Source organism: Leuresthes tenuis, unplaced genomic scaffold, assembly GCF_036924035.1.
Source record: "Leuresthes tenuis unplaced genomic scaffold, fLeuTen1.0.hap1 SCAF_13, whole genome shotgun sequence".
NCBI lineage: Eukaryota > Metazoa > Chordata > Actinopteri > Atheriniformes > Atherinopsidae > Leuresthes > Leuresthes tenuis.
The window spans coordinates 3,829,149-3,973,327 of record NW_027325367.1 but is presented as its reverse complement, the minus strand read 5'-3'; the positions used below and the strand labels follow the sequence as shown (position 1 = coordinate 3,973,327).

General features: G+C 40.2%; 5 protein-coding genes across 5 annotated transcripts; 4 read left to right on the top strand and 1 right to left on the bottom strand.

Annotated features, from left to right (window-relative positions):
• Positions 1-44,961: 44,961 nt before the first annotated feature.
• Positions 44,962-126,414, bottom strand: tbc1d32 (TBC1 domain family, member 32). Its single transcript, XM_072362604.1, has 34 exons — positions 126,162-126,414; positions 125,192-125,354; positions 124,940-125,104; positions 123,518-123,692; positions 123,196-123,267; positions 122,265-122,384; positions 121,959-122,037; positions 121,490-121,593; positions 121,337-121,398; positions 121,023-121,167; positions 119,693-119,752; positions 118,768-118,867; positions 117,041-117,178; positions 115,299-115,388; positions 113,725-113,867; positions 112,253-112,380; positions 111,752-111,953; positions 110,507-110,580; positions 109,140-109,278; positions 106,130-106,217; positions 105,591-105,709; positions 103,437-103,556; positions 103,100-103,188; positions 91,576-91,698; positions 89,424-89,532; positions 86,051-86,144; positions 85,839-85,964; positions 70,480-70,563; positions 65,332-65,401; positions 62,634-62,749; positions 59,882-60,036; positions 58,181-58,321; positions 52,592-52,780; positions 44,962-45,649 (listed from the first exon to the last, which is right to left on the bottom strand). The coding sequence occupies exons 2-34, from the start codon at positions 125,344-125,346 to the stop codon at positions 45,530-45,532; spliced, it is 3,894 nt and encodes a 1,297-aa protein (XP_072218705.1). The 5' UTR covers positions 125,347-125,354; positions 126,162-126,414; the 3' UTR covers positions 44,962-45,529.
• Positions 126,415-126,739: 325 nt separating this feature from the next.
• On the top strand, positions 126,740-130,775 carry hsdl1 (hydroxysteroid dehydrogenase like 1). The gene is made up of 5 exons (XM_072362702.1): positions 126,740-127,165; positions 128,298-128,743; positions 128,963-129,046; positions 129,370-129,513; positions 129,650-130,775. Exons 1-5 carry the CDS (start codon positions 126,946-126,948, stop codon positions 129,719-129,721), a joined length of 966 nt encoding a protein of 321 aa, XP_072218803.1. The 5' UTR covers positions 126,740-126,945; the 3' UTR covers positions 129,722-130,775.
• A 1,234-nt stretch (positions 130,776-132,009) lies between these two features.
• Positions 132,010-135,445, top strand: LOC140266868 (gap junction Cx32.7 protein-like). The gene is made up of 4 exons (XM_072361990.1): positions 132,010-132,386; positions 133,548-133,700; positions 133,870-134,055; positions 134,615-135,445. Exons 2-4 carry the CDS (start codon positions 133,572-133,574, stop codon positions 135,215-135,217), a joined length of 918 nt encoding a protein of 305 aa, XP_072218091.1. The 5' UTR covers positions 132,010-132,386; positions 133,548-133,571; the 3' UTR covers positions 135,218-135,445.
• A 1,597-nt stretch (positions 135,446-137,042) lies between these two features.
• gja13.1 (gap junction protein alpha 13.1) lies at positions 137,043-139,059 on the top strand. The gene is made up of 2 exons (XM_072362568.1): positions 137,043-137,119; positions 137,743-139,059. Exon 2 carries the CDS (start codon positions 137,770-137,772, stop codon positions 138,628-138,630), a length of 861 nt encoding a protein of 286 aa, XP_072218669.1. The 5' UTR covers positions 137,043-137,119; positions 137,743-137,769; the 3' UTR covers positions 138,631-139,059.
• Positions 139,060-139,980: 921 nt separating this feature from the next.
• On the top strand, positions 139,981-142,752 carry LOC140267333 (gap junction Cx32.2 protein-like). Its single transcript, XM_072362582.1, has 3 exons — positions 139,981-140,075; positions 140,967-141,100; positions 141,500-142,752. The coding sequence occupies exons 2-3, from the start codon at positions 140,972-140,974 to the stop codon at positions 142,148-142,150; spliced, it is 780 nt and encodes a 259-aa protein (XP_072218683.1). The 5' UTR covers positions 139,981-140,075; positions 140,967-140,971; the 3' UTR covers positions 142,151-142,752.
• Positions 142,753-144,179: the final 1,427 nt, after the last annotated feature.

Here is a 144,179-nt window from a genome sequence, read left to right as displayed (position 1 = left end):
TAGTCTGACGGAGACTTTTAACCTGTTTCCATCCATTACTTGTGTAATTTCATAGCAAACATTATGTTCTCTCCAGCTCCATGCATGAGTTGGGTTCTCCAGACTCCCTTTTATAATACTTTCTTGGTCTGACTCAGTGCACCTTTATTACTGAATAATCTCGCATGCATACAGGAAATGAAAACTGACTGTTTTTAAGATATTCAAAGTGTTTTTTTTATTTATTTATTTAAGTCTCTGTGGGATCCATTGGTGTTCATAATCACTGGACCAAGAAATGCAGTTTATTGGTGTACAGTCGGGACAGTACAGTAGCAGTGTGGCAGAAAAACGGGTCTTATATGGCTACAAAATGATATATTGAATAATAAAACCCAGGCAGAGAGAGGATGAGAGCACAATAATGCTTTTTCCTCCATGCTTCCTCTAACCTCTGGGGATCTATCTCACCAAGAAGCTAAAGAAAGGGTGATTTAAAATCATATGCTTCTCCCCTCATTTCCTACATGCTGGGAGCTTCAGTAGTAGACAATCATTTCTTTCACTCAGCCTGTTACTGTGGCTCACACCCTGTGTTGGATATATACGGCGAGCCAGAGGGTAGAAACTGTTGCACAGGGCTGCCGTGTGTTTTTGAGTCGACTGTGCTTACCATAATCAGGTCATACAACATACCACATGCTCCTCAAACTGTGCAGAGTGTGTTAAACTTGTTAGTCTTGCAACAAAGGGTGGGTTCCTGTGTCTTTTTTGTGTCTGTAATGCACTTTTCAAAGTGTGCCGCAGAAGTAAATCTACAGACCCTGCAGCTTTCATGTCTCATAAAGCTCCTGTATTTCCTCCAAGCTTTTCCCCATGAGTGTAGTTCACAGGCTTGCACAGCTCTTCTTCTTTATTTGCCCCCTCTGCTACTTTAAGAACACACTTCTCTCCTCCTCTCAAAGAATAATGTCTACATATTTCCTGATTGAAATCAATCATGTTAACGCAAACAGCTATTTACAGCTAAACAAACTGTTTCCAGACTGGATTTAAACATTGTCAGAGTTGAGGCCTGTCTCACATCTTCTGGAAGACTGTTTTTAGACAGATTTTAGGAGCATAAAACTGAAACGCAGCCTCAGCTTGTTCAGTCCTGACTCTGGGCACCAGCAGGAGACGCCTCCCTGAGGTTCTCAGAGTCCCAGCTGGTTCATATGGCTCTAACATGTCAGAGATGTACACGAGCAGAACTGTTTTAAAGTCTATTCTCTGAGCGACAGGAAGCCAGCGCAGAGACCTGAGCACTGGACTAATATGGTCGTATTTCCTGGTTCTCGTCAGGACTCGAGCAGCAGCGTTCTGGATGTTCTGCAGCTGTCTTGCAGCCCGTTTAGAGTCCAGTGAGCAGGTTGTAACAGTAGTCCAACCTGCTGGAGACAAATGCATGGATTAGTCTTTCTAAGTCTGGTTTAGACACTCTTCCTTTGATTCTGGCAATGCTTTTTAGATGGTAAATAGCTTCTGAAATGAAATGATGTACTTACGTGTTGTGGTATTGTTTTATTTCTAATTGTTGTGAGACTGATATCTGCCTCTTTATTAGGTTTTCACACCAGTGTTACCTGCACAGGTTTCTATAGATTGATTATCCACCTCCATGTAGATTTCCTCAGAATTCACTCCCCGTGTTTTCCGGTTGTTTCCTACAGCATTTTTCTTGTTTTTAGCTTTGATGGAGGCACATGATTGTTGCAGTTTCTTTGTGCAAACAGGAAACAAATCTCCAAGCCTGAATTTGATTAAAGCTGGAAGGTGGGCAAATGAAGAACCTCTTGAATTTGAACAAAAACGCTCCTGATGAGCTAAAAAATTGAATAGATGCCATATTGACCTTGGTGTTGTGGATGCTCTCTTGAATGCTCCTGGTTGACCCTTTGTTCTAAATATAAATTCAGCCTTTTTCTTGCTTCTTCCTGGTTTTGCTCCAAACTGCCTCTGAGAGTCTGTTTTTAAAAAATAACTAAACACCCATCTGACAAACATTGAATCGCTACCTGATCTCATTGGCTATTGGGTCCCAATTTTTATCCTGACATCCCAAAACTAATGTCACCAAGTCTTTGCCTACCAGTGGGAAGGCTTCTGGTTCTTCCTCATGGAGAATCATTCTTGTTTTGTTTTGTTTTTTAAGTAATTAAGTCTTCCCTGCAGTCAGTGAAACTGTTTCAACATGTAATTAGTTGATTTTTGTGGCCTGGAACACACTATTCTTTTCCATGCAGAAGTTAGAGGTAAAGTCTTGTGGCATTTCCTGAAAGAGCTACAAAACAGTGGAAAAAGTCCACATTATGCAGCAGGGGTGTGTGGCTGTGAAGTCGGATGCCATTTAGGATACCGTTGAATGACGAGTCGGCTTCTCATTCGCCACCACTTCATTTATCAGTTGTGACTTTTCATCAGTCAGATTAACAGCTGACTTCTGCAGAGATGCAGCCTTTTACTTCAATTACATAACCAATTACAACACACCAGGGAGTAGGGCTCGTTGGGTTCTCTTGTCTGTCTACCTGTCTGTTTTGTAGCGATATGGCGCCCCTTTTTGGAAGGTAACAGAGTAGTGGTCATCTAGTCCTTGAGCTACCACATTGGGGATCATTTGGCTGACACCATTACTCAATGAGGTGGTGGGGCTTATTAGAGAAGTTGGAAGGGAAACAAATGAGTCTTTAACAATCGCTTGAAGGTAAAGAGGGAAGACTTTGGTTTGATAGCATTTGGTCGTTCCACCATCGTGGAGCCACAAATGAAAACATCCTGGATAAAAGGTACCATATTTGTGGGGCTGGTGGTGCCAGACAGTGTTCCTGAGAAAAATGCACTGGTTTAGAGAGAGTAAATCACTGTATTTGTGCACTCTGTGAGCAAGCGTAATAAATCACATGCAGGGGGCTGGCAAAGATTCAGCAGTCAATAGAGTGTTTTCTAAAGTTTTTCCTTTATTTCCATTGCTCAAGTTTATCTCAGTTTTTTTATGATCTGTTTAGATCTCAATGAATTTAGTTTATCTTTCCATCTCTTTATCCTAACTATAATGTACTTAACTCACAGAGGTCACTAAATGTTAGTTCCGTGTTACACTTTCCATGATACTGCATGCATGCAGCGGATATAAACATTTATTCAAATAGCTAAAAGAGTCATTTATAACTCGATATCATTTTGACTGCGTTTATTACATAGGATGATAGACGGTTAAGTATTTTTTAAAGAAGAAACCTGAATATTCTCAACAGAGTCACTGAAATCAGTTCAGAATAAGAGCTTTCCAGCCAGTTGATGCCAATTTAATTTCATAGTATAAAGGTATTTATTTAAACTAAATTATCCATAAAAGAGGGGATTGGACACAGTCTGAAACATGCATACATACACAACACCGGAGTTATTCTTTCCCTCTCATCTGCTCTGTCTCCCTCCACTTCTTTCCTTCTGATCTCCCTTTCCCTGCTTTCTTCCCTCTCCTGACACAGTCTTTCTCGCACTCACCCATTGATTAATTCCACTGGGTTGCTGTTTGATGCTTTTCAAGCTCCGTCCTCCTACCACCGCCCGGGGCTACGCAGACGACCGCAGGGATGCCGACTCAATGGATTGGAGCTCAGAGAAAGAGAACTTTCTTCACTAAAAGATCAAGACACTTCTTCCACAGAGTTGTTGATAAAGTTGAAAAGCAGCTCGGAGCGCTCTGTCTTCCGCTGAGAAGCTATTTTCTACCTGCTCAGTGGTGACACAGCAGCATTTGAAAAGCATAGTCCAGCTGATGTGGAAGGCGAGCTGTTTTTAAAGCTGTCGAGTCATATATTGGTTGAGGATTAGCATGATGGGATTAGAAGCATTACATTTTTCCATCCTCTGCAGCGGAGGCTGCTGCTGCATTCAAAATTAACTGAGGAAATCACATTTATCTGGTATTAAACCCACACTAAGCTCCCTCATTATCTGCTGCAGTCTTAATTGTGGCATCTTTCAGCAAAGTTAGCATCTACATTCAAGCTGATCAATGAGCGCTACACTGTATTATTATCATTATGAAATATCTTTCCTTCTGTGGTCATGAAGTCAACCATTTTTTCAGTGTAAATGTGATGAATTCTGTTAATTACACTTTTTATTCTGCACCATTTTTCACTTGTTTCAAAGCACTTTTGGCTTCAGCTTTCAACACTTTCTCAATTTGCGTAAAAAGGGTTTTTAAGTCACTTGTAAAGTTTTTTTTTTAAGGATTAGGCTCTAGAGAATCCCTACACTGGCACTGAGTAAAAGGTGTTTAAACACATTAAACTGGTTTTGATTTCTGTTTTCACTCGATTCATTTTTATGTAAATCGATGCCAGTAGATTGAGGATGAATATAGCTGAGACTTATTGGTATTATTAGGTTACAGATCGATTTCTCATCAAGTTCTAGTCGATAACACGGGCTTGCAAAAGGACTTTTGGAAACCAACTTCACCTTTGTCAAATATTAATGTTTGCTATCACTTTTACTCTAAAAAAACTAGATTTAGACTCATTATGCACCATCTTTGACTCTCTGGAAATTATATCAGGTTGATACATTTCCTAAAGCTTCTTTTCACTGCAGTTGTATTGATTGAGGGCAAAAGTTTAGGGATTTCGGTTGCTTGTGTATGTTTCTTTTATTGAGGACAGGACAGAAAAAGGTTTGAGTTTAAAGGTCTGGCTTCTTGTAAAAGCCTTTTTTTCACTCTGGGCAGCAGTAGCCAGCTGTTTGTGCAAAGAAAACAAGATTTTCACGGTTAAGTTGTTGCTCTCTTGTGAGGGTTGACAAAAAGCTGCTATTAACAGCTGATATAATCAGTAATAATGAAAATTATTGACAGAAGATGAAATTGAGACTTGTGTTCACCTGAATGCTGTTTTGTAAACACAATAGAATATTGCTTCAGACTCTCTGACACCGCTTTCACCTCTGCCTGTCGACAGGTTCTCTGATTTTTAGGTTTATTCATTACATTCATAATAATTCTAGATGAGGAATAAGTCCAGTTACACTTCAATCAGTTCCTTTTTGAGTGGTTTCTGCCTTCTGTTCCTCGGTGTTGAGAGTTTTCAGATTGCACATCCCACCTCTCCGATCAGGCGGCACACAGCGATGTGTGGGGGTGGGTGCACGAGAGTAAAGGTGAGCAGTCCAGCGTGGCCTTCACTGAGACATGATGGAAAATCTATTGGAAACCGTTATCAGCTAAATTTTTCATTTCAATAGAGTTCATCAGGAGCTTTTCACTGCAGGTTCTTTCTCCATTTTAATGACAGACGGCCTAAATGCTTCATAATTGCACCTACCCATCAAAAGCCTTGGCACACTTGTTGCTCTTAGCAACCGCTCTCAATGGCAGGTGGTGATTGGCTTTTTGCATGCATTTGCATACAAACATGAGATTATACTTGAGCGCCTACTCGTCACTCGGAGAAACCGTATTAACGGCGTGGGCCTTCCTGGGTTAGTATTTAATTTCATAAGATAAAGAGACCAAGGAGAAGAGGAAGGAGTTCAGCTATTCCCATGGTAAAAACTTTAATAAGAAAAAGTATTGTAATACCCTGCTGATAGTGTGTCACCCTAATTTTTGTATAAACCTGATTAAAAACCAGCTCCTGTGGTTTATTTTGTATTTGTGTTAAGATCTGCATCAGTGAAGAAGCTGTTGTTGGTTTAAATGTGAACATGTTACAGCTATGTTGGTTCATGGATCAAAACATGTTTGTTTCACTTTACTCAGAAGCTGTAAATGTTGAAGGCTTCAAATGATTACATTTACCCATAAGCGAAATAATGTCAATGATGCGATCATCTTATATATCCAGTTTATGATCACAAACTGACCTTAACTGCTCTAAACAAGTTCATGGTGATTTAGAGTAGATGCACGTATGGGAAAGCAATAAAAATGATAACATCATGCAGCTGTATTTATTCCCCCTGACACTGGATAATGTAAAATCTAACAATTATTCTCTCAGCACATTATATCGTCCACTGCAGCTTTTTTTAACACAGTATTTTGTGCAGTTCAACCCAAAGTGTTTCATGGTTAATTTTGAGTGACTTGTGTTGTTTTCATACTAAAATCGTTTCCCATAGTCTGGAGTTTTGTTTACCCTCAGGAGGTTTAGGACTACAACTTGCCAGTCCAGTTTACTGCTGCCTCCCCTCTCTGACTATAACAACATGGAATTACTGCGTATACTATAGGCTCAGTTGGACCGCAGTTTCTGATGAGCACGACTCTCTGAGATAATTATCCCTGCACAGCGGGTTGAGAGCAAGCTGCCAGCTATCCTACAGTTGGGTAAATTTGAGTTTCAAAGCCTTCCTGTGAGATGTCAGTGAAAACTATCACGTAAATCTGGATGTTGCATTTCCATTCGTGCTGAGTTTGAGCAGATAGTATCCATGGTTACTGCAGCATCATCCCATTACACTCAAAAGCTAGATGTTAGTAGCTGTTGGTGGTTTTTAATCCAGTGTAAAAAAGTGCTTTAGTTAAAATCAGCATTGTTATTTCTTATTTATTTGGCTGAAGTGGCTTGTAAATGTGCTAAGTACTTGCACTCAAACAAAATAACTGAACAAAAAATAGTTTACCTTGTTATGCTAAGTTATGCTAACTATCCTGGACAAGCCCCCATCGATCAGCCTGTAGCATTAAGCCTCATGTAATGGGTTTAAGGTAACGAAGTTTATTTAATGATGCAAGATAGCAAACTGAAACGCGTAAATGTCACCAGACAAAAGTATTGAAAGCAGTCAACTGATGATGTGTTACCCTTTAACAAGATTGAAAGTGCTTAATGCAAGTTTAATAAGTCAGATTGTCAACCAGAGTAGCACATTAACGTATTTAATCACCGAATTCATTCCCAATACAATGTTGAATCAGTGACATGTTTTCAACATTGATTATATTAAATATTTGATCCACCACAGAGTTTAATCAATACTAAAAATCAGCCCTTTTGACCTGCTTGCCGTGTAGATAAAGGAACATGTTCAATAGCCAAACCCGTTCAGCCTGAAATTGTCCCAAAAAATAGCTTCTCAGTAACTCTCTCCCGTTATATGGATCGTGAGTTATCTAAATATCTTCCGAAGGACGCCAACTTTCGCCAAACTGTTGTCGGGGAGTAGATAAACGTATTTCATGCCAGAAATAAGGCAGAGGTTTAAAAATACCGGAGTTCCCCTTTAACGTTGCCGGAGAAATGGTGAAATATGTATTTTTAAAAAAGGGAAAACGAAACGGTTTAAAATTATTTCAGCCTTTCTTCATGCTGCTCACCGCACCGAATAAGCACAAATTCTTCTCGAAACCTTTATCTGTGTCCTTCTTTTAGCTGACTATATAGAGCGTTGTCTGGGAGTCTCTTGATAGGATTCAAGAATGGTTGCCATATTTTGTGTTGGCAGAACCCTGTGCAACAAATCTCTGTTGTTCAACCTTAAGATGCGAGAGCAAGTCTTCCATCCATCGTTTATGGGAAGGGGATGTCGCCTTTTTCCAAGATAGAAGTCTGCATCGACGGTCCGTCGGTGTGGAGAAGGCCACGGCTGAAGCCTGCCAGGTGGACACATTGCAAACTTGGGGAACAACTCCAAATATTGCTGCGAGTGGGTTTGGGGGAATCTTAATATTCCACGATTCTGATTCTTAAAGACTCTCCTCCAGAAAGCCTGCAATTTTTGGCATCCCCGACACATATGTCCAAGTGTGCCCTTCTTGCTCTTGCATCTTGGGAAACTTTGCAAGTTTACGTTTTGACAAATGGAGCTTGTGAACAACCTTGAATTGCATTAAGCCATGTCTAATATGTTGTATGGATAAGCCCAGCTACCTATTTGTTATTTGTAATCCCATCTCTAGTTGCAGCTGTTCCTTAATTCTGTCTAACGGGGGCGCTGCTGCTGTAAGAACTAATGTCGATGTGGCCCCGTTCTGTGAAGGATTTACCCCGAGGCATTCTTCGATCCAACTCTATGCTGGAGAAATATTTTTTTAACGGAGCTCCGCAGCTGAAAATATCTTAAAAAGTTGGTCACGAAACCTTTAATAGGACCTAATTACTTTCAAGTGCTTACATTGATAAACAATTTTTCCCCTCAGAAAATTAAATTAGAATAAGATTAATGGTGTCAGGTTCGGGGTAAAGTCGCTGCAACATCAGGAAAATATCACCACAAAGGGGCAGAGCTTTACTAAAAGAACTTATTTTTCATTTCCATGATGAATTTGCATTTCTATACTGAATTATTGTAAAATTTCAGTTCAGAAGTGTATAATTTTCATGATGACTGTTTCTTTTAAGAAGCAAAACCAAATGTTCCACATTAGTTAGACCAAAATCTGACTTAAATAAATGCAAAGATAAGATATAAACATAACTTTCCAGCTGTTAGCATTATTATATCAGTAACTGCAGTGTTCAAAGCTCTTCTGTATTGCTTGGATAAAGCCCATTATGGACAACTATGTGGAGTCAATCAAAGACTTAAAGCTTTAGATTAACTATAAAACTATGAAAACGCATAATTATATTTCAAGGTGTCTTTCCCAAAGCAGAGACTTCAAAGTCTTTCCAACATGGGCCTTTAGGCGCTGCTTAAACATAATTTGCTCCACAATATTCAAGGCTGCGGTGAGATTAGAAAGATGTAAAATGGAACTTCCACCAGCATCAGGCGCTGAAAAGAAGGTCATCATTCTCTCTGAGGAGAACAGAATCTCTTCCTCAGAAGTTATGTTGCCTCATAAAAGATATCAACTGTGTTGTGACACCTGTAAAAACTTCAGGAAGACAAAGGGACACCTCATTTTCAGCAGATTAGAGACGGGGACTAAAGGATATTAAAAACTTGCTGAACAGACACCCGTAGTGGAGGAGCTGATGAGAATGCAGTGAAAGATTGAACTGAAGACCTCATTAAGAAAGATTGTATGCGCTGCTGCGGCACGCATCATAAGGGGCTGCAGGACACACAAGATGAGGCTTAAAAACAGATTCAAGCATGAGTTCACAGGGGACATTTGAGTTGTTATCCTGAGGATTTTCTTATGCTTGAATATTTGAAGGAGGATGCTTAATCAACTCGAGAAGGAATGACATTTGAGTAGAAGCCCCCTACAGTTTTGGTGTTTGTTAGAGATAAGATTACACAATCTTACATCATTACGCGGCTGACACATGGTGTCCCTCGTGATGTCGTAGGACACTTGCCATTCATCATTTGCATTTGGCATTTTTTTCATATTATCTTCACAGCTGGAGGGCTATTATGCGCTGATGGAAGTGGATTGTTTTTAAAGAGGCGTAATGTTAAGCTGGTCGTGCATTACAGACTGCGTTAAGCAGCCGAACACAAAGTCATGCTGTAATCTGAGTTCTCTGCATTAATCGACAAGCTGTGCCAAGGACAAATTATCTCCTATATTTACATGACAAAAGCATCAAAACTCAGTTGTTGGCGTCAGCAGTTACCTTGTCAACAACAGTGCATGCTGTGATATTTGAACCACAACGGCCTCGACTCACAAGAAAATGTGTAATAAGTAAGTCTTTCACATATTTAAATCCCAACAAACTCCTAAAACTAAAAAAACTTTACTCTTTGTCCAGCAGATATCACACAGAATCTCAGTCTGTACATAAGATTCTTTGCATATGATCTTAAACGGGAGAAGACGGGGATGGATTATTCGATAGAGAGGCTGTTCTCATTAATGTAGGTTTGACCATTGACATTATGACATTTACAGAATAGAAATGAGATATTTGTATATAGAGAAAGGGGAGAAAGAGTGACCAAGACATAGATGTCTGGTTCTTTCTGAAACTAAAAGTGAATAATGATCAGTAATACTTTCTTTCCAGAAATGAAGCGTTTCTATCACTTTACCCTCCCTGGAAGCATCAGTCTGTGTGCTAGCATCACAGCTAATCGTGCACACTGTCCCGTCATGGGAGCAGCAAAGAAAAAACAACTAAACGACAAGTTGCTGAGGCGTGCGAGCGTCAGACAGGCTGCACGGTGCACATATTGATACGCTGACGACAGCGACGCTCCCACTGTTACAGCTCGCTGCTGACAGTAGTCGTTTGGCCAGAATTTCACCTTCTTGGCTCAGCAGAAGGATGATGGTGTTAAAGGGATCATGGTCCAGTTGGGCCTGTGCTCGCATACACCCCAAAAAAGTATCACTGCTTCCCGTTCAGCCTCTCAGAATAAAGCGTTTCAAGCCATTAAGTCATAAGATGACCCGTCTTTTCCAGAGAGTGGAGCACTTTGAAACTTTCAGCCATTTGCCCTGAGTGTGTGTGTATGTGTGTGTGATAGCGACTAATGGACCATACAAGAGCATGTCAGTCCACCATGATAGATGATGCTGTAATGGCAGCTGCTGTTGAAAACACATTTGTCAAGCTGCTATTTTCATTTAGCACTTAACGCTGACCACTGAGTCGGTTTCTTTAGAAAACATAAACTGTCCTCCTGCCTGCGCCTTTCATTCACATCAAAATGTTGGCAATCTCAGGCTATGATGCTATTCTTTGCTTTAGATTAGTTCTTTGTTACGACCGCTGTTAGCTGCTCTTTTACTGATCTCATCTCCTGGAAGTCTTGTCCTTATTCTCTTTTTATTTAGTGTCATTAGAACACGACTTGGGGGCCATCACACGGAGTAGAGTTGACAAAATTAGGGGTTTTACTCAAAGGAATCATATTCTTTTTAAACAAGTAACGAAGAGCTCGAGTTTCAGGCCTGCAGGCTATCCCTGGGGGAAGCACAGCACGTGGAACTGGTCAGGATGAAAGACACGAATCAGGAAACGATTGCTCTCTGATTGATGATTCACATGCGAAAACAAGTAGAATCACGGCCCAGCTGTTTGTCTCTAACTTATGCACCGTCATGCTGTTGTTTGTGAAATCAGGACTTTAGCAGACGAGTGCAGAAGAAGTAAAAAGTGCCTTGTTAGTGAGTGAAATGTAGCCAATTAAGACTACATGTTAAGTCACTCTCACATTTGCATAATTTTGCTCTCGTTTGAGTTGAGAATCAGAAAATTATGTAACCGAAAATGCCTTAATTGGGACTTTGACTATAACAAAATACACATATATGTGAGCAAAGAGTAGAGGAAAGGCAGCAAACAGATGGTAGCTGTAATCATGCTAGCACCACCCATAAATGGATTTGCTTCTGTTTTTGGGGACCTTGGCATCAAAAATGAAAGTAGTCCCCTGGGTCTTAACTCCCTCAGATATCAAGAGTGGATTCATGCACACGATTTCTCATCCACGGAGAAAGAAACTATTCTGGGATATTTTTCTCCTACTTCATGAGTCTCTTGACAAACAATGAAAAATGTGTCTTGGCTTAAAGTCCATGGAATAAAATGCAAAAGATAAATGAAGCTATAAGAGCATGAGAAGCTCCTACAGCAGCAGGGTGAAACCCAGATCGTCCCAATGAAAGCTTTTAATTAAGAGAAACTCTGAGGCAAATCATTGATTTATCCGATACTGATTTTCTGTGCAGATGACGATTGATGTATCTTGTATCTTTGCCGTTTTGATGTAAAGAAAATATGTATTTTCTTATCTTCTGCCTCATTAAAATTAGACTCGGAGGTCCCATTCTGTGGAGCTCAGAATCACAAAGTCACGGTGCAGATGAATAACAATGAAGACAGTAATTAAAAAGTATTTCCAGGTAATTAAACCAGTTGGAAACATTTCTAAGTGGTGATCAGATCTCGAAACATCTAGGCAGAAGAGGATCTGTGTTTCTCCTTTGGAACAGGAAACAAGTTACTTCACTAACTTTTAATGGAGTCTTAGATCTTATTCCAGATTTATGTTCTAAAGCCTCAGTGAAACAAAACACTGTAAACTCATTACACAGGCAGCTGTTCATAGATCTTCTGACTCAAATTACCATCTTTCCTTGATCTAACAGCATTTTCAACAAAGGACAAAGGATGTAATTATTTTGCTTTTACTCCACGAAGATTTAAGCCTTAGTTGTAGCTTTTGTTTTTGTTTTTTAATGTTTTTTTTTTTAATCTATATGAAGTCAGAAGTTCAGTGTAAAGGGTTTAAAACGTAGTGGCAAGTCGGTTGCAGATTGTGATTAATATGGTGGCCCTATTGTCTTTCCATAGTTACTTTGAAGGGCTGCGCGGCGGTTAACACAGTGGAGGGGTTCCTGGTTTGTTTTGCAGATGGGTCCTTTCTGTGTGGAGTTTGCATGTCCTCATCGTGCATCTCTGTACTCGGGCTTCCTCCGACAGTCCAAAAACATGCACACTAGGCTAAATATGAGGAGTTAAGGAGTTAAGTTTGACTCTGTTGGCCCTGTGGTGGACTGGCGACCTGTCCAGGGTGCACCCGCCTCTCGTCTGGTGCCATCTGAGATGGGCTCCGGCCCTCCTGAGCAGACTGACAGTGAGGTGGATGGAAAAGGTAACAAAAACTAAAACGAGCTCATAGTTCGGTGTTGTTCTACGCTAATAAAAACATTCTGAATATTTATATTTCCGGTCTCCCAATAGGTTGCACTTAATCCAACAAACTATAAATGTAAGCAGGATATTGCTCTGATGATTTATTCATTTGCACATTTTCTTTCAGTTCGTGTGTCTTTGATGTATAAAGAACAGCTGAAACGAAAGCAAAGTCAGGACTCTGCTTGAAATTCTCTCCCTTTTTAATTCCTCACTTTAAGTTTGAATACAGCTCGAGTTTGTTTTTGTGCTCTCAACAGCTTTCTATCAATAAGCCTCCATAAAAGATAATCCCTTTCTCAGTCATGCCTGAGAGATACAACAGGGTGTCATGGGATAAAAAGTTAATCCCTAATGTGGCAGCGACTGTATGCGAGCGGTTATATTGCCACCAGTGTTGCTTCTGCAAGGTCAGTTTCTCAGAGTGTTGAAGCACTTTCTGAGAAGTTTAATGAGAAAACAGTGAAATAAGCTTCAAGCACGAATAATCCCACTGAGCCTAACAAACGATAAACATCCACTTTCTGTGTCGGATCCTGAGAATCGCACAGCAAGAGCTTCTTTCTACTGCTGACTTTCTGAAATGACATTAAACGCTCAGACTTGCCTGAGATATTCAAAACTACTGGACTCCCATTAAATTTAATGCACACATTCATGTTTCCCATAGGATGAATAGGAATATCTTTGGATATCCATTAACTTTCATCAGCTTGATATTTAATTTTTTTTTCTTGCAAAATGATTACATTCCGGTATGTTCTCCTTTATGATGGCAACACCATGCAGAGTTTTAAAGCTATGTGCATTAATGTGATGGTGAGATGATATAAACAATGTCTTATAGCCCATAACAGGTATTTTCTCACCTTAACCAAATTGTTGGAGCTGTAACCAAGTAGTTTTATTGCCCAAACACAACCAGAAAGTGATGGCAAATCATATTAAGCAACATTCAAAATGTGATACTCTGGGTTTGAGAAGCTCCATTTCATGTGTTTTTGGTCGGACTAAAATGTAATAATTCGTTTTTTTTCCCCCAGTATCTTGAAAACATGCTTACTGAGATTATGCCAGACTAGCAGAAAATAAGAGGGACACACTAGAACTCTGAAAATGACTTCTTAAAAGTCAACAAGTTCCGTCTAAAAACAACATGGAAAGCTATTTCACATTATTATGAATGGGGATCAAACAAACACGTCTCTTATGTGACAGAAGAGTCTGTAAATGGTGCAGTGATTGTCACCCATCTGCTCTGCCTCTTAACAAACTGGCTGCTCTTGAGTGGAGAAGAAACGCAGCCTTAAAGCGTCTCTTCCTCTATTTGCTGAAATCCCTGAGTCTATTTCAGCTCCCCACCAGTAATTACTTATATTGTGCAGCTTGCCAATCAGAAACAGCCTGAAGAATGTGTAATCTGAGTTAGATGTGAGTGTGCAGCGCTCGACATGTTGAGTGATTCATTTGCAACCTGTCTTCTCGCCTGACAAAATGGGGATTGAGGAGAAAGGAGCAGAAAGAAAATAGAGCAGTCTGTTCAGTGTGGGTAAAGGAAGCAACCCACCAAAAGTATGAGTTAAAAATGAGGGGTGAGTGGAAGGAAAACCTGTTTGGATATGAGCCTGTCTTCCTAAAAAATTACCATGTGGATCATTTATTTGACTACACAAAAGTAACTGCACGTACGGTTAGTTTTATATCTATTTAATCTTTATTTGTACAGGTTTCATTTTGAGTCTCATTCTCAAAGGAGACAAACAGAATTTTACAAATTGGTTGCCCACAAAAATAAATAGTACAACACATATATTTAAAGGAAGATAAATATGTTGGCAGAAGACCAAGAATAGATTTGTAAATGAAATTATACCAGTGGGAAAAGTCTGTGTATGGATACTGATAAAGAGAAAATGTAATGGTGGGTGAGATGTTTACAGCCTTCAAGATTATGAACGGCGTCCAAACAGCTGTAAAAAGCTGATATGTAGATACTGTCACCATAATCAATAAGAGTTAAAATGGTGGCAGCAACAAGCCGTTTCCTGGCACTGAATGAAAAATGAGGCCTAAACACCCCAATCCATCACCCGAAAGTTGACTTGTGAAAGCAAATAACTTGAGACTGACGTGTGCATCGAGCTGGAAATGTTCATAAGCTGGATTTCTCTTCTTGTAGGTGTGCTGGAAGACTGGGTGAATATTTAAGGGTATGATTAATGTGGTTAATATGTTGATTGGAGTTCTCATTAAATGCATAGAATATCAGTATGTCTGAAAACATTCAACACTACAGATATTTGTGTATATTCTCTGATTTTGGTTGCTTTATGTGCTGTATCATGTTATTCTCTATTAATTATCTTGACTCAGATTATTTTAAAATCTAAATTAAAAAAAATGCCTGGAATTGGTTATTTCCTCTCTTTGGGTTTGTTTGTACTGACCTCTCTGTGTTAAAGGATGTCTGGGTCTAACCTCTTCAGACCACAGTTATTAATAAAACACTGGAAAATCTGATTGTTTCTCAGCCTCTGCAGCAGCTGGTTTCTCTCCATCTCTCTCTGAAACAAACATGGACACACACACAGCCTATCTCTCACTCTGCGTCTAATTAATGCTGCCAAATTACTGGTTGTGTCCATATCTTTGAGTACAAAATTATGGTTTTTCTACTCTGGAGCTGCTGAATATTCAGACTTCAGATCTTAGTTTCAAAAGCTAACATGAAGCAGGGATGCTGGGCCTTTAATGCTGATGTGAAGATGCCTCTGTTGTAGTTTGCATCACCAAAGCTGGTTAATATACCTGGTTAACATACCTGGTTTAAGCACGGTGGCCCTTCTGACCTCTGTTTTAACATCCCTAAGTAAAGTCTCTTTGGGGCAGAGAGTGACCAAGTGCTCAACCCCATCAACACCCCGATAATTACTCTATAAATGCAAGAGGGAAGTGGTTTGATGCATTGAAATGTTCTCAGTTCCAGCTACACCTTGGCTTCTTTCTGTCGTGCTCTCAAGAACTCATATGTCCTCTTTAATGCACTTGTTTAGTCGGTGCATGAGTTATTTCTAAGATTCGTCTCCTGTCTCATCTCCGACCTGTAAGTTAAGCTCCGCTATAAGCACGCTTCAGGGGCCTTGTTTCCAGGTAAATTTTTTCAGCACTTTGCATGCTGCTGTGTTGCATTGCTGCAGGAAAAAAGAGCCCTTGGATACAAACATCCTGCCAAGTAACTGTTACCTTTGTGTTTCTGACTGAGGACAGAGTTCGACGGCTTCAGTCATCACATCACAGCATATTTAAAAGACTGTAATATGACACCTGGTCACAGGTAAAAGGGAGTTATTTGTGAAAAGCCTGAAATGTTCTTTCTACACATGTGTGGAAAGGCTGGAAGGCTTAGTGAATGGAGGTGAGGAAATATTACATTAGTTGTCCAAAGAATTTAAAAAGTTTGGACACATTAGTTCTTCAGGGATTTGACTGTTTTTCTTCATTCAGAAACTAAAGAATACCTTACGACAAAACATTTGTGTGTCAAGTGTGTGTCAAACATTTGTGTGACACACATGGTAGCTCTTGGGAGCCAAAACGTGTGTTAAAGTGCCCTCAAGTTCCCTCTCGGGAGCCAAATCGCGTGCTAAAATTCCCTCTTGGGAGCTAACATGCGTCTTAAAATGCCCTCAAGTTCCCTCTCTGGAGCCAAAACGTGTGTAAAAGTGCCCTCAAATGCTCCCTTGGGAGCCAAATCGCGTGTTAAAGTTCCCCGTTGAGAGCTAACATGCGTGTTAAAGTTCCCTCTTGGGAGCTAACATGCGTGTTAAAGTACTCTCAAGTTCCCTCTCTGGAGCCAAAACGTGTGTTAAAGTGCCCTTAAATGCCCCCTTGGGAGCCAAAACGTGTGTTATAGTGCCCTCAAATGCCCCCTTGGGAGCCAAATCGCGTGTTAAAGTTCCCCGTTGAGAGCTAACATGCGTGTTAAAGTTCCCTCTTGGGAGCTAACATGCGTGTTAAAGTACTCTCAAGTTCCCTCTCTGGAGCCAAAACGTGTGTTAAAGTGCCCTTAAATGCCCCCTTGGGAGCCAAAACGTGTGTTAAAATGCCCTCAAGTTCCCTCTCGGGAGCCAAATCGCGTGCTAAAGTTCCCTCTTGGAAGCTAACATGCGTGTTAAAGTGCCCTCTTCAGTGGTGAAGACGCGCTATACGTGCCCTTTTCTTTCTTTCCAGCCCTGCCCTTCAAAAAGTCTGTGCACGCCCCTGGTTGTAAGTGAATATTGGGTCAGATGGGTTCAGTCTGTGGTGTGGTGCCACCACCCGTCCCTTCTACCTCCTTCTGAGTTTGAACATGTAACAGCTGTTTTAAGTAAAGCAAAAAAAAAGCACGTTCCAGTTTCACATAATCCAAAACGCAGGTCTGCTATGATTTCTGAAAGGCCGACAAGAGCCCAGAAAGTGTTTTGCACAGTGATCCAAAGTCATTATCAAACATTCTGGAGTTGGCAAAGTTAATTTCAAGTGAGCCCACGGTCCTCTAACACTCTGTCATAAAAGATCTTATTTGAGAAACAAATCAGATTTGCCTGCAGTTTCAATAAAGCCAGAGCGAGTACATAAAGCAGAGAAAATAAAAGAGGGGCATCATCCGGGAAACAGTGTTACAGGACTGCTGCATGTATGCTGGAAGCAAAGAACGAGCGCGCTGGCTCAATGTAATGCAGTGACACTTCATAAATGGCTTCAGTATTGATCGCACACGCTTTGGAAAGAGAAAAGAGCGTCTCCAGGGGCTAAAATAGCACATTTCACAACTGTTGTTGCACTTCCACACTAACGTACCACCACTCATTTGTCATTTGAGCATTTTGCTGTGTCGTAATCAATTTGTGTGAATTTCTCTGGGGGAATTCATGTTGCAGCCATAGGTGCAGCAGAGCAGTCTGTTGTCCTTGAATGCAGATTTATTCCCACCTTCAGGGATGCTTCAAGTTGAAGGAGTTTGCTATTGTGGCAGTATTTCATGGGGTCGCTCGGTGTCCTGGTCCCATAAACAGCGAGCAGTAGGACAGTGTTATCACTGAATAACACAACATAACATCCCAAGGGTTACTTCTTCTTTTTGTACTTTTATGACTGGTTTTTATATATAGTTTACACTTTTAAAAGCTCTTCTTTTGTATGTTGCATAGGGGATAACAAGTATGAGGGGGCCAAACTGTTCTCCCTTTGAAATATCTGCATAAACATGTAAGAGTATAAGAGTCCTTTATTGAGTTTCAGTTCATTTTAATCTGTTTGAGTTCAGCATTTGGTCGTGTTGTTGTGCTGCTCGCAGTTCTGCTCATTCGTCTTTTAACTTACAGTCGCTTCGGGCTCCAAAAGGAACAAAATTATTCACGAAACAGATGCTAAGAAAGGTCATTATTTAAGATTAAATACAGAGAATGTTACTTAAAGGTTCAGTCGCAGGCTGCATGGCTGTTTTCTGACTTTTGTTTCAGAACACACACACAGACACTCCCTTTTCTGTCTGGATAACTGACTGTTTGATCAATAACAGCAGGGAAGAGCAAACTTTCCAGAGCTGGTTAATTGGAGGGAGCAAAGAAAGCTGAATTAGTGGAAATCAGTACAGATGGAGGAAGAAAGGAACGAGTGTGTGGCCGTCTGCAGTCACCTGTATCATCCATGCAAGCTGACCCATATAAACAAGCACTATTTTTATAACATATTAACATATAACATGCTAATTGGTGCTCATACAAGGACTAAAAACCTTGAAACTGTTGTTGTTTCAGCACATTGACTGTAATGATTTGGAAAACACGCTGTTTTGCACTAATTTGCAAGTTCTGCTGATAATGATGGGGGCATCCTGTGATGACAATGTTGCAGCTCAAGGCTTAAGGAGCCGATTCTCTTGTTTACAGACAAAGAAATGTGTCACGGTGCACACAACCAGTTCGTATGCAGAGGCAGAACCCTTCACCACACAACCCCTGGCTAAGACCCCATTTACTGCTTGCACCGAGATGCGATTTACATCCCTTCACTGCTGCATGACACGACTCTGCAGCCTGAATACTGATGAATCTGATTTGGAATCTAGTGAATTCCTACAACTGTTAAACTGTAGCTTGGTGCTGTTAGATTGTCCTCTTTCCAAAAATGACCCCATTAGCTGTTTGTTCATGCAGGAAATAACGGCCTGTAATTACGTTTAAAGAATGAGAATAACTGCACGTGGAGGGTGACGGTGACCTAATACAAAATGTCTTTTCCTGAGCTCTTTACCTCGTTTCACGAAAGGTTTAAAGGGGAACTCCGGTATTTTTAAACCTGGACCTTATTTCTGGCATGAAATACGTTCATCTACTCACTGAGAACAGTTTGGTGAAAGTCGGCGTCCTTCTGAAGATATTTAGATTCCTCCAGATCCATATAACGGAGTGAACGGGGCTTAGACGATGCAGCCTCTAAATAAGGCATTATCTGTCTTTATTTCACCAATACTTTAAGAAGAATGAATGAATGAACGTGTGCTATAGCTCTGTTAGCTCATAGCTGCTGTGTTGTTGTTATTGGCGGCTATTGGGGGGCTTATAGAGGGCTTTCTACACACTCATCTACTGGGATGATGTCATCAACGCCCGCCGCTGCAGCACAGCTTATTTATCTTCCGAAGGACGCCGACTTTCACCAAACTGTTCTCGGTGAGTAGATTAATGTATTTCATGCCAGAAATAAGGTCCAGGTTTAAAAATACCAGAGTTCCCCTTTAAAGAAAGAACACAACAGTTGATTATAAAGCAGTTAAAATCCCTACATTTTCTTCCTCAGTTCTGCTCTCTTCCCTTGATAAATGTTCATATTTTGCTAAGTTTGGGGTCAGACTGCTGGGAAAGATGGAAGAAATTCATTAAAATTTAATGAAAGACCTACAGGCTGCAATAAGAGGCCAGTGACATTTAAACCAAACAGTAATGTGCATCTGCATAGCTGAAAGGACAGCTTTTATGCAGTTTTACCACATTTCAACACAGTGTTTATTGTGAGGCTGAGGCTAATTTCCTTTGTTCTAAAAGAAGTTGGAGTGGCTCTTAATCACGGCCGCTGCTTACAGATACTTGTTTGAGTGTTTCCATGTTATAAACTGAACATAATGCAGATTCACATCACATCCACCCCTCCTTCTGCCTTAAAACGACTCAGTAGGTGCAATAATTCACATGATGTGCATCAGGGTCTTAATTAGGTGTATGAACACGAGGTCCTTTTGGGTATTTTGATTGGACGATCCTTGTATATTTCACAGATAAAACTAGAAAACAAATGTCTTACAGTGCGAGCACCTGCTGAAATCCCTTTCTGTCTGCTTTACGCTGTACCAGGAACGTTTGAGCACTTCAAATAGTTATTTTTATCGTCAGCACTGAATGTTTTGTAAAAACGTGTGTGAGAGAAGAAAGAAACACTCAGTCGAACCCAACATTTAGTGCAGCCTGCAACCTCCGTGCACAGCAAGTTTGGTGCTTCACAAGATGAAACTCCTGTGTGAAGCTACCCACAGAGTAGTGAAAAAGCGTGTCAAATGAATGTTTTCAGATCTAACAGCCCTTGAAATCTCTATTCCAGTCAGGTTTAGGTGAATGTAAGAAGGCCTGCAGTAAATGATAATCAGAGACTCTGATCCTCGCTGCCTTACTGTAGAAATGAGTCCAGTCTTTAATGGATTCATTTATTTTTTGGGGATCCTTGGCAATCATCATCTCATCTCCAGACCACACAGCCTCTTCCAATTTCTAACCAATCTTCATGGAAGAGTCTCTCTTCATGCATGTGTCTAATGAAATGGATGTTTCATTGTGGGGAAGCATTTCATCACGGAGAACTATTATATCCGAATGTTTGTGCACACAGTATTTATGTGTTTTTGCTTTCTTGTGGTGAGGCAATGCTTGCTTTTACCTAGATTTTTTCATGCTTGCTGGATCTTATGACAGCATAGATTATATAAGACTGAACTAGTGGAATTAACTCTGATATAACGATTTATTTAGCTAAAATAAATCACACAACTCTCCCAGAGGGGCATTTAATGACGACTTCACCCTGACACAAACCTTATTGCATCTTTAAAACTATTGTCCAGGTCCACAAAAGCTTCATTTCTCAGGATCTTTATGAAGTGTTAAACCATTTGAGAGGCTGAGCCTTCAATTGTAAAACTTCCCCTTCTGCTCGCGTCATGTTGGGCTTGAAAGGTAAAAGAGTTCAAAATTCACTGTAGGTATGAAAAATGGGAAAAAAACGCTTATTCTGAAAGGCACCGACGTGGTTTCTGTGGTGGCTATAGCTGCATTCATATTGTTGATGTTCATATACTTATATTATCTTATTTATTTCACTAATTTTATTGCTTCTCGATGCACCTTGAATTTTGTTCTTTTTAGGCACTTATTAATTTAGTTGTATTGTACTTGGTGCATTTTATATAATGACAAAGATTTATTCTGTGTTTGTTATTCAGAGAGAAAACTATTAACTATGTGATATGATTTATAAAGGTTTGAAGGCACCAGTGTTTCTAATATACTCCAATGTTTGTGCTTGATGTGCAAGGAGGAGCCTTTCATATTGAAAAGAATTTAGATTCAATTCAGTTTTATTTATTTAGCACCAAAGGACAACAAATTTCATTTGAAGGCACTTCAAAAATGAGTCCAATTTGAGCCAATTATAGTCCAGTTAATGGTAATACAATCACAATCGAGTCTTTGTCATCCAAATTAGTCCAGTTCAAACAATGTCAGTTTTTAAAAAAAGCTCCCGAGCAAAGAAAGAAGCTTCTTTATTTTACAGTTTTCTCAACATTGTTACAAAGTGCATTGGCAAAAAAAGGAATAAAACTAGATCATTTGAAGATTTATTGTTTCTTGGACTATTTATTGGATGTAGTGTTGCTAAAGATTGCAGTTAATCTGTGTGTGAAACTAACACAAAGCAGCATCGTCCTGTTTCCAGTAGGTCTTCTTCAACAATAACCCAATAATCAACAGATCTGCTCATTTGTGCTGATCTTGGTAGAAAAGTGTTGAACTGGCTGCAGCCTGTTCCTATAAATCGGTGCAGTGCTTCTTGATGTCCTGCAGAACCGGATTTTTCCTCATCTTTGTGGATCTGGACCTGGGTCTCTGGGTATTCTTGGAGTTTTCAAAAGAAAAGGTATTTTAGCAGAAATTCAAGTGATTACCGTATTTTTCGGGCTATAAAGGCACCGGGTTTTTAATCAATGACTGACTGCTAACGGGTCTATTTTCATACATAAAGCGCACCGGGTTATAAGGCGCATTAAATGAAACAAAACTCAGATCAGTCAAACTTTATTCAACTCACTTGTTGTGCTGCGTGACTGATAGCGTTGAGTTTGAAATCCACTTTGTAAGCATGTCTCCTAACAGGAGCCATTTTTGGGGGAGCGGGTACAGAAAATGAATGAACACCTTATGCAGATCGTATTACTCCGCGAGGCTCCTGACTACGGTGGTCCGTAATGCTCAATCCATCAAGCAGTGCAGCTTCGTAGCTTAAGAAGGCCGTGCTAAAACATTTTGACAGATTTTTGAGCGCCATGTACCACATAAAATCGGTTCTAGGTCAGAAAGCAGAACCAGAATTAATTAATACATTATGAATGCGCATTTTAAGGCGCACTGTCGATCTTTGAGAAAATTAAAGGATTTTAAGTGCGCCTTATGGTCCAAAAAATACAGAAAACTAAATTAAAGCATTAAAAAAAGATGGTGGATCAACTTGGCTTTTACAAAGACGAAAAATCTCTGATCGTTGTTTAAGCAAAGAGCTGTTTGAAGGTGAAGATTTGGTGAGGGTCCTCACAAAGATAGAAAGTAAATGTGGAAAAGGAAGATTGTGGTCGTTTGTTTTTACCCTGAATGCATCTTTATCATCTTGCTGTGTGTGTGTGCTCTGAAGAGATGTTGTCTACTTGCTCCCCTGGGGGGGTGGGGGGTCATTGTGATCAATAAAGAGCTGCCCTCTTGGTTTTACACAGTCAAGTGGCTTTCAGCCAGAGTAGCAGCACAGAGATTTATCTTTTTCCAGAATCTTGTAGTGCTTCACACAAGGCCGGCCTGCACATACAGATAGGTGCATATGTGCCTGAGGCGAGGACGGCATGGATTTTTTACTTGGCTCCAAGATACATCAGTCATAAGTCATTGTGACTCTTTCTTTGTTTTCATGAATGATTCAGCCGGCTGACAAGCTAATGAACGACCACAGTTTCAGAGTTTCATCACAAAGCTGCACCTCAGCTTTTTTTAACCTTAACTTCAGTTTGAAAGTCAGACTTAAAGGATTGAAGCATCAGTGATGGATGTAAAAAGAAATATTCTTCGTCGTCGGTGTGAATCATATCGACTGCAGGTTTCTGTAAAAATGCTTTAAAGCATCTTCACTTTCATCTTTGAGCACCTCACCTATGCAGATCGTCCTTTAATGTTTAGTCCTTTAGTGTTGTTTCAACAGTGGCTAAGTCACGTTTTAGTTATTAGGTAATTAGACGCTTACGTATTATGTGCTAATAGATATAATGTAAAGTAGGAGGAAGAGTTTAACACGTGAGGATAGCATACAGCATACTTTCTTATGTACAGATTAGATAAAAGCACCAGAGCGTCTTCACTCACATTCATGCTTAGATGAGCTGTCTTGTAGTTCGTTCTCCTCTCTTCCACTCAGTGTGCAAATATAAGTTGAGTCAGCCTCCACATCTGCTTTGTTGAATCAAATAGTCCTACTTTTGGAGCCCTGTTTCCATCATTCACATATAAAAAGACCCTCTTTGTGCCTGTGGCATGGGAGACATGTTTGACAGAGGTCCAGAGAAAGTGGATGGTTTGTTCAAAAGGTTTCTGTAGTTTTGGTGCTTTTTTAAAAAAGATTAAATGTTGTAAAAGAGGCTCTGAAAGTTCTGTAATCTAGCCAAAAAAGTGCAAAGTTGCAAGATTTTCGCACATTCTTAAATATGTAAAGATTGAATATGTGTTTTTCTCCAAAAACAAGGTCCTCTGAGGGCGACTCATGTAGTCATAAAACTTAATTTGCATCTGAAAACTCCTAATATTCATTAATCAATTAGACTTCAATTACACATGAACTTTTCATACAGCTTGAATGTGACACTTTGCTTTAAAAAAAAGTAGATTAAGTAAATTAGATCATTTTCAGAAACAATATTAACCACCCCATCCCATCCTAATTAACCCCCTAATCCCAAAGGATTAAAGGATTGTGTTCTGGGGAAAAAATGGAATAAATAAAGACTGAAGAACCAAGAAACTGGTGAAATTCCTTCATAAACTCTTTCTCATGTGAAAACATAAACAGGATATTACTCAGTTCACTTCCACTCAGTTCAGTTTGTTAATCCTCAGAGATTTTATGAATTATGCTGCTGATTTTCTTTTCTCCATTTTGTTCCCGCTGTGCATCCTCAACTCCTCCGCCGCAGCTAATCTGGATTTGGTCTTATTGCAGAGCGTCACTTGTGCTGTAGAAAAGCTCAATTAGCTGCTCCCATGTTCAATCAACTATCCCGTTACCATGGTTACGCATCACAAAAGTTGGAAAACCAAGAAAACACCAAAACGTTCCCCGAATTATCAGCAAAAAGGGAAAATTATCTTTAAAATCTGTGTTTTTAGAGGATATTTTCAGCTGCTGCTGCATCTTTTCAAGACTTATGACTTAAAAGATACTTTCATCTGTTTGGGAACTAAAAGATAATCTAAAATAAAAGAGATTATAGTTCCCTACAAACCTCCGATGAGCAGAGCTTTCAGTTTAAGCTTCAAACTTACCTTTTCTAGGAGCTTTTTTTTTATTACTGAACTTTTCTGAACTTTTATGTTTCTTAATTTCTTTTTGTTGCCTTTTTCTTATCGTTTTGTAGCTATTTTGAATATTTCACTGCTATTTATTGTGAATTGCTTTTATCAGTGTGGTCATTCCTCAACTGTTTTTTCATATTCTGTTTTTACTCCTTCTTTATGTTACTTTTTTTCGCTTTTTTAAACACTTTGATTTCCACTTTGCTTAAAAAAAAAAGAATCCTAGAAGGATACCTTTGCACCACAAATTAAATTAAAGTAAAATTATATTCAGTTCATATGCTACATTAGAGGTAAAATAGACGAATCAATTCAGTTTTATTTATAAATTACAACAATTGTCATCTCAAGGCACTTAAATAATATAAATAAATAATAATATAGTCCAATTCAAGCCGATTGGAATTCAATTCATTGTAATCATAATCCAATGAAATCCAATCAGACACCAGAAAGTATAATACAGCAGATAAACTAACAATGAGACAGTGTTTGTGCTCCTCCAATCAACAGGCTCCATTATCGTTTCATCATAAACTTTCTTTTTAAATTCAGTTTGAAGTTTCTTTTTCTTTTACGTGGATTGAAAGATAAAACTGTCAGTTTCCAGGTTTTCTGACGTCTCTGTTTGGTCTTTTTGTTGAGCGAAGGCAGAGTTAGTGGATTCTTACATTATTACAACACTTTGCTGCTGCACCACAACAACACAGCGACTTCCTTTTATATGACAACATACTTAGCAATAAAAGTTTTAAAGATATAAAGAGGTTGTTCAGACCTTTAGAACTCACATCTGCAGAGACTCAGACTCTCAAATGACCGGGGTTGTCACATTATTTCTAATAATCTCTGAGTGACATTCAGATATGACCTTCTAACAGGAATGGGAGAGGTTTCATAGTCGGCCATTTTCCCTTGATATGAGCGCTGCCTCGGAGCCACGCAGATCCCCCTCTTTCTTCTGTGTTTGAGCTGAAGTGAGCTGTGTGTGTGTGCTCCTCTGGTCTCCAGAGTGGTGATATTCAGAAACACTCGGAGGCGAACCCAGCCGTGTCATGCCAAACCAACACCCTGACATTGTCCTGACATTTCCCTCCTGCTGGCTTCGACTTGCCAGCCTGCTCGGTCTCTCTCTGTGTGTGTGTGTGTGATTTCTAAGTAACTGGCAGCTGCACAGTTTCAGGCAACAGGACACAGCAGTGCACTAATGGCTTTGGATTCATTGCTGTGGGCAGCCTGGTCTCACAGAAATTTGTGAAATTACCACAGTTTCTTTGCACACAATGACTGTATATGATGGAAACAAGAAATATGCTCCTTAAAGTTACTCGTCTGCAACACGAGACAGAAACAAGCTCCTCTGTGGACTTGGTTACCATCCTGCCCCAGGCACAGGTGATAATACTGCAGCTGTGTAAAGGTTAGACGAGGTGAGGGGTGGCATGTGTTAGAATTATGTGGTTTTATCATAGAAAGCAACAAGCTTATCTTTCAAATAAGAACCAATTCTGAGGTTTTGCATATGACAACATAAAGAATCAGCTGGTTGAATAATAAAAACAGATTAAATACACCCTCAGGTCTGGACTCTGACTGGACCATTGCAACACCTTGATTCTTTTCTTTTTCACACATTCTGCTGTAGATCTGCTGCTGTGTTTGGGATCTTTGTCCTGTTGATGAGCCAGTTTCAGCCCAGCTTTAGCTGTGGGACAGATGGCCTCACATTTGCCCAGGTGCCCAGGTCCTGTGGCTGCAGAACCAGCCCAGATCATCAGCCCTCCACCACCGTGCTTGACAGCTGGTATGAGGTGTTTGTGCTGATATGCTGTGTTTGGTTTCCTCCAAACGTGCTGCTGTGCATTAGGACCAAACATCTCCACTTTGCTCTGGTCTGTCCAAAGGACATTGTTCCAGAAGTCTTGTGCTTTGTTCAGATGCAGCTTTGCAAACCTAAGCTGTGCTGCCATGTTCTTTTTAGAGAGAAGAGGCTTTCTCCTGCAGCCCTTCCAAACAAGCCATCCGTGTTCAGTCTTTTTCTAACTGTGCTGTCATGACCTTTAACCTTTAACATGCTAACTGAGGCCTGTAGAGTCTGAGATGTAGCTCTGGGCTTTTTCACCTTGGGGTGACCTTGCTGGGACATCCACTCCTGGGAAGATTGACAGCTGTCCTGAATGTTTTCCACTTGTGAATAATCTTTCTCTCTGTAGAATGATGGACTCCAGATAGTTTGGAAATGGCCTTATAAGCCTTCCAAATGTGACACCGATGTACCCTGCCTCTGGCCTACTTTCACCCAGCTACTATATTTTAGACAGATCTCATTGCTCATATGCAGTCATATAGTAATTCAAAGATGCAAGACATAAAGATTGAACTGAATACTTCTCATCTTAAAGGGGAAATTATTTAGTGAATGCATTTAATCACTAAATCTTTCCTCCAAACTTCTCCTTTGATAGGAGCAGTTAATGTAATTTATATCCCAATGATTTTCACAGCTGCTGCTTTTGTCGCAGGCATTTTTTAAGCCTGTTTTGATTCACCGCTCCACAAATGTTGCCAGGAAGCAAACCATGATGACGCCTCTGTTCTTCATACGAGACTCTAATTGGCCCTGGAGCTTTTCTAACCAGGGAAGAACAGCCATTAATGAGTAACACACTGACTCATGTTGAGATGTGGGCAGTAATCCAGAGGTTTGACCCTGGGTAGCTCCTTCATATATCACAATGAATTGCTTTCAAGTTGTGCTACTGATTTACAGTCCGCTTTCTTGTTTTTATGTTGTGCACAGCTTAGCATAGCCAGGTGTCTGCTTTTAATGGTTGCTTTTCTCACGCTTGCATATCTAAAAGCAGTCATCAAAGGTAAAGTTCAGGAAGAAAACAAAGTCTGGATCAACAAGTCGGTGTGGCAGGCTTAAGCTTGTCTGAAAGTCACATTATTATCCACCAACTCAAACTCTTATGTGCCTTTAATTTAACACACGTCTAAATATATGCAACAATAAGTTTACAAATGGTAAAACGAATGTAAAAAGCGCCCCAAAAACCCCTCTAACAGATAATCAGTTAATGAAGCACAAGTACTAAAAGATGGAGCTCATCCAGCATTTAAATTCAACATCCAGTAAAGGTCCAACTCTCGCTCAGACACTCTCCAGCTCTTCTAAATCCATTCCCAGTATCAAACAACTGCAGCAGTGTTGGAGATCGGCTTCAGCCGCTGAGGGGTGTGTGCATTCATGGCCGACGGAGATACTGAGCTGCCGCTTCACTCAGGAACTTGACTTTGACGGTCCAGTACTCTGCAGACCGTCACGCTTTGCAGAGCGGTGTGTGCTGCGGGGAGATCATGTGGTAGATGAAGGAAGAAGCTTAGATACAGTGAGCTGGAAGTCAGTTAGTCATGGTAAGCACTGAACCAGTTCATTGTTGTGGATTTGAAGGCACATCCAGGAGTACTCAACTGAGGAAGATTGGCATTTGAGTTTGGGGATTACAGCAGGACATGAAATTATCTCTCATGTAAGCCTCTGTATCAGGACTAAAGTACTCCTGCTTTAGTCCTGGTTTCCAGCTAAGTGTACCTTGCAAATTAAACAAAGCTTTGGGTTTTTGAGATTGTCAAACATGTGACTCGCTTAAAGTGTTTTGGAGAGCAGCCGGAGCCAGAGGAGGAAACTTTACGGAGTTGAAAATGAACAGTAAAACACACTCTTTCCCTTTGTACAGAGCACTAAAAAGGTGAACACAGTAAAAAGTTGTCTCTTAAAAGTTTTACCCCGCTGTTTGTTGCTGAAGTTGGCTTCCAGTTCTGCAGTTCAGGAGAAAGAGTCGCTCTTTTTCTGTCTCAGCATCGCACTTCGACAGACTCTTGGCCCAAATTATCAGCGTGAACGGGCTTCATCCAGCCAAGTGTTGGAACTTTGGCTAATCTAGTGGTGTTTAATAAAGCTCGGCCACTGCTCCAAACAGCAGACACATCGATGAGGTCCTGCCACAGAACTCTGGGGCAGCCACATCTTTAAATCAAGCCTCTTATTTCTTGACCTTTTCTGCCTTTTAATGTCTTATTACTCGCTCTGTGCATCTGTGTCTGTCCCTTGCCACTCCTTGGCTTCGACATGTTTGTTTTTTTAAGTGATTTCTTTTCAAATCTACATTTTTACGAGTCTTTTTATAGCCCTTTGCTCTTTGGTAAGTGTGTTTTATGAATAAATATAACTTATTTACTACTTATATTACAGCGAGGCTAACGTTACACAGCGGACGTCTGAATTAAGGTGGATTCAATGACCGAGGAGATTTCAGCTTTAATACTTTTTTGTGACTGTGACAAACAGTTTACCAGCTTTGGTTCTCCCAGCACAGATTGTTGTCATTTCCGGCCGTGTACTGTACCTTGACTGAGTTCAATCCCCGATTGTCAGCAGCTCCATCGGCTTGTTGTCGTTAATTATTACATTAATCAAGTGAAAATCCTCCCATTAGAGGAGCGTTTACAAAGCAGTGCATGTAAATGTCAGACTGATCAGTGGTGGAATTTGATGGTGGTTTAATTGTGGGGCTAAGTCCATATTAATAATGTAAGCCAATATAGGCAGAATGTTGGGTCTACGTTCACATTTCAAGATTAAAGCTGCATGCTTAAACTGATCTGCATTTAGCTACTGACGCTCTTTATTGCTGCTGGATTAGTAATGGAGGTGAATCATTCATGCTGGTGGAAGCTGCAGCATCTTTGTAAAAGTCTGGCAGAGGTTTGATCACCAGCGGTGAAAAGCTATTCTCAAAACGAGTTCCTGCCTTTGAATTATTGAGCTCTTCGTTTTATCATGTCCCACTTTAATTCTTTTCACCCTTTGACAACAAGGAGATTTTTTTGTGTCTTTATCTCACTAAATGAAATGATTAGCTGGTGAGCAAATGAACGTGTTAATGGCTGAAATGCTGAATGCTGCAGCTGATTTAATGTGGATCAGGAAACTGAAGATAAGCAGTGAAGTGGTTGAGGACCAGCTGGAGAGATGATGATAGCCACTATAAGAGACTCACTTGGCGAATAGGCATGTCATATATTAACAGAGGACACTGGCTTGGAGTTTGACCCATCATTAATGATATTTAAACCAGTTATTTCCCCACAGAGACTTGTTAAAATGAAACAACCGTGAGTGATGTCTCTATCTGTTCCGAGTCTGCGGCTGTGAATCGTTATGGTTGTGGAGGAAGGATTTAAATCTTTTATGAGTAAAAATGGCAGCAGTGCCGGACTTTTAAAGTACTTTATTTCAAATAAAAGTACTTGAATCCTCTAAATGTACTCGGTAATTCAGCTTTTATATTTGTCATCTGTTTGATATCATCAACAACATGCAAAGTGAAAGCAGCATTTTATTGTAATTACCTAAATCGTGCTTCTAATCTGCATAATGGGCTGGTCGCCCTTCAAAGCATCACTGGATGTGTTCACAACTATCACAGCCGACTCCAAAACATAGTAGTGATGTAATTTAGCCCCAGAAGTGTCTTTTTCGTTGCCTGTTACACGTGGGAAAACATTTTGGCATCACGATGCAACCCTGTAACCATTTGTTTGTTAATAGTGAAGCTTAACCATGTGGATGCTTTTCTTTAATGCTTAACCGACATCGGTCCTTACAACATCGGTCCTATGATGTAAAACCATCATCCCTACATCTGGGACATGTAAAACTAAGGTATATAACAATCTTGTTGTTTTTTCAGCCTTTATAATGAAACTTTTGTGACCGTTTAATGTTTAAAAGTTGCAGAAAACTGCTTGACTTTACCTTTAAACACGTCTTTCATGAGTTATTAGAAACTTTGTATGTCAAATTGAAAGGAAGTCTGATATTTGCTCCACACGCAGGTGATTTTGATGCTTTTTATATTCTCTTCCCTTCACAGAAGGGTCGTTCAAGGAGAAATTCATTTCAGACATCAGGCACACACAGAGCTGAGTGAAGGGCTCTCACATCACACAGTGCTTATTACATTCTCATCTTCTTCCATCCATCATTTTCACACCATCCCATAGTCATCGTCTGAGTTTATTCACATCTGCACTGAAGTGGAGTCACTCCTCGGTTAATGAGGCCTCTCCTCTCTGACCTTTCTCAGCCGTGCTGACATGTCGGTGACTGCTGTGGTTTTCTATAGTGCCAGAGGGTCAAAAACACGTGGAAACCCCTCCTCTCACCATCCCAAACCTGTTGGTTTATTAGCTGCTTTCCAAACACTTCTTGGTCTCTCGACAAATACGTGCACAACATATCCACGGGAGAGGTCAGAGAAATATCTGCCAGGCACTTCAGTGAGGATGTTAACGTCATGCAGAGGTCGCTGGTTTAATTGTATCTGCTCTAACGGACTTATGATCAATACAGCACCTGCGTGAGGTTGATTGCTCTGGTGATCAATACCGCAGTGAAGCCTTTTGTGAGAATGTGCGCCACCAAGATGAAACGCATCCCAAGGAAAAAACAAATTAATTTTATGTCTCCTTATCCTTCACCAGATTTTCTCCGAGGTTACAGCATTAATTGGATGAGTTGAAAGGCTGGAACTGAATGTATTTCAGTCAAATAACATTGAGAATGAAGAAGGGATTCAGTACCTTCAGTCTGCAGATTAAAACTGACAGTCAAGTATTGTCTCTGGTGTGACTTTAAAGGACAGCGGCAGTTAACATGTCATGACTCCATGGTGTCGGTCATTGTTTGGAGACCCTGTAACATCAAGTGATCCCAAACAAAAACCTACTTGTTATGCATGGAGTCGCTTGGGGGTTCGATTAATGAAGCGGTGGTCAAACAGTAGTTGCACCATCATTAAAATTAACCTTCTGGTCCAGGCCAGCATGGAAGGGGGAGAATTGGATTTAATCTGAATCGTTAGATCATCCTCAGAGTTAAATCCTGCTGATTTTATGCTCCGAAACAAGACATTTCAGTCAAACCTTAGTTTGTGTAACTTCAACATTGGGCTGAGGCGTGGAGGCTGGGGGGGGTGTCAGGGATGATCACAACTTTGTCCCCAGACATGACAACAGTGAAAAAGTTGCATATTTCTTTCCAGGCTGTAGGGTGAGTGATGGGAAAGACGGCTGGTTGGTCCACAGATTTACTCTGGACTGACACATTGTCATGAAAGTTAGCAAAGATGCATGCATCCCTCTACATCTGTTCACCCGACTGCCAACAAGCTGATATACAATTGTATATTTCCAAGTTTTTAGTCATGTTTGGCTAAAAATCTCTCAGCTTCCCTCAGCTGGATATTTTGTCCAATGATCCAGTTGATGAGATTCTGATGTAAGATGTGTTTTTAGTGTGCAGCAGTTCAGTAGCTGTGTCACTAATGGATGACATTTAATTTGTTTCCGCTGAAGAAAAGAAATGGTTTGAAACATCCTGTCAGTATGACGGTGTTGGTGCTTAAATGTGAGCGGCCTGCTTTATACCTGTCGGACAGTTAGAGGAAAGCTTCCAGCAAAGATTTGGTTAGAAACTGTGTGAATGCGCTAATGTGTGTCATTAGCTTATAGCGGTCAGGGACATTTTCCCAAAGATGCACTTTATTAGAATTTATAAACTCAAGTGCTGATATAACTACTTTTATTAACACAGTGGAAAAAAATTACCCTTCACAAGATAAATCTGACAGACCGAGGAACCAGAAAAACACAAAAGCTGGCAGTGGCAATCAAATTAAAATCTAAATGTATCATGTCGAACATCATGTGTGACTAAACCTTGTTAAGCAGTGAAAAATGAGCTAAACATGTCCGGTCGCCAGCAACCTAAATGGCAGCTTAGCTGTAAAAAGGATTAACTGAGATTAGTTATAATACCTGCGACAGTAGGTTGATGGGCCACGAAAAGGTGGAGATACAGTGAAGCTGAGCTGCTATTTAAAAGTCTATGAGCCTCGCGGTGAGGCGTTAAAGATGTCGATCAGATCAGTGATAGCTTTGTTTAATATTTTCTCATTTTTTTCCTTCAACATTGAGCTCATGTGTGTTAAAAGCAGCCTTCAGTGGACATATTTATACTCCATGTTTTGTAGATAGAAATCTGGTCTTTCTAGCAAAAGTAATGATTTCAGCTGAGTGCTGATAAAAAGCCGATCAAAGTCTGTCCCACTGTGTGAGATAGCAGGTTTATCATCAGTGCTCTGATGGCTAAAGTTTACCGGTTCGCTGTACCTCCACCTCAGAGGAAGCGTGTCACTGCACACATGAAAGTCTCCTTCAAACTGTGTTTCTGATAATCAACCCAACAGAGCAGGACAGAGAATAAGCTTCCAGATGTCGTAAAAGAAAAAAAAAAAGGATAAATCTTTTTTCTTTCAGTTTAAGAGCCTCCATGTGAGATGTTAAAGTAAAAAGACGCATGTTCCTGTAAAGAAAATCTGACTTGTGCTCATTTTTTGTTGCCCCCAACTGCAGCATCATCAGTGAACATTAGCTTGTGGTATTGTGAGGCATGGAAGTGGAGCTGATCAAAACCCAGAGTCAGTTGGATTGAGGGCCGATTAAACACTTCCACATTGGACTTAAGAGCCAGATATTAGTTTGGGTTTGTGTTTTGTTTTGTTTTTTTGACCAGTATAAAAAGGACTTTTACGAACACATTTACGAGACATTTACGAACTACTGTCAGCCGCTAATGCTGCACAACAAACAGAGCTGCTGTGTAGTGAGGGTGAGGAGTTATTGTTTCAGAGAGAGAGGAGTCAGACCATTAGGAAAACACATTCTCAACTTGTCACATACGGACACTTGTTAAAAAGTCCTTCACATCAGTTTTCAATGCAAGGGCCACCACTTAATCGTCACTTTTACGACCAACAGGGATCTGCTGCATAGCAACAGTTATCCTGGCAACACACTGACTGTAACAATATTAAAGAGTGTCAAGAAAACCTCAGTTTTAATATATAAACATTAGGCTGTCAGACGATTAATTTCTTTAATCGCGATTAATCGCATTTTCCACAGTTAACTCACGATTAATCTCTATATTAAGAATATAGAATCAAATAGAAGAAAAAATGTCTTATCTTTTATTTCTTCTTTCAAATAAAGTGCATTGTAGACCCACTTGACATGTCTAGACACAGCACATAAAGTGCCACAACGATGTGGTCTTAAAACTGAAGAGGGAGTAGACAACAAACAACAAACAGAACAAGGCCGAATGACAGTTAAATGGATGAAAAACTGCAGTCATTTGTCACATCATATTCAGAACTCTGAACTCTTTTCTCCTATTTATTAAGCCAATTGCTAAGGCCGCATTGCGATTAACGCGTTATTTTGACAGCCCAAATAAACATGTAACGCATAACATGTAAGGAGGTCAGAAGAGAGGAGGGGGATAAATATCTGCTCCCAAGCAAGTTCAACCCAGAGACTGCAATTTTTCACCTCAGTTTTTTCTCTTTATTTTGATTTACGGTCTTTATTTCTTTTTACTTATTTTGCTCTGGTGGTATATTACTTTGTCACATATTCAGTCCTTGTCCATACACACATGGGTATTTTGACAAACAGGTTGCAGGTCATGCACACTGGCCTTATTATTCTTCTCTGACAGGACTAACGTCACATTGCAGTTCTCTCGATGTGCGGACGAAGCTGCAGCAACAACATATATTAAAGCGAGAAGCGCACAGTGTGATGCAGCAGGCCAACAGCCCCTGCTACCCTGTCCAGATATGATCAGTCTGTAAATATCTTCACCCTGGATGGAGTTATTGAAACAGTTTGCTTTAAAAACTGCATCAACATGTGGTTGATTTTTGTCCAAATGCCTACAGCCTGCAAGTAGTCGTGATTAGAGTCTAAAATACACAACAGAATGATGATGTATGGCAGCTGTTAAGTCACCAGCTTGGGAAACCATCTAAAACTAACACAGCGGGTAATGTAAAGCATACTCTTATGGCATGAGACCTAAATTGTGCTCTTAAAACTGGATGAACGTACCCAAATAACAGGGTAAAAGGTGGAATCTCTGCAGATTAATACAGCTGAAAGTTAGAAGTGACATGGATATGTGGATTTGATCAAACACTGTGGGTGAGTCTGTGGCTTGATTGTTCTTCTTCTGACACATCTAATATTCTCTTTGTCACCATCTGTCTTTTAAAGAAACCTCAAGACAATGTTCAGACTTCAGTGTTGTTACTGTTCCTCCAGTTTTTGTCTGATCACTGCTGCCAAACAGTGCTTCTCTACTTCTTATTTGGAGGTTTTATCTACGTCATGTGTGCACATGTTCCTCTGCTATATTTGCTGACAGCTGCCCCCAGATCAGTTGACTGATTTCTCCTTATTGAAATCAAACATTTCTATCACTGTGTGACAGCCAGTGGACAGTCTGGGAGGAGCAGCAGGCGTAATTTCATATTTTATCATAAAATAGAATGTTAATTAAATCGGAGAATTTTGCAGCTACTGTCAGGGTTTATGATACTGGGGTGCTGCCCAACCTAATGAGGCATGGCTGCTGAATATGTTGGCGCCATGGATGGACACTTAATGAATGTATCAATATTGGAATAAAATTAAACTGTCTGCCCATTAGTTTTGGAGTTAATTTCCAGACCGATTACTTTGGCAAAGTCAGTCTCTTAAAGGCCAATTTTCTTGGTAAAGCAAAGTGTTAAGTCTTAAGACCCATCTGCAGTCTTTTCCATAATGTGGCTTGTTTGTTGCGAGGGGGCAACTTGATGTACCAGTACACACTGAATATTATTGGACTTATGAGGATTAGGAAGCTCACACTTGATTTTGATCCACAAATCCGAGACATGGATGCAGTGAAGGGAGAAGTTGGACTTGAGTCTGTGCCAGTTTCAGTCTGTGCAGCGAGGAGCATGAATGGGAATTGTAATGCTCGCTGTCTCTCTCAGACTGTCTGACGGGCTGCAGGGTTGATAGCAGCAGGGTTTAGGCAGACGGACTCAGAGAGAGCCTGCCCCATGCATTCTAAAAAAGACGGCCAAGCTTTAAATTACAGAAAGACCCAGCAGAGCGCTGTGAGAGGCCGAACAAAGCGAAGAGGTAGTGGAGAGCTTCGATAATCACTCACAGCACTTTTGGGATCAATAAATAATTCTGGGTTTGCATACTCATTAAAAGGAGGCAGTAAAATAAAATGTAACTTCTAAAGACATCTTCATCAGAGATGCCAATGACCCTTTCCTGCATAAAGTACTTATCAATATGCCTCGAAACAGTCTGCATCAGTGAGCTCTAAATCCCCAAAGTCATTTGATTCCCATGCACGCAATGAACAATTCACTACATTGTGGAAAATATTGACTATAACAAATAGAAATGCTAATGCAACCCTCCCTTAAGCTCAGAGCTGTAACAGTGCGCATACACAGTGATCAAGCTATGACATCTCTTGCCACTAGAAATGGGTTGGTGCAGAGAATCTGCAGATAGAAGCATTACAGAAGCTGGAAACAACGAGGAGCAGCAGTAGATGTTGAAAGTGGAGATTAAGAAAAGGCTGATAAAAGGAAGGGGGGAGGGGGGTGAGGCACACTCCTGCAGCAAATATGAGACAAAGATTGAAATCAAGGAAAGGGTTCAGGATAATCGAAGCATTACTGACACTTACAAATGAGACCAGAATGAACATCTCTAAGATACCAGCTGATAAAAGAAAAATGTTTGCAGACGTCTCCGGGCTCTGAGCACAGGAAGGTGTGTCCTCGTCGCTGCCTGATCAACCTAATCACCACCAATTATCTGCCTCAAATTGTTTGTTGTCAGTTTGAACTTCTGTAATAAAGATCAGCAGCACGACAGTTGATTCTACTGTAAGATCTGCCATCATCTCTAAACTGTGGCCCCTCCTGCGGTCATGTCAGCGCCTGCACTGGTAATGAGCTTTTCAGAGCTAATTGAAATAATCAGTCAATTATGTCAAAATGAACTGGATGAATGACTCTATAAATAAATGTGCAGGTCAAATAAACAACTGAAGAGCACAGCAGCTTGTTAACTGCAACTTTTTAGCTAAAATCATCATCTAAAAGTTCAGGTTGAGGCTTTATTTCAAACAAGTAACAGTTCAGGCTTGGGCTGCACGATTATGACCAAAATCATAATCACGATCATTAATCATGTCTGGAAAAACATGTATTTTTATTTCACCATTTATAAACAAACAATGTGCCGACAGTTTTTCCTGAAAAATTAAACTTTAAATTAGAATAAATGATAAATAATGTAAAATAAAAACAAAAACCTAATGATTAAAAGTTTTAAAGTACTAACTGTATTGATCGGATACGTCTTTGGCCAAATAAAAAGATATGGCTGTTATTTCTGCGTGTCTTTGGGCTGCTGTAATGGTTGTCTGGGTTGGCGCTGGACAGGGAATTTGTGAATTAACATTAGCTTTGGCCTTCATGCATTCCTCATATTTAGGTTTGTCATGTTTTTTTCAGGTGATTGAAGCAGACACTACTCTGTTACACTCTTTGCAAATACCTTGTTTAACGTCACTTGCCCTGAATCCGAAACAAGGCCAGACAATGGACGTCGCCCCGTTTCGAGGCACAAGCTCCTCGCCATCCCCAGATGCTTCTGTATTCTTCTCGGCTTTCGACATGACTTGTTCTCATCAGTCTTACTCATAGACTGTCTAACTCTCTGCCGCTGCAGGCTGTCTAACTGTGCGCTTGTTATTCAGGCAGCTAATGAAGCCTTAACCATGCTTTCGCCCCCTGGTGGTTGGTAAACTACTGGCTGAGAACATGTGGTTAGATGCAGGCAGCAGAACTCGCATTTTGAATGTAAATAACGTTGACAATCAGGTTAATTTAATTGTGGCCACCAGAATCGTGATCACGATCAAAATACGATTAATTGTGCAGCCCTAGTCCTCTTTTCTGCTGTAGCTCTCACCATCTGCATCGTTTCAGGTTTCATGTGGAGAGAAACCACCTCACTGTGCCCACTCATCTGTGCTGCAGCTATCTCATCTCGATCTCTTGAACTCTGTCCTGTCCATTTCTGCACTGAAAGTTTTTATGGAAATATTATAGAACAGCATTAAAAGCTCCTCATGCCTCAGTGGGCAGCAGACTTCAGTAATGTCCCACCAGGCCCAGTTTTACTGTTAGCTTGCTGAGGCACAGCAAGGGACCACTTTAGAAACTGCACTGAATAGTTCATCAGATAGTCTGACGCAGCTGAAAAATCTCACAAAACATCAATAGATGCAGATAAATGGTGGTTTTGATGATGTATTTAGGGTTGGATCCCACTTCACGCATCCTAAAACAAACATTAAACCTGTTTTTAGACTCCAAATCCTTCTGAAACGCTGATTAATCCCATTTGAGTATATTACTGGTATTTATTGGTGGAAAGTTTTAAGCGGCTGCCTAATTAATGTTCGTTTCAGACTAAATTGATGCAGGATGTGTCCTTTGGGTCTGAAAAGTGAAGTCACAGTGAGAGTGCCTTAAACATGATGGTATAAACTCTCCTGGTAGGGGGAGAAAACTTACCCCAGGGGGAGGAGTTTAAGTATCTTATTCATGAGTGATGGGAGCAGGGATGGTGAGATCAGCCGCAGACTGGGACAAGCAGCAGCTGCAGTGATGGAGTCGCTGTATCAGACTGTCGTGGTGAAGATGGAGCTGAGCCTCAAAGCAAAGCTCTCGGTTTTCCGTGCAGTTTACATCCTTACCCTCAGCTATGGTCACGAACTCTGGATCACGACCGAAAGAATGAGGTCACGGGTACATGATAGGGTGACGAGCTCAGCCATCTGGGAGAGACTCAAAGTAGAGCCACCAGTTGAGGTGGTTCAAGCGCCTGATCAGGATGCCTCCTGGTCGCCTTCCTTAGGAGGGGCACGACCAGCTGGGACGAGGCCCCGAGGTCGGCCCCGGACTCGCTGGAGAGATTATTGGCCTGGGAACGGCTCGGGGTCACCCAGGATGAGCTGCAGAAAGTGGCGGAGGACAGGGATGTCTGGGCCTCTGTGGTCTTCATATTGCCACATGACCCCATGTGGATAAAGCGGTAAAGAAAATAGATGGATGGGTCTCAATCGCCGATTCTTTAATACAGCATGATGTTAATTTTGTATGCTTTGGAAGTTGGCTACCTTGTGATTGATAACTCGGTGCCTGGAGAACATACAGAACATAAGAGACTCTGAGACAAGGCTCAGAAATGTTGAAACTGGGGCAACAAAAGGCTGGAAAAGTAAGTGGTGCTAAAAGGAAACAGCTAGAGAACCATGTTGCAGTTAATTCCACATATTATTATGCACCTGGACATGATTCTGTCACGGAAATCGCAGCATGGGCTCAGGAACACCTCCAGAAATCGTCTGTGAACACGGTGCCATGCACAAACACAGGAATTATGCTGCCCTTGATGGAAACCCAGCTAGTGTTGACAGAAGTGCTGCATTTTTAAAACCACCTTGATTGAGTTCGGATACGAACGTACAGAGAGATCATAAACCAGCCGAGTGTGGTTTTGGCCCTTTGACAACTAACCCAAGCAGCTTAGAAGGGCTGCTGCCTTTATGGTTTGCACATAGCTTATAATAACAGAGCAACATCAACCAATTCTAAAAAAGGAACTGGCTGTCTGAGCCAAACTTAAACATCATCACACAACACAGAGCAAAGTCCATTAAACAGTCTGATTGAACCACAGAATGAGCTGTCAGCAGCAGCAGGACTGAATAGTCTTCCTGGCTCTGAAAGAATAAAAGTTTGGATCGATCACTCAGCAGCTGCTGCCCTCCGTCTCTCTAATCAGATCCTGATTATCAGATGGACTTCGGGAGCAAAAGATAAAGTCAAAACCAAGTGCTGCAGCATATAACATTGCTGTGTCTAAAGACTAAATCCTTCAAAACACCACAGCGATGATTTTATTCTTCTGCTGTGATCTCAGAAGTCAGAAAAGGCCAAACTTTTCTTGACACAGAGACGAAGCTTTGTCTTCCTGCTCTTAAAAAGGTTAGCTGTCCCCTGTGCCGCGTGAGCTGCTCCACCGCCAGGTGCAACCAAATGTCAGAAAAATGGGGTCACACGTCCCCTAACTCCACCAACTGCAAAAGTACGCCAGAAGTGCCGTTAATCCATCAGCTCGGAACATCCATGGTCTCTCAGTCGCCTGCAGGAAGCCTCCGAGCTGCTCTGCGGCTCGGACAGATTACAGCCCACCACTCCTGCTGCCTTTTACTCTTTGCTCAACAGAAGCAGGATGGATTCAGCTGATGAAAACGCCTTATCAACAGCTTCACATAAAGTTTTCCATTCAGCAGATTGCTGAAACAAAACCTCTTGCACAGCCAAACAGCGATCAAACGAGCCTAAAGGACAGCCTAAAGGTTGATTGGGACTTTATGTGGAGAAGCCTGTGAAAACATAAAGCTGTTAACTTCCTGTTCACTGACAGTTCTTTAGTGATGGCACAAATGAATCCACAGTCGTTTCAGTCAGCTACATGTTGGTCCAGGAATCAAATTTAAATTTGTTTTTACCTCTGCCAGCAGCCTGACATCTGAGTCTTTCTACAGTACGTTTGCTGCTTTTCAAACATTTAATTTCACCCACAGAATACAGAGACAGCTGAGGTGTTTTTTCTCTGTATACTGGTGTATAAAGCATTTCTATTCTGACATAAGATAAGACTTATCTTTGTATTTTATAAGATGAAACAAAAAAAAGCATCCCTGCTCACAGAAGTTTCAAAATGAAAGATGCAAGAGATTTTTTTTAATGCTGTTGTGAGCTGCTTTGATTTGGCTGCCAGCTGCAGCTTTAATTTCACTTCGGTTGCTTCAAACTTGACAACGTAATCTAGTTACTGCCCGATTACTTCTCGAAATGAGAAACTCTGTGTAATCCTATCCTGTACTTGGTCTCGGTAGATAAACAAGACTTTACTTTTACTTTTATAAAAAGTATGAAAAGCCAAAGGACACCATGTGAAACTTTAACAAAGCTGCGGTGATGCCAGTCCACCCTTCATTAGTGTGTTGGTGCTGCTTCGATTGTTGTGCTTGGAAGAAAAATCGGCCCAGAAGTCAACACTGACACGATGTTGTGATGGAAACATAAAACAAGACTAATACTGGAAATGCGCTAACGTCTACATGATGGTATTTAGTCATGTCAAAAAGACGTCTTTTAGGTCTAAACTTTTACATACCAGGACATGAAATAAATCTGATCCTTAGCAAATCTAAAAAATGAGGTAAATACAGCCTCATGTTACACTGTTCATTACAATGGAGAAGCAGTGCGTGAAAAACCAGGCCCACCCCACGATTCTTCCTTCCAGCGTTGCTTCAGCTCATTGAGGTTTGCAGCATTGGTTTCTGCACAGCTCTCTTAAGGTCCCACCACAGCATTTCAGTCAGGCTGAGGTCTGGACTCTGACTGGACCATTGCAACACCTTGATTCTTTTCTTTCTCACACATTCTGCTGTAGGTCTGCTGCTGTGTTTGGGATCATTGTCCTGTTGATGAGCCAGTTTCAGCCCAGCTTTAGCTGTGGGACAGATGGCCTCACATTTGACTCTAGAATACTTTGGTATCCAGAGGAGTTCATGGTGGACTCAATGACTGCAAGGTGCCCAGGTCCTGTGGCTGCAGAACCAGCCCAGATCATCAGCCCTCCACCACCGTGCTTGACAGCTGGTATGAGGTGTTTGTGCTGATATGCTGTGTTTGGTTTCCTCCAAACGTGCTGCTGTGCATTATGACCAAACATCTCCACTTTGGTCTGGTCTGTCCAAAGGACATTGTTCCAGAAGTCTTGTGCTTTGTTCAGATGCAGCTTTGCAAACCTAAGCTGTGCTGCCATGTTCTTTTTAGAGAGAAGAGGCTTTCTCCTGCAGCCCTTCCAAACAAGCCATCCTTGTTCAGTCTTTTTCTAACTGTGCTGTCATGACCTTTAACCTTTAACATGCTAACTGAGGCCTGTAGAGTCTGAGATGTATGACCTTTAACCTTTAACATGCTAACTGAGGCCTGTAGAGTCTGAGATGTATGACCTTTAACCTTTAACATGCTAACTGAGGCCTGTAGAGTCTGAGATGTAGCTCTGGGCTTTTTCACCTTGGGGTGAACTTGCTGGGACGTCCACTCCTGGGAAGATTGACAGCTGTCCTGAATGTTTTCAGTTTATGAATAGAATGATGCTCTCTAAATAGTTTGGAAATGGCCTTATAATCCTCCCCAGATCGATGGGATCAATATTTTAGTTTAACATGTTTGGGTAAGGCTTACAGAATTAGATTGTGTGACATCAGAGCCACAAACAGTAAATTCAAAATCAGGTAGCTTCTCTTCCTTGTTTCTCCTCATAGTTTGCCCTTGTGTCTCATTGTTGTACATTTCTGAGCTAAAGTCATCACCTTAATAGCTTCATGATGTTAAAATGTCAAACACGATTTGTAGCGTTGAGCTTGCTGCGTATTTCTGGCCCAAAATTACCAACAAATTGATTCCTCCAGTTTTAAAGTTCAACATAGCGACCCAACTCTTCAGCATATTCAGTACGATGTGACAAACGCGATCACTTCAAGGCGAGCCACCTTCCCAGTAATGCACTTGTGGTGAGAGAGAGATGGATGGATGTGATAAATTTGTTTGTTATTCAGGCCTCAATGTGTCTTAAGAAGGACAACAGACCGCAGCACAGACAGGCTGAGATGAGGCTGTGGTTACTAATGAGGGTTTTCTCACAATGATGCGATACTCCTCATGCATTTTTCATGCAACAACCTGCATAAGTAAGCGAGAGACGGGGCTGTGTTTTGCAATCTGTTCTGTCCTGGCATTAATGATGTCTGCTCTTGTGGTGTTGGGGAATAATTGCTTATATGTCACAGATTTGGGTTAAATAAAACTGCACAGGTCTGTTGCCGTGTCGGATTCCTTCTTAAACATATTTTGAGACAACACGGGTCAGCTCAGTATCAAATTTGAGCCGTCGTATTTCGGATGGCGTGTCTCACACAAGCAGATGGGCTCCTGTTTATTGGCAGCATGGCGTCTTTTCTGCCGATTGGTTGTCTTTGTGTTGCTCTTTAGCTTAAAGTTTGTTAACCAGCTGTGAGAATGCAGTCAACGCTGTTAAATGTGAGGAAACGTCTGCAGAGTAATATCTCAGCTTCCTTTACAGGTTTAAAATGTTGATAAGATAATTTATCAAAGTGTAATGAACTGCAATAAGTTGCATTGTTTTGAAGTAATTAAAAGTGTCCCGATCCGTGAAAGCACTGGACGCAGATGCAGGGTCGTATCAATAATCTGATTTTATTTATAGAATGATAGTCACTTGATGAGCAAAGTAATAGATAATAAGTAATAGATTATAAATTCCTAACCCACTCTCCTCGATACCTATGGAGAGGAGAGTGAGACTATAAAACTTATCAAAAGAAAATCCTCTCCACGCTAGGAGGACAAAACAAAAGGTTATATAAATCTTACAAATAAACTTATCACTCTCCGAACCGTCGGAGGCTCTATAGAAATTTAACAAATCAATAAAAAGAAAGAGACTCCTTCTAATGGAGTTACTATGAACGTTATAGTTATAAATCAAAGACACTCCTCTACCGGAGATACTACTGAAAAACGACAAAGACAAACAAAACCTATGACTATGGCAAAAAACTTCCAACAGAAAATCACTCTCAAGGAGGAAATCATCAATAAACAAGATCTGTGATACTTATACTTTGGTTACTTTGGAGGCTAGAGGAAGAACACTCGAAAGACAAATTCAACACACTGGCAACGAGACAAGGGAAGATGCAGACTAAATACACCTGAGGGACCAAGGGGAACAGGTGGAAACACTCGGGAATCAGGGAAGACAACGAGACACATGACACGGGAGGAAGGGCAAGATACCTGAAACGAGAGGAGTTGTTAATTTCAAAATAAAACAGGAAGTGACAAGACAAGGTACAAAAAACCTAAGAGCTTTTGTGAGACCTGACAAAAATACTTATTAAACAGTCTGTAACCTACAATATTTCATTAACCATCCCATAACAAGACTCTGAGGTTTGAGACGGGTTTAAACCTCTGGACCAAAATCCATGACTAGAACTTTATTTTTGGGTGTCATAAACTCTGGTTTAAGTAATTCATCCAAAGTCCAAACTGGAATGTTTGTGCCGTCTATAGGGCTGGATATCAATCAAAATTTTTCGATACCGGTACCAATACGGATACCTTCACTTTAATACCGGTTCCTGAGCGATACTTTTTTCGATACCAATTTTATAATATCAATTCTAACAAAAAGAAAATTACATTACACATAACAGTACAAATCTTTTACAAAGTGTTATTTTTCAGCTCAGTATTTCAATTTCAATTTCCCAGAGGGAACCTGCCAAAGGGATCAATAAAGTCGTCCATCTATTTTTCCAATCCAAGCAGTTTTCTTACAGAAAAAAATAAATAATTTCCAGTGCAAAACCGTTTCAAACAGGTGACATGTTGGTGTCTAACACTATCCTACATACTGAGGATACTTTTCACTGCAGTTTTCCTTCAGAAACATCAACATTTCTGCTTTCTACAGTATTAAGTTGCAGTAACATTGAGATTACTGCCAGATTTCGCTGAACGTTAACTTACCTGTTAAAATGCCGCACACTGCGTCGTCCTCGGTGCTCTTAGATGAAGCCGAGTCCAGAGGTGGAGATTTTGAATGATGCCTCTCGGCTCTGTGGCGTCCACAGACTGACTGCCGAGAGGAGGATGGCTGCGGTCCGACCTTCTTACAGTCAAACACGGAGCAACTTTCTGCTCTTAAATTGATTTTGTGCACGGTCAAATAATTCATTAAATTAGTCGTGTTGCTGGCCTTAGCAGCGATGACTTTTGGGCAGATGTTGCATCGCGCACTAATGGCATCAATCTTGGTGAAATGGAGCCACGGTTTTGACCTCGGTGGCGTTGTTTAACCGGTTTGACGACACGCAGATCCGTATTTTCCTGCATGCAGAGTGTAACGTTAATACAGCCAATCGAGGGAAGCGTGATCTTGATCCTGTGATTAATCCCTGGGACGAAGCAGGTTTTGATACTCGGTACAACCGAAGCATTTCGGTCGGTGCCTTAAAAGAACCGAAGTTTGGTACCCAGCCCTAGCCGTCTATTATCTGTTACTTTCCAAAGTAAAGGTCAGATATTCACGCCTGCTTTACATGAGGTTTGTCCCTTATGTGAACAAGTATCGGTCCATCCCAGACACTCCAGTTCCCAGCTAATGCTGAATGAAACCATTCCTGTTTGTTAGACAGAGCTGAACAGAAACACGGCTGCAGGTTTGCAGATAAGATGTTTTTTATTTAATTAGAACAAGAACATCTTCATATAAAACATCTTAAAAAATTCAGAGTTTCCTCCATCTGCTGTTTATGATCATCATCACACACAATATTTACATTATTAACAACTTCTGATGGAACATCATGCAGGAGGATTATCCAGTTAACATAAAAGATTAATATTTTATCTATAATCTGCAAATCCAGTGAAAAGATGATGCCAATTGGAGTAATTAGAACATTTGTTTGGGACTATTTTCAACAGTAGGATGGTGCATGAGTATAATAATTAGGATATTAGACCCATAATTCCACAGAGCAATCAGTCATAGTGTTTTATTTTGGTTATAGGTGTGATAAGATGACAAAAATAATAAAGATGAAGCCTGTTTGTTCGAGACAACGGTGAGTAGGTACCAGAGCTGTAGCCTGAATTCTGGTTTCCATCCATCTTTCATTTTCATTCTGATGTTTGAACTGCATGAAAACATGTCACACTTTACACATTCAACAGTCCACAGTGAAGACTTGGACTGGAGTTCCCCTTTATAGTTAAAGACGAATACATATAAACCAAAGTTCTGAAGTTCAAGCAGATTAAAAGTAATTCTCTGTAACTGTTAGAAAAGAAAGGTTCAGCTCCGCCTTTAGTCCACAGGGTGTCGGACACTTTTCATGTCAGTCAGAACAATGTTTCTGTAGCTCTGCTCCAGTCCTAACATAAACTCCAGGTGGTTGCTGAACTCGAAGCCTTGAATTGGCTCCTCCTGAAGGTCAAAAAGAGATTTTTAGTTTACATAGTAAAATTTAAAAAGACAGACTCAAAGATGTGAGATTTTATCAGAGTAGGGACATAAACCGAGGCTTTAAAGGCTATATATTAAAGTCTCAGTGTCATCTCTGGTGTCTGAGCCCTAAATGTTCAATAAAAAGCTCGATAAATTTTATGGATGGATCTAAAAGCGTCCATAATGCCAATTAAATGCTCATTATGTGTTATATAAGTGTTATATAAGGATTCAGGATTTAATAAACAAAGGGCCATTTTCAAGCACAGCCTCACTTTAAAGTCCAAATAAAGAAATCAGAAGTTTTCAGAGAACTTTTTAAGGAACAGACTGTCGTGCAATTATCTTTGCTTCATTAGTTTGAGCAGCTGCAACAGCTGCAGAGACGATAGATAGAATCATGGAATCAGAAAATGTTTGGATGTCAAGGCGGAGGCTGACTTGCTTTAACACTCACGTTGTTACGATGCGAGGTGTGAAGGATTAAATTCAACCTTTTCATTAAAATACTTAACATTCAATCTCTCTCAAAGTCGAAGGAAATCAAATTACATTTGCAAATCAGCCAGTAAACAACGTGCTTATTTATTGTTCAGGTAATCAGGTTTTCCTATAAACACACACAGAGCATCTCCTCCACACACACAACAGGTGCAGCTTAGTGACATCTTCACTCAGAGACGTGCATCACACATGACAAAAGGACGTTTATTTGGCTCATTTGTTTTGTCAGGATTTTAATTTCCGCTGCCATAATAGCTGCCAGGGCTTAAGCACGCATCTGTCAAGCCAACATCCGACCTGATGGGGAATCCAATCACTTACACAGAGCAAATAATTGACTTGCATGTATGACGTTGTGAAGAGCATCCTCAATTATCAGCCTGTACTCAGAATAACGACTCAATGCATCACTATGACTGCAGTCCAAAGTGCAGAGAAGACAGTCAATACCTGAGGAAGCGAAGCTCACTGATGATCAAAATATCTCTTTTTAACAGGACTTAATATCTGCACATGTTAAAAATGGCTTATCTGGGGTCCAGCCCACACCATTAGTTCCCAAACAGGAAGTCAGGACTTTTCAAGAGAACTGAAAAACACATTTTAGCAGTTCAAAGATGAATCATGTCACATTTTGTTTATAAGCTTTCTGATGTGAGATGTAGCTGTAAGCCTGGATGCTGACTCATGGTTTCCACTGATGTTGGTTCTCATTATCAGCTGCTAGGATTCACAGATAGCTAAAGATGAACTCCGGTATTTTTAAACCTAGACCTTATTTCTGGCATGAAATACGTTCACCTACTCACCGAGAACAGTTTGGTGAAAGTCGGCGTCCTTCTGAAGATATTTAGATTCCTCCAGATCCATATAACGGAGAGAACGGGGCTTAGAGGATGCAGCCTCTAAATAAGGCATTATCTGTCTTTATTTCACCAATACTTTAAGAAGAATGAATGAACGTGTGCTATAGCTCTGTTAGCTCATAGCTGCTGTTATGTGGCTACTTGCAGTCATAGGAGAGCTAACAGAGGGATTTCTACACAGGCACTCTACTGGGACCACTTCATCCACACGCCCCCCTGGAGCACATCTTATTTACTCCTTTCTCTGTGACAGTCGGCTAACTTCACACAGAGTTTGCTGCTGATAGTTTTGTGCAACATGGCAGGATTTTTATCAGATTTTGACGACGTGGACGACACCTTTGAGTAAGATGGACGTTCTTACCGGAGTGAGTTGCATAGCTAACACTCTGTCGCTGTCCGTGGTGCTAAATTGCTGTTCTACTGCTGATGTAGTCCAGGTACAGAAATCACTGTTGAACTTGTTGAACAAATTCATTACTTAAACCAATCAAATTTAAGCTTGTGGAAACTAAAAGTTCTTAGCAGGGACACATAGCAACTTTAGCGGATTGCGGCCACTCAAGACAATGCCGATTACACCATATGTGTCCTGCTGAAAGTACTCATCTATCCAAAGTTTGACAGAATCTGCATCAAGATGCACGGAGCAGGTGAGCTGGGCAGAAAGTCGGCAGGTTGTATGAAACGAAACAACATAACAACGGCACAGGAAACGCTGTAAGGGACAGAACAAAGACCCCGTGCCCAAAGAAATCCCAGGGTTAATCTATTTTAGGGACAAAAACCTTCAACATGACAAAACCGATCATAAGAAGACATTAATGCAATTTTAGGAGGGCAAAAGAACATGTAATTACTGGCTTATACCATCTTCTGGGGCTGCACTCAATTAGATCCAGTTGCTCTTGGATCAGTGCTTTCTAACATAAAGACTCTCATACAGCAAATGTCTTCTTGTAATATCTAAAAGGGAAAATATCTACTAGGATGCAATGCATTTCCTTTTTATAGTTATTTTCACCGACAGTAGAATAAAATGCATCATTATCGCAAAAAAGCAACAAGCATGAACATTAATTTATATAAAACTACCTTAAAATCATCTTTAAAATAATAAGCAGCGAATGAAACATTTAGGACCTTTACCATAAGTATTTTTATGATCTGAAGCCGTAGAAGAGTGGAGTGCAGAGAAAAGTAGATTAAGAGCAGATGGAACAACAGGAGTTTTATTATTCAAAAGAGGAAAACAGTGAGTCACTACCTACACGATGAAATGAGTTTCAGTCTGATGGAGGACTCCAGGCAGTGATGCATTACGCCATAAAATGCACATTCTAAGAAGAATGTTTTAATCACATCTTCGGAAAAATTAAAGGTCAAATTCTTCAGTTCAGCGATGTCCTGGAGTCGGTAAATGGTCAAAATAATCAGCCACATAACTATTAAATGCATATTTTTGTTGGTGCGGATGTACAAAGTACAGACTGGCAAACTCCCGTACCTTTCGGACCCTCAGAATATTTGTCAGTGGTGTCATTTTTGAGAGTGAAACTAATCCTGCAGAAGCATCATAAAGCTGTTCAGCCTGTTGAGTTATCACAACAAGAAATGCTTGCTGACAAAGTTAAAACCCTGAAGAAAAGGGAATAAATCGGGTCTGTGGGAGGATTATGCAGGGTGAAAAGAGACAATGCAAGGACAAATGCTTGACTAATGATAGTTCCTTAAGCTCAGTTTGTTTTCCTCCTGAACAGGTGATGGGAGGTGGGGGCAATCTTTGCAATATGTTGACCGTCTGCATTAATGAGATTGTTACGTAGGCTAATTAATGCATTCATTAATTACCAAAGATATTTATGGGCTTCTTTTAAGCTTGTCATCACTTGATAAATGAGTCCGAATTTGCAAAGGCAGACAGATTTAATTGGAACGTTCCACAAAGCGGAAAAGAAAATGTATTGATTAGTTAAACAGAAAATATAATGCTTAATGAGTCTTGAAGGGAGGCTGACGAGGTTTGGATTAATCAAGGAAAAGGCCAATTCTGCCATTTTCAGGTTCTCTCATTCCTTTTGATCAGCATCATTATTTATGAGTCTGTCTCATCAGCTGGATGGAAACGCTTATAAACTCAGGGAGACGCAGAAAACCTTGGCATGTCTAAAGGGTTTTGTGAGTAAATGTTGACTGGCGGATCACATGATTTAGGAATGCAAACAGGACTTGAAAGAGCTTCAGTAAAAGCATTTGGTTGTAGTATTAGTCATTCAGCAGTTTGTTTCCTGTGCTCTCTGTCACAATGCTTTACATGTTAATCTATTCGCTTTGGGTTTCTCTTTTTAAAACACAATCTCCTCTGCAGACGTCCCCTTCTGCTCGTCTTAAAGTACCAAATCTTAATAAGCGTTCATTGAACATTGGTAGGAAGACACGGTTTCTTTTTGCTTTTCCTAAGCAGTTCTTATAGTTAAATTTATGTTGCTATGAGTCAAATGTTACACGATGTTGCGATGTCAGAACTCTCCAGAGGCTTAAGAGCAGATCGATGCCTCATTCGCTGGTTTGTGCAGAATTTAACAATTCTTTTGAAGAGATCCAGGTGGGTTGAAGCAGGGAAACGTATAAAACCTGCAGGACAGCAACCCTCGAGCACCGGAGTTTGAGAGCCCTGCTTCAGAGGCTGTAGGACATACATGCAAAATCATATTCTTACGCCTCATTACTAGAGGTGTAAAGATGAACAGCAACATATAATTACATTCATACGCAGAAGTCTGGATTGCATAAAAGCCTGAAGACAAGAGGGGCCAAAGCAGATTCTTCCAGATACTAAGGGAGTCTGGTGTCTCTGGAGAAATGTGGCAGTCCGACCTCAGCTGGCCCCAAATCTGAGGTGTTCAGGGAGAACAGTGGTGCTACTTCAGGGAGCAGCAGATCCAATAGATCGGTACCAAGACCTGGGCTTCCAGCCTCCACCTCAGCCTCTCCCTCTGCCTTTGCAACAGCCAGCAAACTGGATCAGGTCCGAGGCAGCGGCGGCTCCCGGACTGCTGCTTCAGGTGGACTGAAGGTCCGAACGCTGTCTGCCAGCAGCTCTAAGAGCCTGAGCTCCTCCCCAAAACCTCCTGATAACTCTGCTGGATGCAATGCCAGCCTACCTCCAACCGGAAAGTCCCCTGCTTGCACTGCAGCCGGACCCAAGACGGGAAGAGGCAGCATCATGGGTACGAAGCACGCCATCAGCAGGGCGGCTAACAGTCGGGTCAGTGAGCTGGCTGCTGGGAGCCAAAGAAAGCAGCTGAGCGGGGGGCCAGGAGCCACAGGAAGTCACAGCACCGACGGGGGGGCGCTCAACACGCCGCTGCCATCACCTTACAGCAAGATCACAGCGCCTCGGAGGCCTCAGCGGCTACAGCAGCCGCTACAGCAGCCGCTACAGCAGCCGCTACAGCAGCCGCTACAGCAGCCGCTACAGCAGCCGCTACAGCAGCCGCTACAGCAGCCGCTACAGCAGCCGCTACAGCAGCCGCTACAGCAGCCCTGGCAGACTGGTCTATCAGGAAGGCTTCGGATTCTCCAACTACTCATAAGTACATCATACCACCCCACTTAAAAACACGCACTAAATATCCCTTTAAGAAGGGGTCCGTGAAGGACTCCATTTAAACGGCGTATTGTCCAACTCACCTGCTGGATGCCCGGTTCAGAGCTAACGGTGAAAGCAGCGTAACATCCACAATCATCCAGTGTAAAATAAAACTTCTGACTCTTATCACAGCAGTTCCGCTGGAAGGAATTTAAATTGAGTTTTAAATCCTGGTGCATCCAGACCTTTTACAACGTGTGGCGATGAAAAACAGGAACTTGTGAAGTAAAAAGATGTCATTTGGCAGAAAAATAACCACCACCACATTAAATAGGGGGAAAGCTGATAACCTCCTTAACTTTTAGCTTCACAGCTGTTGAACTCCAGCTGGACTCAGAGCGATTGTAACAATTCATTCGCCTTTTCAAATTTTAATTTAGATGAAATATAGATAGACCCACGAGTGAGACAGGATGAATGTAGCAGAGAGAAAGAGCGTGTTAATGTTGTAAGGCATCATCTGTCTGGGTAAATACTCGCTTCGCATTGTTCCCACAGAGAAACGGGAACGATAAGGCCAACGCATGACAAAAACTTTTTGTAGTTCAATTCAGGATTCAGATTGAAAGTTTCTAAGTAACGCACGCAAACACACAGCAGTATCTGATGCTGCAGATCATTAGTGGAACTTCCTCAGATAAAAACTCTAAAACTGATCTTTTATTCACGGATATTGTCGGTGACGGCTCATGTCGGTGTTAACATCAGAGCTATCAGGCAGAGACGAGGCGGACTGAAATGCACGATGAGTAATGAGTGTGTCATGTCAATGCCCACCTTGCTTTGGGTATTAGTGGAAGGATGTCTCACAAAGACCGTGACCTTTATTTAATTCCTTGTGGCCAACCGTCAGTTCAGTGCTCACCCAGGAGAACTTATTAAAATGAAACGTTACATTTCACAATAGGCTTATTTTCACTCTATAATGCATCTCAAACAGAATGCATGAAGTAGGAGGATGTGTGAACATGCTCTAACAGTTGATTCTCGTTCATTATGCATGTTAGTCATTAATGAATGCTGAATTCAAAGGTAAGCTCTACACTTGAGCAGTTGTCTTAAAGCTTTTCACAGATATCCAGATGACTCACGGTTGAGTGGACACATGCATCAAACTACAAAAGCCTTTACACTGCATCTGAACCCCCTCCCATGCAGGTATCCTCCTCCTTAAACCCCACATTAAACTAAGATATTATTGTGTTTCTTTCAAAAGCTCAACAACAGTCACTCTAAATTTTACTGGCCTGAGTTACGGCTGTTTGGACGTTTTATTAGTGGTAAACAGAAGTCTGCAGATGACTAAATTTGTTAGCTATTAGCTGGAAAACACAATGAGACCACAGCCTGGTGCTTTTCTATGTGGAGAACAGCGAGTGGGGCTCCCTGATGAATGTTTTTGTGTTGATGTCAATACTACATTTATTGAAAATGTGACCAAGCAAGTGGAAAACAAAACAGGGAGCAGAAAGAAGAATCAGGCAGTAACTCTTTCCAGCACACACACACACACACACACACTGCAGGTGCTGGAGGATTTGCAGCTATAGTCATACATTTTTTCTCACTTTTACAAGGTTGCTTGCTGGGTAATTTGTACAAGTTGAAGTAACGGGATTGAATAAATCTCATGTGCCACCTCTCGATAACGTCTCAGGAATTTTAGGGCTGGAGAACATGTGTGAAAATGGCTTAAGATGCATTAACATTCAGCTCAAATCTGACAAAGCCACTGGCTTGGTTTCAGAACATGGACCTTGTCTTAAGGTTGCTTTATCAGCTAGAAGGTTTTCATAACTCATATCACAGAGTTTGTGGCTAAATGTTAAATACCTGCAGAAATATTTGAATATAAAAAGCCACTTTAATCTCTGTGGCGGCACCGAGACGCCAGCTGACCTTGAGGAAGACCTGCAGCTCCTGGGACTGTGTGCGCTGCAGGATGTCGGGCTGCAGGTGTTTGAAAATGGCCACACACACGTAAACCTGGTAGTCGGGACCCATCACCACACAAGTGCAGATGTAGCGGCAGATTTCCGCCCAGTCCAGATAGTTCCAGAAACACTGAGTCAGCCAGTGGAGGCACATCTGTTATTCCATAAAGAAAAGAAAAAAAGAGTAGATGATGTTGGAGTTTTCAGGATTATGTTGTTAAATTTCACAGTGGACAGGACAAAGTCCGTCCTCGAGTTTTTGTGTGAAAACAGAAATGATCTTATAAGCTAATAGTGGCTTTATACAGTGGCTTTTGGTGGATTTTAAACATCTACAGTCCCAGTATCTTCGATTCACTGATGCAAGTCTCTCTCTTTTTGGACCAGTTTCAGAGGTAACAGATGTATCTGCAGCGTTTGTGAGCCAAACTTTTAATTTGCACATCTGATTCATTTTTCTTTCCTCACAAAGAGCTCAATCCATAGAATACAGATGCCTCATTTTTGAAGTGTCTGCCTCCTTATCCATGTATTTCAGAGACCTCTCTTCGGCTGTATTCTTTCTTTTTGGTGCGATTTAGTTTGATTTGCTTCTTTTTCACATTATTTTAATCAGTCCTTGCTGAGCCTGCATACAGTTTCTGAGTTTCTCCTGCTTTGTGAGATGGTTTTAAAGGACACACTGAGAGCCAGCGGTGTGGAGCTTTTCTTTATCTTTTTCTTAGAATTTGTAGCTTTTTGACCAATTTTTGCTATGATTACAGAACACATTCTCCAACTATTTCAGTCAGTTTATGCGATGTCCCAACATTAGTTCACACCCTGAGTTACATTATTTCTTTCAGCAGGATCGTATATTGATGATGAAAGAGTTGGACAGTTGTGTTTAGTCTTCATTACATCCCATGGATTTTCAGAGGAATTATGGTCTGGACTTCATCTGAGGTTGCATTTACATCATTTTAAGACCTGGTAAGGACCAGAAAACTTATATAAATCCATCCATCCATCATCTACCGCTTATCCGGGGGTCGGGTCGCGGGGGCAGCAGCTTTAACAGAGAAACCCAGGCGTCCCTGTCCCCGGCCACTTCCTCCAACTCTTCCGGGGGCCCTGAGGCGTTCCCAGGCCAGCCGAGAGACATACTCTCTCCAACGGGCCCTGGGTCTTCCCCGGGGTCTCCTCCCCAGGGAGGCGTCCAGGGGGCATCCTAACCAGATGCCACCTCATCTGGCTCCTCTCAATGCGGAGGAGCAGCGGTTCTACTCCGAGCCCCTCCCGGATGACTGAGCTTCTCACCCTATCTCTAAGGGAGAGCCCAGACACCCTGCGGAGGAAACCCATTTCAGCCGCTTGTATTCGTGATCTCGTTCTTTCGGTCTCTACCCACAGCTCGTGACCATAGGTGAGGATGGGAACATAGACTGACCAGTAAATCGAGAGCTTTGCCTTCTGGCTCAGCTCCTTCTTCACCACGACGGGTCGGTGCAGCAACACTGCAGACGCTGCACCGATCCGCCCGTCAATCTCAAGCTCCACTCGTCCCTCACTGTGAACAAGACCCCGAGATGCTTGAACTCCTCCACTTGGGGAAGGATCTCATTCCCGACCTGGAGAGAGCATTTATATACTTATATAAATGTTGACCTTAAACCCCTTTTATGCAGGATGTCAGAGATGCTCTGCTCTCTACAGTCACTTCATCTGCTGTGTCAGCTTTATCAGCTCCTCACAGCAAATCATTTAACTTTGAGACTGAAATATTATTCAGTTGGTCTCAGTCTTGAATACTGAGATGGGATTCGGAGACAAAGAGATGAGAAATGGCATGCTTGTGTTTCTTCAGTTGTTAAAGGAGTTGAAATTCATGGTTCTGATGCAGAGACTCAAGAGTTTTCTACCTGATCTCAGTGAAAAGAGCAGCACATGAACTCTAATAACTACTTTTGCACTCATATAGTAATATCAGTGCCATTAAAGCTACATTCACCTCAGCAGACAGATATAGTACATACTGCATGTTAAGGTGTAATATCAAATCAGCCTCAATAATTTCATGCAAAATGTATCAACAACAGCAGCAGAGTAAGATGAGATGATCTGGCTGTTCTTTTTATCTTTATTTAGAGATTAGTGGGACCTGTGGACCATAATGCTGTTAGCATGTCCAACAAAAAGACAGAACACAGAAAATAGTCCATGTTTTCTGACTAACATTTCACGGTACACTCTGTTGATGTTCTGCCAACCACCAGCAGCTTTATACATCCTTTCAACCAGTTTCATTATGCAGGCACCGTTTCAGATTATTGTAAAGCTCATAATTAGCCACTGCGCTCGGGAAATAAATAAGTCTGCTCGAGCATTGAATCATGCCTCGCTTACACTCTATAAATGTATTAGATTATCATCACCCCGTCCTTAGCTGAAATGCAATGAAAATACTGACATCCTGTGCGTGTTGTAATAAAAACAGAGAACAGCTGTATCCAAGCTGCTGTTTGCTTTAAACTCTCAAGCAGAAAACAAGCCCATATGCTGCACTGTACTATAAATAAAGAGCAGCTTCTTGTCTAAATGGCTAAATATTCCCTTTGTTACTGTGCCAGTGGGTTCAAACTCATGGAACAGAGGTGAGTGACTGCGTTCTCCCTCTCACATATACAGTCACCTGAAGCTAGAAATAATCTGACCAGGTCATGTGACAGCAGTGGGTGGCCAGTGACATTAGTTATCACAACGCTTCACTGAAAAATGAAATGGTCCGAAACTAAGGAACCAGTCAGGTCTTTATTGTTGGGTAAAAGTAAAGAGATGGCATCATTTTTCACTTAACTCTCTTCCTCCCACATATCAGTTCTTGCAGCTTTAACCAGTCTGAGCAGAGCAGGTCAGGCCAACAGAACGCACTGTGCTGGGGAGAGGACAACGCTAAAGCCACAACGCTGCAGTCCGAGGGCTCCAGGATATTTTCTCTTAAAGTGCTTCTGCGGTTCTACTGCTGTGAAAAGCCATTTTGAGGTTTCAGAAGCTTACAAAGCGTCACATTAAGATTGTTGTGAGCAATGCTTTGCAGATGCAGCTTGTCCTCCAAGGGGAATCCAAGCTTTGCAATGCAAATGACTGACAGATGCATTATAAACTCAAACTCCTGTGAGTAGCAGGTGGGAGAAGAGTCAAAAACATTAAGGGTCAATCTTTACTCCTCTGTAAATGAACAATCTTCAGTTCTGCTCCACACAATATTTTCTTTTCAATCTCACGAGATAATTAAACTGGACATGTCGTGACCATCCTAATTAAAGCACAACAAAGCTAATCCTGCTGCTTTGTTGTGAAGAGGACTCACTCTGGTACTGAGATGCAGCTTTTTATATCATCATTTTAAAGCACTTTCTGAATAAAAGAGGAAGTTAAGATTTATCCAGACACTGAGATGCCTCTGGAGAGAAATGTAATGGAATCGTGAAGCTAGAAAAGCTCTATTTATAAGGTTGCATCACCCAGATTTACTGCACTAACATGCGATGTGTTACCTTTCCCGAATATTAACAGCATTTTTCATGACTATCCTTTGGTATGTTATTAATAAGGAATAATGTCATTGTGCCTGATCTAAAACTTCAAAAAACATTCTGCAGAAACATTTCCTGTGACACCTGCACATAACCTCATGTGTATAAACGTCTGAGTAGTGCTATACTTTCTGTGCCTCTGCTTCTTCATCAGACTTTTAAATTGATATTTCCATGTCTGACTCAGGAACAGGTCCCCTGCATCACCTGAAACTGAGACGAGATGAGCTGAATATTAACGTATCGCTCCAACCTGGAGACTGAAAGCTCAGATCTTTGATGCAGAAGAAGTGAGCATTACGTGCACCTCTCCTGCTGTACATTACATAAACTGCAGCTGTCAAGTGCAGAGACACCAAAGACTGGATCAAAACATGAGAGCGTTGAAGGTGAACAACCTTTTTCTACCCTTTTGTTTGAGACTGAAGCAGATGAAAAGAGATCCGACTTCAACCACCAAAGAAAAAAGATTCAATGTCAAAACAGAACAAAGGAGAAAGTGTAGTTTGGGTCCCTTCATGATGTCATTGATAAATAAATGCAGAGTATTCTGCACCATTAAATCCTTCATGGATCGAACAGTTTTACACTAAAGTAGTTATTAATTTAATTTCATTAAAACAAATCATCTGCAGCCACAAGAAAAAGTTCTCAGCTTAACTTTCAGTTACTGTTTTTAATTAATGTTGAGCTAAATAATGTGTTCAGTTACAGCATCGTGATTCTTCCACAGTGACTGGAAACTAAACTATTCGAACATTCAGGTACAAACCTGATTATCAAAACCTAAAGTTTGTCCACAGACAGTTTTTGTTTTACTCTGACAGGCTTATGTGTTATAAAGGAATAAACCAGCTTTTAAACATCTGTCCTACAGCTGTAAAGTGCGTTTAATTGCAAACCCGAGCCAACAACACTTATTAGGATAAAAGTTTGTCACTCTTAAAGCTACAGTATAAGGATTAAAGGAGTATGTGTTTTTGATACTGCTGCGTAGGCTCCGAAATTAAATTTCCAAGGATTGTTAAGACATTGAAGTGGACTCATTTTGTAAGGAGCCAATCTGAAGACCAGCACTGTTAAAGGAGAACTCCGTTTTTTTTTTTTAAACCTAGACCTTATGTCTGGCATTAAATACGTTCATCTACTCACCGAGAACAGTTTGGTGAAAGTCGGCGTCCTTCTGAAGATATTTAGATTCCTCCAGATCCATATAACGGAGTGAACGGGGCTTAGACGATGCTGCCTCTAAATAAGGCATTATCTGTCTTTATTTCACCAATACTTTAAGAAGAATGAATGAATGAACGTGTGCTATAGCTCTGTTAGCTCATAGCTGCTGTTATGTGGCTACTTGCAGCTATAGGAGAGCTAACGGAGGGATTTCTACACAGGCACTCTACTGGGACCACTCCACTTGGCTGACGTCCTACTTAAAGTAACACAAGAGAATCTTTCTTGCTCTTTAGCTCCCCTTATGGTTTGGGATATAACATCTATAGCACTATAATTCAGAATTATTAGTTAATCCTCAGATTATCCCGATTATCATGAGACAATTTACATTAACGAACACCTGCTGCCAGCCAAAAACGTATCGAAACAAGCATATTGTTTTTGGAAGTGATAACAGTTCGCTCTGAGCCAACTGTGTGGTTTTTCAGACCCACTTAAACTTGATTTGTCTACTTGGATTCAGTCATTGGAGATGAGCTCCAGTGGTCGTTGACATGGGATTATGACGTGATGATCAGCAACACCTTCGTTAGAGAGCTAAGAAATGTGGTGTTAGTAGGTCAAATGTGGGGCCTTATTCATCAGAGTCCCTGGCAGGAAATAATCTTAACAAATTATGGAACCATGGCAACAATATACAAACTGTCTCATGAGTGTGTTTGACCTTACAGATATGATGCCGTGACAACAATCTGAGCTCAAACATCAATACGGCGAATGAAGAGCAGCGTTGAAGAGGCTACCTGTGATGGGGTGAAACCAGACATCCTGAAGGCAGAATGGACCAGAGGGACTTCAGCTTTCAGCAGCATCTCCACATAGTGAGCTGTGCACCAGTAAACTGGAGGGACACCAGATTCAGCCACTTGCTGAGAAAACTGGACCTGTCACAACGGAAACAAGGGGTTGGTTTATCAGAACGGTATTAGAGAAACTCTGCGTCTGTTTTACCGTCAGATTTTGACTTGGAGGCAGAAGCAGATTGTGGTTACATGTGTTAACGGTGAGCCCACATTTACTCCTACATTGAGCTGTGCATCTTAATTAATTGTGGCCTTTCCATTTCCCATCATATTGATGTAATCGACCACATTGTACTGTTCAAGGCTAACTGCTATGAGAGAAACTCACCAGCTATATCTGCATCAAACGCACTCAGGGCACGTAACACACGTTCACTCTGAGAATTTATTGACTTTGCCAGGAGAGGACAGGGAGACAGAACCTGGAATAATGATAGCAAGCTCTTCATCTTAGCGCCTCGGTGTCCCTGTGTAATTCAGAAAGCTGTTGATTTGTTCCTTTAACATTTTTGTCTTCCTTGACACCTAATTTTGCACTGGTATTAACTTGTCTGGCTCACTGTTTCAACTATTTGCTGTACAAACTGTAATAACCGAGTAAACTTTAACCAAAGTTATTTCAGATATTCATTCATACATTCAGTTTGCTATTATTAGACTTTGTGCTTTAAACTGGTTAACTTTGGCCATTTTTTGAGGTGAATAATTATTTTGAATTGATGATATGATGCAACATCTAACAACAGATTCATTTTAAGATGAAAATTTACAGGAATAAACAACAGGTGGTGTCTGTTGCTATCAACGCATTAGATTTTTGTCTGTTCATACTTGCTAAACTCACACCTCTACAGGCACATCATCCTCAAGTAAGGCGGAAGGAGGGGGTGGATGGCACCATTATGACAACTGTTCACTTTTAATATTAAAAAACTAGGGCCGGGACTCAGTTAAAAAAAAAATTAATCTAATTCATTAGAGGCTTTGTAATTAATGAATCGAAATTAATCGCATTTTTAATCGCATATAAATATTTGACATGAGAACAGTGAGAAGCAATTTTTTTTACCTGGATTTTAGTTTACCATTGAATAATGACTGAATACATAAGCTTAAACAACAAAAAATATTTTTTTTTTTTCATGGTGGTACTTAACCAACCGTGCTCTTATCAACGCTTCCATCCATCGTTTTTTATTTTTATCTTGTCTTATATCTTATATTATTTTATTTATCTGCCTTTTAATGGACAGAACAGATAAAAAGAGACAGAAAGCAGAGAGTTGGTGCTCCAGTATAATCGGTATGCCTGAAACTCATCCAGTGAGAAATGTTCCGCTGTGCAAAAATAACTGCGATTAAAATGCGTTCATTTTTTTTAACACATTAATTTTTGTGTAATTAATTAATCTTAATTAATGCGTTAAAGTCTAAAAAACATTACGGTCAGGGCTAAAATTCATCCTTTGAACTACTCCACCGTCACCTTGAAGGGCATCATTTTTGACATCCAGTTGGTCACATCCTTAAAACATAATTATAATGGATTGTTACCACCTGCGTAAACAATCCATCGGGTCATTTAACGCTAACAAAATTGAACACTTGTAACTGTGTTGTACTCGGTGTGTGTAAACCCACAGATGCATGTATCCTTGCAGGCCAGATGAAGGCAGACGTAAGCAGAGAGGAGAGTCTGAGCAGCAAACGCAACGACCGGTCCACGTTCCCAGCCATGATGAGGAAAACTGTGGAGACCAGCCAGTCGTGACCTGGATAACCATCCTGCTGAGTGACTGAGGGCAGAGTTAAAGAGGAAAAAGGCTGGTAGAAAAGAGACAAAGTTCAGTGACTCAGAATCACACCACTGCTAAAATGGATAAATACTATCGGAGAGGGTTTATTTTACCTTTAAAATTACTCAACAACACACATTCAAAAGATATTGCCAAAGCTTTCCTTCCGTTTAATGACCCACAACAGGGGCTTTTAAATTAATTTAAACTGATTGCGTCTACGGTTGGACAATTTTTAGGGTATATTGTGTATCAAGGGAAGCCGAGGTCGCTTATCAGGTATCAGTTAACAGTAAAGTGGAATTTATATGACATTCAATCAACTGAAAAATATCCTCCTGCAGGTTTTACTGCAAAGATCCAGATCTGTGTACAAGATCAGTTTGAGATCGGTACCATTTGGCCAGTGGTGCATGTGCCTGAGTCGAGTATAATTTCTATTAGTTAAAAATGCTGTTTGACATTTTAAGCCCAACTTTTGACTTTTGTTGGTTAAAAGCACAAAGAAAGATTTTAAATCTGCCCATAAAACATTCACAATGCGTGTGTTGTTGGTTGTTTTAGGTCTAAATCTGCTAAATGAATCTAATCCAGCCCAGATATCCCAACTATCACGTCTGGTTGTGAAACATTTGTAATTAATTTCAAACTTCTCTGATCTAGAACTCAAAGACATTATTTTTCACATTTTAAATGCTTTTCATCCATTTTCACAGCAATCGTTCAAACTCATGAGATTGAGTTGACCTCACAAGGTTTTTTTAAAAAGCTACTTGTGTTCAGTTGTTTCTACTAAGATTACAGATTAAGGAAATTCCTTAAAAAATTGAGAGTCTGTACCTCAGCAGCACGATTAAATGGATTCTTGGCTCCGGCTGTGCACATTGGGTGAGCCATCTGCTCTGATGGCTAGTTAAAAATGTCAGAAACACGGGAGGACAGATTTAGGTTGCTTAAATGTGAGGAGTCACCATGATTCACTGCTTTGGCTCATGTTTTATGCATCTGGCATTTATTAGAATGCAGGTGTTCTGTTCCGAAAAAGAAGAAAATCGCTGAAAATCATCATTGTGAGCACTGTTAAAAGGCATTTAAAAAAGTCGAATATCTACATAAAGTGAGCAAAAAATGTCCAAACTGAAATAAGATTCTAATGTGAACACTGTTTCTGTTGGAAATCCAAAGAAAAATCAGCTTCTTGTGTAGAAAATATCTGAACTGTCAAATCTTTAACATCAGATGAGCTCTTTGTACAATATGAGGACATTAAAGTAAAAATGAACAGTGTGAGCCGGCTGGCTTAATCACTGCCCAAACACCAAATGCATGCTCTTTGAATTGGACTGACAGACAAGCCTCATATATCTGTAATGCACCCTGTCAAGAAGTGATAATAAATGAGGAGTTATAAATAAAGCAGAGTCCCAGGGGACAGACGGACATTTTGATCCATCACCAACATGAATGAAACCGGAGAATCTCTAACTAAAACACTGACTTAATTAAACAACTTCTTCCTGCTACATTCATTGCTTTACTTTGTATTTCCACACCCCAACCGAGACTAATTTTAGAGTAAATTTTAGAAGCTGCTCTCTCCTTTCGTCAACTTCCACCACATTATACAACTGCTGTTTGAGGATATGCTCAAAGTTTCTTTTTAAGATGTACCAGGTCAATCTTCCTGTTTCCAGAAACATGGTAAATTTGCATATAACTGATGTATAAATGAGGTCCATCAGTTGTCATTTGGGATAAAAGAAGACCGACGGAGACTGCTGCCACCACATGATAATATGTATTATTTCAAATAAAATCTAACAGTATGTTTAAAGTGTCTGTCTGCAGCTCACTTATTTCAAAGAACAAAACAAATGTCAACGATTTCCACAGCAGCCACTCTGGCTTCATATGCATCCAAATGTATCAGATGTTTCAACCTTTATCAGTGAAGGCTTTTTTAATGGTTTGTCAGCATCTCTGCAATTTTTTGTGCTTTTTTTCATATTTTGTTTTTTTCTTTACAAGACTCATGAATTAATCAGCAGACCAATTAATCCAAGTTTTCCTTCTGTGTACAGTCATATCGAAAGGTTTTATAATAAAAATAATCAGTTTCCTGCCAGGTCTTGCATCAGGTAAATAAAACCAACACTTGGAATATTACACCTCGTTGTTATCTATAGTTTTTACAGACCTGGTCGGAACCAGATTATTTATTTTTTGTCCTAATATACACATTTAATAACAGTATATGTTCTTTTTTTAGGTGATTACGCTATGATTACACTGATTATCATGTTAATAGTAAAGGTCAAGGTCTGTTATGTAATAGACTTTAATAGATTTTAAACATCTTTGCTTATGTCATAAATTTAAAAAGTTGCTGCTTGTTTAAGAGCAAATTAGACCTTTATCTTCCAAATATTTTTAACACACATTGTGAAGCTATTCAAACAGGTTTAGGTTAGATGCTTACCATATATTTTAGAACACAAACATTATACTGATGTAGTTAAAGACACCAGAGTCGGTGCAGACTGTCCGACTGTCTGAAAGCCTCAGTTTGGTCACGTGATGTCGAGTCTGAAGGATACCGAGCACTGATGATGCGTTACTTCTCTGTGTGGACAGGAAGAGCTTCATGTGCTTCATGAGCAGCACCAGGTCGTTCACGGCATCTTCTCCGAGAAGCCCCAGGTAGCAGCCATACCTGAGAATTTAAGATGTCTTCCATAAACCAGGGTCTCTGCAGATTTCAACAAGTCAAATTTAAGACTTTTTGTTCATGAAGGAAACTCAGAGGCCTGGAATTACTTCCAAAGTATTGGATTTATCTTACGGCTCTTTCACATTGGAATACAAAATGCTAAAACTACCAGAAGCCTCTCTATTGTGAACTAATATTTCTTCTACTGTTAACTTTGGAGATGAGCGACACTTATACAAAGTGATGAAGAAGTGGATTGTGAAGGGCCATATTAATGGAGACATGAAAATACAGTGATTACAGTAACATTTTCCTGAGCAGAATCCAGAGGAAAATACACGGTTAACGGGACGTTGCTTAAATGCAACAGCAGCTTGTCGCTATGACAGAGAACATATGTAGTTGTCACGATTTACGTTCTGTTTCATGTCTCGTCACTTCCTGTTTTATTTTGAAATCACCCTTCCTCCCGTGTCAAGCGTCTGATTGTCCTCCCTGATTCCCAAAGTGTTTCCACCTGTTCCCCTTGGTCCCTCTTGTGTTCAAATAGTCTGCGTTTCCCTTGTTTTGGGCCAGTTTGTTGCCTCTTGCCATGAGCCTCAATCTAGCCTTCTTGTCCACAGTCACAGTCTTAGTCTTGCCTCGAGCCTGCAGTCGAGCGACTCTCCTGCAGAGCATATTTATTTGCATAAATTATTCACAGTCATAGTTTATGTATCTATTAAACAACGGTTGTTTTGTTCTTGAAAGGTTTTGTGCCGCCGTTAAAGGCGAGTTTAAGATTACAGTTAATGTCTCATAGTGCCTCTGTTTTCTAAGAGTGCGTCTTTCGTTTAAATCCGCCTCATTAGGAGAGCGTGAGAGTTTATTTTGCAATCCTTCATAGCTTTTCTGTTTTCCTCCTCGAGTGGAGAGAACTTTTGTTTGTTAACTTTAATCGCTGCACTCATCCTCAGCCATAGTTACTGAGGAGAGCGTTTAGGATTTTCAAAGCCTTTGTTTTGTTCTGCTGAGAGATCCTCAACCTGCCTTGCTGTGCTGTGTTGAAAATAAACACTTTGCTTTTGAAAAGACCCTGCATCTGTGTCCTGAGGTTCCTGACAGTAGTCAGATGTGAGTTTATGTGTGTTGGTAACGGCTAAATAAATTGTGATGTGACTCGATAAATTGTGACCGGGGTACACAGGTACTTTAGTTCCGTTTTGTTGTCCTCAAGGACGCTATAACATCAAGGACTCATGATAAATTGATGTCCAACAAGTCTAAACCCTATAAGAGATGGTGCTCACACTGTTATATTATCATCAAAATGGAAACAATGCACTAAACATGATCTGAGGCATTAAAAAGCAGACTTTGGAGGAGCTATAAAAATAACAGGTGGTTAACACCATAGGCCCTTTTAAGAAAAAACTAAGAACCACACACAGATGAGTCTAAAGTTCAATCAACAATAGCAATTCCATAACTTCATTTACCTGACAAGGATCCAATTTGGATCAAAACAATCTCTGCAGCGCAAATCTAATTATAGGGACCATAAAGAACCGATTCAGTGTCACTGGGACAGCTGGATGGATGATCTCTGCACACTTTAGGCAGGGGCAGCGGTTCTATACTCGCACAGCTGTACGAGTTAAGAATAACAACATGACATTCTGACGCATATTTTCCTCCATCCTTAATGAAAAAAACATAACGAACTACAGACAGACCATCTTAATACGGCTTTCAGATTTTTCAGCTTGTAAACACTATACTTCTGTGTTTTCTGGCCCTTTTCTTGTCCATTTCCATGTCTTTTTGGGAGTTTTTCAGTCAAATTACTGGACTCCTTAAAAAATAAACGTGAGCAGAGGTTTAAATAAAGGAGGTCGAACATTAGTTTGGCCGTCTTCTGGATGCACTGTTGGCAAACTTAATGATTTAAGAGCAGTTGCACGAAGAACAAAGCTGCCACTTTGAAGAATGCAGATCTGAGCAGAATGATCCCCGAAGCTTCTCTGCACATAACCAGCTAAATCAAATCAATCCAACCACCAGAAGGAGCACAAAACAATGACAAGGAGCTGCAGAGGAGGCTTGTAATAATGCCAAATAACAATAAAGGGACTTTCAATGACTCAAAACCACAGCTAAAAGGCTCAGTATGACTCCAAATAAGGGCAAAAAGACTTGAAATAACCAGATGAATAAAAACAGCACCAGAGAGGTTTGGAAAAACAATAAAACCCACAATGTGAATCTGAGTTGCTTTACGAATGTCTCCTTTACACAAAATTACTTCAAACTGTGATGAGACTCAATGGCTTCAGAAAACTACAGCTGCAAGGAGATTAAAAAGTAAAGAAACGCATCAACAACTGAAAAGAAACTGAGATATTGGGATTTAGGGTTGATTATCTTCCTCTTTACTCTCCCAATGTAACGAGAAAAATAAAAGCAATTAAGCAACAGTAGAAGTCTCTGAACATCCTTTCAGAGCTTTCAGGTCGTTAAGCATCTTCTCCTTCCCTCAGTGCTTCTGTTAAAAGATTATCCGATCAAACAAACATCTAAGAGCGACAGTGAATTACAAGACGTACCTGAGACAGGTGTCGACTCCGAGCTGTTCCACAGACGATAACACGGCGCTCTTTACGTTCTTCTCCTCGGCTGAAAATCAAACCAAGCAAAGGTTTTCTCAGACGAGGTTTATGCCAGAAGGATTTGTGCTTTAGGACCCTAAAATGGCTTCTTTCACAGCTCTACACTACAAGAAAACTCTGCAAACTGCAGTTCTGAAGCAGTCATTTGGCTTTGTGAGGAGGAACCGTATCAAGGTGACTCCGGCCGCTTCATTCATGGGTAATTTCACAGCAGCATTTGTCAACTCAAGATCTTAAATTTCATGCTTTCTCTAAATATACAAACGCCTGGTTAGCTGTGCTCATGGGCCCTTACTCAGTGTCATTATTGCTGCAGAATCATAAAGATATATTAGATTTAAGAGATCCAAGCGCATGTGGAGACCACGATGAATGAGGCAATAACTGTGGAGAGTTTTGAAAGATGTTTCCACTACACCCCGGCTTTGGGGAAATGGAATATTATTATATTTCTGGAAATGGATCCCCTGCTTCAGACAGTTTATGGTGAGATGATGATGCAAATTTAACAATTAATATGAGCTGCATCATCCAGGCGCCATTAATTGCAGATGAAATTTGGAATCCAATTTACAGAGTAATGTAGCAGCAAAATCCAAAAGGAAATTCTTCAACATCGTTACCTTTAAAAAGTCTGAGCTGCCCAAATGTGATTAATCAGAGGCAGGAAAACTAGTTCTATACTTTTTTGTCATCCTTCTCCCCTCACATATCAACACCTCTAAAGACCACATGCTGATGGCAATTACTTTCTAATAAAGATTAATCCTCACGCTGTTTTTACTCCCTTCCTCTCCCCTCTGTTCTCCTCAGTTCATGGTTCCACCAGAGAGTATTTTAAAGTTTGCAATAACTTTAATCACAATCATTAAGCTTTTGTTAAAAAGAGACGCAGCTCAAAGGAGGTGAATGCAGTTTATTGCTGATATGTAACCATAAATTTTATGAAGAGTAATATCAGCAGCCTGCAGCTTTGCATTGATTTAGTCCCTAAAACCTTTTACAAGCCCTGTTCTTTACAGGAATAAAAAAGTTAAAAGTAAAATAATGAATAACACACAATTTAAAGGCTCGGAGGAGTTAATCGTGACTATGAGACACATTAAGAGAAAGATGAATACACAACTATGCAGCAGCTAATATGTGCAGCGTTACGAGGAATCTGAAACCAGATCTTTGTGTTTGACAAGACAAAGAGCAAGTCCGGGGAAACTGGATCAAAAGCAGCACCAACTGGAATCATCCGGGGCTGGAAGTAAGATTATGATGACCAACAAAAGGTCTGTTGCCATGTTTGGATGGATCAGGAAAGGTTCCCAATAACCACAAAAGCAGGGATGAAGTCACAGTACAAATGGGAGTAATAAAGACCACAATACATAAACACAACACGTAACACACAGACAGAGATACTTTCTCCTCATCAGGTGTGACATCACGGTCACAACCCACGGATTGCTGCATCATCACGCTCCGAACAGCAAAACCTGGCAACCTTAACAGGGTGGACGGACCTCTCTGCTGTGCTGCAGCTTTGCCTCCAAAGCCCCTCCCGACTGACACAGGCTAGTTACCAAGGCAACTGTAGAAGGAGCGGTGACCAACACCCAAGGCAACAGGGCAAACTTTAGCCCACAAGTAGTTTAATATTCTATATATTTTCAGACTGTTGTTGCAGCACGGAACACACATGCACTCAGACTGCTAAATAAACCTTTATTAATGCGTCCTCGATCCGTCCCGTGCACGTTAACGTATCCAACGTTGTCCACTTGTTATCAGAGTGTCAACAGTTTTAAGGAAAGTTATTCTAATTAAAGATGCAGAGTTCTGCTTTAACGCTGATTATCGAGTGTGAAGGCAACTTTTAAATGTTGACTGTATCTGTATAAGTGTCCTCGAACTATAAATTTGGGATAATTATACCAAAGTGCAACTTTTAATGATGCAATCTGGCACAGAAATGGAAAACTAATACATACTAACCACCGACTTCTCCCTTAATACAGTTGGTTTGAACACTGCCAACACATTAACCATTTAAATTGATCTCATGCAGCAGAACGGACTGTTTATTTACACGGGAGAGGAAAAAAAAACTGTTTATCTTCAGTTTATCTGTTAGGGTGCATTGAGTGACAATACAGCAGTGTTTCATTAAACATGTATGTGACAGATACAGAAATACTGAGAGAGTATGTGACAATCCATCTGAGAAAGCATGCATCTCTTTCTGAGATAATAAGATGCAAGAGTTGCAGAAAAAGATGCTGTGTATGCTCTTTCACAATTTCAGCAGCGAGCTGAGATAAAGGCAATTTGTGGGCCGCTGCCTTCAGGAGCCAAGGCCACGATGGTGAGGAGATGCGGCTCAAAATACAGCACTGATAGAGGTTAACTTTTGCCAAATGACTCTGTTCTTTCAATGCAATGAAGGTGCTCAAGTAGGGCAGAGTGGCTAAGATTGTAGTCGGGGTCAATCAGCGACATAGAGATGCTCCACTGCAACTTCAAACTCACTCATACACACAGGCATATTCAACGGGAGTCCTGACAGCCGCCTGGTCTCCTCAGAGGCTGCTGAATGTGAGGATGTTGGGCAAGAAGAAACTTTGCTTTGACCAATGTTGTGGAGACAAATCTCAAAGCAGGGTTTTTAAATCTAAGACGGCCTTCTTCACTGCAATTGTGCAGAATCACCGCAGCATACAGGCGCTCTCCTCACCTTTGCTTGTTCATACTGACCAAACAGAGGGAACAGCGTGCCAGAAATGCAAAAGCAGGAAGCTGACTGACAACAGCATCTCTGCACTGATCCATTGTGCCGACAACTTTGACCCATGAGCACGCATTTCTCATTAAAACCAAGCCTCTGTGAACATGTCTTCAGACAGATGTGGGTTTTTATTTAGGACACAGGGCTGTGTATGTTTTGATTAAAAATATCCTGAAATTTACATGTGGCTTCCACACAGATTAACATTAATCTAACTAGTTACTACCCTTACATTTACATTCATTCAACCTGTGTTACTGAAAACAGAGAAAACACAACGTACATGAAGATTATACAACTCCGAGTTTAATTAATACTGAACCTAATACATCTGGACATCACAAGCTGCTTGAGTTTTTATTGGTCTGACCTAATTCCTCAGACACCAAAACACCCAAAAAATGAAGAGAAAATGATCAGTTTTAAGATGTTTGAGGATTAATCCTGAAACAGTTCTGTCCAGATTAAATTAAACCAATAAGTTAAATCAGTAGATCAATTGATTTCTGAAAAACATCTGATTGAAAAACATGATCAGAAATGACTCACTGGGCCTCAGAGGGGACGCAGCTTAGTAAGCTTAGACAGTCTTACAGCACAAATAAAAGAGCCGATGCAGTGAAGGGAAACACTTGAGTGATATAAAAAGGTCCTTTAGAACATGAATAATAAATAAAAGCATCCTGAAAGCATTGCATATCCTTTTAATCACTAACATTCATTATTTAGTCTGCATTTTCAAAAACACTACAGACAGACGCTGCCTACTCGTCCATGACATCTGATCCCTCTGAATTCCTTTACTCTGATGAACCCACTCAGCTTTGGCAGCTCTGGGACAACATCCATCCATACAAGTCAGCCTCAAACTGGACGACTCGATCACTGTTTCAGTCTGCAGTTGGGGTATCACGCCAAGTGAGAACGGATATTCAATGGCGACTCCAAAATGTGAGTCTGCTTTGCTGATCTGCAGTATAACCGTGAATGGCCAGATATTAGGGATTACCATGGAAACTGAAGATGTATGAGTGAGGCAGCTGTGGCTCAGGAGATAGAGCGGTCGTCTTTCTATCCAAGGGTTGCTGGTTCACAGTTTCCACCCAAAATGTCTTCTCTTCTGAGTCACTTTGGACAAAAGTGTCTGCTAAATAAATGTAATGTATCATTGTTCTATGTGGCGCATTTCTCTGACAGCAGACAGGTTCATAATGTTTTATAGAGCATATTGAGGGGAGAATTCTCCCCTCACCGTATTCTGTTGCAGCTGAGATTCAAACCAGGAACCTTCTGGCTGTGTGGTGACAGTGCTAACCACAAAACCACCATGAAGTCCTCCACTGGAAGTCCTTTTGCTCTAATGATGGATGACTATGAGTCGACTCTTACTGCCTTGAGCAGGAAAGGGCTTCTGTTCATCCTTAAATTACTGTTTGCTGGAGAAGCCTCTGACCTAATGACACTGATTGGCTCATTTTTCTGCTACTGCTGCAGTCTTTAACCTTTCTGCTTTGATAAATACACTAAAGTTGTACTCAATGCCATCACTGCACCTGGGTCCATTGTCTAATGCAGCACCACATTAATTTCAAGTGTATTACCAGTGATGAAGCCGATTTCCACGACTGTTGCTAGTTTGATTTCGGTCAGACATTCAGACCTCTGAATGTATCCTCTCCACTAAGTATGCCTAAAAGAAAAAGGGTGGACGTAAAGCTAATGCTGAGAGCCATTACAGGGACAAAAATGACTAATAGTCAGTAATAATTCCTGATTTTCTTATTTCCTGTTTTTTTAATAACATAAGACTCACTGCGCTGCAGGTTCACTGGGTCTGTGGGATATATGTGAGACTCTGATGGGCCAAAGTTAATCTCTGGTCCTTTGCACCAGCTAAATTCTGCGCCCTGAAAGCCAGTTTCATAGCCAGCATTCAGTTGAGACCAAACTCCTAACATACCAGCCCCTATACACTTTGTAGGCAGAGGGCTGGTCAAATAAACCCTTTACAGTTGCTAAGATAAAACCCCAAACAATATATATATACACTCAGGGTCACAGTGGCTGACAATACACTGCACCACTATAAGGTGCTGATCTAATATATTATTACTCTGTACTGTATGTACAATAAGGCATAATGCAGTATTGTCTTTTATTTAAACAAACCCAGAACAATACCACTGCATACCAAGAACAGAGAATCTGGTTTACTTCACTGATCCCCCCGTGGCCTTCAGTTATTTTCTTCTGACTATACGTCAAAGAAAAAAGGAAAAAAAAAAAAACAGATTTCAGTCTTCACTGACCTTTGTAACGAGCTGGAGAGAAGAAGCATTCTGTGGCGGAGTTGGATAAATGGGACACGACTATCTCCAGAAGGTTAGCCAGCACTGAGGAGAAAAAACAGACATAAATAATAATATGCAACTATAGCCACAATAAATATGACGTAAAAAGAAAAATCCAAATGCATCAGCTGCTTTACCCTCAGACAAATACATAACATCCTGTGTACAAAGCAGCTTAAGAGGCCTGGATGGCTTTCTACACTGAGTTTAACAATCAGGCATCACTGACATTTAAAATAACACAAACAGGAAATAACTAGCACATATATTCATCTTAGAAATGACGCAGCATTACTTTAAGATTGCTATGTCAGATGAAGGAAACCAAAGCTCAGCTACAAAAACACATGTACTGCATTATATTTAGTTGGCTTGCGAGTATTCACTTATATCAATTTGCAGCTTCAGTGCCCTCAACTGTGTCTGAGTAAACTATGTCTGCATTGCTTTCAGAGTCATATATCACATTACTGTGGAGTGAAACCAACCACAGTCACTGAAGACGTAACAGTGAAAATGAGAAGGAAGCGCTGGGTGATGAGGCTGCAAGAGAAAGTAGCAGAGACAACAACACCAGCCTCTCACAACAAGGCGACCGATGGAGAGAAACTGGGAAATGAGTTTCAATGTTCATATGGCGTTTTAAAGGGGAACTCCGGTATTTTTAAACCTGGACCTTATTTCTGGCATGAAATACGTTCATCTACTCACCGAGAACAGTTTGGTGAAAGTCGGCGTCCTTCGGAAGATATTTAGATTCCTCGAGATCCATATAACAGAGTGAACGGGGCTTAGACAATGCAGCCTCTAAATAAGGCATTATCTGTCTTTATTTCACCAATACTTTAAGAAGAATGAATGAATGTGTACTATAGGTCTGTTAGCTCATAGCTGCTGTGTTGTTGTTAGCGCAGCTCATTCACTCCGGTAAGAACGTCCATCTTACTCAAAGTCGTCGTTCACGTTGTCAAAATCTGATAAATATCCTGCCATGTTGCACAAAACTATCAGCAGCAAACTATGTGTGAAGTTAGCCGACTATCACAGAGAAAGGAGTGAATAAACTGTGCTGCAGCGGCGGGCAGCGATGACGTCATCCCAGTAGACGAGTGTCACGGAACAATGGTGAGGCAGGACCCAGATGCAGCTCTCTTGGTAAAGTTTATTCCACAAAACGGGGAGCAAAAGGCCGGATTCATAAATACTTAAACATGGAGCAAAACAAGACTATGACTGCGAATAAACAAAGAAACAGGACTATGAATAAATACTATGACTAAGACAAAACAAGACTATGCATAAACAGGACAAGGCAAGACTATGAGGCAGGTAACCAAACTTATCTTTCTCTGACAAAGCATGGAGGGATCATGAGGATTCTGTCGTGACTGAAAGTAAACCAGGAAGCTAAATACTGTGAAGGGAGTGATCAGTGAATGAGGTGCAGCTGTGAACAATGAACCAGGTGACTTGAGTGAACTGAACATGGCTAGAACATAACATGATTAAACAAACTGTGACATAACATAAACTGATAGGGCAGACTGTGACAACGTGTGTAAAAAAGCCCTCTATAAGCCCCCCGATAGCCGCCAATAACAACAACACAGCAGCTATGAGCTAAAAGAGCTATAGTATAGTATAGTGCTTCCATTAATTCATTCTTCTTAAAGTATTGGTGAAATAAAGACAGATAATGCCTTATTTAGAGGCTGCATTGTCTAAGCCCCATTCACTCCGTTATATGGATCTGGAGGAATCTAAATATCTTCTGAAGGACGCCGACTTTCACCAAACTGTTCTCAGTGAGTAGATGAACGTGTTTCAAGCCAGAAATAAGGTCTAGGTTTAAAAATACCGGAGTTCCCCTTTAACTTGAAGCACTGTGGAGAGTCTCTCAGAGCTGCCAGAGTTTGATGTTGTTGCACTGACTGCCGATCACGCTTCAACTGAGTCGTCCTCGGTCAGAAGGAAAGGCCCACTCCAGCTATATAGTCCGAATAAGTTTGATGAATAGGAGGCGGCAGATAGAGGAATAAAAGCATTGATGGTTTTACAAGATACAGGTGGAAGTTATTTGCTTCAGTGTGTGTGCAGGTGTGTGTGTTTGTGTGGTCATCTGTTAATCTGAGCAACAGCTGCTCGCAACCGGAACTACAACTAAGGTGCATCATGGGTAACGTAGTCTATAAAATAAGGTTGAAGCCAGAATTGCAGTTGACTGATTACAGAACATTAGTAAACATGATGCTTCCTTTTTCTTTACATCACCAACAGGAAGGAAATTGCAACACTTATTTTACGACACCAAATGGATCATTCAGGCAAACTAAAAACACTTTTTAGTTGATTAAAGTCAAATAAAGAAAAGAAATAAGATGAAATTTCAGTGTTATGTTTAGTTTGACACAACTAAAGTTTGTTAGAGTTTGGTTATTGATCGCAGTCTGATTAGAAGAACAGACACGAATGTGATGACACCTCAATGACAGGATGAGTGGTAGCTGCTTCTGTTGAGTCATTTTTATTCAGAAAGCCAACCGCAAAATGAAAAAAGAACCTACAGCCACAGATCAGTCGCAGAAAACAGCCCCAAACATTCACAGAAGGACACAGAATGGCTCTGCTGCAGAGTATTTTCATTCTTCTTCTTCAGTTTGAAGGTAAAGATCTATTTTATACCAAATATTGTAGGGCTGTTATTACTTTTTATAAAGCTGTAGAGATGATTTAAATGCCACTATTGTTACCTTTGATAAGCTGTTATCAGCTTCTTAATATGAAGAGTTTCTTTGTGGGAATAAATGAGTCAACTTAAACAGATTCTCTAATTGATGCCGAATTCAGGGAAAAAAAGAAAGATTTCAAGAGATTTTAAAATGATGAAAGGAAGCATCTGCTGTTTTAATCAGTAAGTCTGATATCAGACTTAAAGACATCTTTTTAAAAGCTTGCAAATTAAAAATGTTCATAACTCCAACAGTAACGGTTGCAGAAACTTTCCTTTTGTTTGACTTCAGATCTTTAGGTTTACATTCATGATTTTGTTTGTGGCTGATGTGTTCAGAGTGAAACTTTCCTCAGAATGTGTCCTTTTCTCTGCTGCAGGCATCAGTGGAAGAAGAAAAGACTTTCTCTACAAAACATCTGGAGATGAGGTCGTTCTGCCTTGTAACAGTGATGCATCAGGTTTCACATGTGTCATTGTTACCTGGCTTTACAGCAGAGATAGAAGTTTTACTAAAACAAAGGTTATTGGGGGAAATGTTGTTAAAGACTCAGCTGGAGCTGACAGGCTGAGTGTGAACACTGACTGCTCTCTGGTCATCAACAACTTCACTGCTGAGGATGTCGGTCTGTACGTCTGTCGACTTGGGCAGGACGTTAAATTTGATGGAAATGTGTTTCTAAGTACTTTGACTAGTGAGTATTTTTCTACTTTACTTTATTTTTTACTTTTTACAGTCAAGTTCAATCCTCCTCATTAACACAAATCTGATCGGTAAATTCTCAAAGAATAAGAGAAGCTTTTATGGTTATTAATCTGGCAAACACTGAGATTTACTGACCTCAGTTTTCTTCACCTTCATAATTACTGTCAACTTAAACTGTAACATTTCCATCAGACAGTCAGAAAGTTCAACTAAAACACAACTAAACATGAGCTCTCATGTCAAATCTCCTTATTTTAAAGTATAATATTCCAGTTTTTAGGCTGAAACAACATCAATCACTTGTTTTCTCTCAGTCTCTCCATCTCCACCAGATGCTGATATAAAGAAGGATGGAAATGTCACATTAAGGTGCTCTCTGTTGAGATTCCCTGGCCTTGGTCCTTGTAATCAGAACAGCGTTCGCTGGGTGGATGAGAAAGGAACTGTGCTGCTTGGTAAAGGTGTCGGCTATGAAATCAGAGGACAGACAAACTGTGCTTCTCATCTGACTGTGAACCATCAGAGTGGCAACAACAGAAGATTCACCTGCCAGTTTTGGAAGGAACAGACTGTGAAGATAGATGCTCACTACACACCTGTCTTCACAGGTAGGAAAAATAAATCTGATTCTGTTAGAAACCAGCTGTCCCACTGCTATGAATAAGCATTTGTTTTATTTCTGCACTTTCTGAGGTGGAGTTTCAAAACTTTGACCTAAAAGTTAGAAAGATAAAATCTTCTGAACCGTATCATCCACAGATGACTCAGAACCAGGTTCCACTGACCGGTCTTCTCTGAGGTACATCATGTTGACTCTGGTGCTTTTCTGTAACATTTAACATCAGCAGTCTGATTAGGTTTGACCGAATAAGAGGTCTGAGCCAAATGAATGAAAGAAAACTGTGCCTAGAAGCAGCTTCTGCTCTCTGACTGAGTGCATAGTAAAATTTACAGCTGCAGGGTCACCGTGATGCTGGGATGACTTTTTCTATGTGAAATGACATGTTAAGAGAAAACTGGGACTCTAAAAAGACTCAGTGAGTTTGGAGATGAGCTGCAGCTTTAATGTCACAGACATCATGACAGTGGAGACGTTGTCCTTAGATAAAGGACAAGATTACGTTTTCTCAATTCCATTACAACTACTAAAGTACAATTAATGATTAAGTCGCAAAACTACATCAAATTTTCAAAGTGTTTCCTTTAAATCACCTGAGCCCCGAATTTGCTCCGAGTGCATCGATAGATTAACATTTCCTTCATTGTTATCAATTTGAGGAGAGTGAAGACAGGGTGGACTTTAAAAGATGAGCAAGTGGAGACACTTATAGTCACCTGCGCTGAGTGGATATTTTCACAGACTGGTTGTCGTGTGACGCATCTCAGAAAGTCAACCACAAGGAGGAAATGTAATGACTTCTGCTTTTCTTTGTGCTACGAGAGAAATGTGGGTTTAAAGAGTTCAGACAGACAATGACTTCACTGATAATAATCCTCATTTTCATGCTTCAGATCAAAGGTAATTAGTCTGATTTTATATTCTTATCTAAATGGTTCAGTTTTTATGAGAAAACATTTGTAATCATACAATTATAGAGTTGTTTGTGCATTTAAGGCAGTGGAGATAAGAATACATCACCGGAAAAAGAGCAATTCCTCCTCTGAACTGCAACAGTTAAAACCTTAACTGTCTGTTTCATATAGCTTACAATGTAGTTAATCTACACATAGTTCTGCATTTTTTTTGTGAAAAACTAAGTGAAGCCTGACTGCTTCCACAGGAATTTAAAGGGGAAATAGCAGCTATGAGCTGCTGATCAATGCACTGATTAACTGATCATCAGTAAGTGTGAGCACCTGCATAAAAGCAGAAGTTTTGTCAGTTTGATGGTCAACTTATTATAAGTTTAACTTGAAGCACTGTGGAGAGTCTCTCAGAGCTGCCAGAGTTTGATGTTGTTGCACTGACTGCCGATCACGCTTCAACTGAGTTGTCCTCGATCAGAAGGAAAGGCCCACTCCAGCTATATAGTCCGAACAAGTTTGATGAATAGGAGGCAGCAGATAGAGGAATAAAAGCATTGATGGTTTTACAAGCTACAGGTGGAAGTTATTTGCTTCAGTGTGTGTGCAGGTGTGTGTGTTTGTGTGGTCATCTGTTAATCTGAGCAACAGCTGCTCGCAACCGGAACTACAACTAAGGTGCATCATGGGTAACGTAGTCTATAAAATAAGGTTGAAGCCAGAATTGCAGTTGACTGATTACAGAACATTAGTAAACATGATGCTTCCTTTTTCTTTACATCACCAACAGGAAGGAAATTGCAACACTTATTTTACGACACCAAATGGATCATTCAGGCAAACTAAAAACACTTTTTAGTTGATTAAAGTCAAATAAAGAAAAGAAATAAGATGAAATTTCAGTGTTATGTTTAGTTTGACACAACTAAAGTTTGTTAGAGTTTGGTTATTGATCGCAGTCTGATTAGAAGAACAGACACGAATGTGATGACACCTAAATGACAGGATGAGTGGTTGCTGCTTCTGCTGAGTCATTTTTATTCAGAAAGCCAACCACAAAGTAAAAAAAGAACCAACTCCTGCAGATCAGTAGCAGAAAACAGCCCCAAACATTCACAGAAGGACACAGAATAGCTCTGCTGCAGTTTATTTTCATTCTTCTTCTTCAGTTTGAAGGTAAAGATCTATTTTATACCAAATATTGTAGGGCTGTTTTTACTTTTTATAAAGCTGTAGAGATGATTTAAATGCCACTATTGTTACCTTTGATAAGCTGTTATCAGCTTCTTAATATGAAGAGTTTCTTTGTGGGAATAAATGAGTCAACTTAAACAGATTCTCTAATTGATGCCGAATTCAGGGAAAAAAAGAAGATTTCAAGAGATTTTAAAATGATGAAAGGAAGCATCTGCTGTTTTAATCAGTAAGTCTGATATCAGACTTAAAGACATCTTTTTAAAAGCTTGCAAATTAAAAATGTTCATAACTCCAACAGTAATGGGTGCAGAAACTTTCCTTTTGTTTGACTTCAGATCTTTAGCTTTACATTCATGATTTTGTTTGTGGCTGATGTGTTCAGAGTGAAACTTTCCTCAGAATGTGTCCTTTTCTCTGCTGCAGGCATCAGTGGAAGAAGAGAAGACTTTCTCTACAAAACATCTGGAGATGAGGTCGTTCTGCCTTGTAACAGTGATGCATCAGGTTTCACATGTGACATTGTTTACTGGCTTTACAGCAGAGTTAGTGAAAGTTTTATTAAAATAAAGGTTAATGGGGGAAATGTTGTTAAAGACTCAGCTGGAGCTGACAGGCTGAGTGTGAACACTGACTGCTCTCTGGTCATCAACAACTTCACTGCTGAGGATGTCGGTGTGTACACCTGTCGACTTGGGCAGGGCGATAAATTTGATGGAAATGTGCATCTCAGTACTTTGACTAGTGAGTATTTTTCTACTTTACTTTCTTTTTTACTTTTTACAGTCAAGTTCAATCCTCCTCATTAACACAAATCTGATCGGTAAGTTCTTAAAGAATAAGAAGCTTTTATGGTTATTAATCTGGCAAACACTGAGATTAACTGACCTCAGTTTTCTTCACCTTCATAATTACTGTCAACTTAAACTGTAACGTTTCCATCAGACAGTCAGAAAGTTCAACTAAAACACAACTAAACATGAACTCTCATGTCAAATATCCTTATTTTAAAGTATAATATTCCAGTTTTTAGGCTGAAACAACATCAATCACTTGTTTTCTCTCAGTCTCTCCATCTCCACCAGATGCTGATATAAAGAAGGATGGAAATGTCACATTAAGGTGCTCTCTGTTGAGACACAGTGAAATTAGTCCTTGTAATCAGAACAGCCTTCGCTGGGTGGATGAGAAAGGAAATGAGCTGCTTGGTAAAGGTGTCGGCTATGAGTTCAGAGGACAGACAAACTGTGCTTCCTATCTGACTGTGAACCATCAGAGTGGCAACAACAGAACATTCACCTGCCAGTTTTGGAAGGAACAGACTGTGAAGATAGATGCTCACTACACACCTGTCTTCCCAGGTAGGAAATAGAAATCTGATTCTGTTAGAAACCAGCTGTCCCACTGCTATAAATAAGCATTTATTTTATTTCTGCACTTTCTGAGGTGGAGTTTCAGAACTTTGACCTAAAAGTTAGAAAGATAAAATCTTCTGAACCGTATCATCCACAGATGACTCAGAACCAGGTTCCACTGACCGGTCTTTTCTGAGGTACATCATGTTGACTCTACGCATCGCAGCACTGATCCTGATGATCGGAATCACTGTTGTCGTCATCAGAATCAGAGGTGAAGCAGTTCAGATCATAATCAAACCAGAGATCATACATTATAAATTTCAAATGTAATCATTTTAGTCTCTCTCTGCTTCCAGGAAGAAAGAAGCACCTTAAAGACACCAATGTGAGTAAAAAAGAACTTCCTCTGAGTTAAACATTAAAATGGTCTCTTTCTATATAAACTCTAAATGATTTTGGTGTTGAAGCTGTATTTATTCACATTTTCAGTCACTTTGCTTCATCCAGAATCTTTATTTGATTATAGTGGAGTTTTTAAACCTCTTCATCCAAGTCTGTCTCCTGGAAATATGTTTGTTTCCAACTAATCTCCAACTTCTGGTAAAAATGATGGAATCACCACTCCTGAAGGATGTTTGTTCAGCTGTTTTATTTTGTAGAAAGAAAAAAAGTCACAGATTTGCCATAAAGATATGCAAAGCTGGTCTTAAACTGGTCATTTTTTTGGTTCCATCGTTTTTCCTGGTTAACACCATTTTAGTTATTGATCTATTTTGTGATTTTGTTTTAGATAAAAGATGCTGATCTACTTAACTCCAGTCTTATTTCTCTTTATCTGTAGTTAAGATGCTTTTCACATGGGTAAAAACATGAAGTACTGTGACACATGGAGGCACAGGCTCTGGAAATCTTAGGATAAATTCCTCTTACGGTTATAATTTCTCAGCTCTTCTTCTGTGCGTCTTGGTTGTTTTACAAATTTTCTCTCAGTTCTTTTCAGCTGTAAAGACATCAGAAAATGCTGTGAACTCGTTTCCAGTTTTAGTCCAACATGTTACATGAGTGTTTAGAAACTTACAGGCTACGATCCATAAAGCAACACTTAACATTGAAAAATATCACCTGTTATGTCTTTGAACTTAAGTTTACGCAAAGATTTAAACATGGTATTTTTAAAAAAAGCATGGACTTGTCTTCAGTATATAGATGGGAAGTTAGTGAGCTTTGAGTAAAATGTTCTTTTATCTGTATGAATAAGAGAAACATCTTAAATAACTTTGAAGGGAAACCTCTCTGGATGAGCCGTCTGTTATCTCCATCAGTGTGATGTAGTGACAGGCTGTCTAATGATCAGAAAACTGTGTTTATCCACCTTTATCTGTGCACCAGAAATGCTGTTTGACCTGCAGTAGTTTGTTCTGTTGTGTTGTATCTTACAGCTTCATAACGCTGATGATGAATCAGTAAACTACGAAAATGTTGGCGACCGCTCTGCTGCTGAGTCACAGCTCTGAACTCAGAGACATCAACTTCATCCATGTAAAAAATGCTACTGAATAACTTTACCTTGCTTTTTTATGTTCAATGACTTCTCTCATTTGAACCCTTTTAAGCTCTTAAAACTCTCTTTAAATGTTTTCTTAATGGAAAAAATACACAAAAACACGTCTGTTTTCTGAAAAATTTAAAGATCTCCTGAAAATAAGCTTTCATCTCTGATATTCCAGACAAATACAACCTAACCACATCCAGTTCATATGACTGATTTGTACTATTCCTTCAAATAATGAAGAAACGAGCATTAATCAAAGTAGTTACCTTTTCTATTGAGCAGTTTCACTGTATTTTTGTATCTAACAGGAAAAGAGTGTGGAGTGATGGTCTGAACAGTCCTTTTATAATATCTCCAAAGTACAACATTTACAGAGTTATGTTTTTACATTTATACCAAAAGAAGAAGAATGCTTTTGTGACTAATCTACCTGTTTATGCTCAGCAACACAGCTTTAAGTGAATATGAACAATAATTTCTGTTTTAAAAACATTATGAATTTGGCTCCATGAATGGGAATAAAGCTGATAAGTGCACTTCCTGTCTTTTCTTGTTGTTCCAAACACCAGTTTTTCAAAGTAACCTGGAGATGATTCACATCAGTTTCCTCCACAGCTGATTTGTGTGTCAACAACAACTAAAGAAGCAGGTTAGATGAAGATGATTAATAATCATGAGTGAGAGGACCACTCCTCAACACCTCCGATGCTGAAGACTCCTGGCAGCTGAACACGTCTTTAGCATGTTTGAATGAGCTTTCTGGTGCTTTTCTGTAACATTTAACATCAGCAGTCTGATTAGGTTTGACCGAATAAGAGGTCTGAGCCAAATGAATGAAAGAAAACTGTGCCTAGAAGCAGCTTCTGCTCTCTGACTGAGTGCATAGTAAAATTTACAGCTGCAGGGTCACCGTGATGCTGGGATGACTTTTTCTATGTGAAATGACATGTTAAGAGAAAACTGAGACTCTAAAAAGACTCAGTGAGTTTGGAGATGTGCTGCAGCTTTAATGTCACAGACATCATGACAGTGGAGACGTTGTCCTTAGATAAAGCAAAAGATTACGTTTTCTCAATTCCATTACAACTACTAAAGTACAATTAATGATTAAGTCGCAAAACTACATCAAATTTTCAAAGTGTTTCCTTTAAATCACCTGAGCCCTGAATTTGCTCCGAGTGCATCGATAGATTAACATTTCCTTCATTGTTATCAATTTGAGGAGAGTGAAGACAGGGTGGACTTTAAAAGGTGAGAAAGTGGAGACACTTATAGTCACCTGCGCTGAGTGGATATTTTCACAGACTGGTTGTCGTGTGACGCATCTCAGAAAGTCAACCACAAGGAGGAAATGTAATGACTTCTGCTTTTCTTTGTGCTACAAGAGAAATGTGGGTTTAAAGAGTTCAGACAGACAATGACTTCACTGATAATAATCCTCATTTTCATGCTTCAGATCAAAGCTAATTAGTCTGATTTTATATTCTTATCTAAATGGTTCAGTTTTTATGAGAAAACATTTGTAATCATACGATTATAGAGTTGTTTGTGCATTTAAGGCAGTGGAGATAAGAATACATCACCGGAAAAAGAGCAGTTCCTCCTCTGAACTGCAACAGTTAAAACCTTAACTGTCTGTTTCATATAGCTTACAATGTAGTTAACCTACACATAGTTCTGCATTTTTTTTGTGAAAAACTAAGTGAACCCTTACTGCTTCCACAGGAATTTAAAGGGGAAATAGCAGCTATGAGCTGCTGATCAATGCACTGATTAACTGATCATCAGTAAGTGTGAGCACCTGCATAAAAGCAGAAGTTTTGTCAGTTTGATGGTCAACTTATTATAAGTTTAACTTGAAGCACTGTGGAGAGTCTCTCAGAGCTGCCAGAGTTTGATGTTGTTGCACTGACTGCCGATCACGCTTCAACTGAGTCGTCCTCGGTCAGAAGGAAAGGCCCACTCCAGCTATATAGTCCGAACAAGTTTGATGAATAGGAGGCGGCAGATAGAGGAATAAAAGCATTGATGGTTTTACAAGATACAGGTGGAAGTTATTTGCTTCAGTGTGTGTGCAGGTGTGTGTGTTTGTGTGGTCATCTGTTAATCTGAGCAACACTGCACTGAACTAACAGGTGCTCGCAACCGGAACTACTGAGGTGCATCATGGGTAACGTAGTCTATAAAATAAGGTTGAAGCCAGAGTTGTAGTTGACCGATTACAGAACATTAGTAAACATGATGCTTCCTTTTTCTTTACATCACCAACAGGAAGGAAATTGCAACACTTATTTTTGTTCGATACCAAATGGATAATTTAGGCAAACTAAAAACACTTTTTAGTTGATGTCAAACAAAGAAAAGAAATAAGATGAAATTTCAGTGTTATGTTTAGTTTGACACAACTGAAGTGATATTTGTTCGCTGGGTGGATGAGAAAGGAACTGAGCTGTAACATGCATCTAAATATCTTTCAAAGGACGCCGACTTTCACCAAACTGTTCTCGGTGAGTAGATGAACGTATTTCATGCCAGAAATAAGGTCCAGGTTTAAAAATATCGGAGTTCCTCTTTAAGACGTTAATAAGAAAAATAATAAGTACACCAATGGTAATCTCTAAATAATAATCCAGGAGGGTTTGTAAGCTCAGAAACCAGTCCCATCAACTTGCATGATGGGGCCAATTTGTGACAGTTGGTATTAGGGAATACGATTTAATATCTAATTCCTATTTAGCAACAAATTATTAACTTTATACCAAGTTTCTGCTTTAAAATAAGCTCTAAACTTTCCATAATTATAGCCTAATCTGCAGAAGACAGGCAGGTTGTTTTGGAGCAGGAAATGGAGAAGCTGGGTCATTTGCATATCCACAGATCCCCATTACTCATAAAACTGAATGAGAGATACACCTAGGCTATTCCAAGAGATTCATTTTATGGGGAAAAACGTTGTAAATATGGAATTAATGAAGGATTTAATGAATGGCCAACCTAATTTCTTTGTACATTGCCAGGAAAAATGGAAAGTGGTGCAAACATAAATGTAAATACAGTAAATCTAAGCAGCTTTAAAGTGAATATTTTATCTGAGCTCCTTTATTCTCCAACACAGCCTGAACCCTCTGAGACAAGCTTTCTGTCATTTCTGTCAGAAGTCTTCAGGAATAGTTCTCCAGGCTTCTTGAAGGACATCCCAAAGCTCTTCTTTGGATGTTGGCTGCCTTTTGAAAGTTCAAAGTACTGATGGCAAGGGGAAAGAAGCTCTTCCTCAGTATCTCTGTTATGGGCATGCAGGAGCAGAGGCTCTTGTCATTTTGGTGGTGACTGTCCTTCAGGATCTTCAGGATCCTTCTGGCTCTGGTTGTGCATCACCTGGTGTGGACCTCCTGCAGGGGGGGGAAGTGCTGAGCTCTCCTGTCCGTGGCAGAACAGCTGCCGCACCAAGCGGTGATACTCCCGCGGTGTAGAAGGCCCTCTGCAGCGCTGTGGAGATCCTGAATTTCCTCAGGCGTCTGAGATGGTGCAGGAGCTGCCGCTCCTTCTTCACCAGGGTGAGGATGTGAGTGGTCCATGTCAGGTCCTCAGAGATGTGCACACTGAGGTAACCTGTAGTTGTCTACTCTCTCCACCTGACTCCCATAAATCCTGGGAGGAGTGTGATGGCTCCTCTGCTTCTCCCTCCTGAAGTCCATGACCATCTCCTTTGTCTTGGAGACGTTCAGGTCGAGGTTGTTGTCTTTGCACCATGACGACAGTGCCTCCACCTCCACTCGAAAGGCTGTCTCCCTGCTGTTAGAGATCAGGCCTATCACCACTGTATCATCCGCCAACTTAACGATGATGCTGGAGGGGTGAGTGGCTTTGCAGTCATGGGTGTAAAGCAGGGAGTAAAGCAGAGGACTTGGATGCCGAGGGTGTGCAGACTGGAGGCGTAGCTTTCTATCCTCACCACCTGTGGTCTATTAGTCAAAAAGCTCTGAACCCAGGAGCAGAGCGAGGAGTTCAGCCCCAGGTCTGCGACAAACTGTGGTGTTGAATGAGGAGCCAAGTCTGGCTCATTGAAAGCGAAACAAATAAATGAGGGGAGGCTCAAGACTTTTGCACAGCACTGTATATAACAGCATAACACGTTTAGATTTACTCCAAACCAAGTTTGTTCTGATGGGTATCAAAGAATATGGATATCAAGGTCACTGAAAGGTATCTTATTAACACAAAAATGCAGAACTGTGATCATTTCACTGACCAAATGAATCCTGTTTATGGTCCTCTGCTTCTAATCTGCCAGTGACTCAATTCATCTTCCTGATATGCTGTTGCAGCAGACCAATTAGGTAATCAATAAGCTGACAGATAGTGAGGTATTGAATGTGAAACAGCTCCACCAGTGAGTGTTTAGATGAAGAGATATCATAGTCAATCATTTTTGTACTCCAGCTGAATAGAAGCCCGGCGAAGACAGAACTGATAATCAGAGCATCTTTATGTGAAGAACGAGACTGAAGTGACTCTTCAATACGTCATCTTGGAAATTTGGTTAATTAAGCAGTCAGCCCACAAATGTAACACTTTCCTTATACTGAATGTTTCTTGAAAAGTAAAGTGCCAGGTTTTGTGTGGTTATTGACTTCCCAAATAAAATAGCACCTCCTCGGCTGGGGGAAGCGTAAAAGATGATCTTGATCATCGTTTTTCCGTGAAAAGCCTCAAATGAGCCCCACGGAGCAGAGTAGATGGCTTTGTGGACACATTTAACAGTGCACTGATGAGAGGGAGCAATCACTTTAAACCCGTCTTCATTTCAGTCTATTTTTCTATCAGTTATTTGCTCCTATGTGAGAGACGCAAGTGCATTTCCAAAGTAGCTGTCAGTGACACTAATGATGACGAACAAAGACTTGAGATTCATGTGAGGAAAAGTGCACGATGCACCTGCATTACAATAGAAGACGTAAGCAGATCATGCGGTTTAACATGGACACAAAAGCTCAGTATTTCCTATTTATCACAAATACACCTAAAAGGTTGTGAATAAGAAATGGAAGTTATAAAAGGTGAACTCAGCTGTGCTGCATCTTATTTACCATTAATAATGAAACGTGTGTTGGAGCTTTTATTGTTTCCAAAGGAGTGATGATCTCAGAGGATTACCAAGAAATGTTATAGCTAAATGTGACACACAATTCCAGAGAGTGAATGGATGGTTTTTGTGCTAATGGAGGAATCTACTGAATTAATGCATCTAACTATTATGTTACAAAAGTTTTAGTTTTTTTCCTTTCATTCTTCTATGAAACTTAGAAATGTATTTATGAAAAAACCCATCTTTTCTTCCCATGACTTACTCATTTCACATTTCTGGCAAACATTTAACTTGTTCAACTGATCATGAGAACCTTAATCCATCTCTGCTTCTCGAAAATAAATGACACGCACATTAAAGAATAACCACAACATGCCATGGTTGACGCTTTAGCTTCTCAGTTTGAACATCCATTCAAAGGTGGGGATACTTTGACCACATGGTCTGAACATATGGTCTGATATGTGGTTTTTAGACAGGTATCTTAACCACTTTAAGTCTATAAGAAGTAGTTTTTCTTGTGATCCTCTCATTGCAGCTTGACCTACCGCATGCTCTGGTAACCTCTAAGTAAAATAAGCTAACGCTATGTCTGTTAAAGTGCTGAGAAAAAGGAGGAAACTCGTGAGCGAAAGATTCTACTTCATAAATGGGACCGTAACACACAGATTAGGCTGCTTATAAGCTCGTACAAATAACCTCCGACCTTACCATCCATCTGAGGCAGAGTAGCAACCACTTATAAACACGTCTACATACGGTGCTCAGCATTATCTGACTGCCTGCTATGCAGCACAGTCAGCTACAGCAGGTCACTTGTCAGACTTTTAAAAATGCATTATCGACATGCTCGCAAGATTTGTGTCAGTCGGTAATGTTTTTCTATTTTTTCTCCAAGAGACCAAGATGACTGGTTTCGTCTTCCTTAAAATTTTGTTTCCTGTTATTCTGTTCCCACAATTCTGTTACAGCCTTGTGCAACTTCACCTCTACTACAACCCACTGAAGACACAATGCAGCTGGATTCATCTGCAAAAAACCCTTTAAGGACATTTCAAAAGTTTGCTTCATAGTTGCAGAATATTTCTAATATGTAAGCTTTAATATCTAATGTTACTTATAGGTAATATGTCCGAGGCAGAAGGCATTCAACAGATCGAACAGCTTACCCTTTCCAGTTAGCGTGTTGGGCTCCGACGTCATGGCTTTGCAGTACAGTCTCCGGCAGGTCTCTAACCAGCCTTCCTCATTCGTTGGTTCTTTTGATGCAGCCAGAAATGTGCTGATCTCAGAGTCTGCACGCAGGAAAAAAACTACAGCTGGAAAAACCAAAATTGAAGCAAAGTATATGTTGGAGACATCATAGCAATGTTTCTTTTACCCTGTAAGTTACGGTGGATCTCTGGTGGGTCCAAAGTGTAGATGCTCGGTAGAGGGTAGGATGAAAACATTGGCCAGGGGTAAGGATGTTCTCCCTGGATCAAGCAGAGAGAATCACATGCTGGGAATGTCACAAATACACGAGCTAAATAACCCTGCATGATTAATGCCATTAATGCCAACAGTTCGGGCTGTTTTCTGGGTAACTGATTCATCATTATGCTGCACCGTTGTTTGTAACTTAACACATTATACTGAAATTGTCTAGTAGCAGCGTAATAATAATATTTCAAAACACAAAAAACTGTGTAGTTAAACCGAGTTGACAATAAATTCATTATTAAGCCGTTGTTTTGTGCTGCAAGCTGGTGGCAGTCCATCACACTACAGTTCATATTGATGTTCCACCAGTGGTTTTCTACTTTCCAAATCTTTCTTTCTTTCTTTGTAACCCACAGCCACTCATTATTCTTGTCAGAAGTCAGCTCGGTGTATGAATTGCCAAAATAATATTCTCCAAAAGTTAATCAAGTTTCGAAAGCAAGCCTCTTCATTTAGTTATTACATATGTGACTCTCTGAGGAGGTTAAAATGATGCATGTCGTGATGGAACAGATATAAGTACAGCACAATATGCATGTTTTAAAATCTAATTCACTATTCTTCTTCAAACTCTGATACCAGAACACACATTTTGGGCCAGCTAGAAATAATTGAAATAACTGAAATTTTGATAACCCACGAAAAAAAGCTTAAAATAGTAAATTTACACACATTGATTATCAGTTGAACTCTTAAATAGAACCTGTGTTGCACTGATTTAGTGTTGCAAATCAACCACTTGTGGGAGCATAGCTAGATTTAACCCTTCCTGGGAAAAACTATTATTCTACATAAGTTAACAGAACATGCATTGAAAGAGCAGAGCAAAACAAAGAGTTGGGAGGTTTAAGGACTCCAAAATCATTTGAAGTTCACAGCGGGAGATTTATTGCGTTAGCTGCACTCTCACAATAGGAAACACCCCAAAGTTGTGGCGTGTTACAGCAGAAAGGAGGCAGGACATGTAGCATAAAAAGCATAATGATGACCATTTTAATGTTTATATATATTTGACAGCAGCTTTAATATCACTGAACAAGTCAGAAGCAACACAGCGACCACCAGAACAACAAGTATGAAGACGCTGCTGCTCAAATACCAGAAATTCTCCTGAGAGCAACCTTTGGTATTCACACATGAAATTCTTTTTAGGGATATATATTAGTGAACTCCACATTGAGTCTGATCCAAGCCTTGCCACATGCAGCTCATCAGAAAAACCTCGGAATTAAAGGCTCTGAAAGTGTTTCAGAGGTGGCTGAGCAGAGCGGACAGGGGTGGAGCTAATTTGCATATTCAAAGATCTGTGTGTATTAAATGAAGATGTGCAGCTACATACGAGCCACTTTAAGACTCAAACAGACTCAAAAATGCAATTTATGATGATCCATTAGTTTGTATGAGCTTAAAAAGCCTGCAGAGGCACATTAAACAGTTTCATAAAAATATGACAAAGCTGTCTTTGGAAATCTTTGTTGAAAGCAAATTTAAAAAAAATAACTGACTGTTAAACTATATCTAAATCAAGATATAAAGACTAATGTCTTAATGTTTTGACTTATTTTGACTGAAATGTTAATAATAACACTTTACATTTAAGATTTCAGCCCTTTAACCCTCACACAAATATAAAACACCAAAAGAAAGAAAGAAAGAAAAAATTAGAATGCACCCACTAAACTAATTCACACTCTCACTTTCGGAAATATCTTTCATATTATTTCCTTGACCTCAGCATAAATCAGTTCCTGTTTTTCAGCATAAACAACACCTAAATAATTGATAGTCCCATAACATGCTCAGTAAATAAGGTTTCAGGGTTCAAAAGATGACGGAGGCACTGTTGGGAATACGAAAGAAGACTCTTTAATCTGTGATAGAATTACCATTAGCACAAGTGCGGAGCTCAGATCAGTGGATGGGTTTGTGCTTAGATCATCAGCACAGAAAATGCTGAGTTTGTGTTAATCAAAATAGTAAAAAAAGGAGGAAACAAAAAGGTAGTTTGGTCTCTAAATCACTGCAGAACACAACATCAACAGCAGAGTTTCTCACTCTCATGAAAAGGTTTTCAGTGCTCAAAATAAACCAGATGACTGATTATGGTGAGCTAAGGTGGGCTGTGAAGATGTTCAAAGAGATCATGGCTAGAAATAGCATTTATCTAAGACTTGCACTTAAAATAACTGCCTACAGGTGAATTATGTATGGATGTACAACTCAGTATCCAGACAGAGAGTTTGGAAATGCACCAACAATCATTTACAGGTTATCAGGCGATCTGATTGGTTGGGGCCTCTGCAGCTGCTTGAAAAAACTTGAACTACTCTCACTTTTCCATCACAAGGTACACAAGCAAAGCAACAGACTGAGAATTAAATTCAGTAGGACAAGACGCCCCCCCATTCAAAGTGCATAAGAAGCGAGGCCGCTGATGCCTGAAATGTGCACACGAATCCAGACAAACAGCCCAAAAATAAGACCTGTTCACTACACAGATGCAGCTCGGGTTTCTATTCAACTGCATCTTTGCTGAACTCCTCGAACAATAGATCTCTGGTCTGAGCCTTGTCCAGCACTTATAATCTCAGCAAGCAGTCACGATTTGCCTCATTGGCAAAATATTTGGTTCGACAGTTACAAAAATCTACATGTTATGACTTAAACATTTTACTTTTCAAAGATCGGGATTCCAGTTATATCATGTGATATTTGACCAGTGGATAAATGGACCTATTTACATGTTTTCTGCTGGGACTTGTGCGCCTTTAAAAATGCATCTTTTCATATAATCCTGAGTTATGGCGCCGAATATTGACCAGAAGAGTTAAAAAAAACACGACTCTTGACCTTTGGAAAGTGTATTTGTCACATTTAGCATATTACATCTTGAGCAGCTGCCTAAGAACATGTTTTATGAGATTGTGGGTTACCACAAAGAAGAAATTGCCTCAAGGAGGATCTCTACGGAACATATTCGCAGCCTATTAACTGTTGTCCGAACCAATCAGCATACCATGCTAAGTTCAGAGGAGGAAAGAGTAGCTGCTGCCAAAGCATTAGTCCCATCAGAAGCAAACTCTTTTACTCGGTTCAAGGAAGATCAAAGACCAACATACAGATCTGCCTGTATCAAATGCCTCCAGTCTGATCTGAATCTGCTTAGTTAACCAGATTAGAACTAATCAAGTGAAATCATAATATCTACAGCCGCAACTGCTGTCAGCACTGAGGTATAACCACGGAAAGAATGAAAAGAAAAGCGAGCTAACCTGTTGAAGGGCTCGAGAGGGAAGCCTCCTCTCAGATGGACCTCCCACCACACTAACACGGACCAGCACATGATTCCTCTCCACCGACAGACTGTCAATGATGACAGACCTGAGAGGAACAAAGAGGGAGATCATCTCGTTAACCTCGTTTAAACCAGATAACAAACTGAGGTTAGCAACCACTTTATGAAGGAGGATTAGACGAAAAATGAAGCAGTCAGAACAGTTAAATTATCTCATGCTGTGTGTAAAATATGTTCACGGAGCTTCTACAAAATGATCTGATGAAGGAATCATATCAAGAAAAATACATACAAGATTCAGAAAAATTAAAACTTTGAGCAGAAATGGACAGACAGTCATTTTTCCCCCATAAACAAGGTCACCCAAATGTAAAACTTACAATTTAATGCAGTTTCCTAATTTTCTTGGACATGAGCTCATGTGAAAGCCTTTCCACAGACTGAAGCCTCTGAATGACTGACACTGTATCACTGCTGTTAGGAAACGATACAGCTCCAAAGAGAAGGGTTTTCTCGTTTGAATTTCAGATAAGATCAGAGTATTTCCAATTACAAAGTCACTTCAGAAGTGAAGGGCATCAGCCTTGGTGGATGGTTCTTACAGCTGAGGCAATTTGGACTTCAAATGGGTAATAAAGAGGACTATTTTCTCTCTGGTTCTCTTTCCAGAAGCCTGCTTGCCACAAAGTGTAATACGCCTGCAATTGGCTGAAAAAGACTTGACAGTGAAAACACGAATTTAGGTGTCACCAACATCAAAAAGGTCAGAGACTAAAAAGAATAAAGAATAAAGAGAAGTAGAGGTAAAAAAAAAGGTTAACTTAAAGGTTAGATGCCAAAAGAAAGTCTGGATGACACTGAAGAGAAAAAGAGGAGAGAAAGAGCAACATAAAGAGCTGATGTCTGTGATGACAGCAGCAGTATGAGAGAGAAAGAGGAAGGAGATGGAGGGATAATCGACCAAGTTATCAATCTCAAAACTGTCCCGAAAACGCAGACATGTGATGCGAGTGGGTGTTTCAGGGCAATTTCTATTCAAAACCAAAAGCCATGGCAACACCTGCCATTTCCAAGAGAAAAGGGCTTCTGAACACATGCTTTATTCCATTTCATCTGTGACATGACAAACAATTTCTCATCCTGAGCTGTGTTTAAATTTCAAAGCATTTCGTCCTATCAGGAGGACTCACAGGATGGTAAAAAATAACCATCCTGTGCGAATAAGGATGAGAGAAAATGACCATAAGTGTGTGGAACTATTCAAACTTCTGAATGTCTGAAATAATGACCCAAGCTTCGGCTGGACTGCTGGGAGAAAATACCTGAAGTCTAAGTCTACCCCGAGTCTGTTTGACCTTTTCAGCTTATGATTGCACTTTGCTGTCAGTTTTTTTCATGACAAATTGAGCTCAAAAGCTCAACTTTTAAGGATAAGTCCAACCAACACTAATCACATCCATTCTCTACCGTACAGAAGCCTGGATTTTAACGTATATGTTATGTTTATAACTCACTTTACTATAAACTGTTATTCTGTTTTTATGTGACGACTTCAAGAAGGTTTTTCACACATCCAACAGTCTTCTCCTGAAGATTCAACCAAAAGTGGAGGGGAGGGGTAACACCGAGGAAATCCTCCACAGCAGAGACGTTTGTTGGCTCTTTCACTTACAAACTTTGTCCCTGAAGGGTTTAAAAGCTCTCATGGAATCTTATGGTCTAAGGAGCTTTACGGATCGTCGTTTTTCATCCGCATTGCACGTAGAAGGTCTTATTTCACATGACTGCATAATTTGGGATGATTCATGGAAGCTGGAGGACCGATGTCTTCATTTGTGAGACACGAAAATAGACAAGTGCTCTGCGATATGTGGGATCTCAGTATTTTGATGCTTTGTTTTAAGTAGGTTGAATTCTTTGTAAATCTGAAAGTGCATTTAAGATCACAGCAGAGAGTGGGCTCTGACGAGGGCCCTGGAAAGCTGAAACATTAGTATGAATAATAAATGGTGACGTGGAGCGAGAGCAGTAAGCAGGATTGTTTTCTTTGATCTGAAACTACAGTTTCTACAACCTAAAAAAGAAAAAGTATCTACATTATACATAAGCTCACGTTTCGGACTTCATACCCCTCATCGGTGCCTGGGTCAGCGACGTTCTCCCTCTGACTCTGCAGCAGCACGGAGCAGATGTTGTACTGGCTCTCCAACAGCAGGAGGGAGTCCAAACTGCAGCAGAGCACACTGAGCAGTCTGCAGCAAACAAGCAAAAACAAAGACATCAGAAAACAGAGACGACTGGTAGCCTGTGATACTGTAGCAGATCAGAGACACTGAGAATTACAAACTTTATTTTGGTTAATACTACCCAGCAGGGTGGAACAACACAGACAGAGACCCTATTTTTTTCCTCATGCCTTCTAAATCTGCAAGTACGAGGTCAGCCAACACAACCCCCCCCCCACCAGCTTGCCATAGCCAATTGTAAGCATTGTTAAGTAGGAACCCTGGGAAGAGTTTCATGCCTCATTTTCATTTGCTTGTAATGACACCAGGCTCAAACAGGATGATGGGCTCCAGCAGCCTTTTGAGACATTAAAGTAGCTGAATACAAAGTAAGTAGTCCAGAAAGCTGAGTGGTTTAGCAGAGTTCCTCTGACCTAAAAATAATAAAAACTCTATGAAAAGAATTAGAATAAAACCTGCATAAATTACTTAAATCAGTGGTAATTCCTATGTTTTAGTGGGAAATCATTTTGCATTTTGAAGGAATTGTACAGGTTGACTAATCATAAAAATGCAAAAAGCAGCAGAAATGGTCACAAAACTAAATTCCCTCAATGCACCAGAGTTCATTACAATTCAGAGTGCATTAAGCGGTTATTAGAAATATCCAATTTTGTCTATATATATGCTCTCCAGATAAGCTCCAAAATTAATTTAGTCCAAATTAGACTTGCATATTAGATTTTTAGCTAATGTGTTTTCTCAGTTAGGATCCAGATTAAATCTATACATCCACTGCAAGTTTAAAGGTTTTAGCAAACAAGAGCAACTGCTTCTCTAATAATTTAGGATCAGATACGATGACAGTGAGGCCTTTAAACTACCAGCTCGCACAGAAAAGTGCCGATAATCTGAGCAGTTTTGTCATGCTATGGTTTCTGTAGTCAAGCTCAACTTGGTTACTTACTGTCCTTCTCCAAGGATACATGCATGTGAAGGGAGTCGAGTTATTGACTGAAGTGTGTCAGTGGGTCTACATGAGATTAACTGGATTAAAGCTATAGTTGGGTTCTGCTCCTTATCTGAGGGTAATTATCCTTGGATATATGGCGGTGAATGAATGGAATCACTGGCACAAAGCATGTCATACCCCGGTCCGATAGGTGGCGCTGTCCCCATTTCAGCTATCGCTAATAGAGCCACTTCCTGTTGACGTCTTCACCGCCAACAACAACAAACTCCGGCATTCAGAAAGATGGCGAACGCAGAGCGAGATGAAGCTGCGTCCCTCTCCATCTGTGATGAGCTGGTTATGGCACAGACGATGCACAACGGCGCATTCTCCATCGCCTTGTTTGTTTCTGACGGCGGCGACAACAACAGTAATATCGTCTCCTTCGACTTCCGGGTGAGGATCGCGGGAAAAAATCTGGAACATGTGCAGAACGCTCGATCGGATCCACTGTCGTCTACATGCACATTCAGTGTGTTTGGATCGAGTTATCCCGGGGTCTCAATTCGATCCGATCCGTTTTTAGTCAGATTAAGGCGTCTACATGAGCTGAATAACTCAATCTTATTGTAATTTAGCCATTAATCCGATCCGATGGCCCGCATCTAACCGCACTGAATGACGCTGCACTCCTGCGGTCTGCGTGAGAAAACATTCAAACATCCAACTTTCTCTGTGGGAGATCAGAGTTCGCTGCACAGATGGCTGTCTTTAAGTAACTTGACTGGTGATTTTGTCAGAAATCAGGATTTTATTTGCACATAGCGACAGTCTCGATGAGGTTTAAGCCACCACAATTTGACCCATAGTCTAAATGGGCCGAATTTCAGAGGACCCAAACACAGGACTTACAGGAGGCTAAAGACAGGCAGGTAAGACAAAAACAAGCAAACAAACTCAGGAGAAAACGCAGGATTGAGGGGATCTTTGACGACGATTAACCTGGAGAATAGATACTGAGGGAGGCGATTACAAACAAGAAGCTGGTGAATCAATGGTAGTAATGGACCAGAATGCACACCGACAGCCATCTCTGTGAAATAAAACAGGATGCAAGGTGACTAATCATCAAAAAGCAACACAGGGAAACCAAAAAAGCATTCAAAGCCAAGAACACAAAACTCAGTGTGTCCATGCAGAGTGATTCAGTCCTCACCCATGTGATCCGACTGTGTTTGTCTGGCTTTAAGAAGCTCGATTTTCTAAAATTTCTGTCATGTTCGCATGAATCTTTAAAGTGTTAATGCAATGTGCTAACTGAAAAGGTTCTTAGTTGAGACTAAAACCCACTGATCAGATCATAGACCACAGATGGGCACCATAAACACAGTGTTGAACGACGATATTCGACTGCTTCTGTGTGACACTAACAACACGGCCTCCGACCTACAGCTTGGTGTTTTCTGCTGCAGACAGGCGCTTAAAAACTTTTTTAATTAGTAAAAAGTAAAAGTTTTTTAGAAGCAAGCGCAGTTCACTTTGTCACAACCACGAGTGGACACCAGTTTGCCTTTTATGAGGCTGTGCCTTTTATGAGGCTGTGTAAAATGCTCCACTGGTGTGTGCAGTGCACATGTGTTGATAATCTCCACATGTTGTTTGCCTGGTTCTGTGTGTCTTGTTCCTCGTGAAAAACTCCTGTCTAGCAGCCGCTTCATTTCCTGATGTGCCGGGCAGTTGCACAGGCTCCCGTCTGACTGACAGCCCCACTCACTAATCCTGACAGCAGCTCTGCAAGAGGCTGAGAGTCTGTCAGGCTCCCTGACCTCCCTGTCAGAAACAAAGAACTGGAGAACCAGAACTACCACTTTCTTTTAAACAGGTGGGATGAGCTCAAAGTGTCCAGTTCTGTGCTCTGTTCTAAAAGGCAGCTTTAGTTTTCTGTAGGGGTTTTTGGTCCATCCAGGGCGGTTTTCAAACAACCTCAGAGAAATTCATATCTAAATATACACACACTCATTGATATGAATACCATGGGCAAACTGGGCTGTAGATTGTTCTGTTGTTCTAACCATTGTTCTTCTCTAAGGCAAAAGAATTAAATAAAATTCAGTCTTTAAAGGAGCTTCTGAAATGTACTCGAGTAACATCAATGCAAGCATGTCTGCAGTCCACTCATCATCTATTAGAAGTATTGCTTATATTTTGACTGGCTTGTGTTGACTTGATTTTTAAATATGTAGTTTAAAAGCTTAAGTAAGGCTGTACAGCTGTCTCCAAACGAGGTTTAGCAACACTCTGAACTCGCGGTCCAACTGCTTCACTTGTCTGGCACAAACTGTTGGAGCCACATATCAAACATAACAGAAAACATAACAACACGTCAAGAAAATATGACAACAAGCCAGTTCTGGACGGATGAACAGCGATGGAAGAAGAGAAACGCTGCTGTGTTTCATAACTTGATGGAAAAAGATCTGATTCTTTTCTAAACAGACGAGTCATGGCAAAATCTAATCTCCCAAGAACTAAACCTACGCAGCTCTAACATTAATCCTGCTTTGGAGCTCATGTTCAACTAAACTATTGACTTAGCCAGCATGGTTTGGGCGTGTAACTTCAGATAAAATCACTTCATAGTGCAGTAATTCAAGATAGTTTGAGGTGAAAATATTACATAACTTATACCAGAGTATACAAACAGGACAATGACCAAATATACATCCATGAAAACAGGCTGACGAATGGATAAACTCGGCAAACATTAAGCTTTTGGTCTTCTGAATATGTGGAATGTGCTTATAAACTGGGTCTTTACCAGGAAATCAAATAATTTAGTCAAGTTAACTGAACTTTACATGTTGTGCCAAGAAATATTTAACCAGAATTCATGCTAATTGCATCCAAAGTGTTTGGTAAAGGAAACAGACACATTGTTCTGGTATATTCAACATTGTTAGTCTGTATGTATCATTTTGACTTGGAGATAAAACACTGTGTTGCATGTTGTGAACAGAGAGGTTTACCTTTTTGCCTGATTAGTTTGGTTAAAAAGGGATGGAGACAGGAAAGGAACGCAATGACAGATTTTCAAACTAATCGACGAGATAAACAACACAGATCCACTTGCTGGGCTGGACCGTACATATTCTTATATTCTAATACATTCTTACATAAAGGTATTTTGAAGTGAATGGGTGAACTTTGCTTGAGTTAAAAGTCACAAATCCCCAGAAGGTATTTTACAGGGAAGCCGTTAAGCTAACGAGAAGCTCAAAGAAAAAACGGTTGAAAGAAACAATTGACAGCCCAACCAGAACCTTAAGAGATTAAAACAAATCATTTCATTGATACATAACAAACCTTTCTTTGCCATATTTCACATTCAATCACAGCAGCCACCTGTAACGCAACCAAATTTGATGTGTTTGTTTCTACAAAGTTGACCCTAATACGAAGCCTTCAAGACTTTTCTGGAAACACACGATCACAAAAGCATGACGAGCACAATTAAGACAGTATAATTAGTTTCAAAGGAAACAAAACACTCAGATGTGGGTAGGCTTTTATAAAAGCTAATTAACAGCACAGAGTGAAGCAGTGGGGCAGCACCCTTTAATTTGGAGAGAATCGCAGTTTGGAAAGATCAAGAGTGACTGAATGACGTCTCATATTCGATTAATCTGCATCTTTTCATACTTTTTGAAAATCAGACTCCTCACTTTCTACCACAGAGAGTTAGATCTCTGACACAGTTCAAGATGTTGTAGTGCAGGCTGAACAGGACTAATCACTTTGTTTAATGTTGAAAGACGCGTGCGGTAAAGTAGCCATTTATAACGGATGATTACTTCCTTGATGATGGTCCACACGCATCACAAGAACCCCGAATAATCCAATTACATCAAACCTGGAGTAATGAGTTTGGCAGTATGTCTGATGAACATGCCACGGATTGATTAGTCATGCATACGATGGTTACTCTTTATGGGTGTCAAAAGAACCCAAAAATTTTTAGCAAATCAGTATTTTCAGTAATGAAAAAGTTTAAAATCTTTACATAATAAACAAGCTCAATTTAACAGCATATGGCACATTACATCATATTATTATCAATTTTACAAAAGGTTAGCCATATTTTATATGCTGAAAAATTGCATGAATGCATCTTGATCATTAATTTATGGCAATCTACAACAAGATTAGTGCGAGCACAAGTTTGTCCCTGAAATGAATGAATAAATCATTCACAGAAGAAAACAAGTCCTTAATTAAATAAGCTGCTCATATCCAGGTATGAGAAGCCTCTTCAAATGCCATTTAGAAGCTTAACACTGCTAATACGTCACAATTACACTTGTACGAAAGGGAAAAACAAAAGAAAGAAAGCGTGTTCTCTTCCTCATTATATTCCATCTTTGGTCGCACCAACTCTGGACTTCTGTGATACCACAAAATCCCTGCGATGTTTGTCTTTATTCCAGTTAGAAACACAGTTTTGGTCTGTGAAAAACATCTTCGATTCAACCTCTGACAATATTTCTATGTGTCAGAGCAATATTCAGTGTTGCGGTCATGATAGAAATAATAATGTGTATTGAACGAAAATAAAATCACATCAGAGGGAAGGGAGTCAAGTTCTCCAGCGGCGCATTAACTACACGTGTTCAGAGCCGTCAGTAACAGAGGGCAGAACAAAGGCATCCGAATAATTCAGACAGGGGAAATCATGGGGATGAAACAGGGTTGCCATGACAACAAAGAGGCTTTTGGCAAGATGGGGAAAGGCTGAGGGATTTTAGTCCTCATTAGCTTATGAATATAAAGAGAGGTGGAGATTTTGGCATCTTTTTCCACGGGGGTGTACTTCAGGAATGCCTGTTTGCTCGACAATAGTGGTGATGATTAGGCCTGCAAAGAACGTGGTAATGACAAGACTTACATACTATTACATGCTAAGGAGACGCAAGTTGTGATGTACTCTTGGAGTGTAGCACAAGGCTGCGCCAGGCCTGCAACAGCCAAATGTGAAGTGGCCTAAAATAAAGACAAATGTGATCATGGAAACTCACAAGGTATGATTTATCTGGCATCAGCGTCACATTCCCAAAACAACTAAAGTGGAAATGACAAACACTTAAACTCAGCATACAGCTGCACCTCACAATGTGAAAAACAACCAGTGAATCTGGTTCCTTTCAGTCATAAAACATACAACATCCCTTTCTCAGGTGGAGAAGTCTGAATCTTTGGTAAAGTCAGAAAAGCTGCATCTATAACCTTGTTTTCCATTAAGCACTGAACACTACTAACCTGCTGCAGTTTACTTCAGCCTTCAAAAACCTTAAAAACTCTCCATGAAGGCTGCAGCAGACTACATGCTACAAAATAGATTATCTGCTGATGCTCTGTTGTGGCTTTTGCACATGGCATTTGAAGGCCAGTGAGCTCTCACAGGCACAATATTTTTTGATTGTTGCAGACGTTTCACCTCCATCCACCAAAAAGCATCTTCACTTCCCCACCAGTCAGTTGGAACTCAAGAAATAAGTCAAAAGTCTGAAAGAACCATTTATTTTCAATCACTCTGAATTATCAGGACCTGGATAACTGAGAATCTACAACAATACAGGCTCTGTATTTTGTTTTGTTCAGTTTCAGTCCTAAATTTGTATAAATCCACACGTGAGAAACGCATTACTAAGGTTTGCTAAAAACTACAGCAACCAGCTGAGCCCTGTTTTAATGGTGGCTCAGGGTTCCAGAGATTCATTTTACAGTGTTAAATGACACCAAAGTTATTCTCACAGCACAAATACTGTGTGGCTGAGAAGGTGAAAGTACACCAGAGAGCATATTTTGATAACACAACACAAATTGCTTTGTCTAAGTTCCATTAGAGGAAGCACATGTTCAAGAAGAAAGAAGAAAAACACATTCCAAGAGAACAACCTGGAGCTGTAATCTATTATTCATTATGTGGCATACGTGATATATGAACACCTGAGCACATTATGAGGCTGGGACCCCATTCCCTCATCTGCTGTGGTCACATAATCACACCAGGCGGTAATATGTCTGTTTTGGACCGCAGGTGAAGTCAAGTTTCTGTCTCCTATTCAAAGGGCAACACAGACCCAAACCATTAATAAACCTCAAAAATGCATTCACCGTGACACATGACGAATGCTGTGGAGAATGAAAAAGAAGAAAAAGCATTTTCTGCCGCTAATGTTGAGCTCAGAACAAAAAAAACATCTGTTAAATGTGCAATTCTCACCACTTTTGGTGCCATTTATTCAACAGGGAGCACTATATACTCAGAGCCTTTTAATCAAAAAACATTAATTCAGAAGATTGTCGCCTTTTGTGTAATTAGTTCTTCTTTAACCAACTTTACCACTTAGTGCAAAGTACAGAAATACTGCATCTGCAAGATCCGCAGGAGGAGTTCCTTGGATGTGTTGGAACACCAGCAGGTGACTCTAATCGTGGGTCCGCTTATACGACAGCATCTACAAGGCTGTTATTGCACTGCTATTTTTAGATTTAATAATAAAAAATAAAAAACAAAACTCTTCTTTATTGTTTCTAAGTTATTAAAAACAAGACTAAAGCATATAACGTGAAATTGTTTGACCTAAAGGGAGACCAGGAGAGATGAGTGGATTTATTCTCAATATTTTAACAATGACAATAAAGGATCGCTAACATATTGTGATTTTCGCAGTAAACACGATGCTTGATCTGAATGTATTTGTTATTAGTTTTCTTCCTGAAAGTCAGAGAAAAAGTGTAATGTATCCATCTAACAGAGATTAGATGCTTTGGGGGATTCCTTCAATGAGTGACAAACAAAAAGTAAATATAGAATTTAAACGTTTAATGTAAAAGGTCAAGAGATTCGCGTCTGTGTCAGTCTGTCTTCACTGAACTTAAAGTCGAGTAACAAGTAAATATTTAAATGCATATTTAAGAACACGACAGACCGTAATCTTATAATTAGGAGCCTGAAAGGCATGAAAAAGAACCAGGATCAGGAGAAATATCATCCGTCAGGGTGAGGTGTGAGTAGAACCAGAGGAGTGGGATGCAGAAGCCAGCAGAATTGTGTAAGATTGATGGCAGAAAGCTGTTTCTACTGTAGGTCTTCATCTGTATCAGGCTGCCATGACACTGCCGTACGAGAACGAGGGACTGACAGTGACAGAGCACTGAGATGCACTCCGACAGATACCACAACTGAGCACTTTGAGTCATGTTTTCTTACTTACTGCTTAGTCCGTCTTGAATTCTTCATCTCTGGCAGCTTTGTCATACAGTGTGTAAAATAATGCCATTAGTTTGTTTGTGTCCTGTTCAATACTTCAGGAATAAACTGTTTTTGTTAGACCCAGATGTGCGATTACAAACTCTACAGTACTGTTAAAAGAAAATAGCCATAATGTAGCAACTGTTAGCTAATGTTAGCTAACAGTGGAGGTCTCAGTCCTACCACAAAATAATTTCTCCTGACTTTTATGTACAAATTCTGGTGCTAAAACAGCTCTAAATGTTGCTGTAAGGCGCATACAGGAATGAAACGTACATGTTTTTGCACTTTTAAGTCGTTAAACTGCGAGTTGCACTCTAAGCTGCAGGGGGCACCCTTGTCCACGCCATGCCTGTTACGCCAAAACAAACTAAAACCAATAAAAAAGATCTTTACAGACCAGAAAGAAGTCACACTGCCGGTATTTAACAATAAAACTTCACAAGAACACCTTTTATATATCAACCATAAAATGGATCAGATGTGGGTCGTGTAGTTTAAACATCCACAAGGTGTTCACTCCTGTCTTTACTTTAATTAGCTCTTTTCTGGCAGCTTCCACCAGCTTTTATAATGATACACACCCAATTTCAGCGGTCGTGACATAAACCGAGTCAGCTTGTTGGGAGTTTGCCATATTAGAATCAAAGTGTGATGACAGCAAGGGGTTGTTTAATGATTTTATTGATACATATATGCTTGCACTGAAAAACTGAAAAAAAGCCACTTTCTTCCTCCCTCCATGTTGCCCCCCCCACCAACATCACACATTGCTTATTAATCAGTGAAGTGTCCGTCTGTGTAGCTGCTGCTTACTGATGCAATTTACCCCTCTGGGATCAATATAGCACAAACCATATACCATGCAGTTGTATCCCTTCAGGCAAAGGATAATAAGAAAATCGAATGAAAACAACCACTGATGCATTATGGGTGATGACGCGTTATTCATGAGTCTTCTGGGTTCAACTGTTTGAATTCAAACTGCTCAAGTGGGTGTGAACAGAAGCACTGAGTGGATTAGTATGTGTGTAACTGAACAAGGAAGCGATGTTGAACATATAGTAATGCTTTAGTCCTTAGCCGTCCTTGTTTTCTTTACATTTTGCTTCCAAAGAGGCACATTTTCTAGTAATCTTTTGAAATGGTCTTGAGCAATAGTTCTCCGGCTTTCTGAAGGTCTTTGAATATTTTCTTTGGACTCTGGCTGCTTTTCCACTCATTTTCAGTCCAGTCCTTGTACCTGACCACTTTCAGAGGAAATTATTTGTTTTTTTTTTCTTCTAACCCACTTAACACTAACACGTGACTCAGGGGATGAACCAGTGTTTTGTCTAAGCTCAAATAAGCTATTTTATATTGCATCTTTATTTTGTTACCAGCAGCCTAAGACACATCATTAGTTCTCATTTCTTTAGTTGCATCTATGAAAAACAGCAAAGAAAACACAGTTTGACAGACAGAAAATAGCATTTCTGCAGCAACAAGGTGATTCCCAAAGAGCTATCAGCTGAAAACTTGGCATATCTCAGCATGGTGTGCAGTGTGTCCTTAAAACATTTGAGGAAACTGGACAAGTGGAGGACAAAAGAAGAAGTGTCAGGCCTAAAAAACTATCTACAGCAGATGAACAGGATCTGAAAGTGATGTCCTTAAGAAAGAGGAAAAAATCCAGCTGTGACCTGACAGGACCTGAGAGATGCATCTGGACCTTCAGCTGATCCAGCTACTGTTGGCCCAAGCCTCATCAGAAATGGTCTCCATGGAAGGGTGGCTGTCAAGAAGCCGTTCTTAAGGAAGGGAAACAGGGAGAAAAGGCTGAGCTATGCCAAACGACACAAGAAGTGGACTGAAAATCAGTGGCAACAGGTCTTATGGAGGGATGAATCCTCCCCAGAGCCCGGACCTCAACATTATTGAAGCAGTGTGGGATCATCTGACAGAGAACGGAACAAAAGGCAGCCGACATCCAAAGAAGAGCTTTGGGATGTCCTTCAAGAAGCCTGGAGAACTATTCCTGAAGACTCCTTAAAGAAATGACAGAAAGCTCGTCTCAGAGGGTTCAGGCTGTGTTGGAGGATAAAGGAGCTCAGACCAGACATTCACTTTAAAGCTTGTTAGAAATGTACAAACTCTGTGCCTGCCTAAAGTACTGCACATCTCTCTGTAATTGCACTTTTTTAATGAATCGATGCATTAATTTCCCCATTGTCCTGGCAACACACGGAGTCAAACGAGACATATCACCATGCACGCTACAACAAGTCAATCTGGGCTAAAAATTACTCTAAACTTTAACTTACCAATTATGTTTTGGATGGTTTGTCAGATTAATTCCATACACTTATATACTCTTTGAACGTTCATTATTTATGGCAAACCAATAATGACACAAATTTACTTTGATTTAATTAGATTAAAGTGTAAACATTGTAGGACTTGACTTGGTGACAGCAAGATACCAAATTTAGCACATTTAGTGACCCGGGGAGAGTCTGACTGTGTCAGTTAAACCGTCAGCCAGGGTGCTAAATGAACAGAGCATCTTGTTCCTTTCACTTGGCTTCTGGATGTATAATAATAGGAGAAGGCTGACTGATGGGCACAAACAGAGAGAGTCAGCAAGACTCCAAACAAGCTGAAGCTATTGTGATTCAGAGAGCTTTTCAAAATACAGAAGACTGCACAGCAGACACTTGCACAGAGCCAGGACACATACTGTATCTGCTTATATGAAAACAAAACCTCCTCAGCTCTGCTCATATTACTATAAATCTCCTTTATACCAACACCTTAAGAGCAGACCTCAATGCAAGACTTACTCTGCCTGTAATAAATGCTGCTTTTCTCAGACATTAACACAGCTTTCACTTCAGTCCTTCGTCAAAGCTGAAATGTTTTCATTTTATAGAATTTCATAGAGGTCCTCTCACTTGTGAGGGCATCTGTTATTCTCAAATACCCACACAGCTCAGCTTATTTCAGTCTAATCCAGAGAAATCCTTTCATCAGCCTTTCAACGCTGGGTAATCAAAGTATAAAGAACTATGTGAGCATGCTAATGCGAGAGCCTGAAGTGTGTGAGCGCAGTCACCAGGTGCTAAGCTGGTATCATGTGCTTACCCTCAAATGTTAAGTTATATGGGGAAAAATATCAATCTCACCTCAGTCCGAATGTGTGAGACTGCTCATAGTGGAACAGGGAATGGATCTTCACATCTGAATTCACAGCAATCAGCCTGTCAATCAAATCCTGTGGAGCAAAATAAGAGGCTGTGAAAAGGAATACAGCTGTTAAAGTGCCAAATAAAAACAGAGAGGAAAGGCACAATGTGTAAGGTGGGAAACGCACATCAACCTCTGTGCAATGGGGGTTTAGTGGTGATGTAAAACAAAAGTGTGGGTGGTGGTTCAACGTGGGATAAAAAGTGCAAACATGCCCCCACATGGCTGACAAAGGAACTGCAACAATCCCGTCTCGACTGTGTGAAAACTACTCACAGGTATGGAGGTTGGCGTCTCCCTCAAGCTGTATTCACTCTTATTGGCTAAAGGCTGCCGGCCCAGAAGCTCCATCACCGATTGGGAAGAGGACAGGAGGTTGACCAAAGACAAGAAGGGCTGATGAGATGGAAATGAAGACAAATAAATAAAGCAACTGTTGGAGAAAGTGGTAAAAGTACAGAGACAAGCACAAATAATTACACTGGATTAAAAACTTCAGTCAAAGCTAATCACAACTAGGATCATTTTAAATGGAGTTTGAGTCTGTTTTTGAGTCAGCGTGACCAAATTATTTTAAGATTTAATCATCATCATTATGATTTAATCCATGAATTTGTTAATAAACGTTGGTGATTATTCATGACCACACTCCCACGCAATTAGATGACACATTTACGCACATCTGAGAAGAAATGTGATGCAGTCTGCAGGATATTAAACCACCGGGAGTCTTTCTGCCCTCATTATTGATGAAGTTAAGGGTGTCCACCCTCACACAGGCCAGTTTTTCAAATCTATCAAACGCCTTCAAAGAAAATTCCTAATAATCAACATATATATGAAATATTTTAGGTCAAATCTGCCTCATCTCGACCGCTCTGAGAATGCGTTATATTCAGTTTGAGAAACATACCAGAAACAGACCAAATGAGCTAAATTGTTGGGGTAAAAAGGCTGTGTCGCATCGTCACGGGAAGTATGTGACCAGGCAGCTGACCCACTGATAAGGCAAGCTTTAAAGTCACCAGTGAGAGGACGGGGTTCACACCTCAGCCACTGCCCACATTAACCTGGCAAGTTTCACTGAGAGAGTGAAATGGCTTCATCATCAAGTACAGGCTTAAAAAGTGTTACTCTATATCTACTGATTATTGCTAGAAATCAGTAGCTTCATTCTTTGTTGGTTAATTCATTATCAATTAGCAGAATTTAAGTTAAGTACATTTTTAGGAGCAATTCAAATCTACTGATGATGAGTGTCATCCATGTAACTAGTCCAGAGTAAGGCGGCATTTTTCGCCTTTTTATTTTTGTTTGTCTTTAACATTTTTCACTGGTTTCTGTAGTTTTTCCAACATGCTTGAAGAAGGACTTACAGCCCATATTATACCTTAAAGGAGGCATCCATCTGTGGCGCTTTTATTCTTCACAGACAGCCATTTTTTTCAATGCAGATGGACAGATACGCAGTCCTCCATAGGCTATGAAAAGTATGCTGAGCATTGATCAAATACTAACTGGCTGAAAGTTAGCTCGGGTCGGTTGGAGAACAGATTTCACATCTAAGAACCAACTGCTCAGGACAGTTATCATCCAACACTTAGTTTCACTCCTTTACAAAGCAGATCTTTGCCCACTATGATTTCTTTTTTTAGCAGAGAAATGCTAAAAGAACAATACAAGCGCTAACACAGCCAAGAGCAGCCCACAGCTCAGATTGTTCAAGATATTTATGGGACTGGCCTCAAGTAGCTGCAAAATACTATAACAGCTAGGTGTGAGTTTGTGTGGAGCACGTACAGAAACTCTAAGGTTGAAGGGGGTCGGGAGGTTGGGAAAAGGAGATTCATCACAAGATGTCAACACATCCTATAGCTGGATCTTTAGGAAATATTTCCAGCAAAAAAGTAAAAAAGTCTGGTGTTTGTCAGTTTCTTAGAGAGTAAACTATATCTTTAGACTTTTGGCACAATCGGTGAACTATTAAAGAAATACCTGACAGCTGTGTTGATAGTTAAAGTAACTGTTGGCAACCACATAAACCTTCACTGGGGTTTCCTATTTGTTAGTAACTCGACACATATTTGAAGCTTTTAGATAAAACACAACTTCCAGACGAAGGAGGACAGTATTAACTATGTTTATGCATTTAGCAGACGCTTTTATCCAAAGTGACTTACAGATAGGCAAATAGGGTAAGGGGGTCTTGCCTAAGGACCCCTACTGGAGATAGTACCTTTCATGCAGGGGATTTGAACCCAGATCTCCCACATGAAAGGTGGCAATCATACCACTACACTATCCAGTTCCAACTAAAATGAGCTCCAGTTAAATCAGTTTCAAAACAGAGTGACTCTGAAAAATAAGAAATACGAGATGCAGAAATCACATGGACGGCCTTTTGTAAGGGTCCCTGAGCTGCTGTTATACCTTAAGGCAGCTCCTGTCTATGGGGTCCATGGGTGTTGGCCTGGGACCGACCACTCTGACATCATCACTGCCGCACTCGAGAGCAGACCACAGCTCCACAACCAGCGTCCGGACAAAACCTGCCACACAACATCAAGCCAGTGGGTTTGTCACTCATAAGTTTACACATAAACTTTACTTCATTTTCAAAGAGAAAGAAAAATTCAGAGTCAACACTTCAGATTTACACGCCGTATTTCATTGATCACTTTCCAAAAAGCATTAAGTTGTAACGGATCTGTTGAACACTTAAATAAGACGTTTTCCTCATCAAACAGCTGTTCAAATCGAATATTGTCTCAGCCTTCACAAAAGTGGACAATGAACACCTCGTCCTGCTCTTTGTTCTTCCACTTATCCTGACACAAACAATTTGACTAACATATGTCCCCCAGGGGCTGCTTCAACGCTGCTTTACACCAGCTGCAAAACAATAACTTACAAGATGTGCCTCAAGTATCACAGATGGTAAGTGTTTGGGCAAATCAGTGTTTTAGTACCTGAACTGTGCAGAGCAGCAACTCCTGGAGCAGTTGCTGCCACCTGCGTCACCATCACCCCATAACCAAACTTCTCACAGCGGCTCACCTACAATAAACACAAGCAAAAAGTCCATTATCCCTCCAAAAGTTCCATCTTTGCAGTTTATATGTTGCACATGTGTGCATACAACACGCTTCACGTTGGGCATCCTGAAAAGACAAGTTAGATCAGTGCACTGTGGAGAAATCTGCAAATTGATTTCCGAGTGCGCACGGCCTTCATTAATTAAAACGCACCGTCACATCCAAAAATAGACTAAGAATAATTACATCTATAATTAAAGTGAAATGTCCAACAGAAGCAATTAGAGGAGTGCGTAAACAATGGCAGTAAATTAGGCTCACTGGGAGTTGGCCAAGGTTTGCATGTAACACCACGTGTGTGTGTGTGTGTGTGTGTGTGTGTGTGTGTGTGTGTGTGTGTGTGTGTGTGTGTGTGTGTGTAAGATATGAATCTTATAAATCATGTTTCCGTAACCAAGTGCTTAAGTAAGAAACACGATTGTGGCCTTGAGGAGAAGCAGGAACAACAAACTACCGGTGGCACGAGTCAGAGATACCAAAGGCCGGGCCAACACAATGAATAAAGACTTTTAAGATGGATTACGTTCGGCTGCATACTGCAGAGAACCCATTAGGCTTCCATGCATATTTTATGTTTTATGCATTAGTTAAAGTTTGGTTTGTGCAAGAAACAACTAAAAAGTAAATGATTTTGCACCGTCTGATGATAAACACTCTGATAAACTCTGTTCTATATCCACATCTCATTGGATTGCTTTAACTCTCGTCAGTGTGGCAGAGAATAACTGAGCAGCATGAAATCATTTTGGTACCTTGATCACATCAAGAATGATGGAACTGCCAAAGTTAAAGGTGAAATCGTATCACTGAACTATAAAACTGTGGCACAACAGTATCAGTGTTTATCAGCACACAAGTTAATATTTATATCAAGGCAAAAAACTATTTACTTAAATAAAAGGAAGCCTACTGTATTGGGCTCATTTGCAGCTTAATATAATATACTACAGAGGCTTTGAACGCAAACTATAAATCAATATGAAGTGACGCAATTGGAAATAACAACTTCTCAAATCCACGGAAATGCTATCTCGACTAACTATATAGCTAGATAGTTTTTTATTACCCTAAGCGCTCAGGTCCAAGGGCAACAACTTGAGTTTTGTCTAAATTTAGAAGCAGAAATGTCTGAGTCATGCAGGTCTTTATGTAATCTGACCAACCTATTGGTTTAATAGATAAGTACAGCTGAGTATCATCAACACAGCAATGGAAATTTATGCCATGCTGTCTAATAATGTTACCTTGTGGAAGCACATATAGAATTTTTATTTTTTTTATTAACCTTCATTTATACAGGTAAAATCTCATTGAGACCTAGGGTCTCATTTGCAAGAGAGACCTGTTTTAGGTAGGCAGCAGCAATAATAATAAATAAAAAGAATTGGTCCAAGCACAGAACCCTGTGAAACTCCATGGCTTACTCTGGTGTGTGAGAAAGAGTCTTCGTTTACAAGAACAAACTGGAATCTATCAGATAAATAGGACTTAAACCGCCCTAATGAAGTTTCTTTAATCCCAATAACATGTTGAAGTCTCTGTAATAGAATGCTGTGATCAATCGTATCAAATGCAGCACTAAGATCCAACAGGACACCATCAGCTATCGGCTAAGAGGAGATCAATAACTTTCAGCAGTGCTGTTTCTGTGCTATGATGTGCTCTGAATCCCGACTGAAATTCTTAAAACAGATTATTTCTGTGTGAAGGATCATAAAGTTGAGCTGCAACTATTCTATTCTGAACTTTAGACGAAAAGGGGAGATTGGACATAGGTTGATAATTAGCTAACTTCTGAATTAAGAGTAGATTTTCTTAAGTAAAGGTTTAATTACAGCAACCTTTCAAAGTCTGAGGTACATATCCTGTCAACAAAGACGGATTGATCAGATCCAATATGCAAGTGTTGATTAAGGGGAAAACCTCCTTGAACAGTCACTGTTTTTGGTCACTATCCAAACCCTTGTGACCATAGTTGGGTGTTGGAACGCAGATGAACCAGTAAACAGATAGCTTTGTTCCCTCTTGTCACGATCATGCTTGGTTGTGTTGTTTTGCTGTGTTTTCTGAGTCTTAGGTGGGGCTGGGCAAGTTTCCTTGGAGCCTGGGACAGAGTCTGGATCGCTCCTGCTTCCACACCTGTTCCTTATCTGCCCTCATCACGACACCCTTTTAAGAGCTTCTGGAGCAACTAGTCTTTGCCAGATTGTCTCACTTCTTAAAGCCCATATAGGATTGGACAGCACAAGGGTCCCAGCAATAAAACACACAGCAGGATGTTTCTGTTTGGAAAATATGAGGCTCAATACAAGCTTATTCTCATTCTTTTAATCACAAGCTATAATTGCTGATGGGTGTACATTAGAAGTGCTGATTTGTTCTCTATGAACATAGATCATTTGTTTCCTCTGTAGCAGGCTGCAAGGTTCACCTTTATGCTGATGATGTTGTTTTGTACCGTACTGCAGCCATTTATTCTGCTGTTAAATCTCCTCAGAATTAAGCTGCACTTAACCATTTGTTCACCTTGAAGAAAACAACCCCTCAGGAGGAGTTTCTAAATGGTGTCAGTCTAAACTCCTGTGGCCTCTTCATTATATCCACGCTTATCTTTACCTTAAGTTTGTGACAGAATCAACAGAATTAAAAGCTTTCCATCCCTCCTTTAACTTAAAGTTAATCTCTGGCAAATTCTGAATACTTTTTCCATTAATTTCAAGGTGGTTTCGTGTCAATAAGATTCATTTGACCCCAAAAAACTGCTCTGCTGGAGCGTCTCTGTGACCAATTATTTGGTTTCGGTAGCTTCCAGGTGTGTCTGCATGATAAGAACGATAAGGACCAAATTGAAAATAACTACAGTTATATTTTTATTTCTTAGTACCTGTAGCTTTTTGGTGAAGCGAGAGAACATGTAGGAGACGCACTCATTGAGGGCTCCTGCCTGCTGGAGCAGCAGCAGCCCTTTAGGAGTTGCAGCAAAGTTCAGCAGGCTGTCCAGTAACGTCTCCTCCCAGAGAAGCCTGTTCCAGAAACACAGAAACCAGGGACACAAAGTAAGCTGCAAAGTTTTGTTTTCCTCCTCCCACAAAAAAAAACAAAAAAACATGAGTAATCTGGGAACAAGATCTATCCAACCCACTCCACTGAGTGTAGTGAGGTCTTCTTCTCTCTTTCCAAGTGTTACTTAAATAAGCGTAGACAGAAAGAGTGAGGTAGAAAATTCAATACTAGAATAAAGAAACTGCTGCTTTACAATTTAAAGGACAAGTTCGGAAGTTTTTTCAGAGATCGACTGGGAGAAATTGATCATTTATTTGTAGTTGTGTTTTCATTAGCATTTAATTACCAGTAACTATGAGACGTTATTTTATCGTGTTAAAATGATCCCTTTGTATCTTCACAGGCAGCATTGCCCACATCCACAGGACCTGCACCTGTTGCACTTCAACAGCGACTGAAAACTGAAAAATTAGACACGGGCTTTATAGAGAAATTCTTATTTTTACAGCGAGTTGTGACGTCAGGTTGACTTTAAAAGGGAGAGTTACAGCAATACAGCTAGCTCTTAAACAGTGGTCATACACCACTGGTCATTTTAAAATACTGGGGTGTTGTTTTTACCACCCAACCATGGTACATACTCAGCATTCCCAACTGAACAGCATCTCAGTTAAGGCCTTCCTCAACTTTCTCCCTTATCCTTCAATCTTATTTCTTTTCATTTGATATCTGTATCTCTAACGTGTTGAAGTATCACACTAAGCTTTCTGAGCCGAGCTGTCTGACCCACAGGTTTCTGAGATAATTCTACTTTAATCAAAGTCAAACAAATCAAATCTGAGGGATAGAAATGAGAAATTATCTTTTATTTCTTTTTAAACCAGAGAAGGATATTCCACATAGAACTATCAGCCACAGGTTAATAAAGTTAAATCTTTATTATTATTTATGATCTCCTGTCAATCATTGACCTCACTCCTTCTGAACCATAATTCAGGTTAACCTGAATGCACCTGTCTTCTGAGTGTTTTTAATGGCTAAAAAAGCTTATTTTTGTAATGTATGTGCTAATAAATTCAATTTTGACCCTGAGACAAGCTGTAACATCTCCCCAGAGATAAATCCAAAACAAACCCACGTCTTTAAATACTCCCAGAGCGCATTATCAGCTTACATTGTGAAGTCTGAATAAAGTATCTTAATAATCTGGTTTTGTTCGTTCGTGTTTGTGTGTCTGAGAGACTTTACATGTTCGTTATTTCCTGGGTTCCAGCGCTGGCTCCTTGTACTGGTGTTGGAACCCTTTCTGATACAGAGCTGACCTGAAAAATAAGATAATTACTGTTAATAATTACAGTTGGACAGAATTACTCCCTGATGTATTCATACTATGATCCTAATACAGAGAGAGAATTAAAAGGAGCTCTTTTCGCTGTTCTTTAACTGAACAACAATACATTTTATACATTTTTTTCTGTTGCTGGGGTGTTATTTGTACTTCATCTCTGTAAACAGCTGCTATTATCTGCCATCAGGACTCTGATCCATGATAACCAAGAACAAAATAATTAGAAATGATTAAAACCTTGAACACCAAGTTAACTTTTCTACTTTTTTGTGCTTGACACATTAAATCAAGAGCACTGAGATTGACTGAATTTGGATTTCAATGCTCCAAATAAAACAAAAAAATGTCTCAACTCTCAGTCTAGTATCCGTTGTGAGTCACAGTGCAGGTGGATAGTAAATATCTAACATAGATGTGATAAAGTCAGGAGGAAGTGAGTGTGCAAATGTCTCATTCAGTTAATTTTTGACATGAATGTCTGGGATGACAAAGTAAGCTGTGAGGTGGCACCACAGTGAATGAGAATAAATAAAATCATGCCGTCTACAAGCTAATACAAGCCGCGATAGTCCTCTGTATCATTCCTCTGTAATGTATCACGGGTAAGAGGAAGTTCTCTGGTTTTGGTTTTATATTCTGAATGTGATGTTCTGTTACGATTGTTCCAAAAACCAAATTAAGCAGATCATAACGGTTAGTTAATTCCCCTTATTTGCAAGAAATGGCAGTTTGTATCTCAATGTGGTGAGTAAATACTCTGCATTCATCAAGCAAATTAAACATGACACGAGCATTCCAGCTACTGAAACTGATCATTAGGCAAAGGCACTGCTCTGTTAGATGATGTGGAAAAAATAATTGAATACAGAGACTCCTCTATTGTTTTTAGGGCTGCGTTAGTCAAGCAGAACTCTCCAGAAAAGGGTTGTATGTCTTGCATTTCAAGAATCTTCCTCTAATAAATACAGCCAGTAACATATGACCTCACAAATAAAGTGGCGTCAGTTTGTTTTCATTTACTTTTCCACATGCAGTTGAGCTAAAAGATAAAAAGGAGCATCCACACAAGAACTGTAAAAGTGTCTAAAAATAGCAAATAGAGTGGGTTTTGGTGAGTGTTTCAACCACAAATGTGCTGCAGGTACTTTTTTCCATGCAGCAGCTATGGCTTTATGCAGGCCATAGGGTCGCAGGAGCTGCAGGCCCTCGCAGGTGTTGTATATCTGTCGACAGACAAAGATGAAAGCTCCACATAGTGTATGAGACGCGTCTGATTCACTCAGAGATGGCAGGCCTTTGTCCAGCAGCCTCAGGGTGAACTGTACGATGACATGAGCAGCAAAGGTTCTGCAGAGGAGAGAGGACAGAGAAAGAAGCTGATAACAGGGAACATCCATGCTGTTTTTATGTGTTATATGAGTGTTTAAAAAATTGTGCTCAAGGTGATTTAATTAGTTCTGATCCCCTTAGTTTTGTTTTTCACTATTTTCAATAATGACATTCATGTTAAGAATTAATCCCAGAGACACACAAGCCAGAAACAGCTCCTGGTGAAATAGGCTCTCTGTTCAAAAGCAGAAGGACAAATTTAAATATGCAGTGAACTCTTCTTTCTTAGTAAAAAAAACACCCCCACATAGCCTCACCTCTCACTGTGGGCCACAACAAGATTCTTCTCATATAAAAAAAGAGCTAATCCTCTGTCAGTGTTAGCAATGCGAGCGAGGACATCAGCAACAAGAGTCAGAGTTGATTCAGGAGACTTCAGTTTGACCTGCAAACCGTAGAAAATAAACAGGCAAAAATCACAGAGCAGCTTCACAAACTAACAGAACCAACTACAGCTCGTAAAAGGCTGATCAATCACTGTCCAGCTGGGACAAGCTGCTTGGAGAAGGCCTCCTAACATGACTGTAGCAACACTTGAATAAACTAATACGTCAACATTATGTTACATTTGGCAAAAATGGAAAGTCCTGACTGTCCAAGACCAGAGGAAGTTTACTTTACTAGTGACAGAAACTTTCCATAAAAAACATGAATACATACGAACTGCAGGCAGCTGTGTGTGTTAGAGGTCGACTGATACATCAGCCGGCCGATATATCGGCCGATATTTTCGTTTTTCTTTTTAACTTGAGTGCGTTTGCTGATCAATTAGTGATTGTTCACATTTCTTTTAAAAAAAAATTTTTTTTTCTTGTATTACTGTTAACAAATCTTCTCAGGAAGGTCATTTGCACTACAAAAGCCTCATGCTGCTATGTAAAGTGCACAAACATTTAAGTGTTAAGATGTTTATTTCTATTATTATATATTTAAATGTTCTACATCGTTTGCTGCTGTTAATATGTTTTGTTAATAAAGGTTTCTTTTTTTTGTTTAAATTGAGACTTGTGTAACATTTGCTATCATTGTGTCATTTTTATCATGTAAATGGAGGCAGAAAAACCAATATCAGCTTCAAGAATTGGCCCAAAAACAAATAAAATAAAATCGGCTGCACATATTGGGGATCGGTTAAAGGGGAACTCTGGTATTTTTAAACCTAGACCTTATTTCTGGCATGAAATACGTTCATCTACTCACTGAGAACAGTTTGGTGAAAGTCGGCGTCCTTTGGAAGATATTTAGATTCCTCACGATCCATATAACGGAGTGAACGGGGCTTAGACGATGCAGCCTCTAAATAAGGCATTATCTGTCTTTATTTCACCAATACTTTAAGAAGAATGAATGAATGAACGTGTGCTATAGCTCTGTTAGCTCATAGCTGCTGTTATGTGGCTACGTGCAGCTATAGGAGAGCTAATGGAGGGATTTCTACACAGGCACTCTACTGGGACCACTTCATCCACACGCCCCCCTGCAGCACAGTTTATTTACTCCGTGCTCTGTGACAGTCAGCTAACTTCACACAGAGTTTGCTGCTGAAAGTTTTGTGCAACATGGCAGGACAAACTGTCATGGCAGTTCCCCTTTAAGACTGATGTCAAAATAATCGGTATAAAAACCCGTATCGGTCGATCACTCGTGTGTGTGTGTGTGTGTGTGTGTGTGTGTGTGTGTGTGTGTGTGTGTGTGTGTGTGTGTGTGTGTGTGTGTGTGTGTGTAAGACCTGCTGTCCACAGAGTAGCGCTATAATAGGAGCAAGTAGTGTCTCGATGACAGGACTCTGGTAGAGACATTCTGCAGCACATTCTGTCCGTTCACACAACATGCAGAGCACCTCCATCACCAAACTGCTGGGCGACAGGAAGTCTGAGCATTCAAACAAAACACACGATAAACTGAATCATGCATGTACTGTACATTAACATCATCTTCACCCCTTAAGAATGACAGCCAACACCTGCTTGTTTTGTAATGTAAATCTTAAAATCCATATGTTGCTGGGTCACTGGTTGGTAGTCAAGTTGCTTCAAAGCAGCCAGATTTTCTTGTAAATCTTTAAAATGGCCTTCAGCAATAATCCTACAGGCTTTCTGAGGTACATTGACTGCTTTACCAATTTTCAGTCCATTTCTTATACCTGACCATGGGTTCTATTTGTTTACTAAGCCACTTAACACCAACTTATGAATCATCTAACAATAAAAAAGGAACCTAACTCAAGGGATGAACCAGTGTTGCATCTACAAAAAGACATGAAAAACAGCAATCAGCGGCAACATCGTCAGCATAACAAAGTCAGTGTACTGGCACACCGTCACATTTTTAGTGAAAAAGTCTTGGTCCAGAGACACATCATTTGTTCCCATTTCTTTAGTTGCATCAATGAAAAACAGTAAAGATAACACAGTTTGACAGACAGAAAATAGGATTTCTGCAGCAACAAGGTGATTCCCAAAGAGCTATTAGCTGAAAACTTGGCATATCTCAGCATGGGGTGCAGTGTGTCCTTAAAACATTTGAGGAAACTGGACAAGTGGAGGACAAAAGAAGAAGAAGGCCTAAGAAATAGGAAAAAATCCACTACACAGACCCTGAAAGATACATCTGGAACTATTCCTGAAGACTACTTGAAGAAAGGTTGAGGCTGTGTTTGAGAATAAAGGAGCTCGGGACTTTCAAGCTCCTTAGAAAAGTAAAAACTCTTGTTTTTTTGTTTGCACATGCTTTACTAAATCACTGCACCTGTTTCTCTTTTTCCAAAAACAAATATAAATGATATGAGGGTGGCTCAGGCCTGTTACATAATATCAATCATCTGACGATGCAGAACATAGACTGTTACGTGCAACTGTGAGAACCTCAGAAATATAATCGAGACCAATCATTTACCACTTTAAGAGGTAATATAAAAACATTCAAAGCAAAGCACTGTAGTGTGAAATAACAGCTGCAGGTGAATAAAAATTTATCATCCTGAGTTCCTGCAGCAGGCAGAGCTGATGATCCTCTGATATAATCAAAGGGAAGAATACTATCGATTGTTGGCAGCAAAGTTGCTGAAGTGTAATTCCTGCAAGTGAAAATGGCAATAAAGATTTTCAGGAGACAGACATAGTATGAGTGAATCCAGTACAAGGTTAAGAGATAAAAGATATGGTCTGAGAAGTGTTTCTTTGTCTCATAGGGAGGGGGGGAGAGTCACCATGTTCCCGCAGGAGCTGATTCCTGACAGAACATAAACCGGGGCGGTGGCCAGACTCATTAAAACTCGTCTGTGTGCCAGCGTAGGAACCCCACCTGAGTGTGAGGCATCACTGCGAAGAGGGTCGGGGTGTCGATACATGATGTTAATCAGGATGACAATGAGGTCTGTCAGACTCACAGCATCTGAAACACAAACGTAATAAATTAGTTAATCACCCTTCTTACGCCCTGTTTAATCAGTGACACTGAAAGTAGGCACTTCTGGGGAGGAAGTGGCCTCCATCATTAGTTCTGCTACCGAGGAATACGGTAATCAACTGTGAGCATAAAAATTTTATGAGGAGGAGTTTCAGTATCAGCTGAGGTTTCAGTGAATGCTGCAATATGTAATTTTGTTGTTTAACTTACCAGGTAAAATCTTTATGGTTCGAGGTGCTTAAATAAGGAGAATTCATGTGTTTCTGAGGTTTTACATAACATTTCAGCAGTTGAACTGTTGAACTTTGGAATTTAACCTTTGTCTTGGTAGCAAATTCAATAAAAAGCATAAAAAAAATACATATTTTCTGGCTCTCTTACTGAGTGATAGAGTGATTGATTAGGAAGAAATCACAGACAGCGCTGTGTCACTTAAAGTAGATAAAACTGGCGTGACGAGATAAGACGTTGCCAAGAACAAATTAGCTTTTACTATCTGCGTTATCGACAACCGTCAACACAACACACACTTTTACATAATTCTTCCAGATAAAAACACTCACAGCGCTAAACAGCTGAAGGAAGCGCTCTAAATCTAGCAGTAAAATCCCTATAATGTCTATTTCTATGTCTAAGTCTGTAACGTTGGAAATATTTTAGAAATATATGAGCACATCGGTAAATTGTAAATAAAAGTGATGAGTCATGACGCATATTTTCCAAGACTGCTTTTTTTTTTTTTTTTATCGGCTGCACAAGAAAAGAGTGATTAACATGTAAATCAGTAACATATATTTGTGATATAACTGATTGCACTGTCTGCCTTAGTTATCAAAAAGGGTGGAGGGGAATAAATTCCTGCATGAGCCAAATGAGGGGAGCGGTTGCTGTGGGCTGATTAGACACATTCCTGTGAATACATACAGTAAAGATCGAAGGGATTATTTTGTTGTGAAATCAAGAACCATCTCTTATGTAACACCTTTCCTCACTTTGCTCTCTTTTCCCCCCCCGTTTAATTTATTTCTCAAATGATATTATGTCCATGTGACATTATTGTGGTTATTAACTTGTGTTTCCCTGTTCCAACAGGTATCCTTTGAATGGTGTTATGGTGTTTCCCCCCCCCTCTTCTCCCTCTTTTCTGTCCTCTGAAACCCCAGCTGGTCGGGGCGGATGGCCACCCTTCCTGGTTCTGGTTCTGTCAGAGGTTTCTTCCTGTTTAAAGGGAGTCGTTTTCCTCCACAGTCGCCTCAGGACGGGAGATTGGACCGAAGAGAAGTTCCGGTGCAATCTGTTGGTTTCCTTAGCGAGGAAACTGTTTTTGAATTGGCTCCATATGAATGAATTGGATTATTTTCTAATTTAATTAATTAGATTTGATTGGATTATGGTTACAATGAATTGAACTCCAACTGGCTTGAATTGGACTGTATTATTGAAGTGCCTTGAGATGACATTTGTTGTATTTGGTGTTATATAAATAAAACTGAATTGAATTGAAAATCAGCACATGGCAATAAAACGTTTAAGTAAGAGCAGCTCCTCATTTGTAGTCACTCAGAACAGTTTCACAGTTTTACTACAATGAAACAGCCCACACCCTATGACGTATACAGGAAAGTTTAGCATCAAACCTTTGTGCCTCCTCGTTTTGATGGGAAAGAGCTTTCTTCCATTGGTGTAGATGATCAGCTTCCCCAGGACACACAAAGAGTGGACAAAGAAAGAATATTCAAGCTCCTTTCTGGAGTAAACACTCCTCTGCAATGAGCCTGAAACATGAAGAGAAAACCAAATTACTCAAGAGTCAAGGCAATCGAGTTGACAGTTGTGAGTGACTGAAAACTCTTTGCATAATCTTTATAATCCTTTTAAATTACCTGCATAAAGACTGCTGGATGTAACCAAGAGAAATGTATTTTATCATTAACTCCATCTTCTGTTCAACTGTTTCTATCCTTTCACTTACTTCTGATAACTGCCAGTAATACATGACTTTAACTGATTCACTAATGAGCTGAAAAGGCAGAGGACAAAGGACCTGCAGAGCAGCTGTCTGAACAATTATTGTAGATTTGCTGCAGTTGATTGAAGGAGCATTTTAAGGTTTATTACCCAAGTAGGTCAAGATTTCAGACTGAACTAAACATGGCGAGGTTGCAGAAAATCAAACGCCAGCAGAGCTCAGACAACTCGACTTCCTTCCTGAGGAGTAAATCCGTGGCAGGAAAGTCAGCATATCGCCACTCATCCAAGACAAGGTCACAGTGTTGTGACTCCAGCAGCCAGCTGGCTTACAGGAGATAACATACCGGCACAACGACACCTGTTCCAGGGCATTTGTTCTGAATGTACCGCTTCCAGAGAAAATTAGGATTAGAATTTGAGATCAAGCTTGATTAATCATCACAAATACAGAAAGTCAGAGAGAGCAGAGCAAGTTGAGACAATTATTTTAAGAAAAAAGAGCTAAGTGGTATCACATCTGTATCCACACTGATGGAAGTCAGAATGGGACTTGCTCTGGTCATCCAACAGTTAATATTATTGTTCTTCCACATGCTGGATGCCTTAAAACATGCACATGTTGTGTCATATTCTCCACAATAGTGTCTTTGAGTCATGTGTTCTTTATAATACACACTGTACATGCAAACACTTCTGTTCTGGCTCCTTTACATTCAGTTAAATCATTTGGGAACATTTTCACTGCATGCTCATTCGTCTCCATATTTCAAGCTTAATCACTGTCACTTTCTCTAATTGCATCTTCAGTTTTCAACTGCTCCATCCTTCATATGTTTTTCTGTCTGCTTTGTCTTTCTTTTCATGCCTGGGTTTAGGTGGCATTGCTGGTGCTTGTAGTTAATTAAATTGGAGCAGCCGTCCCACAGGAAACAATTCTCAAGGAGGAAAAAAACTAAACAACAACTGTGGTGGACATCCACAAGACGAAAATAAAACTAACTCATTTTAATCTCTGGAAATATCTGGAATATCAAGTCATATCTGGTAAGACAACCGGCCAGTCAGCTGATTTTATTCCCAAAAATAAAAACAGATAAGTCACATAATCTTCTTCTCTTAAAATGATCAAGTTTTTCCCAAATATTAGCATTTCCATTCTTATTCACAGCCTCTTAATGTGAATCAACAACAGCAACAGAAACAAAGTTTTGGGATGAAGCAGAACATACCTGAACAGACTGTAAAGACCCTTCTCCTAACCCTAAACTCTGCTCCTAATTTAAAACAGTAACCTCTCGATTGAAGTGAGCAAAAGTTAAAGAAAAGTGTTTAAATATACATGAGCGACAAACTAAGCTGGTGAGGAAACAAACTTCCGGACCGTTCCACTTACCAGTGCTCTTCTGCTCCCCTGGATGAGCATCAGTTGTGTCACTTGTAAACCTTTCACAGGATTCACTGTAATGGATGCACTGCTGAAGAGCTGCAACGATCTGAAAAAGAGTGAAACATGGTAACTCAGTATGTTAACGCAGCCTCCTTTAAACCAAGAGCCCACAATCTGCTGTGTTTAAGTGTTATAGATGGTTTAGAAAGTTAAAGGATTGATTTTACAGTAATACTCCAGAGCTGTAAGAGTTAGGAATTGATCAATACATTCTTAAATATGTAAAGGACAATCTTTCTGGTGCCTCTTTAGATGTGTTTTGACCCCCAGCTTTGAGGATTCATATCAACCACAGGCCCAAAGGACTAAACAAGGAGATACTTTACCTCTAAAATCTGATACAGTGAAGAAGAAGGACGACCAAAGAATTTGTGGGCATAGATCTCAAACCACTGGCTGCACAGTTTACAGCTGAACACAGCTCCAACAGGACAATGACCCCCAACACACTCATAAAGCAAGCAGCAAATTTGAGAGGTGGAGAAAATTTAAATATTAACAGTTCCTAGGACACTGAACATCTAACCAGCTTCGAATAGGGAACAGTTAAAAAATGCCTCGACATTCAACACCCTGATGAAAGGTAGAAAATTCTGCCCACAATGTTTGCAGGTTCGTGTTATCAAAGATTGTTACGGTTGTAACCAAGCACCACACTTTAAAATGCTAAAAAAAGAACATTTCCATCTGAAAATGGATCATTATCTGCCTCAAGGAGGAAATGATTTTCTATTTTAGCATTTTCTTACAGTTTCCTGAATTTTCTGAATGGCAGGCTGTCCATTCGTTTGGCTGCTTCTCTCTTATTGGATCATTTCTTAAATGGCAAAGAAGCTGCTGAGAAATATTGATAACTAAATGAGTTACTCACCAAAGACTTGTATTTTCTCTCCAGGTGTCTGAGAACGACTGTCCTGCTGTAGTAGCCATGCTGAGTGAGGAAGGAGTGGACAAATCAGGAGAGAGGAAAATTAATTACGTATTCTGGATGTTACAGAGAGAACAAGAAAAGATACTTCTATTAGCAACAGGTGAACAAAAATGTATTTTACAGTAGTGTGGAAAACTTTTGAGCCACCCCTCATTTCTGTATACATTACTAGGAAAATGGGTGATGGGCGATACAAGGAAAAACTGAATATAAGACGGTTTTGACAGAGTTTGTTCAGTTCTAAGCAGCTTTAAAGTGAATATCTGGTCTGAGCTCCTTTATCCTGCAACACAGCCTGAACCCTCTGAGACAAGCTTTCTGTCATTTCTTTAAGGAGTCTTCAGGAATAGTTCTCCAGGCTTCTTGAAGGACATCCCAAAGCTCTTCTTTGGATGTCGGCTGCCTTTTGTTCCGTTCTCTGTCAGATGATCCCACACTGCTTCAATAATGTTGAGGTCCGGGCTCTGGGGAGGATTCATCCCTCCATAAGACCTGTTGCCACTGATTTTCAGTCCACTTCTTGTGTCATTTGGCATAGCTCAGCCTTTTCTCCCTGTTTCCCTTCCTTAAGAACGGCTTCTTGACAGCCACCCTTCCATGGAGACCATTTCTGATGAGGCTTGGGCCAACAGTAGATGGATCAGCTGAAGGTCCAGATGCATCTCTCAGGTCCTGTCAGGTCACAGCTGGATTTTTTCCTCTTTCTTAAGGACATCACTTTCAGATCCTGTTCATCTGCTGTAGATAGTTTTTTAGGCCTGACACTTCTTCTTTTGTCCTCCACTTGTCCAGTTTCCTCAAATGTTTTAAGGACACACTGCACACCATGCTGAGATATGCCAAGTTTTCAGCTAAATAGCTCTTTGGGAATCACCTTGTTGCTGCAGAAATCCTATTTTCTGTCTGTCAAACTGTGTTATCTTTGCTGTTTTTTATAGATGAAACTAAAGAAATGGGAACAAATTATGAGTCTTTGTGACAGGCTTTGTGAAGATATGATTTAAACTCTTTGTGTGGATTCAACACTGGTTAATGCATTCAGTTCGGTGCCCTTTCTACACTCTGAAAATGGTCAGGTACATGAACTGCACTAAAAATCAGTGAAAAAGCCAAAGAAAATCTTTGAAAGACCTTCGGCTAGCTTGAATGATTAATACTCAAGACCATTTTAAGAAAGTCTGGCTGTTTGGATGCAAAATATAAAGAAATGAAAGGTGGATCAAGACTTACTCAGTACTATTCCTACATTATATTTGGCTGCAAAACATACCATCCACTTATTAAACCAGGTAGCTTTAACATCCAGCAAGGCCAGTAAGTGGATTGGTTCCAGGGTTTTCTCGGTTCCCGTTAAGCCATGTTCATGATGGAAGGACAACAGCGAGAAGGTGCTCTCTATAACCTCCTCCATATATCTGAAGCAGAGCAGAAAGACATGAGCATGGACAGCTGACAGTTTATCCACCAAAAGGCTCAAACTGAGGTAAAGAGCATTTTACAGAATTCTTATTTCAAACCAGATTTTAATATAGTGAATAAGGTCGGTATGAGGTCGGCTGATTTCAGTCAGAGACAGAAACTTACTTCTCTGGATGGCGAATCCAGTAAGTAGTCACCTCCTTCTGAAAGTCATTCATCAATCGAATCTGGGACAAAACAGAAAGAATGAAAGAAGCATGCGGTAACTTTCTTGTAAGGAGATGAACTGGAGAGACTGTAGGCTATAAGGTGTCCTACCTGTTTAAGAAGATGACTGATCTCAGGTCTGTGAATGTCGATGGTAGCTGAGCCACTTGGAAAGCTCAGCTTGTGTGTCAGAAAACTTGATTCCACACTTTTAGCTGCTCAGGCAAAATATTCCTCTTACAAATCATGCATCATTTTTCAGATAATACACATTTCAACCTGTACAACTACTTTAAATGCACATATTTTTTATTTAACAGTTTGTTAACATTACAAAAGAAATTGATCATGCATTGATGATGCCTGTATGAATAATTTATTTGGTATGAAACACCTTCAATGATTCCGCTCAGAGCTGAATCACTGGAAACCATTTCATCTGTGTCATTAGACAATACTAAACTCATAAGAAAAGAGGCTTTTATTCATTTGGGACAATGAATCAGATGTTTTTTCTATTTAAAAAATGCTTTTTTGTTGGTACATCAAAGCCCTGAAAGGCTCATTCAGGCTGGCCTACCCAAGCTGGTGTAGATCTCCCGAGTGACGTTCAGTGGAGAAGAGGAAAAGCTTTTAGCAAAGAACTGCAGCACATTCTCCTGACAGAGGTGAGAGGAAAGGGCATTTCATTTCATTACGGACACACACACACGAGGAAGACAAACCAGATTAAGCAGGCGTGACATGACTGCACGTAGTATTCCACATCAATCCTAATTTAAAGCTCGAACTGGAGAATGACATGATTAGTATTGGTAAACAATAGTTAATAAATGAAACATCAGCGTGTCGGACACAGATGCAGATGAGGCTGCGCAGGACTCACGTTGAGGTCGGGCTCAATCAGAGCCGCACAGAGGTTCCTGCGCAGGATGCTCCAGCTCTCACAGCTCAGGACGTCAGAAGGAGGGGCGCAGCAGAGAACCTGAAGAGCATCGTGGCGCACCTGCACACAGACTGACATCATTCACCTGGACAACACCGTAAAACAGTGTTGTGTGGCCTTTGACCTCTGACCCTATTACACAAACCAATGTCCACTTTCAAACACTTCTTTTGTATAACTACTCAGCCCCTTTTTTAAATTCACCCCAGATGATTCAGTGATCTATAAAAGAAACCGTTGACGGCTACTATCAGCTAATAGGCTACTAGCTTTTCATAGACTGTTTTCTCATAATGAAATCTTGTTTCCCATAAAAAAAAACATGTCAAACTAACGAGGAACACTGTGTTAACATGTTCAGACAGAGAAAAGTAGCTTCAGCTACAAGTTAAATGATTGTGTCGTGTTCATTAGGCTGAGAAGTTGAGGAAACAACTCAGTCCTGCAGCTAACTAATACAACTACAATTAAAAGGAGGAAAGTTTTGACAGTTCTTACTTTTATTCATTTAAAATCTGTGAGATTCCTCTGAACAGCTAATCATGTCAAATTAACTGGCTGCTGCTGCGTGAGCCTGCCTGGTAATGTGTCTGTTTGAGTTCAGACTTGTGCTAAGCTACAAGTGATGCGTCTATTTTTCTAGGTACTAGTCAGATTACAGTCTGAAAATGTTAAAGAACAGTACCGGGAGTAATTCAGTGGCATTTTACTGGCTCCCATTTTGTTAATCATCTTAAAATGCCTCCAATTTATAGTGTACAGACATCACTTCCCTGGCTGGGAACCACACAAGGTCTCCAGATGACAGAAAAATACTGAAAAGCAGAAGTGAACTCATGTTAATGCCTGATGTTAAAATCACTCCTTGTACCTCTTTGGGCTTGTTAGAGTCAAGTTTTTCAGCCAAAACCTGCAGCTGCTCTTGTCTGATGAATGCATAACTCTGTAAAAGAAAATGAACATGAAACAAAAGGAATTATGAGCCAGTCTACAGTTTCATAGCTTCATGTATAAATATACTGCTGGCTCTCATCTACACTTAATCTAAGATGGAAAGAAACAAGATTATGCAACCAATGCCATCCAAAGACCAGAGACAAGATATAATCTTAGTCCTTTGTTTGAAACAGTAAAGGCTTTTAGAGATAAAACAAATTAGTAGTACATTTCAGCCACTTTCCCTTGTCTCTGACCTGGTTGAAGGAGGAGTCGCTGTCAGAGCAGTTATCGGTGTACTGACTGTTGGACTGACTGTGTTCCCTCTCTCTGTACATCTCCTTCCTCAGTTGGTCCTCCTCAAATTTGTTGATTAAAGACTCTACAACCACGATCATGGTGTTTTTCAAGGTCTGCATCATCTGTTGATACCTATTGAAAGAGAGAAGGTTAAACCATCTAAACCAACTTCAAAAAGCTGGTCAGATTGTACTGCTGTGTTACTGTGAGGTGTAAAACAAATACAGGCACTGTGATCCAGGTGGGGGACGAAAATTCATTTAGAAAACATCAAGAATGTTGAATATTTATAAAATCACCACCACACTGAAGTTTGTAGCAGAAACACTTCAGACAAAGAAACACTCAGAGAACAGGTCACCTGACAAGTCAGGAGGGAAAACAAAAAAGACTATTATAGACTAGAAGAAAATAGGTCAGATGCAAAACTCAAACCCTTAGACAATACATCAGAGAATGAAAAATTTACAATAATACTGACATTTAAGAATGAAAGTATCACAGAATCAAAGCATGTCATGTATACAGAGGCTGAAGGAAGTTAAGGATTGCTAAAAAAAAAAAAGTGTACTGTATAAACCCAGAATGCTTCTCTTTTGTACAAAAAATATTTAGCAGTAAGACAATTTAACCAGTTCAATGCCAGTACCTGAAAGAGGAAATGTTGGGCTTATGAAATGTACTGCAACTGTGTCCTCGTTATGAAAAGCAGACCTTTGGTCAGAGATTCTGGGAGCTTAATTAATGACTCAGGGATGGAAGATCAGCTCCAAGACATTTGATTCTAGATCCCAATGAGCTGAATCTTCTTGAGATAAATTTAAAAAATGCTTGTGTCCATGTGTGACCAACTGTTGCTCATATCTTTGCTGAAAAAAATGCTTCTTAAACCAGCTATCTGAAGTTGGAAGTTTGGAACTATAGTTTTAAAACATGGACACAGAGAAAAATATGCAGTGCATTCAATTTTTTCCCCTATCTGGCACAAAAAGTCTTCCCCCAAAAAAGCCAATGTCAGCAACCCTTGACGCATCAACTAGGTTCTTATTACACAATGCAGCAGATGTACAAGAAACTATTCAAGAACAGTTCAAATCCTGGAAAGTTTTAAACTCATTTTCCTTTGAAAAAAGTAGAGTTTTCCACCTTTCTAAAGTCAATGTAAGTCAGCAGAAATTAAACAATGAATCAGCAGAATAAAAACTAGCCAGAACTATCTAAATAGTAGAAATAAAGAGGTGCTGAAAGTGGATAATCTGACAACGGCTCCAGTCACTGACACCATGACAGGACCACACTGGATAATCTGTGAATTTAAAACACATCAGAAAATATGACAGCATGATTTGATAAAAACTTAAAAGAGCTCAGAGACTCACTCGGCTGAGTCTCTGGTCTTTCTGGTCACGGCATGAATCAGGGTGTCCTGTCCTGAGCCAATGGCATGCTGTCCTTCTCCTCTGGTCATGTTCTTTGTCTCCTCTTCCACCACAGTGCCCAGAGAGTTCTCCACATACTGACGCAGATACTTGACAAACTCATAACTGAAAGCAGAGCAGATCACACTTAGTGCCCAAAATCAACAATACAGTTATTTAAGATAATATCAGGCTGTTTGTGGGTGGCTTTACTTATGGAAGTTCTTGTCAGTCTCCTCCAGGTGGAGGAGGATCTCTTCAGCACATTCAGTCGATGGTGCACAAGAGATCTTGTCGTTGATGCTTCTGAGAAGCTGCTTGAGGAGAGATTGTAACTCCATTTCATCTTCAGCCGACAACTGAGACATCTCTGCTGCTGGTGTGCACAAGAGTAAGTATTATTCAGAGTAAGGCGTTTGGGGAAACAGCCAGTGATGGAAGAACTTTTAAAAAGTCAGGACATCAATATGTAAACTTAATCTAAAAACAAAATGCGTCACAGAGCAAGATGAACACAACTCATTCTACCAAATAACGATTTAAGAGGTATAAAAGTTATGGTTTGGAATGTCATGCCAATGTACGGACCAATAAACATGTAGTAGAAGCATGAAGATAATGCGAAGAAACCCATCAACATCCCACACATAAATTAGTGCACATACGCACATAATTAATGTTGCAAAAGATACCAAAAATTCACCTGTTTGTGCCACTCAGAAAAGTTATATTGGACCATTTTCCTCAGTGAATAATGATTGCATATCATTTTGGTTGATTAGGTTCTGCTCATCAAATGTATAAGAAACGGAGAAAAGTCAAATTGCTTGTTGTTACTGCAAGTGTGAATTTGTTTTATGAGCTAAACCTAAAGATTATCAATTTACTGAACACGAAGTTGCTACCATAAGCCTGCTTTATACGCAGCAAAAAACAAAAGAACTGTCCCTCATCGTGAATAAAGTTCCCACCCCCAAATATGTCATTTCATTTGACTTATCAGAAGCAGTTTTCTGCACTTTGGCATTTCTCATTCAGTTTTCAGTGTGTGCTCATTAGTTTATCCCCAACAGGTGTGAGAATTGGCTCCGTTTCTGATCAAACTGGCGTCTTCACGGATTAAAGCGGTCCACGTGCTAGTTTAAACCCAAATATTAAAATAACAGCTAAAGGCGTGACTTACTTTATGGTGGACACTCAAATCTATTTATCCTGGTGCTGAAGCCACGGAATTTTGGGCTTTTTATAGTTAGCTTGATGCTGCCTAACGCATCGCTGAGATGCAGCTAACTGTTGACAAAATTAGCCGACATTTAGCAAAATAGCGACTAAAAGCGAAAATGCTCCAGAATACTTTAATCACCGAACTAAACATCAATGCACTGTGTGAGGAATATAAACAAAGTCACCCTTTTCTACACTGGTAAACGCTTTTCATCCAGAACACATCCAGCAGTTGTGTCTCTATGGAAACCTCTACATCATTTTACAGCGGTGCATTGTGGGATATCTAATATACTTTCACCAGACCACTCAAGCGTCGGAAATATGGACTTCACACCACTAATGAGGGTAACTTGTAAATTCATATTACATATTTTAGTTAAAAAATAAACACTCGTTAATATTACTATATCTTATCAATTCAGTGCCAATCACTTGGGACCACAATTAATTTAAATATGTAATTTTGTGTTTAAAGCTACTCTGACCGTTTTTTTTCGCATGCTTTTTAAAGCAGCAGCGTTGTTCTAACACTGTCACGTGACCCAATGTTTTGTTACTTTACCGGGTGCCACAGCAGACGTCCCGAACAGTTTAAAATCGTCTATTAGCTTATTTCGAAATTAACTTTCACGAAATGTTTTACTCTCACGTCTGACTTGCTAGTTAAGATTGCGTTTCAGCGTTTTATCGTATGAATACTTTTAACTAGCTAGTTAGCTTTAGAATCAATAGTGTGGACCATGGCGGCAGTGGACAGCTTTCAGTTTTTGTACAGAGAAATTTCTCGGTCGTGCAGCTCTTACTGTGAGACCCTGGCCCTGGTTGGGGCTCTGTACACGGCCAGCAGAGCGGTAATCATGTTGAGTGACTGTTGCACGTTGGTTAGGGTTCATTTCCTACCAAGAATGATCCCATGTAGGAAGCTAACCCAGAGCTATGGGGACTGGGCTGTAATATATGGTAAGAATAGACACAGCAGTTTAACACATTACTATTACATCATTATTCATTACGATAATCCATTGAATTAATGGGGCAGCTAATATGAAGGGTATTTTTGCAGGGAAGAGTGGCAGAAGGGATATGAAAAGAGCAAGTAGACGATATAAAATTAATTTAAATCTGTCTGTAAGATGTCAGGAAATTTTAGAGCCTAAGCTAGTTTCTGTTGGTAGTTTGTTTCTTCTAACCAGTAGTTTTCTAGTAGTAATGTCTAAAAACTGAGGTAAAGGTGAGGAAAAGATTCAGGTGGTCTGAGGAAAGGCCAAGGACAGAAACCACTGTTGGATGAGCTTGGAGCCCTCAGGCAGCACTGCATGAGAAACCGTCAGGCCACCATGATCAATACAGCCACATGGGCTCAGGAGGAGCTCGGAAAAGCATTTTCACTCAACACAGTCCACGGCTGCATCCAGAAATGTGAGCTGAAGCTGTATCACACCAGGAGGAAGCCATATATCAGCTCTGTGCAGAACCACGGCCCAGTTCTCTGGACACCAGCTCATCTCAGATGGACAGAAAGACAGTGGACACGTGTTCTGTGGGCAGATGAGTCCACGTTTCAGCTGCTTCTGGGAAAAACTGACGTCTGCTTCTCCAAAGATGAGAAAGAGCACACAGGCTGTCATCAGAGAAAGGTTTAAAGCCAGCGTCTGTGATGGTATGGGGCTGCATCAGAGTCCATGGCATGGAGGGCTTCATCTGTGTGAAGGTACCACTGATGCACAGCTGGATGTTGGAGTTCTGGAGAGACAGATGCTGCCATCAAGGTGCCGTCTTTTCCCGGGAGGTCCATGGTTATTTCAGCAGGACGAGGCTTCCAGCAGCTTCATACACACAGAGTGTGCCTGCCTGCCTGCCTGCAGTCCACATCTGTCTCCTGCTGCAGATGTTGGAGCATCATGAAGAGGAGAACCAGACAACAACAACCACAGACTGTGGTTTTAATTTTTTAATGGCATTTTATAAAATATCCCAACTTCCCGGAAATGGTGTTTGTTGCTAGCTGGAGCCTGAGTGTGCTGCCATGCTGAAACTATCAGTGCTTATTCTTTCTTTCACTGATAAAAACTTCTATCTTCTATCCTGTCAGGTGCATCTGAACCTGTAGCCAAAGCATATGCTGAGGAGCTGGCCAGGCATGGCATCAGCATTATCTTTGTCTCTCAGGACAACACTTCCATCAGAGACACTGCTGCATCCCTCTCCCAAAGCTACGAGGTGGAAACGACTGTCGTCTTGGCTGATTTGTCTCTGGGCCACGCGGCAAGCAAACCCATCAAAGAAGCAATGAGGGGTAAAGATATCGGCTTCTTGGTGAACTGTGTGGATGAGTCATTGACCTCTCCTCAGAGCCTGATTGAAGTGCCTGAACAGGGCCTGTGGGATCAGGTGAATAAAAACGTTACATTTGCTACTTTGATGACCCGACTGGTACTGCCAGGAATGGTGGAGCGCAGCAGAGGGGCTGTCGTCAATATATCATCAGGTGCCTGCTGCAGACCCCTGCATGGAAGAGTGACCCTCACCGCCTTCACTGTGAGACAGATCTGTTCCCTACATGAATACTTATTCACAGTAGATGTTTTGTAAGAGCTCATTGATTAGTTTTAAAATAGATCTGTTGACATTAGAACCTCCTCTAAACAGTAAAGTTAATTATTTTCTAAGTGAATTTCAGGAGAAGTTTGTAGCTTGTTTCTTAAACTGCATCCATCAGAATGTGTTACATTTATCACGGTTTTTCCAACCTTTCAGGGATATATGGATCATTTCTCCAGAGCTCTTCACCTTGAGTATAGCGGCAGAGGGATCTTCATTCAGAGTCTGATCCCTTTCCAGGTAATCGCCTGATGTGGATTAACTTCTACGTGTTTGACCTCACTACCTGTTCTGGTGCCACAAAGCGTTCAGATCTTGCTGCTCCCTTTCCAGTTCTCAGCCTTGTTGGAGATTTTCATAGAAAATGTTACAGTTGTTCAGTTTTATTCATAAAACTCAAAGTATGAATTTTCTTCATATCGTAACATTTAACTTGTTTTTTTGCTGTGAACGTTCTTCATGTATGTTTTTCTATTTAAACTCTTTGATTAAATGGGGTTTAAACAGTAAATGCTTATTGTCATTAGGACACAGTGGAAATCATCCTTCTTATGTCACTTCAGATAGCTTCAAGTGGGCAGCAACCATCTTCATCCTCATCAACAGAGGGCTGGTTTGTTCCGAAGCCAGAGGTTTACGCTCGCCACGCCATCTCTACGCTGGGCGTCTCAAACAGAACCACGGGCTACTGGCCTCATACGCTGCAGGTCAGTGCAAAATAAAACATGCTGCCTAAGCTTTTTGAATGAAAAAGATGTAAAAAGTACACTGAACACAAATACAGATGTTCTCTTTATGAAGAATCTGACTCTTAAACTGGATCTGCTTTTCTCTTCTTCACAGTATGGCCTGATGAGATGTATTCCAGAGTGGATTTGGGTTCTCGGATCACGGGTGCTCATCAGCGCCAGCTAAGAGCTTAAAAGCCAGTTGCTGAGTTTCAGAAATCAGAGATTTCTATCTGCTGATTTGGTGGAGATTTCTTGGGAACCTGTAGAGGAATTCTCCCAAAGTCTCCTCTATTTCTCCTCCTAAATGTTACTTGAAACAAAAAAAAAACCAACAACATCGTAATCGCGCTCTTTATGGTTGCCAGACATACGATTACATTAAGCTCGCTGGGGCATAACAATCTGATGTCTGTGTTTCTCTGATCATAACTTGGTTCAAGTCAGTGAACAGTTCACATGACTAATTCCTGCTTGAAGTTGCAGTAAAACTGAATGTAAAATAATTTATTTTCCATGCGTTTGAAAAAGTGCAAAACAGCAAACAAGCTTAGAAGAAAACTTCAGTCAGTGTTGCATGAAAAAGAAGGAGGAGGGATAGAAACAGTCTATAAAAATTGTAAGAGATAAACAGTAAGGAAGACATTTAACCGACATACTCATTAGTCTTAACTCGGTCCCTGTTTGACCTACTTCCTGTGTGATTTGAGTTTTAACTTAAAACAGCTTTTGCAATATTTAGTCGGTTTTTACCAGCTCATATCGAGCCGATATTTGCTTAAAATAAATAAAAAAAGAGAGTGATAGGTTATTAAATTCCACTGTGTCTGTGTTGGTGTGAAAAAGCTACAGTTTGCAACAATAACTTCTTCTTTTTTTTTTTGAGAATTAAGAACACGAGTGAAACATAGAGATTAAAGGTGAAAAAGACTCTTAAATATCCACTTTGAACCTGAACACATTCCTGCACTGTGATTATTGTGTCTGTAGCTTATCTGGCTCAAAGAGTCCAGCATGTATCAGCAGGGTATTATACTTTTTTTTTTAATTAGGAGTGTTTACAGGCAGATACTTTGTGTGATGATGAGGAGTGAAAGCTTTTGGTGAAGTTCTGCTCACTGTGAGGTTCAAGCATCGACTGGAGGGATTTTCAAATGCAGTAAAGAGTGAGATTATGGTGTTCTTTTGAGAAGCTGCAGCTAGTATTTGTAGATTTTGAAGCAGGTTAAGTTTTTTTTTTCTCTAAAATACTAAATGTGTCATTATAGTCCAAAAGTAGACCAATTAATAAATCTCTTCTTCCATTAAAGCACCACTGTCCTGCTCATTTTAACTGTCTGATGTGACTGGTTGATGTTTATCCTCCCACAGGCTGAGTCACACCTCTGACTGGTGTGTTTTTAACTCAATATGTTCAAGGCCAGATGGGCACAGTTTGGGTTGTTTTCCTCTTCAAAATATCAGGTGAACAATGCACTTATTTATTTATATTATTTATTCCTTTGGAGCTCTTACTGCTTTCATAAGGAATAAAGAGGGTAAGAAGCAGCCAGGAGCTGCTAATTAAATACACTTTATCAACTGATCATCAGTCAGTGTGAGCAGCTCTATAAAAGCAGGAGTTCTGTCAGTTTTCAGGTGTGTGTTAACATGATGCCAAGGAGGAAAGACATCAGCAATGATCTCAGAGAAGCAGCTGCTGCTGCCCATCAATCTGGGAAGGGTTAGAAGGCCATTTCCAAACTATCTGGAGTCCATCATTCTACAGAGAGAAAGATTATTCACAAGTGGAAAACATTCAGGACAGCTGTCAATCTTCCCAGGAGTGGACGTCCCAGCAAGTTCACCCCAAGGTGAAAAAGCCCAGAGCTACATCTCAGACTCTACAGGCCTCAGTTAGCATGTTAAAGGTTAAAGGTCATGGCAGCACAGTTAGAAAAAGACTGAACAAGGATGGCTTGTTTGGAAGGGCTGCAGGAGAAAGCCTCTTCTCTCTAAAAAGAACATGGTAGCACAGCTTAGGTTTGCAAAGCTGCATCTGAACAAAGCACAAGACTTCTGGAACAATGTCCTTTGGACAGACCAGAGCAAAGTGGAGATGTTTGGTCCTAATGCACAGCAGCACGTTTGGAGGAAACCAAACACAGCATATCAGCACAAACACCTCATACCAGCTGTCAAGCACGGTGGTGGAGGGCTGATGATCTGGGCTGGTTCTGCAGCCACAGGACCTGGGCACCTTGCAGTCATGGAGTCCACCATGAACTCCTCTGGATACCTCTGGGCAGTTGTAAGCAGCAGGAAAAGATGTAGGCTGAAGTGCCCTTGAGGAGGTCAGCCAAACCCTCCTCTGCTGCACTTAGAGCTGCCCACACCTCTGGGTGTGATTTTATTGTGTTGCTCACTGCTTTTACATCTGTGTTCAGGATTTACGGATGTAAAATGCAGAGTTCAAATTCCTGAATACATATAAAGCATTTTTTCTTTGTCAATTTAAACCGTGTCCAGATGGACATTAATTCATTCACTAACTTGTTCTACAGCATCTGCATTTGTTTCTGTGCAGATTTTCTATCATTTTTCAACATTTGCAAAAGAAACGTGAAAAGAATTGCCACAGAAATAAGACAAAACATGTTTGGTTGTGCTTGGTTTTTCTGTTCCCCAGCCGCTCACCTTCAGTGTTGGCACCCGGCGCTCGTTGTTATGGTTAAGACGGTGTCCTTCCAGATAAGTCAGCGAATGAACAATGAAATACAGACAGCATACGCTTCACTCTGTCTTCTCATCATCATCTTGAGGCATCGCTCTCTTCATCCACCTTTCCTCCTTTTTTTCAGTTTGTTCAGCTGGTGAGTTGATCTTAAAACATATTTTCTTGTGTATTTTTGCAACAAAAAGTAGGAAGATGTTAAAAATGATCCGTAAGGACTGGTCTATAGCTTTGTATAGAACATTAGTGCGACTGTTAGAAGAGTTTTATTTGTACCTTGATGTGAAAAGGCTGTTTGAAAATGATCAAAATTATAAAACAATGAAAGTCAAACTTTGTGAACACTAAGAAAACAAGCTTTGTCTCTTGTTTATAAACTCAGGCAAAAGAATGAAATGTGAGAAAGAACGGCTAAAAAAGCAACGTTAAGCATGAAGAATTTAAGCAATTCCTTTTGTTTTTTTAAAGAAACGACATGAAACAGAAGTTTGGAGCAGATTTAAAACCTAAGTGTTATCCACCCAAGCAGGTGCCTGGAATCTGTAATGGTTAATATCAGAAACAGCTACGGTTCTGGTGTGCTGTAGATAAGTGTGTTTTGGAGACTTGAAATCAGCAGCTGTGGCCTGAGTACTGATACAAGCGTGACCTTGTGGAGAGTCTGTCTGTTCTGACTTTTACTCAGTGAAAATCAGTTTTTCTTTTTGATGCTCAAATGAAAAATAGCAATTCTAGTAAAAATTGACCTTACACTACAAATCAGGCTACATCTGCATTAATAAAGTATACTTTATAACGTACAGTACTGTGCAAATGTGTTTCGCCACCCCACGTTTCTTTATACAGAGCCAAGATAACAGGACACGTGTGCAAACATAAATGGAAATATTATACGATGCAAGAACTGAGTTTGTTCAGTTCTCAGCAGTTTTAAAGTGAATATCTGGTCTGAGCTCCTTTATTCTCCAACACAGCCTGAACCCTCTGAGACAAGCTTTCTGTCATTTCTTTAAGGAGTCTTCAGGAATAGTTCTCCAGGCTTCTTGAAGGACATCCCAAAGCTCTTCTTTGGATGTCGGCTGCCTTTGGTTCCGTTCTCTGTCAGATGATCCCACACTGCTTCAATAATGTTGAGGTCCGGGCTCTGGGGAGGATTCATCCCTCCATAAGACCTGTTGCCACTGAAGCCTGATGAACAGCTGATCAAGAACTCTTTAAAAGAGGCAAAACATAAAGAAATGAATGTACAGTTCTGTGTGTATATCTGTTTTTAATGGATATGTTTTATCTCCCTGAGCAGAAAGCAGGACATCCAGTAACTGAAATGGGAGAATGGGAGCTGCTGGGCCGCCTGCTGGATAAAGTGCAGGGTCACTCCACGGTGATTGGCAAAGTCTGGCTCACTGTACTGTTCATCTTCCGAATCATGGTCCTGAACACCGGTGCTGAGAAGGTCTGGTCATTCAATCACCACAATCAATAGCTGTACTTGAGTTAAATGTGAATCATTTCTAGTGTTTGGATTAAAAATGGAGAGAAAATGGGTTTTTATAGTGAAGTAAAGGTACAATGCAGCAAAAGTTTGGAGCTTTGTGTAAAATCCTCCCTCTGATCTCCTCCAGGTGTGGGGCGATGAGCAGTCTGACTTTGTCTGCAACACGCAGCAGCCCGGCTGTGAGAACGTCTGCTACGACCTCGCCTTCCCCATCTCTCATGTTCGCTTTTGGGTTTTTCAGATTATCGCTATAGCAACTCCAAAGCTGGTTTACCTCGGTTACGTCCTTCATGTGATACACATTGAGAAAAAGGTGTGTTGCAGCAGTAGGTGTGGTGTCACAGAACTCGTAAATACTTTGTCAAGAAGTCATGCCACACCTGTAGCTTTTCACAAGTAAGAGTTGGAACCATTTTCTAGATCTTGACAAAATATATGCATGTTGTCCCCAGAATTATTGTATTAAACACAATAATTCCCTGAACCTAAATGGACTCACCTACAGAAAAAAGAGAAATTACTGAAATTACAATCTTAGCATCAACTAAATTGTGCTGAAGACCTGACAAACCCAATAGAAATTGATTTATTCATTATAATATCCTTTTGACATCTTGCTCAAGTTACCCTCCTGTTTTTTATCCTCCAAATATTTTTTGTGTGAAATAAAAACAAAGATAACCTCCAGAAGTGCATCAAAGTTTCAGGAAAAGCATGTTCTGGAAATGGAAGTGTGTGAGTTTGTGTTTCATACATGTTCACTCTGCCAACATCTGTGCTGACATCCATCTTGTTTCTTTCACCCATTTGTAATTCTCAAAGCTGAATAAAGCAGAATTCCTGACTCACACCTCTTGTTCTTTCATTATTAGTTGAAAGAGAGGCTGAAGAAGCAGGCAGAGCTGGATGACCAGACCAGCCTCTTCCTTCGGAGGGCCTTCAAAGTTCCAAAATATACCAAAAGCAGCGGCAAGATCAGCCTCCGTGGGTGCCTCCTGCGCAGTTACGTCCTCCATCTTTTAGCCAAGATCATCCTGGAAGTGTTGTTCATCGCGGGTCAGTACTTTCTGTACGGTTTCACCCTCCAGGCTCGCTACGTGTGCACCCGCTTCCCGTGCCCTCACAAGGTGGACTGCTTCCTGTCCAGACCTACGGAGAAATCCATCATCATCTGGTTCATGCTGGTGGCAGCGATCGTCTCGCTGGCTCTGAGCATTGTTGAGCTGCTTTATCTGTGTGTAAAGGCTCTGAAAGAGTGCATGGCAAGGAGGCAAGACTACACCGTGACCCCGGTGACACCCCCGAGTTCAGAGAAGAAAGCCTTTAAAAGCCAGGAGAACATTATCCAGAATTACGTCAACCTGGAGTTGGAGATGAAAGCACGAAAGTTAGGAGTGAATGGCATCACAGGAGAGGTCGATGAGGGGGCTACAATCGTATCCTGTGAAAGCAACATAGGGGAGATCCACATCTGAGGCATGAACTCAGTGATAGGCAGTTCCAATATTTGTGTGCGTTAGGGGGGATTCGTAGTAAATGTAGACGAACAGATGGGAATCACCAGGTTGAGTAAACAGAACTTAGTCACATGCAACATGTTGCATAACATGACTTCAAGAAACGATTGTAGAAAAGTTTTTCTTTTAAAGGTGACAGAACCATTTTATTTCAGTAAATAAAATGGGATTTTCGGTAGATTTTGCTCAGATTTTTACACTGTAAAACTTCATTTTTTTATTCAATAAACCATAAATTCAGATTTGGCTGCAGTGCATCTTTCTCATTTTATTGAGTTATTATGCTAAAAACTTGTTCATTTGCATCTATATGCTCAAATACTTACATTTTGCAGTCTGCATTTGGACGTCGGACAGCTGCTGATCCCTCCTGCAGGTGTAACATTGTTGTGACTCCCACTGAAGTAGTTATTTGTGCTTTTAAGAACACATGCAGCTGAATTTAAACATTCCTGCGTCACATATCGGCTCCATAAACTCTGGACTTCACTCTCACTTCATTTCTCTACGTTTAGTTTCCATTTTTCATGGTTAACGTCACTGTTCAACTGTTGCTTATTTGGGTTTTATTTTTAGCAGCTGCTGCAGCGCTGCACTAATGTCTCATTTATTGACAAATGAGAAATTGGACTTTCGAACTTCCAAGTGGTGAAAAAATTAAAGAATGACAGTTAGAAGTCAGATTTTTTTGTTTCTTTCTGAAATAAAGTACTAGTCAAGCATTATTAGCTCATTTGCTTCATAATTAAGGGAACTATATCACTAATGATAACATCTAGTGTTAATAGCAAAGAGAAAAAGACTTTAAACGTCCCACTTCTGAGGCCCGGCTAATGCAGCATCATTTGAAGTTGAAGCTATAGATGGAGATGATGAGAACACAGGCTGGATAACCTTCTGGAGTGACATAGGTTTCCACTGCAAATCTGAATAGCAGATACACAAGGCCCCAAAGAAAAAGAGTTTTTCAGTTTGTGGTGACTTCAGACAGCTAAATATGTCATTTCTTTCCATAATATGTCCCCTTTAAAATGAAAACATCATATCCCTATCAGGTTTAAACTATTATTTACGGGAATTTCAAAGAATATTGGTCATCATGTATTATTACTGCCACGTTTTTATTCCCCTAAACTTGATCGTGTGGGACAGAAGGAATTAAATTCCTGGTTAGCTGGGATGCCTCATTGTAGCAAACACAATAATTCAATAATTTGCATCTTTAAAGCTCACAGATTACACTTTATTACGGATACTGTAACAGAGTAATCAGATGTCTTTCCACTGAAACATGTCCTGGGATTTTCGATGGAATGGAACCATTACGATGATACTGTGTACCAGCAGGTGACTGTGCATAACCACTCATCTGGCTGGAAGTTATCTGCAAGCTCCTTTCACATAGAGACTATCTATTTATGACTAAATCAATAAAAGACAAGTCTCAGCATCGTGCAATCTCAAACTATTGATTAGAATTCTTCAATTACACCAAAATATGTCACTATCATTCACAAGGTTTGCCAAATAATACCAGAATGTTCAAATAAAAGTAGATGATTTTTTTAAAATCCTGTGTTTTCTCTATTTATTTTCAAACCCTCGGAGCCATTTAACAGCCACAGATCTCAGCTTCTGAGCATGACACTGAGCGCCTGCCAATAATTACACATTTGTCCTCAGCTTTTTCTGCGCTTGTTTGCTGGCAGTTACAACGTGACATTATAGCCAGATGCTTGTTGCGTAAGTTGATCCTTCATGAGCCCCGCAGTCCTCACCCAGCCCAAAACTCCAAGGTCCAACAACAGCAGTTAGTGATCTGCTTCAACTAGAGACAGTCGTTTCTAACCAGGTCAGCAGGTAAGATGCAGCTGTCTCTCTACTCTGCTACAGATCAGTTTACAAACTAATGTTAGATATTTTTGGGATATTTCTAAAGATTAATGGTTCAAAATATGCTGTAGATATGGGTATAGATATATATATATACATATAGATATGTTAATTAGCTTTTCCAAATGTTGCCAGATTCACGTTAGTTTAATTCAATGCATTATATCACTCTGTCTACTCCACAAGTCTAATTCTATGTGTTTAGTCTAGTTTGTGTGCACTTTCAATCATGAGTTAAAATGTGATGAACTCTTAAAAACTTCATTTAAAAGGAATTATTTCATTTCTCTGTTTTTAAAAAAAAATAATTTTATCTCTTTGGCAGCTTTATTTACTGTCTCAAACTAGTGACCTCACTGAGCTTTCATTCAGAATTCTGTTATATATTGACCAAAAAGCTCAAGGTTCAAGACACGGAGGTTTTCTTCCATCTCAAACAGCCAGATTCAATAACGGAAAAAGTTATCTATCGATCAGTGAGCCCTTTCTTTCGCGCTGGAATGTATTGATTGAATAACGATAGTAAGGTGTCGTGTGCGGTCATTCTAACTGTCTTTCCCTTTATTCTGTTTTCATTCTCTTCATCACAGATTAGTAGCTGAACATCATCAGTAAAGATGGGAGACTGGGGGTTTCTGTCAACTTTGCTGGAAAAAGTCCAGTCCCATTCCACAGTGATTGGGAAGATCTGGATGAGCGTCCTCTTCCTGTTCAGGATCATGGTTTTGGGTGCAGGTGCCGAAAGTGTGTGGGGTGACGAGCAGTCGGATTTTGTCTGTAACACTCAACAACCTGGTTGTGAGAACGTCTGCTATGACTGGACCTTCCCCATCTCGCACATTCGCTTCTGGGTCCTGCAGATCATCTTTGTCTCCACGCCTACGCTGATCTACCTGGGCCACGCCATGCATGTCATCCAAACGGAGAACAAGCTGAGGGAGGAGATTGCGAGCCCCGGTGGGCCCCGTAAGATGAAAACACCCAAATACACAGATGAAAAGGGACAAGTGAAAATCAAAGGGAACCTGCTGGGGAGCTACCTGACCCAGCTCGTGGTCAAGATCCTCATCGAGGCCGCCTTCATTGTGGGGCAGTACTACCTGTATGGCTTCGTCATGGTCCCCATGTTCCCCTGCTCGAGGAAGCCGTGTCCCTTCACTGTGGAGTGCTACATGTCCCGGCCCACTGAGAAAACCATCTTCATCATCTTCATGCTGGTGGTGGCCTGCGTCTCTCTGCTGCTCAATGTTATAGAAATGCTCTACCTGATCTTCACCAGGGTCAAATGTGGGTCCAAGCGTCGCAATCACAAGGTCACCTCACCAGAAAACCCTGCCAGCCTGTCGGGTATCAAGTGGCCAGCTACTGAGGACACACTCAAGCAGAACAAGATGAACATGGAGCTCGAGAGCAACCACAGTGTTGGAGGAAGCCTGGACGGAGCCAAAGAGGAGAAACGGCTTCTGAGCGGTCATTAAAATCACTGATTAAACCATAGCTTCTCCTTCGGAGATTTACCCACACAGTTGTTGTTCAAATCCACTCAAAAGACTTCAGTAAAGATCTGTAACAGTATAGCATATGCATCATGACAGAATGTTAAAAAACAAGCTTCGTCATTGTGTAATCATGCATCAGAGCTGCAGATTCTCCATGAATAAACTGTACGAAGGAGGACATTGTTTGATTTTTGCTTTTTTTTAAAAAAGTAATCAACTAATGAAAGTGTGCAATACTGATGTATTTATATGAAACATACTTGTGACTTTGAGTTTGTTTATGCCCAGTTGTTGAAAGTGTTCTTTAAGTTATTGTAATGTTCATTATCTGGAATAATTTGCTTACTGAACAATGATGGCAATGATTGTGGTCTGTTTATCTTTTTTTGTAGGTTTTGTTCTTTTTAATAAATGATTCAAGTTGGATAAAATATTGTTTCCTTCATCAATTGAGTAAAAAATGACCCATTTATACACTGTTCACCTCACAAACTTTACTTACAAATACATCACATATCACTCGGGTAGAGCTTCACCTAATGATCATAACCGGTTAGTTTACTGATTATTATCTAGATCAAATTATTAAATGTCAGACTGTGAACACATCAGATGTTATGATATCATGATAAACAATATTCTCAGAATGATATGGAGTTACTAAAAACCTGTTTTCCTAAAAATGCTTGGTTATTAAAATGATGCCACTGAGTTTTATTAGTTTATGAGGGTTCATATCAGAGCTTAGCTCACAGACATAAAGCATCACTTCTAATTCAGGGACAGTGTTGGCATGAGATGAAGAATATGAAGAAAAAAAACAATATGGACATATCAAAATGAATTAAATACTTTAATTCCATCTGCTTGACACATCTAATTTCAACTAAAATATCTTTATGAAGCTTCTAACAGTCCATGATCCCAGTTTGTTCTAAAATGAACGGGACGCTGAAATCCTCACGTAGTCCTACAGGTTCATCGTGTTGTTCTGAACAGCATAGGTCAGAACATGGTGTTTGTGCCCTTTAGTCCCAATTCTGTTATCATTTCACTAAAAATACTGACTGTAAAGATGCTTATCTGATAAATCTGCAAGAACACCAAATGGATGTTTGCTATGTGTTTCTGTTGTGCATGAAAAAATATCGCTGATAGATAATAATGAACAGTTAATGATCATGTAAAACAGAGTTATGGTTTAAAATGCTGTCAATCATTAACCTGCACTGTTTTTTCAGTGCACAAGCCAAATTTGAGATTTGTCATTTCCAGATGTTGCAACACCGTGACAGCTCACACGTTTGCATAACTGCACCTGAACTAAAGTTCAAGGTATCGTAGAGGAGCACTGGAGTCTGTCATTCAGCAGCACAACTCGTGAGGGTTCTGTTTGTCTCAAAGAAGATCTTTTACATTAAAAGGTAAGATTAACAATTATTTTTATCAATATGTTTGGATTATTTCCGCGCAAAATCGAGACTCAATCCAGCTCATTTTTAACATAATTTTTGGAATAAGATACAAAGGTTCTTATCATATTCTTAGTTTTTTAAGAGTTTAATGTTTTAAAGGTTCTAAGCGTATGTAAGCAAAGCTAGAGTTCAGACATATGCCACTCGGCCCGTATTCTGCCAGCATAAACATCTGAATTGTCTGAATTTCCACCTTTTCTCTGAGAAGATGTTTTTCTCTTGTTTTTATTCATTTTAATTCATTTAAATTATTTTATTTCTTTCTATTTATGTTCTTTTACATATTTTGAATGCTTGTTCTGCTCCCTGCTCCCATGCTTTTATTTCATGTAAAGCACTTTGAATTGTTTTGAACATGAAATGTGCTACAAATAAATTTGACTTTGACTTTGAGAAGAAAAAACTTCCTCTTCTAAAAACCAACCAGACCAACAGACTTTATTACTGCCTCTTAACATCCAAAAAATGATTTCATCATTTTCCCACAGAGCACATATTCTGTCGATATGCCGATAACTAATTATTGCTCCAAAACACTTAATTATAAAAACTAATGCTTTAACCTGCAATTTTGTGATAAAAAAAATAGCCAGCGTTATAAGTTAATTAAAAGGGAATAACCAGTCTCATAAAACACTACTTTAATGCTTCAAAAATCTTTGTTATCACAAGTTTGTTCAAAGAAAAAGAGAATTAATCTAAGAACTGGTCACATAGTCACAGGGTTGTTGCCTCTGATTAATATCTGATGACAGTGATTCACTTTGCACGGTTTTTAATATAACCAGGGGTTGTTTTTGTGTGCTTTAATAATGTGTAAACCATTGTGTTTGTTGGTAGAAACCATGGGAGAGTGGGGTTTTCTGTCCTCGCTGCTGAATAAGGTGCAGTCCCACTCCACCGTCGTCGGGAAGGTTTGGCTCAGTGTGCTTTTCATCTTCAGGATCATGATCCTTGGAGCTGGAGCTGAGAAGGTCAGCTTTGAACTTTTTGCATTACACCCAACAACAAGCCTGTTATAGGCCCATAAAATAAAACAGCCCCCTCTGGTGGCCATGTGGAGGTACACAAAACCCGAGCAATTAACAATGTCGCACTGAATGTTTGAATGATTCATAGATCAGTGGCTTTACAAAGAAAAAAAACACTTGAAAATGATCAGGTACAACAAATGGACTGAAAATGAGTGAAAAAGCAGCCAATGTCCAAAGAACAACTATTGCTCGAGACCACTTTAAAAGAAGACAATAAAGTCTGGCTGCTTGGAAACAACACATGAAGAAATGAGGGAGGAATCAAGACTCTTACGCTGCACTGCATACATGTAACAATAATAATAATAATAATAATAATCTCTCATCTGGACATTACAGGTTTGGAGTGATGAACAGTCCAAGATGATTTGCAACACCAAACAGCCTGGCTGTAAGAACGTCTGCTATGACCACGCATTCCCAATCTCACACATTCGGTTTTGGGTCCTCCAGATTATATTTGTCTCAACACCAACGCTGATCTACCTCGGTCATGTCATTCATGTCGTCCACAAAGAGAACAAGCTGAGAGAATATTTGCTGACCCACACTAGGGATGACAACAAGGTTCCCAAGTACTCCGACGAAAAAGGTCATGTCAAGATTAAAGGTAATCTGATGGGAACCTACATGACCTCCATCTTTTTCAGAATCATTCTGGAGATAGGGTTCATTGTGGGGCAGTATTACCTGTATGGGTTCATCATGGAACCACTTGTCGTCTGTTCCCGGGCCCCGTGTCCGTTCACCGTAGAGTGCTACATGTCTCGACCTACCGAGAAAACCATCTTCATCATCTTCATGCTGGTGATGTCCTGCGTCTCTGTTCTGCTCAATGTGATAGAGATCTTCTACCTGGCATGTCGTCGATCGACCAAAAAGAAATCTAACAGCATGCCGACGACAGCTGTCGCCATTCACCCCCGTTTCACCAGTGAAAGCATGATGAAAAATCACAGGCATAGCCTCCACGACTCCAGCACAGCCTGAAAAATGCCTTTCAGATCCAGTGTGTTAAACAGGGACACCGTTCACAAACAAGAGATATTTATTTATGAGGAGGTAAAAATTCCTACAAATTGTCAGAATTCTGAGAAAATGAACGGTTGGAAATAGTAATTTATTCAAACATGTGATAACACTGGTAGTTTACACCGTCACCAGAGCCAATTATGTGGTATGCTTCTGTGGGTTTCCTTGTTTTCTGCCTTGTTTTACCAGTTTCAGATACTAGTACCCCAAAGTAGCAGGTTGGCAGCTGTAACTCAAGACTTTGTGTCAGTCAGTCTGCTCTGACCTGTGTTTGCAGAAGCTGAAAGTCAAAGTGACCTAATCACATGCATCGACCAGTCCAATCTGCTCCAGTTTAAACCCATTTTGTTGTGCAATTTTTGTTTCTTCTTAAAGAGGTGGAAAAACTGCTTGTGCTACTTGTGAAAAAATTTACAGGAGTGTAAATGTTCCAATTAGAAAGCACTTATTCTTCAATGTTTTGTATATTAAAATGGCTTCATGTGCCTTGTATTTGTACCTGATTGTAAATTTGATAAATTCTTTGTTTAAACATGTTTATTAAAACATTTTTTGGAGTTCATAAACGCATTTATCCTAGTTTTTGCTTTATTATCACTGTCTTCGTACTCAAGTATAATTTAATTTCAGTTAACTTAGTATGAATCACTGATATGAAGCTGATCATTAACTTCTGGAGATTTAGGTAGAAATAAACAGCTACAAGTAACAACTGAAGAAACAAAAAAGGTCCTGAAAACTGGTCATGAGCCAACAAGGCGGTCTCTAGGTGGCCCAGCAGAGACTCCTCCGGGGGTCAGGCAGGAGGCCTGAGGAACCGGCAACACCTTTAAAGTATGTCCACTTCCAGTTTTAACCCACTCTTTGCTGTATTTCATCCACATTTCAGCCGTTAAGTCCTCAAAACTATAATCAAAGTAGCCAGAGTTCACTGAAAGATATACAACGCCACTAACTCAACAAGCCCAAAACACTGCAACTCACGACTGGCAGTATGCAGGCAACTGTTTAAAGGAACAAAATCCAAAGTACCTCTAAGCACCACCATACTTTACAAAAAGGGACAGAGCAGAGTCTATCAGCTGATAGTCTTCAGGCGCCTCCTGACATCACTCATTTTCCATGGTGTGGTCAGCTGGGGGAGCAGCATCACAGCAGCTGACAGCTGGACAATCTTAACAGAAAAGCCAGCTCTATCCTGTGAAGGTAGTGGGGGAGACGAGGATGACAGCCAAGCCTTTATCATTCATGGCCAGCAACTCACAGCCCCTCCAAGACACTATCACTGCACTGCAGAGCTCCTTCAGTGACAGGCTGCTCCACTTTGCCCGTTCTACCCGAGTATGTGTGCTTTCTCCAGGTACTCTGTCCAAAAACGTGTATGTTAGGCTAAATTATCATTCCAATCTGACCCTAGGAGTGAATGTGAGTGTACATGGTGGTTTATCTCCCATCCCACAAGCCTGAATTGGATTAAGCAGGTATAGAAAATGGACGGATGGACTGACTTTACACACTTGTAAACACGTGTTTGGGTATATAGACACATACAGAATAGTACCCCCTCACCTGGATGACGTCAGGATTTGTAGAGAATGTATTATATTCACATATATATACATTTTCTAAATAATCCCTGTTACTACTGCTACTTATAAATGCTACTCATGAGCAATATCAGTCCTTAAGGTTTACATCCATTCAACCTTGTTGCATTGTTGTATTTTCTATTTATTATTATATTATATTATTGTGTCAATGCTGCTATCTTCCCTGTGCAATATCATTTAATTTTCACTTAAATTATACATTACTACACTATCTATTTATTATACTGTCTGTTTTTGGTGGTTTTTTTTCACTTTACGCATTGATTCTGTCTTCCTCCCACCGACCAAAAACATGCATTTTAGGTTCATTTGTGACTCTAAATTGTTTAAATTGTCCCTAAGAGTGAGTGTGAGCGTGCATGATTATGTGTATCATT

Coding starts and splice junctions, on each gene's coding strand:
- tbc1d32 (XM_072362604.1), bottom strand. CDS start 125,346: ATGTCTCAGTTGTCGGCTGAAGATGAAATGGAGTTACAATCTCTCCTC. Junction 121,399..121,489: donor TCAGTCATCTTCTTAAACAG/GTAGGACACCTT, acceptor GTTTTGTCCCAG/ATTCGATTGATGAATGACTT. Junction 60,037..62,633: donor TAACGCATCATCAGTGCTCG/GTATCCTTCAGA, acceptor CTCTGCCCTCAG/TCACTCAGCAGGATGGTTAT.
- hsdl1 (XM_072362702.1), top strand. CDS start 126,946: ATGGCGGCAGTGGACAGCTTTCAGTTTTTGTACAGAGAAATTTCTCGG. Junction 127,166..128,297: donor GGACTGGGCTGTAATATATG/GTAAGAATAGAC, acceptor CTATCCTGTCAG/GTGCATCTGAACCTGTAGCC. Junction 129,514..129,649: donor ACTGGCCTCATACGCTGCAG/GTCAGTGCAAAA, acceptor TCTTCTTCACAG/TATGGCCTGATGAGATGTAT.
- LOC140266868 (XM_072361990.1), top strand. CDS start 133,572: ATGGGAGAATGGGAGCTGCTGGGCCGCCTGCTGGATAAAGTGCAGGGT. Junction 133,701..133,869: donor TGAACACCGGTGCTGAGAAG/GTCTGGTCATTC, acceptor GATCTCCTCCAG/GTGTGGGGCGATGAGCAGTC. Junction 134,056..134,614: donor TGATACACATTGAGAAAAAG/GTGTGTTGCAGC, acceptor TTTCATTATTAG/TTGAAAGAGAGGCTGAAGAA.
- gja13.1 (XM_072362568.1), top strand. CDS start 137,770: ATGGGAGACTGGGGGTTTCTGTCAACTTTGCTGGAAAAAGTCCAGTCC.
- LOC140267333 (XM_072362582.1), top strand. CDS start 140,972: ATGGGAGAGTGGGGTTTTCTGTCCTCGCTGCTGAATAAGGTGCAGTCC. Junction 141,101..141,499: donor TTGGAGCTGGAGCTGAGAAG/GTCAGCTTTGAA, acceptor TGGACATTACAG/GTTTGGAGTGATGAACAGTC.